General features: G+C 39.2%; 3 protein-coding genes and 1 long non-coding RNA gene across 14 annotated transcripts; 2 read left to right on the top strand and 2 right to left on the bottom strand.

The window, feature by feature from the left end:
- The first annotated feature begins 565 nt into the window (after positions 1-565).
- Positions 566-41,803, top strand: LOC134421341 (neurabin-1-like). Of its 3 annotated transcripts, none has more exons than XM_063162147.1 (19): positions 566-601; positions 1,363-3,204; positions 15,060-15,192; positions 15,564-15,684; positions 16,202-16,306; positions 16,486-16,606; positions 17,056-17,202; positions 18,952-19,005; positions 20,772-21,001; positions 22,658-22,754; positions 22,835-23,024; positions 23,853-24,004; positions 24,807-25,140; positions 27,458-27,542; positions 28,123-28,194; positions 28,674-28,869; positions 33,218-33,334; positions 38,924-39,112; positions 40,395-41,803. In XM_063162147.1, exons 2-19 carry the CDS (start codon positions 1,618-1,620, stop codon positions 40,560-40,562), a joined length of 4,098 nt encoding a protein of 1,365 aa, XP_063018217.1. In that variant the 5' UTR covers positions 566-601; positions 1,363-1,617; the 3' UTR covers positions 40,563-41,803. The 3 variants fall into 3 exon arrangements, with proteins under 3 accessions (XP_063018217.1, XP_063018215.1, XP_063018218.1); XM_063162145.1 differs by lacking the exon at positions 566-601 and adding an exon at positions 723-840; XM_063162148.1 differs by lacking the exons at positions 566-601; positions 33,218-33,334 and adding an exon at positions 723-840.
- A 657-nt stretch (positions 41,804-42,460) lies between these two features.
- On the bottom strand, positions 42,461-55,382 carry PDK1 (pyruvate dehydrogenase kinase 1). The gene is made up of 11 exons (XM_063162149.1): positions 55,206-55,382; positions 51,966-52,107; positions 50,435-50,506; positions 49,743-49,927; positions 49,369-49,458; positions 49,018-49,095; positions 48,333-48,409; positions 47,561-47,659; positions 46,514-46,624; positions 45,221-45,334; positions 42,461-45,100 (listed from the first exon to the last, which is right to left on the bottom strand). Exons 1-11 carry the CDS (start codon positions 55,321-55,323, stop codon positions 44,960-44,962), a joined length of 1,227 nt encoding a protein of 408 aa, XP_063018219.1. The 5' UTR covers positions 55,324-55,382; the 3' UTR covers positions 42,461-44,959.
- A 147-nt stretch (positions 55,383-55,529) lies between these two features.
- On the top strand, positions 55,530-79,130 carry LOC134421340 (uncharacterized). 5 transcript variants are annotated; one of them, XR_010028572.1, is made up of 7 exons: positions 55,530-55,638; positions 63,109-63,165; positions 64,396-64,543; positions 74,310-74,420; positions 77,082-77,161; positions 77,724-77,857; positions 77,936-79,130. It is a non-coding gene; the product is annotated as an uncharacterized LOC134421340 (long non-coding RNA). The 5 variants fall into 5 exon arrangements; XR_010028570.1 differs by lacking the exon at positions 74,310-74,420; XR_010028573.1 differs by lacking the exon at positions 74,310-74,420 and having other exon boundaries at positions 77,034-77,161.
- Positions 62,348-102,755, bottom strand: ITGA6 (integrin subunit alpha 6). 5 transcript variants are annotated; one of them, XM_063162143.1, is made up of 26 exons: positions 100,666-100,872; positions 85,912-86,039; positions 85,399-85,478; positions 83,398-83,653; positions 81,824-81,955; positions 80,483-80,599; positions 79,289-79,499; positions 78,658-78,851; positions 78,436-78,524; positions 77,525-77,652; positions 76,495-76,590; positions 75,988-76,049; positions 74,576-74,733; positions 73,481-73,630; positions 72,629-72,744; positions 71,498-71,687; positions 71,329-71,412; positions 71,044-71,123; positions 70,811-70,888; positions 70,607-70,709; positions 69,848-70,021; positions 68,753-68,851; positions 68,265-68,375; positions 68,083-68,181; positions 67,628-67,753; positions 62,348-64,447 (listed from the first exon to the last, which is right to left on the bottom strand). In XM_063162143.1, exons 1-26 carry the CDS (start codon positions 100,863-100,865, stop codon positions 64,289-64,291), a joined length of 3,420 nt encoding a protein of 1,139 aa, XP_063018213.1. In that variant the 5' UTR covers positions 100,866-100,872; the 3' UTR covers positions 62,348-64,288. The 5 variants fall into 5 exon arrangements, with proteins under 5 accessions (XP_063018213.1, XP_063018211.1, XP_063018212.1 ...); XM_063162140.1 differs by lacking the exon at positions 80,483-80,599 and adding an exon at positions 66,053-66,182 and having other exon boundaries at positions 64,309-64,447; positions 100,666-100,869; XM_063162141.1 differs by lacking the exons at positions 80,483-80,599; positions 100,666-100,872 and adding an exon at positions 102,737-102,755.
- Between the last annotated feature and the right edge of the window lie 19,141 nt (positions 102,756-121,896).

Below are 121,896 nucleotides of genomic sequence, written 5' to 3'. Positions count from 1 at the left end.
CGAGGGAGCCCCGAGGGCTCAGCCCCGTTCCTGCGCGGACACGTCAGGCCGTCCCGGGGCAGCAGGTGGACCCTCCTGTGCTCTGACACCGACCTGCTCGGGAGCGGCTAACACCAGCTCGATTTTTGAAAGGAAGAGGGGGAAAAGGAAAGGTTTGGCACTGTTGTTACTTCAACTGTCCGAGCCTCGGTCGCGGCAGCTGTCGCTCTCCGCGCCGCGCTGGCCGCCCGGGTTTGAAAGTAGCGCGCAGCATCACGGCAGCTCGGCGCTCGCCTTTCTCCAGCGTCCCTCGCCCCACTGTCTCCAGCTCCCCCGGCGGAGGCACCGGTGAGCGCTCGGGGCCCACCGACGCTGCCCCGCGCCGGCTCGCCTCGCCGACATGGTATCACCCGAAACCCGTATCCCGCCATGGCGTGGTATATCCCGGCGCGGGAGGCGCTTCCCTCGGGCCGGTCGTGCCCGCCGCCCCCAGCCCGTCTCTTCCGTGGAGCTGAGAGCGGAGCAGGGGCGCGCCCGCCGCTCCCTCTCTTTGTGTGCGAGCGAGGCAGGGAGCGCGCGCGGGCGGGCCCGAGACACAGCGCGGAGGAGGGCGCGGAGCAGCGTGAGGCCGGGGAGCGGCGCGGGCGGGCAGGCGGCGGTTCTGAGCGCGCCGCGGGGGCGGGAGGAAGGTGGAGTGAGGAGAGCGGGGCGGCGGCAGGGCGGAGGGGGGGTAGGAGGGAAGCAGAAAGAGAGAGAGGAAAGGCGGGCGGCTGTGGCGGCGGATAATGATGGCGTGGTGTGTGCGGCCGCTGGGCGGCTGGGAACGCTGAGGCCAAGGAGGCGCAGGACCCCCGCCCCCAGGTAGGCTGGCTCGGAAAGTTTGGGGCGAGGTACCGGGGCGGCTCCGCTGCGCACCCCGCAGGCCCCGCGGCGCAAAGCGCCACCACGGGGAAGCCCCAACTTGGGGCCGAAACTTGTGGCTTCCCCCGTTGCGGGCGGCGCGGGGAGCCCGGGCCCCTCCGTCCTGCCCCGCCGCGGTGCGGGCGCGCGGTCCGGCCCGGGCCCGGCCTCCCCCGGGCGGCAGGAAGGGCTGGCGCTGCCCTCCCCCGCCGCCGCCCGAGCCGGCCTGGCCTGGCCCAGCCCGGGACGGCCCTTAGCGGAGGGGCGGCAGCCGGAGGTTGCGGGGGGGCCGCCTGCCGCCGCATCCCTCGCCAGAGCCGTCAGGTCGGTGCGCGGGGAGCAGCTGGGTCCGCGCGTCCCGGCCGACACAATGGGCTTTATCCCGCAGAGAGGTCTTGGGCTGCGATTCCCAGCCCGAGTTTTGGATTCGTGTCACACGCCGGCGAGGCCCCGAGTTAATGGAAACTCTCTGTCTCTCTGCAGATGGCTTTCCGGATCCCGCGATCCGCGCTGGGGATAACTCCCGATGTGGCCATTCACGCGCTTTGATTTCTTTCTCTCCACGTAGCGTCCCCTGCGCTCCATTTCAATGCGAGCAGGGAGGCTGACTGAGTGAAAGGCTGCTTTTGGGATCTTCTCTGGGATATACACTGCCTGGTGTTGGAGGGTGGAAGCTTTGTGCTAGGGAATCGTTCTTCCCATTCTTCTTAAGGAGTGGAGGGAGCTTCCTCTTCAACAATGATGAAAACCGAAGGCAAGGGGGAGAGGACTTTAAGAAGCGCTTCTCCACACCGAAATGCTTACAAATCTGATTTCCATGCTATCAAATGCTCTTTTGATGGTGTAAACAATCCTGACAACGCTTCCAACAAAACAGGCTTGCATCAGAAGCTGAGCACCTCTTCCAATGGAGGGGGAAGTGACCCGCACAGTCGAGGCAGAGCTGCCACTTACGGTAACAGAGTACACAAGATCAAAAATATGTTTCTGCAAATGGGAAGCTCTTGTGAAAGCAATCCACCGGCTGATACTAAACGGGGCACGGCAGCGGAGTATGGATCTTCTCCAGGTAGTCCATCTTTTCTCATTGTCCAAAAAAATAATCTTCTTAATACAAGTACCAGCCCCAGTGGCAGTCCTGTGGATTCAACGTCTGTGTCTTCTTCTGCTGACAAAGTCATCCGTAGCAACGATGAGGCAGACTTGGACAAAGTAGCCCTGGCAGAAAAATTTTCAGAGACCAGGAAGCTCTTCGAGAGAAATATAAAACAACGGAGCTCAGTGGACAGATATTCCCCCAGCAAATGTGAAAGAAGTGAAGATAAGAGGAGACATGGTTCAGCTTCTGATTGCAGCAATGTGGTGGATCACTTCAGTTTTAATACAGAAGCAAGTCCTCCAGTTGTACTGGAGAAGGCTGAAAATCAAAGTAATGAGGAGTTGAAGCAGCAACATACTAACAGTGGTTCCAAATCTTCCTTCCTGAATGCAGGGCCCATTTCTAGGAGGCTGGAAAGCTTTCTGGGTGACAGTGATACTGAAGAATGCAAAGAAACTTCCAAAAATGATAGTTCTCCAAGTCAGGACCCTTTGAGAGGCCAGCAGACTTTGAATTCATCTGCTATTGCTGAAGGATGTCGGGAGAAAGGTGCATTCCCCAAAGCGCCTGAGACCTGCAGAGATGAGCCGAGCAAGGCACTGGGAAAAGACAAAAGAGAGCAACTGGTACTTGAGAGAAGCCCGTGGAATATGGGCAGTATGCCGGCTCAGGAGGCTCAGCAGATGTCAGATAGTGTTTGCGCCTGGGTTTCTCCCACAGAGGTGACTTGCACAGAGCTGGTTGCACAAGATGAAACCTCAGGGCATGAAAAAAAAGGTTTGGAGAAAGATCACGTTGATGAAGAGAATCAGAAGCTCACATGTGATCTACAGGAAGGGAAGAGAAGCAACTATGCCTTGGAAGTGGTAGAAGAGTTTATGGATGGCAGCAAGACCAGATGGGAAGAAGAAGGAGATGGGATGTCTGTAAGAGATGGTCCAGCTCCACAAGTACAGGATGTTCTAGAGCAGGAAGAGGGTACTGAAGAAGAGGAGCAAGTGTTAGAAAAGCAAAGTGAGGACTTCAGTGATTTTGGAATAGAGAATGCAGCTTTTGATGATGACAGGGACACAGAGCCAGAAAACCAAGAGCCTGAAGGCAGAGAAATTTTGGAGGGAGAGGAGGACTATATGTATGACAGCGAATATGAGGAGTTTCCTGGACTTTCTGAAGAGGAAGATCCAGCGCCAGACCGAAAAGTTAAGTTCTCAACAGCTCCTATCAAAGTAAGTACATTTGAGTTTTCTTTTTTCTTTTTAAATTGTTTTGCAGTCAGAAATACTCAGGAAATAAATTTTGGGTGTTTTGTGGGTTTTTTTAGGTTCTAAAAGCATTTAAGAATTGTAAGTTTATAGCTTTTTTTCAACACTAAGTATGAGAGAAGTTACCACTTCAGAAAACTTATTAGTTAGTCTCAAGTGATTTCTTAATAACAGCTGCTTCATAAGATAGTGTAGTGAAGCACATGAGATCTTACTTGCTGGACTTTTTCAGCAGCAGATACAAACACCTTGACCTTTAATACTTTAATTTTTTTAGAATTGAGGCATTGCGTTAGGAATTATTGTTTTCAGTTTTCCTTTTGGCACAAAAGTTAAAAAAAAATCCAAACAACCCTCCCCCCTCCTCCCTGAAAACTTTGATATTCAACTTCAGACTTGTTTATGGAATGAACTATAAGAAAATATCAAATGACTGGTTCTTGTATTTTAAGATTCTAGAATTCTCTCCAATAATAATCATATATATGTTGTTTGGCTCTAATACTGATAAGGTGAATAAGCCATAGGAGTGTTAACTTGATTATTTTGGAGTTACGAAGTTGCAGAAGTCAAAGTTATAGAGCAGACTGGCTAATGAGGAGTAGTGTAAGTTCTAACTTGAACAAATTAAAAAGACTTATGTGTCTGATCTTCCTCCACCAAAAATACCCACAAAATAAGTTGCTCCACAACTCAAGCCATGTTCACCCATAGTCTCTTTCCAGACTTGAATAATTCTAGTCTCTGTTAAACTTTGGAAGGAGAATTGGGAGACATGGACAAGGGTAGAAGGGGGACTGTACAGACTTTCCTCAGAATGCTTCTCTTCTACTATCACATGACTGAAAGAAATAACTATTAATAAAACAGCTTTTACATTTTGTTCTTAGAGTCAGGACTCATTTTACTGATCAGAGGGATGTAAAAATTCTGTTGACTCTTGAACTTCCCACAGCACAGAGCTGTAATTTCCCAGTTTGCTAACACACACTAGTGCTGTACCCAAAAAGATGTTTTGATCGTGGCAAAAAAATTTGGCAAAATGTGAGTTTTGTTGCGTGTGGGTTTTTTTTATAGTCTCTCCATAGACAAGCTGACTTTATATGGCTTTCTTCTAGTTGATGTTGCTTTAGTGGTGACCTGGAGCAGTGAAGGGGAGAGTGCTGCTATTGAAAACTGCATAATGAGTCTGGTTGGGGCTGGGAGAGAGCCAGAGGGGCATCAGTCCATTTCTACATGCATTTGTGCACTCAGTATCTGAGCAAAGTGCCGAGTAGAGTCTACTGTAAATGTGTTAAGTGACTTCCTGCTGTAGGCAGGGTTTTCCTGATCATTGCTGATTTCCTACTGCAGCAGCGGCCCTTAACAGACTTCTGCCTTCTTTGCTGTGCCTATACCAGACATAATTGAGAGCCCCGGTAGAAATCTCAGTGCTAACTGTGATGGTAGCTCTTGTGTAGACAAAACTCAGAATTTGGTAACAAGCACTGCTCAATTATAGCTGCTTCTCTGAAAGCAACAGGAAGCAACCTGTCTCAGATTATCATTTACACAATCAAGAGATGAATGGTTAGAAGCAACTGGTAGCGGTTTCCTATGAAAAATAACAGTTCTTGCCAGAATGCCCCACTTGGATTGACAGAATAAACTGTACTTAATAGCAATAGCGTTATTGAGATACTTTTTAAGGCCCTTAAATTGAAGCTTGTGATACTTGCCTTCCATTATCCCCTTTCAGTGAAACTTGACTGTATCTTTCCTACATTGGGTATAGGGATCTCTTTCTATGGGTCATTTTCAATAGGTTTTCCCTCTTTGTTCCTTTTGCCTAAGCAATGATTTCTGTTCCCATGTCTGCCTTTTTGCTTCATGTTTCTATTATAATTAGTGGGAATAAGTCCTGGTTATATGGTTTTTGGGATTTGTATTCTATAAAATAAAGAATTCCAGCTTTTTATGCCTACCCAGAACTTTCTTCAATTCTGTATTTTTAATATCTCAATAACCTTTTAGAAAATCCCAGTTTTACCCTACAGAAGGAAATCTCTCCATCTTTCTTCATAGATGGTGCATCTTAAATTGGAAGAGAAAAAAATATCTCATTGGTAGCTAAAAGATTATTCCTGGTCCCTACCACAGCTTTGAGCTGTGCCATAGTGAGAAATGTATCCTAGTAGCTTCTTCTTTCAGCTTTATTTAGACTAATAAGTTTGACTAAAATGTGAGTACCATTTTCAGACATTTGTAGCCACTAGAGAAGGTCTATGATTCTTCTCCTCACAGATGTTCCTGAGAGAGGCCAGGCTGCCCTTGCATGCTTGCTGCTTTCATTCTGAATCTCTAGTGATGACAAAGAAACCATCTGTGTCTCTTGCAGTTGCTGTTTAGCAGGTATCTGGTAGAGGTGAAGAATTCAAAATGTTCAGAGTGTATTGGGCAAGAAAAAGCACATTCTCAGATCTGCAGCATTCTGCAGTGAGGGAGCCTTGACCGTTGAATTTGAAATCTGCAAAAGGGAGTTTGGATATGTCTGTCAGTAATGGGTAGAACTTAAGACATCTTAAAAACAGCATTTATACTGCTGCAACAAAGAGAACTTTATTAATATTTCTGTTTCAAAGCTTCTAGTCATTAGTAATATTGGCAAGTTTATTGGGTAAAAGAAGGAGACTGTGGAGCTCCCAGGGGTAGCTAACACTGTTAGCACTGCAGCTGACCTGTGGTGGAGGTCTGTAATTGTTGACATCTGTAGCAGGGCTTGGGAACATAATTTGATCTAATAATTTCAGGAAAGATGGAACAGAATTACACAATACTCTGTTGTTTTGTGTTGCCCTGTGCCTGTGAAAGCAAGCACAGATGAGACTTTTTAAGTGTTTAAATTCCATAGAAGCTGTTGATAAACGATATATGGGATTTTTTTACTTGCTGTGGGTGACCAGACTCTCTTAAGTCCTGCTGCTGTTTGATCTTTCCAGATGCTGGGGAACATTTTATCTCGGTTCTTGTTTTCCTGGAGTAGTTTAGAGAGTGATACAATACAGTTATTAGCAGAACTTTGCAGCCTGGGTTTGTGTTATGGTACATGAGCAATTTTTAGTCTCTTGTTGCCACATATGAAGCCAGTAAGGAATGTAAAGCACACTTGCAGTCCAAGGTATTTGCAAGGGAACTGAATTTGCCTTTGTGTTGAAGTTTTCTGAGTGAACTGTGTAAACAATCAGCATTACACACAAGGCAAATAACATCAGGTAATTCTTCTGTCATCCCTTTATATTTCATTTTGCCTTTGTAATGTAGATGTTAACTTGCTGTCAGTTATGAGATTACCTTGAAAGGCTTTAATTAACATAAATGTAATGACTGAGTGCTGTTTGATGTTTGTCATTTTGAAACTTTCTGTTTGGAAAACAAATGCTTGTTTTCAAATTGAGATGTTTTCACCTCTGACTGTGTCAAACAAACTTTGTCCTCCAAGCCTTTAATAGCACAGTGACTAACTTCTGAAATGATTTATGATCCTTAGAAATTCTGTAGCTCAGGTAAGCTGAAAAGATAGTACAGCTGCTGCTGCTGTTTGCTTCTATTTACTTATCAGTGTTATCTAATTTATGTTGCATGGGAGTGTCTGTTCCCAGCTTTTTGTGAATAGTAATATATTTTGAGCTGGTTTAGTCAAGAAAGCAGTTCAAAAAAGTAAACAGAACAAACCCCGAACCTTATAAAGATATTACTTTTATATTTGTCACAGCTGAGCATAAATTTGCTTCATAAGGAAACTGCAGGCAGTTTCACAGTCTGTGTGTTGTCCTAACCAGTCTAGTTTCAGCTGCTTCTGTGAGAACATGGGAATCCTTCCTAGTATTGCCATTTGTCTTGCACATCACAGTAAAGCTGTTCTGTGTATAGCTGGGCACAAATGGTGGTGGTGTTCAGCCTTTCCTATTCTTCAACGTTTTTTGTACAAAACTGCTTACTGTGGAAGTTAATGAAGAACTAAGTGAAGATAACCCTTGAATTAGATTTTGACAGCATGCCTGCAAATGCTTTTAGAAGATGCACTTTTAGGACATGCACAGATTTTCTAGGTCAGTGTGCAGACTGGTGTTTTAACACAATGTTGCAGTGTGGTGCTTCAGCTTCATACAGCCTCTGAGTTTGGAACTGTTTGTTCGTGTACTTACAGTGTCCTACACAACGAGGGGTACAAAATGCACTGCCTGGTTGAAGGTACCCAACCCTGAGTTCCTTCAGGAATTAGAGAATTGATGGCTGGTCAATTGTCAGCCATTGCTCAAGCACTTCTGTAAAGTACTTCTGTGGCACTAAGAAACAAGTATGTGATGTGGGTGAGGGTTGATGAAGGAAAACAGAGATTTGATTTGAGACCAGATTTAAACAGAATTGGCTTATATGTGGGAATAAATATTTTGTTTCTTGACAGAAATAATGTGTCTTTCCATACTACTTTGTTTGGGATCTTTTCCAATGACAATTTGCTTGTTTAATGTTATAGATTTTAATTGTTTTGAAGCTCCGTTTCTTAACATTATGACATTTGTAATGTAACATGAAACCAACTTCTCTTCATATTTTCATCTCAATCTCTCCACGGTGCTTTTCAGTGATTTTTCACAAAAAATAATTCTATTTTGTTCTGTCTGCATCTGACAGTATGGCATTCCTGCAACTTAACAGTATGAGAGATTAAAAATATGGGTAATAACTGGAGGAAGAAGGTATATATTTTCACACACATTTGAAATTTTTGTTGTTTTGGGGTTTTTTTTTTGAGAAAATATAATCTTTAAACCTTTATTGAAAGTTCAATTTTCATACAAGTAAAATCTTTCTTAAGTTAAATGGTTATTAAGCCTAAATGCATTTAAGTCTTCCCATAGGTTTACCTGTGTTACACAGTTCTGTGTTGAATCTTTCTGGTGCCTTTATGGTCCTTGTTTTTTGATGCTGTGATGGTTGTTCAGCTGGAACAAAGCTCTTTCAACTCAAGCTGTCTTTGGCTTTTTTCTTTTTTTAAACCAAACATCTTCTTGTTTCATTTTTAGTAAATGTTTGATATGTAATGTTTACAATAGTAGATTGATTTGACATTTCAGGAGTCTTTGGATGAGAGTCCTGTGCCAGGACATGAGGCTGTAGATCAGAAATCTGAATTGGAACAGAAAAAGTAAAGAATTTCTTTTTGTATCCTGGCTCACTGCTGGAGCAGCTGGACTCTCTACATTAATATCTCAGTGTATTTCCAACTGAATTATTCTGCAGATGCAGTTAGACAACATACCAACTGACTTGCTTAATGTATTTGATTATGCTAGAAAATTATATATATATATATAGAGAGAGAGAGAGAGAGAGTGTTGAGGTAATGGAGATCAGGTGAGGTTATCACCTGCCTGTCCCCACTCTCCTTTCAGTCCCTCCAGCTTTGAACTTCTAGAAGTTTCACCTGGATTTATTAGGAAGGAGAGAGGGGTTTTAAAAGGTACTTTTAAAGTACTGATTGGTTTGTTTGGAAAATTAGCCCTTGTATCAGAGGTGCATATTCATGGCCTCACTGATGACAGGGCTGCAGCTTTTGTTTAAGTTACTTGTTCTTTTTGGCTTAATGCTAGCTGATCACTACATATTCCCTGCCAGCATTTCCAGCCTGCACGGTTTTACTTTGTCAGAACAGCTGTGGGGAACAGGAGGGAGAAAAGGAGGTGAATATGAGGCACTTGAGGGTTTCATGGGAGATGATTAGAAGAAACACTGAGGAGGTGGTGGGGATCAGCAAAGATAAGCAGATTTATAGGAGACAAGTTCAGTAGATCAACAGTTGAAGTGCTGAAAGATTCAGTGTCTTTTCATGATGATTAGTGTTGTTACTATGTGAGAATACATTTCCTAGCCAGGTAAAAAATGAACCAGAAGTAGCTGAAACTTTTTTGCAGTTTACCTCTGGAGAGAAATAAATTAAAAAAAAAATTATCCCCTTTCCATATAATTCTAACAAAAAGAAAAGTGAACACTAAGAAGGATGTCAGTAAAAAGATCCTTGCTTTCATCTTATCTGAGTACATATTTTGTAATCCTGAAATCATGAGGATTGTGCAGAGGTTTTTACAGGGTTCTTACATTTTTATTTAGTATGAAAGTATTATGCAATATGTCAAATATCCTATTTTTCAGACATTTTCTTTCATCACCCTCTAATATGACTTGGCATAGTGAATTGACCCTTCTTTTTAGAGCTGGGGTATTGATCATTGCTAATGGTACTATTAATGCAGATTGGTTAATTGTATTAATGCAGATTAGTTAATTGAGTTGATCTGGTACCCCCGATGACAGGGTTATTTTGTTGTTTCTTCCTAAGGACTTTAAAATACAGGTGGACTATTTTTGTGTCCACTGTTATTCTTTTGAAGTTCCCCACAGTGATTTGCTTGCTGTTTCAATTTGGTCAGGCCAAGATTTTTGTTTTGGTGAATACCAAATAGATACATGTGTATCTGTGTGCATCGCCAGGGGTAAACTGATGGTACCAAGGCACCTGTGAAATTCACAGAGGTTTGTCATTGAGTCACTCTCTTTATACACATACCTAGCTTTCAGAAGCTAATTTTTTTTTGTGCTTCCTTTTATGTGGTATTTTGAACAGTTTTTGTTCTTATGGATATATGCTACTTATTTTGGAGCCTTTCAGTCTCTTTGTCAGTCAGAGAGCATAGCCACCTCAAGTTGAGTTGCTGGAGGAGTACAGCCAGGCCAGAGCAGAGCTCTTCTGCAGATGGGGATCATGGAGTGTCTCTGAACTTCTCTGAATACCTGAAATGAAATAAAATCAGTGCTCTGAATCTGAATGGATGCTTTTCTTTGTCTTCAATATTTCTTCCACTGGGATTGAAAAATTAAATGCTGAAAGTGAATGTTTCTCCTTCTCAAGTAGCTAGCATAACCTGACTGAAATAGATGCCATTATTGACTGTCTTGTTCTTTAGCAGGCTACAGTGTTTAATCTCCTGCAGTGAAAAACAGAACTAAAGAATAAATTTTACTGTTTTATTGAGAATTAAGTAGAGACTGAGACTGGTAAAAAACTGGTTTATTTATGATAACATTGTCCATATGAAATTGTTTGCATTGTAGATGTAAAGCTAGATTGCACTTTTGTCTTTATGTAAACTGACTTGGTTGGGGTTTTTGATGAAGTCATACCAGGCTGCAGTACCAAGGACATGAGTGTGCAAAGCCTGCCTGTCTACCTGGTTAGTAACAGAAATTGCTGTCTTGAGTGTAATTGTTTATAATATCGACCTTTAACAGTTACCAGCCATTCTGAAAACTTTTTGAAGAGTAAAGGTGTGAGTATTTAAAAAGTCAAATTAAACACAATATTTCTCTTTGCTGCTTCTATGATTGTATAGCCTGAATTGAGTTAGATCAGATATAGGCAATTTTTACTTAAAATATAGAAAGCAGTGCTAATGAAATATTAACCACATCGCTTTTGGAAGTAGAGGGAAGAATAGGATAGCAATAGCAAGATGTCTACTTGAACAGAAGAGAGATATGGTAAGAGTAAACAGTAAAGTGTACATTAGGCTTCAGTCCTGCTTCAGTGCTGCTATTTCAAATGATTATTCATGGGCACTTCACATTTTGCCAGGCATCACAAAGGCCTCAGTTTGGAAAGCTGAAACTGTTTGCTATTGGGTAATTTTCCCTGAGCTTTAACTCGTGTTTTGAATGTTGGCTTTATGGAGTGTCAGTAAACAGGCACATTCAAATGAGGGCAGGTGAGGCAGGGCTGTGGTCCTGGCTGGGTGTGCTCCAGGCAGGGATCAGGAACACTCCAGGGCCTCTCTCAGATGTTCAGTGGTGCTGTAACTGCCCGTGCAGGTGTTGTGAGCCTTCCCAGCAAATGCTGCAGGATTACATGAGAACTTTAACATGATGTGGATGTTGCTTCCATTCTAATTAGTTGGAGGCCCTTCCGGGCAGTTCCTGATTTCCTAATCTGACTGTTTAATTGCTTTTGTAATGTTCTGCTTTGCATTAGGCACAAACAAATCTATATACTAGAAATGAATGTTGGAGTGGAGGTCTTCGTGATTTTTTTTAGATTTTTTGAACCTTCTTGCAAGCACATGGTAAATTAGTGTTTGCCCTCTAACTAATTAATATTCTTCTAAAAGTAACATATTTAATAGACATTCTTCTGTGCTGTTAAGAGTTTGAAGCATGTGAAGGTCATGGTTGTTTTTCTGTGATAACGCTATTTTCTGTGTTGGCACTAAGATGATACAAGAAATTTTTGGTTCTGTAATAATTACAGGAACTGAACAGCAGGGTCTTTTAGACAGGCTCTGTTGGTGTTTTTTGGGTGCGGGTCTTGTCTTGAGGATAAGCACCTTCATAAAATATGCAAACCAAGTTTTGCATCTTCACACCAGATTTTTCTGGTGTGAAGAATGTAGCTATTTTTCTCTCCAGATAAATATATATGCTGTTCGAGCACTAAGTATGTTTGAAAACTTACCATTATGTGTTTAAAACAGTTCAATTCAAATAATTCTTAAAAATTCAGCCTTCTATCAGAACTTTCTTTGATTCAAGTTAATTGTATTCATTCTGAAGGAAAAAGGTTTTAAGTGAAAAAAAACCAACCTTTTCAGCATTTTGCCATTCATTAACTTGACAGGATCCAAAAATTACTAATGTTAGGGTAACATCCTGGATATATAACAAGCTATGGGAAAAGGCTTGTGAAATTCACATGGTTTCCATGTGAAATTCACCTGTTTTCCCTGTGTTGAGCCAATAATTTGTGTTGGCTAAAAAATATATTTTAAAAATACCAGTTGCGGTACTAATAATTTTTAAATCTCTAGCTTGCAGTGGTTTCTGAATAGTAAGATTAGAATTTCTTTTGTCTGTAATGCATTTGATTCAGTGACTAAACCCTGCCAGACACAGTGTAGGGATGAACATGTTTAGCTTTCTCATCAGTCTTCTAAACTGTGAACTTACATTATTTATTATCCACATTTAAATGTTACTTTTGCTACTTGGCAAGAACAACTTGCTGACCAGTTCTGTATTTTCTGTATTAATAGCAACATTTTTTTTCTCTCTCATAAAAGATGAACACAATGTTATGATTCCATGTGTACACAATAAAATTTCTGTATTATACCCTTGACTCTTCAGTCATAATTTTTGTAGTGTGCTTTTACTTTTCTTTCTGTTTTTCCAGTGTTTGGCTTCTGGTTATAAGTTTTACTTTTCTTCTGTTCTTTGTAAATTAATGTTTTTCCTCAAAATTATTTTTCTGAAATTTGGAGAGGGGTGTGTTGTTCTTACTATTTGGAAGTAGGTCTGTTTTCTTTTAATTGTGAGGTTATGGTTTTAAGAACATTACCCAAATGTTCTCATACACTTGTCAACTGTCACTTTAAGATAAAAGTATGAATTCTTTCTCTTAGTAAATTACACAGAATTTATTTCAAGTAGGCTTTTCTTAGAAAGGTAATATGCATAAATATTAGGATTCTTCATTTGCATAAATATGTTTATGCCATTATTTTATTAATAGCAATGATAAACGGCACTGGAATTGAAGTGACCACTAGTTTTAAATTCTATTATCCGCTTCTGGTAGATGAACAATTCCTATCATCAATTTTGCATAAAAATGAGCAAATTCCATAAGATTCTAAAGTACAATTCTGTTAATTTTAAATTGGAAAAGTGATAAATCATTTTTAGAAGTTCCAGAGATATTTTAATGCTGGTGCCCAAGGCTTGCAGTGTACATAATGCTGTTGTTACAGTGCAACTTTGCTTTCCCAAATTTCCAGCACTTTATAGTGTTGTGCAAGCAGCCAGTTATCCCTGTGGTAATGTCATTTTTCAGTAGATAGTAATTATTTGCATAATGTTCTGCTCTCTTAGACCACTGAGTTGTAAAGCACTAAGGAAATACAGTTGTCACTGTCTCCAAAATGAACTACTGCCATTCTCCACATTTTGCTCAACCATTTGATAGTTGAGATATCTTTTTTATATTGTAGTCATACTGTTAATACTAGATTATATGTGTATGAATTTTTATGGGTTTTTTTTTTTCTCATGCCTTGGTATTTGATTTGCCCTCAAGAACTCAGATCTTCTCAATAACAAGTTATCATTTGTCCACTCATGTTCTTCCTTTTTATTATTAGTTTAAAATTCATCTTATTATAATTTGACTGTTTTTGGAGATGCTGCTTTTTCTGTTGGAATGAAAAATAAAACTAGGCCAGTCTTCTTCCAAAGGATGAATAATGCTTCATTAAATGCTTCTGCTGCATATCCTATTTAGTGATTTGGGGGCTGAGGAGGGTGATTAATTTAAAGAACTTGGCCACTTTTTTCTGATAGTGGTAGAATAAGACCATTTAGATGGTTTTCTTTGTCTGTTTTGCAGATTTTTTCTGTAAAGCTCATGGAAGACATGCTGTAAGTGTGACCCTTGCTGTCTTTCTGTGTCCAGTTGTTGCCTACTGGTATCTGTATGAAAGTCACAAGGAGTTTATTTATTGACCTTTATGCAAGACTTAGGAATAACAGCTTCTAAGGAAGGTTCTTTCATTGTGGAAGGCATAAGATTTCTGAGAGTGGGTTTCTTCCTTCCCTTTCAGCCAAGTGGATCTAACCTTTCTTGCTGGACTGGCCATGCCATGTGTCTGGAGTAGGTGTTTCGCAGGTGTGGGAAGAGTTTGTGAACTGATGTCAAGTTGTAGTCTGAAGGTGATGGCAGTAGGCTCCTCACAGGAAATACCGAATTATATTGGTTGCATTTTGATAATCTGTTTCAATGACCATTTTTCAGTGTCTGAAGCTACTGCTCTGCAGAGCTAAAGCTGTATACTAGTGAATGTAAATTCACAGGGAAAATGTTCATTACAGCTAATGCTGTGATATTTCCATGATTCAGTTACCTGTCTAGGTAGTCTCAGCAGAAAATACAACAGTTGCTAAAATACAGTAAACCAGTGTGAATGAACTTCATGTCAGTGCTGCATGTTCTTGATTAGGGAGATGGCTGCTGCAGCAGCCATGAGTGCTTTTTTGTCTTACAGTGGTGGTGGATAAAATACTTAGTGCCTGAAAAACATTTAGCAGATAAACCTTAATTTTTAAGATAAATGAGGGTGTGATATTTTTCCTTTTTTTTCCTAACTTCTTAATTTAAATGCATTTAATGAACATGCTGATATGTCTGTTATATATAGTTAATTCTTCCTTCTAGATTTCTGTCTTAATTTGTGTTGTTTGTTTATCTTTTATTTTTAACAATTCAGAAACTCGGCTGGAGTGAATACTAAAAATAGTAATGTATGTAGCAAGGCATTTCCTTTTCCTGGGAAACTGCATGATTCCCTTGCAAAATCAGAAAACTACATCTGTTTGAAACACTGCAATTGGCAGATGGTGTGGGGGGAGGGAAGAAGAGAGGAAGGATTTGGTGGAATGTAGTCCTAATAAAAAAAGTCACACGATATCAAAGAGGAGCTGACTGATTTCTTTTAACTCTTTGGTGTGTTTGCAAGATAAAATCTGTTCAAGTCATTGTTTTGAAACTTAAAATGTTACTTCTGTGCAAGCTGGAAACTGTGTGACAGCAGCAGTATTTATTAAATTGATGGTTGTTTAGAAAATGAGATCTCTGAAAATACCACTTTAATTTCCTTATGGATTGTCTTTCAATTATATGGTGTTTGAAAGGAGGTGAGAAGACATTAAAAAAAGTTTTCTGTTCCATTTCTTAGGTTTTCAGTACTTACTCAAATGAAGACTATGATAGACGTAATGAAGAAGTTGACCCTGTGGCAGCCTCAGCTGAGTATGAACTTGAGAAAAGGGTGGAAAAAATGGAAGTGTTTCCTGTGGAAATTGAAAAAGGTGCAAATCAAATCTTGAATATTTGCAGGAGATACTATGGGAACAAAAGATAAAACCATAGATGTATATTCCTGGAATTTAGGTCTTGAATTTTTGTGTATGTGTCTGGGGTTAGATTTGTGGCAAGTTCTGGTGAATTTAGTGAGTATTAAGTGCAGATTGTCATACTGAATTGAAGTTAGGAAGGCTACAGGGCAAAAAGGCTTTAAGTAGTATCTACATATAGAATATATTCTATTTTTTTCTCTTTTTTAAAGTTAATTTCTATTATCTTTTGTGTAGAAAGACTTGGAATGCTTTGAAACAACTCAGTATTGCTAACTGTTACATCATATGTCATGCAACTAATGTTAGATTTTTGAATCCCTTAGGTGATAGGGGTTTGGGCATCAGTATCATTGGAATGGGAGTTGGTGCTGATCAGGGACTGGAAAAACTAGGTATTTTTGTAAAAACAATAACAGATGGTGGAGCTGCTCAGAGGGATGGACGGTGAGTTTTTCGTTGAATTGATTATGCTTTTTACAAATTTCTAACTGGGCCCAGTTGATTTCATTAGATATGCTGTATACTGTGAATAAAAGTACAAAAGCTGAATGCAGCTGAGTGATTATTACATTCCTGCTTTATGTTAAATTTTTAAAAATGAGTTTTTTATTATAGGACATTTTTGCTAAGTAACTGTAGATCTACTTGCAGCATATATGAGATATGTTCAAAATGAGCTCGTGTAGAAGTACCACAAAATGATTCATATTGACACTCTGGAGCACCAATCACAGTTATAAATAATATAAAAAACATCGAGTCAAATACTGTGTAAATTTAAATTGTTGATTTGCATAGTAACAGAGGATGAGGAGACTATTTTTAAGCAATGAATTTCAGTGGAGTCAGAATTTATCATTGAAAATACTAGTGAGTTTTAGGTGATATTTGTCATGTCAAAAATTTTTCAAGCCAAAATACTATTGTTTACCTGATAGCTAAGCATTTATTTATTTTGCAGAATTCAAGTAAATGATCAGATTGTTGAGGTTGATGGCATAAGTCTAGTGGGAGTTACTCAGTTCTTTGCAGCCACTGTACTAAAGAACACCAAAGGCACTGTGAGGTATGTATGTTTTCTCTGAAATAATAGTTTCTTTTTGCCATTTTTCATTCATGGAGAATACAAAACCACAGTATGAAAATTTTGCAAAGATATTGTGAAGGCAACAGTGTAGCAAACTCATTTCCTAGGCATGTCTTAAATTTTTTTGCTGCAAGATAATTTGTTCTTTTTTCCTGTAGGTTCCTGATTGGGAGAGAGAAGCCGGGGGCTGAGAGTGAAGTAGCTCGTCTCATTAGTGAGACCTTAGAGCAAGAGCGGTGTCTGTACGAGCAGCACTATGCTCATGATGATACAGAGCAGGTAAACATTGCTCATGCTCTGCTAATGGGGCAAATGGTGGGGGTTAATCCAACTGAGGCAAAAAAGTACAACACAGGCAACTTGTTAAAAACAGGAAAATAAGCACTTCATACACTGCTGTTGTTAAGGCATGTGGTTATTGCTTTATCACCAACCCAAAATACACTTTGAACTGTCAGCTGTATGTGATCATTTTGTGCATGTCTTTCTTAACTCTCTTTTGTGGGACTTTGATGAAGGTGTTTGCAAGTCAATTTTAACACTTACCATAGGTATAAGATGTGTATATATATACCATAGATATAGATATATACCATAGGTATATAGTAACTAGTCAAGAAAAGTTTTGCAGCTGGTAGGATTCTTTGATTGTGTGCTTTGGTTATTGCTACTACCTTAATGCAAAAGTGTTTGTGTTACAGAATGTCATGATTTTCTCATTTTGTCAGGATGATGACTATGATGATGAGGAGGAGGATACATATGAGTCACATTTACGTGGAAAATCTGTAGAAGTTTTTGATCTTCCTGAAAATGAAGATATTGGTTTACTACTGGATATGGATTCAGCAGAGTCTCTTCTTAAATTTAAAGAGGTGTTGTAGCAGTTTCTTAAATATTCTTTGTGATGCACTGGGGAGCATCTGAAGCTTGTAGGATTTGGATATAATCTCCTTCATGTTCCCTCTCGTTGCTTTGGGGTTTCTTTCCCCAGTGTCACCAATAAATATCTCTGGTAAATGTCCATTGAAATATAGGTCTTCTGTAATTTTTTATATCCAGTTTCCCTATGCATATTTACATTAAACAATCTTTTGATTTAAATTTGAAAAGCCCTTGGAAACGGGCGGTAGAACCCAGCCCCAGCTCGGTCCTTGTTGTCTGAGTATTGCATTAGATAAATAGGATGCTTTTCTTAGTTCTCCTGTGGCCCATTGGCTTGTGCTTGTGTTTGCTGCCCAGCAGAATGGCTTTAGCTGCAGAGGGCACGAGGGTTGTGCAAATATGCCTCTTCTGAATAGTCTCAAGTGTTGTTAGATGTTTTTCAGGAAGACAGGAAATACATATCTAATTTCTTGGTTTAGTCCCTGCAGTCTTCTGAGATATCTGTGTACATAAAAGACTTGATTCTGTAGATAGGCATATTTTTGACTTGGAGAGTATTTTTATGGTGTGTGTTTTGGAAGGAATGGATTTGTAAACCCAGTAGGGCATTCCAGACTCTGAATCACAACTTAACATAATTGGAAATAGTACGGTTCTCTTTTCCCAGGGTTTTTATAAAGGAGCATATTTGCTTTATTCAGGGCTGTGGGATTTAGTCAGGGACTTAAATGGTACAGACTTTGGCATTTAGGAGTCCAGGCTTCTCTGGCAGATTTAAGTGCCTGTCATTTTCACTCTGTGAGGAGAAAAATATACTGCAAAGAAACTGTTTTATCAGATGCTATTTGCTGCTGCATCATCTTATTTTTGTGTTGGTATTGGATTGGTATTTTGCAGATCTCCTAAGTTTGTTCTTGTTGCCATTGTCTCTGTCATTCCTCTTGTCATTGAGGAAGTAGAAATTGCAGGCTGCTGATCTCTAGAGAACATTCACAATTTTTCTAGGTTTGGAAGCATTGCAGCAAGCTGAAGCTTCTTAAGTGCTGTATTTACTTGGGATACAATTATAATCTCATGTAGAATCATTACTGTGCTGTTACTGACATAATCTAAATAAAGAATAGTCATGGATTCACCAGTTGTAATTTGGGATTGGTGCAATGTGCCTTGACAAAAAGAAAATCCCCGCAGGGTTACAGATGGAAAGAGAGAAATAAGGAACAATTAATACTTGTTAAAAAAATCTTTACATTTGGCTTAAGTGTAGTCTTTTTGATTTCTAATAATCCTATGAAGATTTGTGGTGTAAAAATACATGGCTTAATTTTAAAATAAAGCAAACACATTTATTTTTTAGTGCTGATTGTAAAAATATTTAGTACTGTTAAGTTTTTCCTTTTTTCTGTGTCCCAGTTGTCATCTTAAGTGCATTGCTGCTTTTCATTACTCTGGCACATTGAAACCTTATCATAATCTTTTCAGCTTAATATATAGACAACAATGGGAGATTTTTAGGGTGGTTATGTACTGGGGAACTTGTTTGAAGTTTGAGTAATTTTTAATTTTTTTTTAAATAAAAGCTCATGATGACTTCTCCTGTAAATGACAAGTAATTATGTTGACTTTATGCCACTCTAACAATGGTTTAGGGAAAAAGGGTATCATGGAGAAATATTTAAAGCTAACATTTTCAAATGTAATTTTGTGTGTGCTCATACAGTTTTTTTCATCTGTTCCAGCTACAATTAAAACATGCAGTAACAATAGCTGAAGTGAATCAACTGAAGGAGAAAGTAAGTTTTCAAAGAATATAATTATTGGTAGGGTTTTTTGTTGGGTGGTTTGTTTGGGGGGGGTTTGTTTTGTTTTTGTGGCTGCTGATTTTACCAGGAATAGGCTGAATGCAAAAGGCAGCAATCAGTGTGTGCCTCAGCGCTCTCTACTTTATGCTGGACAGACATTTCTAAGCTGAAGAGCTATGCTCAAATTAAAAATAAAATAAAATAAATCAACCAAACAAATAAAGCCCCAAAAGTCACATAAAACAACTAGAAAAACCCCCCAAGTCTCCACTTTAAAAGGAACACTTCAGTATTACTGCTTAGAGTAGCTGAATACTGTGGAGAGCTGTATGAAACAGCTCATAAACAAATATGAGAACATTAGCAGTGGTTTGAACTTGTCTTATTTGAGAATAGATTTGGTCAGACAATGGTTTGTGGCTGTCTTTCTGTTACCAGAAAGTTATTTCTGTTATCCTCTTTCCCTCCTCAAATTTCTGACCTGGTCTGGCAGAGTGTTTTTTTCCAGTAGTTTTGTTTGTTGCTGAAGATTGGTTCAATGCCTCTGCTTATTCTGAGAAGGTGTTTCTTTTTCTTTTTTGCTGCTTTTTCCACTGATGCAGATTTATACATGGCCTTTTTCTGAAAATACTGTGTGTGAGCAAGCAGCTTCATTTATTCCATTGCCTTTCTGTGTTGCCTTGCTCAGAAATGCATATCCTAGGACAAGTTGCAGCACATTGCTAGGAGCAGGTAGCAAGTGAAGAGGGCATAGTGCTTCAGGTTGCAGTGATTCTCAGTAGCAGTAACTATTGGGGTATTTAATGCACTATGTAACTGTTGAGGCAAGGCAGACATAGCTACTTACAACAGCTCCCTTTTTGATTTCTGACAGTGCTCCTCCTCTTTCTAGTATTTTTGGTATGTGCCCCGACTGGATTGCACAAAAGCTGTTAAAGATGTTGGTGTTAGTACAACTTACGACCCCATTTTTAAATTCAAGAAATTCTTGGTCCTTTCAACATCCTTGTTCCATTGGCAGGTGATCTTAACTGGCTTAAAAAGCAGTGATTTATTTCCTCAGTGGAAGTGGTGTCCCCAAAGAAGGAGGCATGGGTATAAACTAAGCTGTATCTTGCTTGTTCACTCCTCCAAGGCCTGCAGAGCTTCACATGTTAACATACCTGTGTGTAGTGTGGCTGCTGTCAAGCTGAAGGGTTGGCATCCCTTTCCTTTACTGAGGGAATATTTGGTGGTTTTGGACATAAGCTCAAGAAAAGGAAACCCTGCACATGCCATCATTGATTTGGAAGACCAGTGTCATATGAAGTTACCAGGGAAGATCAGCTGGTCGTGTTATCTTTATTCAAAAAGCTGTGGGTAACAAAGTAGTGAGACAGGGAGCTTGTCTTACACAGGTTAAAATTCTTTTTCTGCAGTTGCCTTTGAAGGTATTCAAAGTAGGCCTCTCCAGAGATACTAAGTTCTGGTGAAATCTTGAGCAAGATAAGCTAATAATACAGATCTTGGTCATTTAATCTGTCTAGAATGATGCAGTACAAATGAGGAAGCAGTTAAAGACTCTTGGGTTTCAGTTCTTAACTTGATTAGATTAGCAAGGGTTGGAAGAGTTGATGTGATTACTTTAAAAGTTGTGTCCTGTTTTCATATTACTGATAAGTATGTAATCATTATTAGCTGTTCTCTACATGTATCAGCAACTGTTTTTTATTTCATCTTTTAGTTTAGATCAATTCATTAAGTATTAATCTTTTCAGTTAAAAGTTGTTGAAGCAGAAAAAAACGAATGGAAATTTAATCGAGCCCAACTACAGCAAAACTTGGATGAAAGCAAAGAGAAAATTAAAAAGTTGGAGACCTACTGGTTAGAGGCACAAAATTTATGCAAAACAGTAAATGAGCGTCTTAAAGAGACTCAAGAACAATGTGATGCCCTTGAAAAGAAATACAACAAGGCCAAGAAATTGCTTAAAGACTACCAACAAAAGTAAGTACCCCAAAATGCCAGGTCTCTACGTATTGGTTGAATGTTTTGTGCAACTTGGGGAAAGCTGTCAGCAATACCTAGGGGAATAGGATTTGCTTAACATATTCTCTTTTTATTTATTAGAGTGCAGGGAAGAAGTGGGCTACAAATGCTGAATTATTCCATACCTTACATCACCAACTTCTGGAAAGGCTCTCTGAAAATCTTGCTGCTGATTTTGATTTATAGCTAAGGAAAAATTCTTTAATATTTCAATGACAACTATTAAAAAAAAAAACTTAGTTTAAAAGCTGTAATGCATATTTACTTTTTTGGAAGGACTACTTGAAATTTGATATGAGGTGTTAGGCAATATCTTTTGCTCTTTGTGAAAAACCCTCAGCTTGGCTGACTTCAATGTTCCAGATAGAATAGACGTCAAAGGATGTTTCATAATAGCCAGTTACAAGTGATTTAGTGTGAGTTAGGTATATCTTGTAGGAGGAGTAAAAAGAATTTTGAGAGAAACTGAAAGTTTGGGGATATGTGTCTAGCCCACTAAAATGGCAGCATGAAAACAGTATCTTCAATCTGTTAAAGGATTTGGGTTTTTTAGTGGAGGTACTGTTGTTTATTAGATACATCTGTGGGGGGCTTCATCACTGTTATGTGGTAGTGTCTAATTGTTCTATGATCTTGTTTTATGAGGAGGTAATTGCAAAATATTTGTAGATGTGTCCTGATAATAGAGAACACAGCTGTTGCTTTTGGTAGTTGCTGTAAGTGTGTAATACTCTTGTTCCCAATTTCTCCACTTGCTACTTACTTTTAAAGGCAATTTATTATGATCTTTTGCTCTGTAGTCCACTTCCAGAAATGTTACTTTTCACAGTACGTTTTTGTGCTGTTTGGTGAGCTTTTTAAAGGTCTCCTTTCCCCTCTCCTCCCAAGCTTATCCGTATGGAAGTTCAAAAGTACGTGAAGATGACTGCTAACATGCTGCTTTCCATTCCCTTGCTGTTTAGCCAATTCCCATTACTTGTTTGATTATCCTTGAAGCTTTTGCATCTGTTGTAGATGTTTTATGCTTATTTTCTGGTTTTGTATGTCATTTCATATGATGCAGGCAAAAACAGCTTTTATTTTTGTTTCCTTCTTGTAGTCATTGTTTCTTTTTTGTAAAACGCAGCCATTGCAATTGCTGTAGGATGGACCAAGTAGAAACTTGAAATGCAATTTAATTTCCAACAAAGAATTTTGCCATAACTTTTGGAAAATATACTGTGTGTGCATGTATCTTTGTGGAAGAGAGTAAGATGTAATGATTGGAGTCGTGCATGTATTTCAGGCTTAAATGCATATGCAACTTGCCGCTTTTAAAATGAGAGATGGTTGTACCTTTGCAGAAAAAGTGTTGCCATGCATCGTTTTTCTGTCCAGACTAAGTCACAGTCATCTCTATTTTCTTTTGAAGACAGTAGAAGCATACAAATAGATATGTCATTTTCTGACATGATAAGATTAATGAATCACCTATACCTTGCAGACTGATTTTTGTCACCATTCACTAATGGAATGTTTTTTAGTTAATGCAATTGTGCGTATTGCTATTTAACATCTTTTTCTGCATTTCTGTATATTACTGTTTCATAGACGTGTATATATTTCTTTCACCAGAGAAATAGAATTTATGAAGAAAGAAGAAGATCATTCAAAGCTACTTGAAGAAAGAGACCAGAAATATGCAGAACAACTGAAAATCTATCAGGAAAAAGTAAAGCAGTATTATATTTTGAAATAAACTTCTGCATTTTTGGAGACATGTATCTCACTTCTGAATTTTAATTCTTGCAGATTTCAGAGCTTGAAAATAAATTGAAAGCATATGAGAAAATGCCTTATGTGTTTGAAGGTGGCAGTTTATTGGAAGATGGCTGTCAAAGTCCAGACCAATCTAATGAACAATCAAAGATTAAAGAAGACAATGAAAAAGAAACCAAATCAATAGAAGAAAGAATAAATTCTTTAGATATGCTGGTTTCTGGTAAGTAGAATAAATTCTTTAGATATGCTGGTTTCCTTATTTACACTTAAGGAAAATTAGGAGGCGTTATATGTATAGTGGTTTTTTTGTTATTAAGAGAAGTGAAGTGTTTCCTGTTTCCTTCTGACTGGGTAAATGTTTTAGCTGAGTCAGTGTGGATACTTGAGTTTAGCTTCCCCCAGCATTTTCAGTAGAATTGTAATGTATTTCTTAGGTCTTGTGGGAAAGAGGAGGTGGATGGAGAGACAACTATTTTAACAGTTCTTTGGGTTCTCTGTTAGTTGAACTACTGATGGGACTAAAACACTGAGATATGTCAGTTAAAATCCCATTTATTTCAAGCTATAATTTACAGTAAACTTGCTGTGATTTTTTTTGTCTCAATTTTATGCACAGAATGTAATGAAATATCAGATGGAGGTTCCAATGAGAATGAAATTTTAAAAATATTTGGCAAATTCTTACTTTGTAAAGAGTTTCTATCCTAAAGAATGATGTTAGGAAAGCACATCTGGGGCACAGATTTTCATCTATTTGAGAACAGAATTCAGTTTTCAATCCATAAGAATTATCATCTGTTGGATTTTATTTTTTTTTAATTGAAGAAATTGGGTAAAAGTATATTTCAAATTAAACAGAAATTGCTATTGCAATGTGTAAAATAGTGCAGTATAATATGAAAATTATTTTCATACAGTAATGGTTAATAGGTAGAATAATTCCGACTTAGATTCTGAATATTTTTCTGGACAGGGGGTTGGTGAACTTGCCTAGCAGTTTTTGATGGGGTTTTTGTTTGCTTTTTTGAAAAGTATGTGTTTGTTGCAGATTTTGATGCTTTTGTTGGGGATACTCCCAGATTAGACACCAGTGCCCACAAAGCAAAAGCTCAGCTTGCTTTGAAAGTAAAACGCCAGCCACCTTCTCGGTCAAAGCTGAAAGAATCTCTTGGGGTTGCACAACAGACTGCAAATCTGCAGGTACTGACACTGGTGATCATGTGCTCTGGATACTGACTATGGGTTGAGTTTTATCTGTATTTGCAATTGTAAGTGTTCTCCATGCTTCATGCAGGCTGTGCCAAAGCATCCTTGTTTTATGCTGCATCAAAGGAAAAAACCTTTTGGGGTTCATGACATACATGGGAACTCTGGCGTGTTTTTGTGGCACAGTTAATTTGGAGTTAGCAAAGAACTGTGTGAGCTTGTTCTGTGCTGCTTCTGCTTGCTGACAGATTTTGATACAGTGACATGTTGAGAAATACACTATTTTATCTTGTTATGCCTTCATCTGGAACAAGTCAGTTACCAAATTTCTTCAAAAACTAAAGAGTTCTGAAATGCTTCATTTTTCATAAGTCATCATTTGAGTTCACAAGAAGTGTGCCAGTAAAATGTTCTCGTGTTTCTGGAAAACAACTGGAGAATTGAGGTATAGATAGGCAATATATGGGAGAGCCTGTAATAGAAGGAGGACACTGAACTAATTCAGGGAGATTGAAAACTGGCTGCATTGAATTGGGATGGCTAATGTGTACCAGAACATTTCTGATTTGGCTGGAAGAAGTTTACTTGGGATGTGCAGAAAGATGTGTATAGAGGTGGGTAACACATTCTAAAATCAGATTCATGTGATTCAGATGGTATCCACAAGTATGTAAGTTCAGAAAATTTCCTGAACTGGGGAAGTTTGCTTAGCACATCCTTCCACCCTAGTAAAAGAACAGACAATGAATGAGTATATGTCATGTTTATCAAAAAATAACTTTCAAATGTATTGAAGGATGAAGATTCAGAAGACCACGTTCTCAACAGAGAATCTTCCTCTATGTACCTAACTAAGACCTTAGAAACAGGTGAAAAATTACCTCTCCCATGCCTGGAGGACCCAGATCGAAAGAGTGAAAAGCCTGAGAAAAGAGAAAGCACAGAAAGTCCTCTGGAGTCAAGCCCTTCTGCTTCCACACACTCTTCTCCAGTACACAAACCAAACAATGAAAATAGCACAACCACCACTCGGTCACCTCCTCCTGAAGGGATGGCTCCAAATTCTCCTCAAGGGTATCTCAAGAATGTTAAGCAAAGGGAGGCAAAAGGGAAAGGGAAAGAAGCCAAGGGTAAGACTTATGGGTTTATTATTATTTTAATTCTTCAGGATTGAAATTTTACAAATTTCAGATGTAATCAGTAAAGGCCCTAATACATTTTTGCAAAACACTAGCCTCATAAGTGGCAATGTATTGGAGAGTAAGTCGGATGGACTTCCTGATTCCCAGAAAACTTCATTGTTGCCTTTGTGCTTCCAGACATTATGCAGGTTTAAACAGGATACAGATTCTGAGAATTGTGGGAATTACCACATTACTCATCATGCCCTTTTAGGATATTTGTTACTAGAAGAAGGTTAAAGGTATTATAATCAGCCTAGTCTCTACTAGTCATTATTTGATAGGAATAGTTGGCATTTTTCTTATGAATAATTGAAAAAGGGATCTAATATAATCTTTTAAATGTTTGATATTTTCTGTAATCAGCTAGTACAAATTTATAAAGACAGATGACTTGCTGTCTCTGGTTTTGTCTGAGCTGTAGGGCATTCTTTTAATACCCTGAAACAGGATTTGTTTTATACTGTCCTTATTTTTATGTGTCTGTAAAGACTCAAACAAAAAATAGCCTAAAACAAATGTCACTTATTAAGACACATATCTAATACATCTATGATTTTGCTTTCTTTTCTACGTTTTTTTTTGTGATGGCAGAAGCATTGTAAACTTTTTTTTTGTAAATTTGCCATGGAATTGCTAATTAATGCAGTGCATGAGGATTGGTATTGAAAGCTTGCTCTTTGTGAACAAAATTATACTAAATGCTGTTTCTGCCAGATTGTTGCTTTCTAACTGTATTTGAATGTTTGCCTATTATTTTACTGAATTAATCCTTTCTATTACCTTTTCACCCATTCATTTACCAGTCTGTATTTTAACCTACTGTTCCATATTTAAGAAATTACCTCTTTCCTTAAAATACTGCCTCTGGAAATAGAGGTGGAAACAAATGTCAGTATTAAAAGTAAGTCTTCTGGTTTTGTATTCAAGCTGATAGGAAGAAGAGCCAGTTTAATGGTAGTTATAATTTGTTGGATATTATATATTTAGAAAAAGTGCTTAACTAATTAGCTGAAGTTTTAATTTTCATCAGAAACTACGGATTAGATAAGCAAAAAAAAAAAAAAAAGGGGGGGGGAGCTCTTGACTAACCTGACTGTCAGATGTGTGAGCTTTGAGGTAATCCTTCCTGAAATACATAATGGTTGTTTGCTGATGGAGTGATGGGTAGCTGACCTCAGTTTTGTGTACTGAACAGGATTTTTGGTTTTTATGGTCCTTGAAGGGAGTCTATGTATATCATGTTAGGAGTTGTTTTGAAGGTAGAGCTTAAAATTTACTTTGTTTCTCAAAATGTGAACTGCATCTCTTTCACAGGTAGCTAAGTTAGGAAACACGTGATTTGCAACACAAAATGTATTTCTTTTTTTTTTTTTAATCTAGTAGCCTGAGAATGTAAAAGTAAGTACATTTAGGACTTGCAGTAATCTGTCACAGTCCAATGAGAAGACATCATGGGGTTTGTGTCACTTAATTTTGCATAATAATTGAGAAGTTGGTATTGAACATGCTTCCTTTGGCAAAAAATTGGGTCCTAAGAGGTTGTATTCCAGTTGTGAAAATAAGAGCCTTGAAGGAGCTTCAAAGTCCCAGCTGTTTTTTCAGAATAGCCACATTTGTATGCCATTTCCAGTGAACTCAGCTTGTCAGGAGCTCTCTGCTCTCCAGGGACTGACCATTGTGTGTTAGGCACAGCTTCTGGAGCAGGCAGCTTACGTATGTAGCCATGTGTGCAGCAGCTGGCCTGGGCTAGGTGCTGAACCAAAAATAATACCAAGGGAGCATCTGTAATACTGTAAGAGTAATAAAGAAATACTAAATGCTATATCTTATACTGGTTATGTGGCTGTATGTTTTGAAGTTGACATTTTGCAAAAGAAGGAGGTACTTCTTTCTAAACCTGTCATAAACTAACTTTTGTTTGTAATTCATTGGAGTAAAATACTGTGGTAATTTTTACCTTTCTGTAGACTGTATAGAATTACTCTTTATCAAAAGGAATATTTTTAAGTAGTTGTCAGCAAGTGTTATGTTGCCATTTTTCAATGGCTGGTACAGACAGCATGATGGGAAGATGGCACAGACAATAACTTAGGCTGGCTGATATGGCTGTAATATTTTCAATTATTATCTGTGCGTGGGAATGGGAGTTTTAACACTGTCTCCCAGGTCATAGTATCTGACTTACAAACTTCATCATTAGTAGCTGAAAATTGCAGGTATTTTTACAACAACATTTTTATTTTTCACCTGTCTATGAAAACAGAAGAAAGGAAAAATGAAGACAGGACAGCAGAAACAAATGAAGGAATTCCACCTGGGAAGTCCAAAAGGAGATTTCCAGATTTTGGGTGAGATTTTACATGTGTTCCTTCAGAAATAAGTGTTGTTCTGTGTTACTTTAGAGAATATTATGTTCTCTAAATAAACAATGTTGAGGTGTCCAGTAATGCTACTTCATAACACCTTTGAAGATGGGATAAAGCTTGTTGAAGCCAACTAACATTAAAGACTTAGACTAGTACTTCAATAAATGCATCATAGTGTATAACATAAAGATTAGCTGATTTCACACACTGATAATGTGCTTAGTGACTGTGCTCAAGTTGCTGTGCATTGCTTAGGAGCATTAATGTAGCAATAAAACTGTGGTTTTCCTCCTGGTTGTATCCACTGTATGCTAGGCTTCTTTAGCTATTGCTGTATTTATTTTGGTTATCTGTGGCTTTTGAAAGGGTACTGTCATGAATCTTAAATAGAATATGAGTGCCAGAACTTTTTAAATTGCATGCATAATCTACAGAATTATGCTTTGTGTAACAATACAAATGTGGCTTTTTGTAACTGTTGAAGTCAATGTGAAAACTAATTTGCTGATTTAAAGAAATGTAAATGTAAGTGCTTTATGAAATTTGTGTTTTTTCACTTCAGTGGATTGCGGAAATCTGGGGGGAAGGGTAAGAAGCAAGAAAAAGAAAATCTAAGAGGTTCTCTGGATAGCAGGTAGGTCTTTTGTTAGTTTATACATACATGCTGCATTCCTTAAATTTGTAACCTAAGGATTTCTTTAAAACTGTCATTAATGTTTGATCCTAAAGTACATTCTTGTATAACAGTGGCAAAATTCTGTGAAGATTTAATGATACAGAGATGAGCCTAAGAGAGTAGAGGAGACAACCTTAAAACTATTTTGCTTAGGAAGATGAATGTTGAGTAAATTAAAGTTAACAGTTACTGGAAATTATTAAATTGTGTGAAATACTGCAAAAATTTGTGTTATTATATAACTCATTATTTCACATGGATATTTTAAGGCAAGCATCAGTTTTCATTTCAAGTATCAGTTGTGCTGTGAAACTGGTAAAAATAAGTGGTGTGTTTTGAGTTTGTTCCTGTTTTTAGCGGGGTGGTTGAGTATTTGAGGGGTGGGATGCAGTTTTTTGCTGTTTTTATTTAAACAGAATTTCATCTGCTTATCTCAGAGGTTCCCGAGAACTTTTGGATGACTCTGGCAACTATCTATCAGCATCAGATTCAGATTCCCCTGCTCCTACTTGCATGCCTTTCTCTTGGTTTGGAGACAGCCACAAAGAGCCTCAGGTTTCAAGTAGCAGTCTGCAAGTTACTCAGAGTGGGCAGGATGGTTGTGAGCATGGTCAAGACAAGAACAGAAGCAAGGTAAAGATGACTAATTTGTGCTTTGAATGTTTAAGTGTTGCATTTTGATGAAGTAAAAATATCAGTGGTTAGTGTGTGTAAGCCTAATGACTTAGTCCTTTACCACATCACCTCTTACAAACGTTGCTGGAGCAGTTTGAGATACTACAGCTCTTACAAGGAGGAATTGTGAGAGTGTTGTGTTCCCTCCTTCAGCTGAAGCTCAGTAGAGCCTATTCAGGCTGAAGTAGCATCTAAGAAAGAATCACAGGGCATGTTCTTTCACTGGTTGGTAATGCTAAAAGTAATGCTAGTTTCAGGAAAGTATAGTTTTAGAGGTCTAATCTGTTTTCCAGATGAGTTCATGGAGGAATTGTGCATAAATAGAGGTCAGCTGTCCAAACAGTTGGCCAGCCAGTTCTTACTGTACTGGAATGTAGGATTGGAGTACCAGACAGGTGGAGGAAGATAGTATCCTACTTTTCATTAACAAATGTGGGACTAGATGCCAAGAAACACATCTATAGGACACTTTCTTCCAGGCTTCAGAGTAGCTAATAATCTAATAATTTAGAGCCTTTTAACCAGATCTTGAAAATGAGGCGACACAGTTCAATCTATAACCATAAAGTTTAAACTATTTGAAAGGAACAGCTTTAGAAACTAAAAGATGTAATGTGCGTGCTGTCTGAATATTTGGTGAAACCTTTTTCAATTTAACACTGTTCCCAGCAATTTTACTGACTGTATTCTTGTTTCCTTTAGATTTTGTCAAATTGAAAATTACAGTTATTTGAGTAAGGTGGTTTATTCTTGAGTTTCACACTTTTTCTTCACTTTGGATGGCTAAAATACCCTTTCATGTATTGGTTTTCTTCTGTGCTGTTAGAAATAAAGGAGTTGTATATATGGAAGAGAAACTTGCCAGGTTTTAGTCCATGAAGTCACTGATATTTTGCAGAGGTTGCAGATAACAAGTTTGCTTTCCATGTTTCCAGATGGTGATTGCACTAAAATGCTGTTGTAATACTTTTGTTAAATACTTTGTTTCACTAGTGTAAATCTTCAGTCCCTGTGATAATGGTAAATTGTCTGCATACATAGTTTTAAAAAGTACAGAAAGTGATTTTAGAACCATACAGTAACACAGGAACTTAATAAGAGTAGGAATTTTTTAATCTCTGAAGTGGAACAGTACTTCACAAACTGCTGCCCAGTGTGCATCAGTCTTGTGTATTTACAGCTCTTGCATTGGTTGCTACTCTTGGAGCCTGCAGTGGCCAAAAGATGTTTCTGTAAATAACCCAGGAATTTGGAAGGTATATGCATATTCTTGGATACAATTTTTGATTAAATAGTAATGCATGGCTGGTCTCTTAATAGGCTGGTCTCTTGATAGGCTGTAGTTGGTCTCCTAATAGGCTGTAGCAAAGCTGTGCAGAGTTGTTTCCTGTATAGATAAGGAATCAGTGAGTTTGTCATTGATTCAGAGGAACACGTTGGTCCCCTCTTCATTGCTCCTTTCTATCTGATTTGAATAAGTTTTGTAAGCATAGTGAAAGTCCCACTGCTGCATTTCTACTATAAGCATCCATAATGTGCTTAAGCAGCTCCTAATGTTTTCATGTACCTACCATATACACCTACTTTTGGCAGTCAAAAAGTTACAGATGTTACCAGACTAAGTGTTCTTTTCCTTTCCACATTGTTGTGAAGTAATCGTTTTTTCTTCTTTTCTTTTTACTGGACTATACTTCCCAAGATGATTACTGTATCAACCTTCCAGCTGGTTTCTTGCCTACTGGATTAGGGGTTTTTGTTTCCCTCTCATGCTCCAGTATGTAATTGTTGTTTGCTGCTCTCTTGCTGCAAACCAGCAGCTGGAAGATTATGCAAGTCTCCAGCTATATTCTTGCTTTGTAAAATGGTAGAAAGCTGATCCCATTGAAGAACAGATTCTCATACATTCATTAATCATAAAATCATTCTTTTCCTCTCCAAAGTCAGGCTAGTTTCACTTTGCAATGTTTGGGGTCTTCTGTAAACATGGTGATGTGACAGTGGTTGCTGCTTCAAATGAATGACTAATTGTTGTAGATCTGAATTTAGGGTTGATAATTACATATGTACAGTTACAGGGCTTTGGCTTTTTTTGCTGTGAAAAGATATCAAAACTAACAAAGAAATGTGCTTGACCACTTAGAAGTGAGCCTTGTTAATAAAACAATATAAAAGCAAGAGACAAAGTCATCTTCCCAGAATTCAAGGGAAGAATACTCCTTTTTGTTGATATCAACTCAAAATTTATAAGTAAAGAAATATATCATAAATATAGCAATAGCATTTACTCCTTTTATTTTTGTAGTTTCCAATGTGATCTAGTGACAGCATTTCTTAAACAGGAGGTAAAAGTAGAAAGCCTAAAATAAGAACTTTGTCATTCAAAAAAATCTCTGTGGAACCAAGTCCTTTGCATTGTGTATAATTTTTGTAGTTGTGTTTTAGCATTGATGGTGCAAGGAATATAATTACATTCCTTATTACCTGGTTTCTGGTTTTGCAAAATTTCCCTCTGAAAGTTACTATACTTGAAATGCTTTTGCTTTCTTAAAATGGTTCTGAAGTTAGTTTTAAACTTAAGAGTTTGATAAAGTAGTGAGTCAGCTTCTTGATCCTTGTGAAAACAAAACCACAGGAGCTAAAATCCTGTGTGCTTGCAGACAGTTCTTAACTTAAGTTCTTATTTAAGAACTTAATTTAAGTTCTTAAATAAGTTCTTGGTGTAATTCTCTGATACAATACACATATATACATAGTGTTTATACTCATTGTTTTTCCAGAATACTACTTAGCTTCTGTGTGTGCAGTCTTTCATTTTCAGTGCAAGGAAGAGCAGTGTGGTATAAACTATATCCTAGTACCTTAAATGATAGGAAGCATACCTATAAAACCTCTTCTGTCCAAATTCTGTGCTATTCAAGAGTCAAAACCCTTTGCAACTGGCTCTAAATGCTTAAAAGGCAATTACTCCTATAAACTGATTAGGAGCAAAGGGAGGAGAAAATATTGCAACTGGTGCTCAGATGCCTTACTTTTGACCATATTTTTTATTATTGTATCTTTTAGTTTAGTTTGGCTGAATCGTTCTTGATTTTTTTTTTGTAAAAGAAGAAAGAGTGAACTGAGGGCAGCGAAAACAAAAGCTCTTAAATAGATTTTCAGTTTGGGTTGAAGGTAATTTGAGAATAAGTTGATGGGAAAAGTATTCAGTTATTTCTGGTAATAATTTTTACATCTAAAAGATTGAAGAATACCTAAAATTTTATGTAATTATTAAAATAATCTACATGGTAAATAAAATACCATTTCTCGGTCAAGAAAAGTACTACACAGAGGTAGCAGGAAAACTCAGGTTGTGGGGGTTTTATGTTTGTTGTGTTGTGGTGGTGATGACTTTTTTCTTGAGATTTGGTGTGGTGTTTTCCAGGCTGAAAATGTGTATCAATAATTTAGAGTATAAGGGAGTGCACTTAGAAAATAAAAATAGAATAATCCAGAAAACTGAGAGTTCAGGTGAAATTGAAATCAGAACACAAATACAGAAGTGATAAATGAAGGTAACTGCAAAAATGTAGTTCTCTTATACAAGCATAACTAACTGAAGAAAAATATCCTTAAGATCAGCCTTATTTGGGATCTCAGGTTATTTATGCATGTAGGGATGTGGTATGGCATCCTTACAAAGTGTAATTGGTTGATTAGAGACTTAGAGAACATTAGAGGAAAATACTAGTAAATAATTACTTACTGTTTGTAGGCAGCAAAGAGTAGTGCTGAGACATAAATCTTTAGAAAGGCAAAAGTAGGAGGCATTTTTTTGGCAGCATTATTTTTCACTCACTAACACAAAATATTCTCAACATCACAATCTGAGTTGGAAATGGAGGGAATCAACAGAACGCTACTTTCTGAAACACATTCATGGTGTTCGTGGAGGTTTCAGTTTAATGAAAGTTCATCATGAATAAGTCCAATAAATGCATTTTAAATTGCTTCTCCCACAGTGTGGATGCCTGCTGAAAAAGTAACTGATGCACTTCCTTGTGTATTCTAACACCATTTCAGGTTATGACTGATTCTCTGCATAAGTTGCTCTTATTGGGGATGTTGCTTTAAGTTTGTTACTGTGTTTCTGAATTCAGAAATTTAACAAAAAACAAGTCAGATGCTTGATACAGTTATTACATTTCATATGTATTCTAAAGGTAACTGAGTCATACTATTTTTTTAACCAAAAATTAGAATGTCACCTAATGACCTGCTTTTCCAACAAGTGAGTTAATAAAACATTATTTCCACTTGTTTGCAGAGTAGAATTGTCATAGATGATACATACCATAGCAAGCCAAGTTGTGAACTTTCAGGGTTAGTGACAGAACCAAATCTGTCAGGTCGTTCACACACTTTAACCTTCTCTTCAAATGAGGTGAGTTTCAAAGTGTGTATATGTGTGTTGTTGATGTTGTTGTTCACACTGCGGCATGTTTCATAGAAACAGATGTGTGTAATGTGAAACTAGATGGCTGTTCCATATTTGAATGTTGTAGAGCACCCTAAAGAAGCTGTTAAGTGAGCTAAGGACATGCAGTAGTGGATGACAGATCACCCTGTGTGCTCTGAGCCTAGTTATATCTTAAAAATGGGAATGAGCTAACTGATCATAACTGTTCTGTTCCACTGATTTAAAGTAACTTCTTGGGTGAATGAAAACTGCAACATTGTTGACTTCGCCTTCACATCTTGTGCAGGTTTGTTTTAAGATAAAATTTCATATCAATAAAAAAAAAGAAAAAAGTCAGAAAACATGATGGTTCTGATATATAGGTAGAAATTAGACACCCGAAAGTGTGTTCATTCCCCTGGAGAACTAATTCTTTTGGCTACAGCTGAAACCCAAAGTCCACACTTCAGTAGCATTCTGAGATACTGTTCTTTTGGTGTTTGACTGATGGACATCTTAATAAATTGAATCCTTTAGTTTAGGAAAAGTCATTAAAAACAGAACATCGTTATCTTATGTAAAATGAATTAGAGGGCTTGCCAGACTGGTGGTTCATGAATATAATGGGATTTTTATTAGCTGTCTTAAGTCAGTCATTGGTGAAAATCTTACCTTATCCCAGTAATATGTAGAAAGTCACCACAGTCTTACAAACAATGTTATAGATTCACTGACATAAAAATCTGAGGTGTCAAAAATCATATAAATAGTTTACAGGTTGTAGTAGTGGATTAAGTTTTTGCAGAGTTTTTTTTTGAGATAATAGTGTTAGATCTGATGAAAACCAGAGGAACTCCAGTTAATAATCTATCTTTGTAAGTACTCCCTGTGGTTTTTTGAATGGAATGCTTTGTGAATGGAATATGTGTTTCTAAAACTTTTAAGGAGTATAAATTATAAGGCTTTATTATAGATGTCTTCTTGAATATTGTTCTTTGATCAGTATTACAAACTTTCAGTAAATTTTGGATTCTAAAACTAAAATGAAAGCAGTTTAGTTGTCCATGTGTGAAGTGATGATTTAAGCCTCTTTTTATTATAGATGAGTTCCAGGGTCCTGTCTAATTCATATGTTGCTTACTGTCCTGGTTTTGCATGACCAGTGAAAGCTGTTTGTATCTTTTCGGTAATTACATTGAGTATCAAGGGCCTACTCTGAGGAGAACAAGGAACAAACTCTGAACTGTTTCCTCATTTGGAAAGCAGTAGGTGTGAACAAAATACATAGTTCTGTTCTTTGGGGTTTTTAAAGTTTGTAGTCTAGATCTGGGAAAAGTAATCCATCTTACAACATTTTAGGGCATTTCAAATCACAGAATCGAAGGGGTTGGAAAAGACCTCAGAGATCATCAAGTGCAGCCTATGACTGGACTTGAACACCACCTTGTCAACTAGACCATAGCACTGAGTGCCATGTTCAGTCTTTCCTTAAACATCTCCAGGGACAGTGACTCCGCCACCTCCCTGGGCAGCCCATTCCAATGTTTGGTCACCCTTGCTATGAAGTAAGTCTTCCTGATGTTCAACCTGAATCTTACCTGGCTAGCTGAAGACTATGTCCTCTTGTCTCTGGGTGCCTGGGAGAAGAGGCTGCCCCCTCACCTGGCTACACCCTCCTTCCAGTGAGTTGTAGAGAGGTCCCTTTGAGTGTCCTCCGCGGTAAACACCCCAGCTCCCTCAGCTGCTCCTCATGGGATTTGTGCTGCACAGCCTTCACCAGCTTTGCTGCCCTTCTCTGGACCTGTTCCAGCACCTCAATGTCCTTTCTGAACTGAGACGCCCAGAACTGGATGCAGCACTCAAGGTGTGACCTCACCAGTGCCAAGTACGTGACAATCACTGTCCTGGTCCTGCTGGTCACACTATTCCTGACACAGGCCAGGATTGCCCCTGGCTTTCTTGGCCACCTGGGCACACACTGGCTCATGTTCAGCTGTTGTCTACCAGCACCCCAAGCCCTTTCCCACTGGGCCACTTTCCAGCCACTCTGCCCCCAGCCTGTAGCACTGCATGGGGCTGTTGTGGCCAGTTTGTAGGATCCAGCAGTTGGTCATGTTGAACCTCATGCTCTCGGTCTGGCCCATCCATCCAGCCTGTCCAGGTCCCTCCACAGGATTTTCCTACCCTCCAGCATCAATATTATCACCTAACTTGGTGTTGTCCATGAATTTACCGAGGGTACACTCAATCCCTTCATTCAGATCACCAATAAAGATACTGAACAGGATCCTTAACTTAAGCTCTTACTAATTTCTGCCTGATGGTTGTTGTCCAGATGGGTTCATGAGTATGCAGGATGAGTCGTGCTAGCCAGTGTAACTCCAGCTCTCAGAGGAGTGGGCTGTTGAACACTGCCTTATAAATCCTGGACTTGGAAACACCTCTCGGACACCTACCTAGGGGCAGCTCTGAGGGGTCTGCCTCTGCTGTGCAGGTGCTCACAGGCAGTTTGGGCAGGTGACTGCCTACTGAGAGTTCAGTTGTCAGTAGCCAGCTAGTTACAGCAGAGGCACTTCACTCGCAGATGGTTAGCAAGCCAGTGGGTAATCCTTCTAATGTTCCTAATATGCTAAATGGGGTGGTGGCAGTGGTGTTTTCTTGGGCTTGATATTTTTATCTCCAGAGCCTTTATTTGTTTTCTGAGTCACATGCATTTTTATGCAGGAGCACATAGCTTTCTCACGCTTCCATACCTTAGAAGTAGTTTTAGTTCTGCTTTCTGAATTTGCAGCTGATCTCTTTCTTGTGTGTGTAGTAGCTGTTTTGGGGACTCTTAACTTTGCTGTACAAAAACAACTTGGCATGTTCCTTCTGCCTCTGAATGGACATTTGAGAAAAAAAAAAAAGATGCAGAGGTATTATTTAATGACCAATAATCCTTACTCAAAAATTGGTGTTTTTCATCTTATCCTTCTACAGTTTCCCCTTTCCTTTACTCTGAAAAATAGTCACAGGTTCTTTCCCTAGTGTAGTAGTGAAAAATTCAAATTTTATAGTATTAAATATCTGTGAGGAGATGATGTCTGTGTTTTAACACAGATTCAGATGTTGCTACAACTTCTGGTTTTAGGGTTCCGTCTTTACCAATATGAAGTAAAAGGAGTTTGTTAGCAGTTGATGATGCTGAAGCTGCAATTCATAGCTAAGCCTGTAGAATCCTCCATAGTGCAGCCTGTTAGATGCTCTAATCTGTGCTGTTTGGGCAAATTGGTTTAGAGAGTCCTCAAGATTCTGTCAGGGGACAGCAATTCTCTGACAAAATGAAATAATCTGAGTCTCTTTTTTTTTTTGACAAGAATACATCTTCAGTACTTTCACTCTGAAATTACAGAAGGGAAGTTCTCGCATGGCTTGCACAGATTCAACAAATCTAGAGTGAGTTCTAACTGGAATAAAAGACTTGACACATTTTTTCATGTAAAGGAGATATATAGATACATACACACCCCCACCTCAAATGATAAAATTACGTAGATATATTAAAAACTATGTATGTGACCGCAATATATTTTAGTATTTCTTCAGTGCCCTTCTCTGGGCCTGTTCCAGCACCTCAATCTCCTTTCTGAACAGAGAGGCCCAGAACTGGATACAGAACATGAGGTGGCTGAAAGACCACACATGAAATACAGGTCCAGCCTAAAATGCAAAGTGTTTCCCCTTTTTTATGTACTATTCATGAACACTTGTTAGTATGAGACAAAGTTGCCAATATGTATTTTTTTATTGCAATATCAGATTGGGGAAGTACTGTTAGGTAAAATTATTTAAAACAAATGTGCATTTTTAAATTCCCCTGCTAATTTATCCAACTAATCTTCTTTGTGTGAAGCATCTCAAGCTTGATAGCTTGGATAGAAGACTCAGTTGTCTTGATACAGATGCTGTATAGAGCACTTCAATCTAATCCTCTTCTAGAGCCCTTTGCTGTTATTTTATGCAAATTACGATTCTCCCTTCGCACATCAGTAAGGCAGATGTGTTCATTATATCTACATAAGTATTTTGATTTGGATAAGGAGTTCATTTTTTAAATAAATATTCTGATTGTTCCCACTTGCCTTACTTTGATTTATCTCAGAAATCAAATCAAATGTGCTCCTACAGTGGTCCTGCTACGTTCCAGCTGCTAGTGGCCATTGAGTCTTTGTGATCAGACTTGGGCTATTTGGAAGTGAAAATCCTTTGAAATGGTTGTAGTGTGGATTTTCAGACCTCAGCACAAACTGTTCAGCTCTACAAACTCATTCCTATTTTTATGGATTGCCTGTTAATGCAGCCACTGTCCCTTGTTTCACAGACCAGGGAAAGCAAAACCATTTTGAATTATGTGTAGTCCCTTACATTGGAAATTTGAAAATTCTGTGTTTCCCCTCGTATGTGTCTTCCATCCTCCGTGCTCAGATCCACTGCGTTGTATGATCAGATCATGTCACAGGCCTACGTGTCACTGTCTTTGACTTGTAATCACCACAATAATTTTGTTACATCGGTCAACTCTCCAAAATATTCCATCAAATAAGCTGGATTTTGTGAGATCCCTTTGGCTGGCAGCTGTAGTTGTTCACCTGCCATTTAACATGGTCATCTCTCAAATCTGTAACTAGGAAACCCCTTTTGTCCGTGTTTTCTGTTTACAAATGCGTGTAAGGCCTGCTGGAAAAGGGGAGCATGTTTTCTGCAGTTTGCGAATATCTCGGATGAGAAGTCTGCAAGTCTAATGCAGCCTGTACTCGGTCATGAGCTGATGAGAGATGATTCTGGATAGTTAATAAAACTTCAGTTAACTGATGTTAGTGATTCAAGTACCACACTGGAATTACTTCTCTGCAGACACTGAGCTCTGTTGTGTAGCTTTTCTTTTGTGATGAAGTAACAGTGCTTCAGGACAAACAGCAGTACCTTTTCCCCTTGGAAGCAAAATGAAATTGAAGCAAGGTGCCTCAAAAGCTCTGTGAGCTGGCAAACTGTATTTTCAGTGGAAGTCTACAAGCTGCTATGTTTCTGAAATGGTCATCTTTTATTTGGGCAGTCCTTATACAATATCAACCTAATAGCATTAGTTCAAAGAACAAGCAGTCTTCTCTTGACAAATGTACAAAATGTAATAAAACTGTACCTAGAACACTCACCAGATTTACTGGCTACTAGAATTGTTTTTATTCTGGATTTCCATCACTTAACAACAATAATAGAGTTGAAGTGCTTCAAAATTCTTTATGCAATGTAAGGTAGCATCTAACATTCAGATAGAGCTACCTTAACCAGCTAACTGAGGAAGTGTGTTCCTTGTTTGGATAGGTCCAGTTTACCATTTATGTTCTGTTTCTGACTTTGTGTTGTATGTTGAAGTGTCTCGTTTATAGTAAATTAGGCAAACTGATCTCAAGAACTTTACTTTTGGAGTAGAGCATGTGTAAAAATGCACTTCGTTAACAAAACTCACCTGACAACTGGAATTCAACATACAGTCAAGTAAAATATTGCTTATGGTGACTTTTCTCAATTGGTTAGGCATTGGATGATGAATTTACAACAACAGGAAAGCAAAATCAGTGGCACAGTAGACCTATTTCTGAATGGACCACCCAGCAAGTGTGCCACTGGTTAATGGGAATGAACATGGAGCAGTATATCACAGAGTTCACAGCTATGAACGTAGATGGACAGCAGCTGATGCAGCTCGACAGTGAGAAGCTGAAGGTATGTGTACATGCCAGGATTGATTTGTAACTGTATAGGTTTCACTGCTTATTTAGACATATTTTTAACTTACAAAGTCAAATTTCCTGGTTCTGTGGCTTTTTAAGGGACAGTTACTCGCTCTTGTTATTTTATTTTGAGTTGCTTCTGAAATACTTGGAGACTGTATAGTTAGATGGTAATTAGTAATTGATTGTAAAATTAAAGGCTCTTTACAGTCAGAAAAATAACAAATATTGCTTCCTTGAGGAAATGAAAGGAAGCATATTTGTCCAAGGAGTCTTGATACATCTGTCACCAAACTCAACTAAGGTCATACCAAAACAAGTTCTGGCCAATTGAAATAGAATTGCAGGATCCCGTTTTAGAAATCCGTTTCTTCAATATTTCCTCTTCAAATGGGAAGGCTGAAATCCTATCTGATGACATTTAAAATGTTTCAAGTTTTTTCTTGCCATATTGCACCTGGAAGCTGTAGTATGTATGTATCCCTTATAGTTCTGGTAAATTTCTGCAGTTTTTCTTTCTTGTTAGATTATGAGACTGTGTTATGGACAGGCAAGATGTGCAGCTAGAAGAAGTTCATTGGTCAGCTCTGGCGTAAGGCAAATTATTATTAATGATTAATAGCAGAACTTGAGGAGCTTAGGGGGGAAAAAAGGTGTTCTAACTTCAGCCTCCAAAATATGCCTGCATTTTAAACAGACATGTAACACGAAATGTCCTGCTTTAGAAAATCGCGTGGGCACAGGAAGATAGCAGTGGCTGGCCTGTCAGTGCTGTCCCGGCCAGCCGCGGGGCCGTGGGCGCTGTGCCCGGAGCTCCGTGCGCGCCTGGCGCCGGGCGGGTGAGGGATCGCTGCTGCCACCTGCCGGCCGCCTCCTGAGCCGCCTCCTAATAATGCGCCTTAAAGGCCTGCAAAATCACAGAGTTGTTACCGAGTAAAAATTCCTCGTGTGCAAAAAGAGCTAGGAAAATATCTGGACACTAAAACAAATGATGCTATTTTCTGGGAATTCCCAGGGGTTTACATGTTTGTAAAATGCAACATGAAATTGTTATTTTACAACTGAAGAGCTAGCCTTGGTTTTCTTACCTATCTTGTCACCCAGATGATTATTTGCAGTGTTTCTGTGGCCCTGAGTCTTTATTTTTCAAATAAACAGACTATCTTGTCGAAAGGTGGATAACACTTTCTTATACTGTTAATGCACAAGCATTGATAACAGTGCTGTTGAAAAAAATTACTGATGAGGTTTTGTTTTGTTTTCCTCCTTCAAAGGCTTTGGGAGTTACCAGTCAAAATGACCGATCAACAATAAAGAAAAAAATTAAGGATATTAGAAAAACACAGGAAAAACTGGAAAAGCAGAAGGAAAAGGTTCAAAAGAAGGAGAAAGAAGTTCGCAAGACTGGCAGAGTTGTGGCCACTCTTGAATCAAGCTGCTAAAATGACCATTTTATTTTAGTGCAGACTTGCCTAAACTGGAGGAAGTTCAGCAGATTTGTATATAATTGTACAATTGAGGGAGGAGGGAAAGTGCAACAGTTCAACAGTTCAACGTGGTAGGTGGTTTTTTACTTTTAATTGTGGTCCCTCCCCATTACAGCCCAGCAAAATGAAATAATGTTTTCAGTATTTTTATTTCTAGTTGACTCTGCCTGTACTAATGGACAATAATTTAACTTTCTGCCTTAAGTAATATTTCTGCTTCTAAGGTGTCATATGCCCTTTTCATTAAATCAATGTTTGTGAAAAGTAGAATACTGTTTTAAAAATCTTTCCATTATTAGTCAGCTAGCATTTGATAGAGTTAAAGGTGATAGAGGGACAATAGAAAAATCCTGCCAACAAATTCAGTCTGTGACAGTCTGTTTATCTGTTGCCACTAAAGATGTATAGTAAAAATTAAGTTTAAGAAATGGTAATGTCAAATTAATTTAAAAAGAAAGCATGTATTTGGAATTTAGGATTATTTTAATTCTTTTACTTCCAGAACTTCATTCAAAGTTCACTTTAGTAGCATATCATTTTTCAATTCTATGTGTTGCAATTTACTGAGAAAATAACAAGAAATACTAAGTAGTTTTCACAAACTACGGATCCTAAGCATAATACTAAGTTTTCTGTACACTACCCATATGGTGTTGGGACAAGGTTTAAGCCTATAAATAAGATCCTTTTTAACCTATTTTTCCTAAATAATACATAGTTTTATAGATTTATGCTATGAATAAGATCAATTTGCAATACATGTATTTCTCTTTTCTACATGCGACAAGATTTTTTGCGGACCAAATTTATATATTTGCTAATTTTAAACAATACTGTTTTTCAGACTTCAAATACTGAGGGAAGAATTGTAGGAAAAATTATTACTGACACCCTGGGTTTCTGCCTTGTATTTAAATGTTCAGTTGTAGACTACAGATTATTTCTCTTTAAAGGAGGATTTGATTCTTGACATAGCTTAGAACATGACTTGGTGTTTTGTATATTTACATACTATTTTCTAGACATACTACAAGAACACTTCCTAATTTAGATTATTCCAGAAACATAGACTAGATTAAATATCAATTCCACCCTAGAATGGACTAGAACAAAACTTACATAGCTTGTTTATGTGGACCAAGTTCTCCTTTAAATCTATGGACTGTTTTTCATTTTAATTAAATGAATGAACTTCACTGTTGGTGTTTCACATTTATTATTTTTTTGTATAAATGTCTTAAGAATTTCAGCAAAAGGACTGCGTGGAAATGCTTCTGCACACTAAGCATTTCCAAAATAAAGTTTGAAAATCTTGGTAATAAATACTTTTTAAAAGATATTATATTTCAGTTTTATGCATTATTTGGTCAAGATTTAACTTATTTACTTTGTTTACAGTAGATTTGAGTTGTATGCCAAACTTACAGACCTTGAACCAAAGAGGAATGCTGCCCTACTGATGAAAGAGAAAGGAGTTAGAAGTATGGAATCATCAAATGCTCAGGATCTCCCACGTAAAACCACCATTTAATTAATTCAGTCAAGAAAGCTGAGTGTTTTCATACCTAGAACACAGAATATGCTAGAATCCCATATTACCTTTTTTCTTTAAGCATACTGTTGCACCCTGGGAAGATTTTCTCCTGAAGGAGACTGGTGAAAATGATGGTTTCAGAAGTTTCCCTGTGTGCAGAGCTGTGACAGGTAAGGAGGGATGATAAACTCCCCTGGCAGCTGAGCATGAGAACACTGATTATCAGAGCCCACAGCGTTCAACATCTGGCGGATATTGAACAAGAGGGCTGGATGCACTGAACAAGCTCATTTCCAAGCTACACAATCACCCAACAGAGTTTCATTTTCACAATAGTTTTAATGAATAGATGCAGCAATTCTTTCAAAAAATTAACACAGACCAAGATTAACTTTACACTGCAAGACTGAGCTAATTTGCATACAAAACTATTAATCTCAGCATTTTGATAGTATACTACTTTTCTGTAGTGATTCACTTCAACTTAACCAGTGTGCTTACAATGACTTCGGTAAAGTTATGAAAACACTAAACACAAAAGTTGTCTTCTGCACTTCTATTTAAAGCAAAAGTTACCTAAGTTCATAACTTTTAACTATGATTAAATATTGTAAATCAAACCACGATGCATTTGTGTTTTCACCACAGTCGTTTGGGGTTCCAGGCAAAGAGATAACTACAAATATAATTATACAGCAAGTTGCTCTGGTAATCAGAATTCAATTGGTAGTTAGCTGAGAACATGAAAGAGACTTTATTACAGTAATATCTAAAATACTTTATAGACTTTGCAGAAAACAAACTGTTAGCTTTTCTTCAGAAACACTGCTTGTAGTTGTCTGATGTTACTAAAATCAGTTTAGTTAGTTAAAAGGTTTAAAGGCTAGAATGCTCAGCTTCAGACCTGATTTTTTAAAAGCCCTTGCTGTAACTTTCAGCTTTAGTTTAGCAAAAGCAATAGCTGCAAGTGTCCCTGCCAGCATTCGTACAGGCCCCATTTTACACTGTGTGGCATTTCTCACATCCTGTTGCAGGGCCAGAGAAGAGAACAGCTCTTGGTTCTCCTCACTTGTAGCCCTACAGACTGAAAGGTGTGCCAGTTATCAACTCGCATCCTTACAAGGAAGAATAGGGGCCTCAAGGTGCCCACAGGCTTGAGTGGAATAGGTAACCCTGCTGATCTCGTGGCAATTAAGACAAAATAATACTCCCTCAGACTGTCAGTTTAACTGTACACAGCCCAGTCTGTAATGCACTTCTATTAAAGATACCTACAGTAGCTTAACCAGGGTATAAACCCTTTTGTTGTTTTGCAGAACTTGGCTAGGGAAATAGCAGGTGATAAATCTTGAATCTCGCTCGGCTGCAACTAGAGTAGCATGACTTCAATTTCCAACATCCTACCTATCCCCTTCACTTGTGGTATCTCACCTTTTGCTCTGCACAGAGATAGTAAACTAGCAAAAGCTAGGCCTATTGTTTCTGAGATGGAGTATGCATGTCTGCTGCAGAACAAAACCCACGGAATTACATGCAGTTTAATTAACTGAGAAAAGATTGGTTCCCAATGGCTTTAACTGCATCCCTCCAAAAATGCTCAGGAATGACAGGGATTGAGGTGCAACACAGATGTATATGATTTGAACAAAGCTCATATAGTAGGTGTTAAGTTGAATTCTTAATTGGAAGGACTTTATCTGAAATGTAAGATTCATTCCCCTCTCTCTCTTCCCCTTTATGTTCTGATTTGTCTTTGATTAACATATTCTGGTTATCACGTTTATGTTATAATGTGACTTCCAGTTACTACAAAGACGAGGCCAGAAGCATATCACAAATGCAAAGGTATTTTAGGTATTTTCAAAAACTGTTAATTTACTTACTTTACTTACTCCTGAGAAGGCAGTTTATACTGTCAAAGTAATAGAGATGCCCTATTACAGACAAATTTTAAGAATCTGTTTATTAAAATAGTTTCATTTACAGCTGTACCTGACATACCCAACTCTGAGATCTTACAGAGGCTAGAATGTTGATACTGCATTTTGGTATGACCTATAGAAATATAGCAAATGCAAGACTAACATTTCTCTACTGTACACAAGCCAATGCTGTTTTTAATTCACAATGATCAGGGTAAAGTAAGTTTTTCACATCTATTATATATTCACATTACAACCAAAGAAATAAAACTGATGCCACCACATACCTGAGATACATTATACCAGTAGTAGAAGTTAAAAACACTTTTAAAAAACTTTTGTCCCTACAGAGGTGTGATTTCTACAGCTGAAAACACCACCTTGATGTAGGCAGTGTATGTAGGCAACATATCTAACTTTGCAAAATTAAGCTTCAGCATGCTTAAGATAAAAGAAAGTGCCATACAGTTTCAAAGGTATAGCAATGAGCTCAGTATTTCTTACACAAATTTTTCATTAATCTGTAGAATTTTATAATGGAAGAATGTTCCAGTGAGCTTTTTTAATAGTTTTTCTAATAAAATTATTTTTAAATAATACAAATTAATACCGGATGTGATAGCTGTGGCATTGATCCCTATAAAAACCAATATATTGCTCCTTTGACTTAGCTCTGAAAGCAGTCATAAATAGAAAGTGAAACAAATGAAGTATGACCTTTTTTTATATGTGCATGTTTGGGGGTTTTGGTGGCTGTTGTTCTTTTATTTCAGAAAAGCCTCGTTACACTCAAATTTAGAATTACTTTCACATACCAGAAGTGGCTCAAAATCATAAATCAGGTCTTCTAAATTCCCTTTACAGACAAACCTACTTAGGAGCTGCTGAGGAAAAAGCTACATACTCCGAAAAGTGGTCATGTCCTTTGGCTCACTGCTTGGCACACACCAGTCATCAGCTTCATGGTTTGCTTTATAATGTTTCCAGGCTGCTTTGTTGTATACAGGGAGTCTTTCAATTGATTCTGTTGATAAGGCCTGTAAGGAGAAAAGGCTCTAGCTGATGATTCTTTTTAATTGAAGTTACCATAACAGAACAAGGAGTTCCATTAGCAGTTCAGATTAAAGCTGCTGATAGAGTAGAATGTTACATCATACCTTGATGTAAATAACTGCATCTGTACCATAGCCTTCTAAGGAATACAGTTTCAGGTCTCCTTGGAAGTACTGTGCATACAGACGTGATATGGGTAAGCCATAACCAAATCCAGCCTGATCAGGAGAAAACACTTCCATTAATTGCATTAATCAGCAGCATTTTCTGTTTAAACTTAATAGGTAAAATAGACAAACTAAGCATGATGTTTGACAGTAACAGGAGTTCAGGTGTTAACTATTATGCCCTCCCCCAAGCTATTATATACCCCAAAACCAGAAGAATGCATGAATGTGATTATGAGAAAACTGTTTTGATTCCTTTGTCAGGCAGGACTGGTAGGTAACACTTCTTGCATTATGGCAGCTTTTTGAAGAGATGCCATTGGAGAACACACTGCTGTGTGTCTGCACCACATGCATGGAGCTCCTAATCTTAAGTACTCAGAGTTCTTAAGTCAAATACACACCATCATCAGAATATATAAAAAAGGTTCAAGACACTACATCTGTGACTTTGCAGCTTATACTGAAATTCTGCCAAGCCCTGGCTGCAGTAGCAGGACAGAGCCCATAAGTGTTAAGTGTGATTTTTTTTGTTTAAATACTAAATATTTTGTTTAAATAGTAATTTATGTTTACATTTTAGAGGTAATCTCAGTGAGTGTACACGACACTCCTCTGTAAAGATCTCATGTTAGTAAGTTGCAGAGTCATCTACATGCAGAACTGCATACATTTTTAAATGATGCAAGGTGGGAGAATAAATACAGGAAAGCTGTTCAGAGATTCTAATTTCTGAGAGCTTAGGCTTCATTTCTTGCTCATTTATTACACTCACATGAGACTAAAGAGGATTCTTCATATGCCCTCTCACATCTATGTACCTTCATCCTTGCTAGGGGTTGGTACAATTGACTACACAATACGAATTAACTATGGCCTTGATCTAAAGTCACTGCTACAATTATTCTTCCTTTCATTCGGTGGCTACAAATATAATTCTGAATCCTGCTCTCACTGGATTGTACAGCATAGCTAAGTATTCTGCTTGAGGTGGCTGGTTTTTAGGTTTAGTAGAGAAAAAGAGAATCTTGAACAAATTTAAATAATTTTTGGTATTTTATGCCATTTTTCAGTTATTTTTTGAAAAATACTTTAATTAAGCTTAAATTAAGTAAAATTCAAATATTACTCAATGCAATATCTATAAAATTAGCATTTCATAGCTTTAGCTAAATGGTTTTTGTGACAATTAGACCTATCCAGGATGCCATGGTATAAAATCTTGCATACCAAAGGTGTAGCTCGTGATGTCTCAACACGAGGACGTGGTGCTGTTGAATACATATAGTTGAACAGTCTGTCAATTTTCCTCATAGGAACACCACCACCACGGTCACTCATCTGCAACAAGAAGGAGCATTTAGCTTTATATCCCCGAATATATTTTTATAAAAGACAGCTTCTCTCAAGCAATAAGCCAGAAAAAATTACGGTAAAATATTATTTGAAGGTGTAAGTTACAGATTTTCCTACTAAGTTACAGATTTTCTTTTAATTCTCATCTTCAACAATGACCAAAGAGTAATGAATCCTTCCCTTTCATCCTTTATTCAAACCATTAAATAAAATACTGCCATAAGAAGCATTCATAGTCTCTTGGAGAAAAGGAAATTCTGCTTGAATTGTGCATTACTTTTATCTTGTTCATCACACTTTTGTCTGAAGTCACTATCTATACCTTTTGGCAAATGCTAGGTTCTCTGTGTATTTTATCTTTATTCCTCAAGAATACTGCCATATTTAAATATCATTTACTAAAATCTATTACTTGAAGGAGTAAGTCAAAGGAGTTATTTTACTCCAGTTTAGTTAGACCTATGAAAAACACAGTGCTTGCAGCTGGTCTTTGAAATCAAAGATGGGTGTTGTACAGAAAAAAGAAGCTGCAAACTGTACTTCAGGAGGTTTGTTTTGTGTGGAATATACAATATATATTTCCCTTTCTTCAGTTCTTTCAAACCTGTATAGCTCTGTCATTGTCGCTTAGAAAATGTTGATGTTACAATTGTATAAAGATGCTACTTTAGTCATGGTTGCTTCTAAGCTAGGCAAGACACAAGCAAGTGCAGGATGCTATTGCAGAGCCCTCAGTGTGACTGCAGCCTCTTCACGAGGCAGTATGTGAAATCCCATAAGGGTTTTTCACTTACAAACGTCATCACATACAATCTATTGATGGAACCAGATCACCAGCTCAAGTTACTAATATGCTGCTCATGACAGGAAAGGAAAATCCTAATCAAAATAACTTTCAGACTAGTAAAAAAAAAAGAGTACCTTCACTGTTAAATCCTCATTTCCCAACGTGATTTGTACATGAATTGCAGGATAAATGCCTCGATCAGCATGATGTTCCATGGTGGCTCTCATTGCATTCTGTAATTTCCAAGTACAACTTAAATCCTATTCACTTTGTATATTAACTTAAAATATCATTTAGTAGTTATTTTTATCATGTATTTAAGAATCAGAACAAATGTATATTGGTTGAGAATGGGTTTTTTATATTCCTAGTTTATTCAGTATCAGTATATATTTAGTTTATTAGAATATTAAGACTTCGAATATTTAATTTTTTAACAGAAACGTGAATAGTTTAACGTACAGCATTTGTGTTCTAGAATTCTTTATAATGCACATAGCACATGCAATATGGCACAAAGTTCAAGAAAATTCTAGGACTAAACCGCTGGAGAAAGGTCTGTAGGACATGTTACGTATTCTACCAGATTGAAAAATACAAATTTATGGTATATCTAACTTGCTTCATTAACTAATGTCTTCATACATTTTAAGATTTAAGCTGTCTATTCAGAAGGTATTCAGTGGCTGGGTTAAAGAGATACCTCTTCCAAAGCTGTTCATTTTCTATGCAATTATTGTTTCTCTAATAGTACAGGGCAGCTGTGTTGCTGCAGTCAAATGGCAATAAGTTTGCACTTGCAAAAATACACTGTGATCTAGAATCAGTTTGAAAAGTCAAAGCAATACAGTCTCAGTAAACAAAGATGTAGGAAAGAATTGTGTAATTAATGGTAAGTGCACAGACCTTGAAAAGTTCAAAAACCATGTGATAGAGATGTGATGGCACATACACCACTTGCATAGGCTGTCCTGGTGATTTAGCTGGAGAGAAGAGAGTGCAAATAACTAAATGGCAAATGAGATGTCTTTATTCATTCCCACAGTAATTCAGAATGTGAATTTGTATTGTTAAATTTAAAGAAGGAAAATTTAAACAGAAATCTTTTGAAAAATTGCATGTTAATCAAAAGTCATAATCAAGATTTTCAAATGTTGCTTGCTGCTTTAGAAATTAATCTTAAAACCGACTATGGGATCACTGAGTAGGGCATATCATATCATGTTTTCAAACAACCTCCCCATAGGTATCACAAAGATGGAACAGAAAGTCTTGTATAAATCTTTAATGTGTCACAAGAAATGCAGAGAGGGTGAGATGCAGTAATGTCAGGTGAAGAAACATGAAATCTTAGCAAGGGAAGGAGCCTGCTAAAATTTGTTGTATCAACAGCTGTAGAATCAAAAACTTCTACTCATGTCAGTTTTCTGATTAAAGGGAGGAATGGGGAAAGCATTCTGCCAGATTTAAAAAAAACCCAGTAGATACAGAGAACACATGAACTATGTGAAAAGCAGAACATTTCACCACCAGCTCCTTTGGAAGAAGCCATCATGATGTTCAAGAGTATGCCTTGTCCACATTCACTTACAATTCAACTCTTCAAGGATAAGTTCTGGAGAGCTCATGTAATATAAATCACAAAGGCTCTTGGCATTTTCATAGCCATCTATAATAAAGAACACAGGAAGTTACATTTTCTTTTTCTCCTTTAGAATCTACAAAAATAAAATTTTTAAAAGTACTGTGCACTGTCAGGGAGATTTGTACTTTTCAGAAAAACTGCATTTATAGGAAAAAGAAACAAAATTGTATTTCATGTCCAATAAAACTTCTGCTCCTGGTAGGCAAGAACAAAACAATACATGCATATTGGGATGTGTATTTACTCTTAGGACGGACTCCCATGTAAGTTTTCAGGATTCTTATCATCTGAATTTACCTTTAATAACTTCAACAACATTGCAGTTAGGATCGATGCTTCCAATATGTTTTGGATGAGCTGGATTAATTTTCCCACCAAACAGTAAAGCTGCCAAAAAAGAAAACATAATTTAATATCCAGTGTAACTTTATAATTTTAGTTTGTGTCTTCCATTTTGCTAAATAAAAATTTACAGACAATCTATAATTTCAGTCCTCACCATACTGAAAAGCGTACTATTAATAAATATTTTAGGAATTGTATGAAGAATGAGTTATAAATGGCAAGGCAAATAGTATACTCCTAAGTGGCACCTTAGTACATATTAAGCACTTAAAGGAAAATACAGCTGACATGGTACAGACATCATTTGCCCTCCTTTCAACACTTACAGTGTTGATTAAGGAGCATTCTGATTGAAATGCGACTCATGTAGAAGCGGTCTAAGAAATACTGCACGTTCTGGGAGGTGACTGGATCAATGCCAAAGCTCTCCTTGTATTCTATCACTCCTTGAGCCATCGTAGGAATGACATCATTGTGGCGATTCCGGATTTTTATCACAGTGTCTGTAAAACTAAAATGAATTCATTGTTACTATTTCACTTTCAAGGGAAATTCATCCTCCAGCAAACAGTGCCTGTCTACAAAAATGAAGACTTACAAAAATATCACATCTGCCTGCTGCAGTAAGAAGGCAGGTCAGTGTTTTACAGCACATTTCAGGTGACTAGCATTGAAACAATCAGTAATCCACTATTTTGAATGTTTATAAAATTATTATTTATTTATTATCTTGATTCAACCAAGAGAAAGAGAAAACTGTGCTGTTTTCATGCAGAACAACCCATGCCTGTCAAATGGCACTTCTGGTCAGCCAGGACAGACCAGAGCATTCTGCAGAATGACATTATGCTGAAGTGCTTAATTTCCTGGTTTAATGTACCCTCCTTTAGGGACAGGGGATGACATTGCTGCAATTCTTCTGTAAAGATTTGAGATAGGAAATTTTATTTCAGCTACTGTTTTTCTGCCAATTCTCCAATACAATATTAACAAGATATATGTGAGAGCAAAGCTTTACCTTTGAACAGTCCCTGAATCTTCTGAGCTTTTGTCCTTAAAGTCAAGAATCTCCTGAAGACTTTGGACATACCTTTCAATGAAACAAAGAGGATAAAGATCAATTCTAATATGTCTCCCCAGATCTCTCCGGTTAGCAGTTTGTGGACTTCCAATGTTGCATTTTTCCAAATCATTCTACCTGTTTCCCTGTGAATTTTGTTAGATTCCTTTGAATCCATTTATGATGTTTTCTTCCAAAATTTCCAGAGCAATGCATACCACAATTTAATTAGAATGCATAAAATATCATCTTTGTGGTTTAAACCCAGTAGGGGATCACTTATTTGCAGCCCCTGGGTGTTCCTGTTAGTAGAAAAATCTCTCCATTTGTGCATGATTTAAGTATTTCTGCCATCCCTTTCCTTAGATACGTATTTTCCAAGCTGAAGAATTCTATTTGGTTTCTCCTCACGTAGAAATTGTTCCAACCCTTTGATTATCCCTCTTGGTCTTTTCTGTTCAGGATGGAGCTGCATGCAATTCAGGGGAATAATGGGCTAACACAGTGGTACAATTATATTCCTACCCATTGGTTATTTAGTTCCTAATACTATTTTCCTTCTTGCCATCAACTGACATATGCAGAAAAATATTCCCAGCAGCATCAACGTTTCTTTTTCCATTGTAAGGAAGCAAGCACACAGGAGAGGAGGTTCTTCCCTGTGTTCTACTTTGCATTTGCCCAAATGGAATTAATTTCCCATTTGATCAGTGTCATCTAGTATCATGAGAATGTAAGCATTTGTGTTTCAGTAAGAATTCATTAAGCTATCTTCATTGATAGCTCTTTTCATATTCAGTCATCTAGTCAATCCCACTTACTGGCAGATTTTGGCAGATAACTTTAAAAGCCTTTACAGAAATCCTTGTGCCTTTAGCAGTTGCCAAGCAATCTCTTTGTTTTGCTTTCATCTTTAAAAACTTTATGCCTATGTTCCTTACTTGGAAGCAAACTTTACTTTTCAAATAATGTCTTTTTTACTTTAATACTTCCATGTTCTCTCTGTTGTTTTATGTTTTGGCTTTGGGAATTTCCTATTGCTTTTTCTTCATATTTTCTATACCTTTACTCTCAGTCTGCAATAACCTGTCTTGTAAATGGTTTCTGTTATGTTTTGGAAACATTTTGTACCTTAGTTTGCTTCTGTTGTTTTCTTCAACTAGCTTCTTCACTATAAGGTAAGTTCCCTATTAAACACTCTTCTGGTGGATTTTTTTATATAAAAAAAATGATTCCTCATACATGAGTGTGTGAAATACTTAATGATTTTTTAATTCCCTTGGGGTTCTCTAATTGCTCCTTAATGCTTTTTTCCCACATCTGTAAATTTAGTTTCTGATCACACTGGTATATTTAGCATCTCAGTATTAATACATGATGTTCATGCACCAAGCCTATGAAAGTCCTTTCAATAGAAGAGAGTGACTTCCTCCCACCTGTGTATCTGCAGGAGGTCACCCTGCAAGGAATGGAATGTCACTGTTCTTACCAGCTCTGCACCAGCTGAACTGAAGGTGTTCTCAGGAGGTTGTCTGGAAGCAAGCTGATTTCCTTCATTATGTTTGCCAACCTCACCGGCAGCTCTTGTCGCAGAAACATAAATGAGGTCTTTTCACAAGCATTTTCAGACCCTAAGACCAATGTGACATCAGAATGAAGTCAATACTATGGCAGAGAACTGCACAAAATTAATTTCTTGCATAAGAGGCCTATACCTTGATTTCAAAGCAGACTCCACCAGGCTGTTTCTTTCATGGCAGCAGCCCACTTGTATTTCAAAATCTATGGCATACTGAAACCTTCCTGTTGCAGTAATGAGAATCTTCAAGATATGAACAGAAACTAATGCAACAGTTACAGACCTATACTGTTCAACTTTAAATATGGCTTCTATCCATGTATATTGTTCATTTTATTTGCAGTAAACTCTAACCAGCACTGATCCAACATGTCATTCTGAGCATGTCAGAGAAGCAAATGAAACCAACACAGGCAACTATTTATGAGAAGGATGCTTGAAAAGTATCATAGTCCCATACACCCTGCTTTTCATCGCTGATCTTAGTGAATTACCATAACTCATCCTCAAACACTTTCAGAAAATACAATCAGTAATAGATTCAACTAAATCTGTTATAGTTTAAATTCAGTCTTACAGGAACAGAAGTCAGGTGAACAAATTCACATGAATAGTGAGAAAGAAATTAAAGTAGGACAGCTACTCTGCTTAGCCATTAGGATACTAATACATTTAAATTTTTACATTTTTAAAAGCTGGAAGTGAAAATACTGCCTCTTTCGATAACTGACCTGTCCTTTTGTAAGAACAAGTGTCATCTGTGGGGGTGGCAATTAAATGTGGTTATTAAAATCAAGACCTGTTTGTACTCCCACAAAGCTTGTTTTCCTAGGTGAGAAAAGAGAGTGCAGCATGGGGAAGAGACTAAGAAATGCTGCACTTCATTCTCAGCCAGACTTCTTTCTAGACTTAAAGACTGTCACATAAACAGCTTCTGAACTTCTAACCTGCCCATCTGCTGCAGTGGAGTGTGTACTTCAGGTCTGGTGTTTCACAACATGTATCTCCTACAAATGAACTCCTGTGTTACTGCTCAGTTCACTCCTTCCATTTGGCAAGGGGAAGTTGGGAAAGAAGATCAAAGGAAGGGATGAGGAAAGAAAAAAGGAAGCTGGGACTGCCTTAAACATGAAAAATCTTCACCATATAGAGCAGTTTAAAGCATGCAGACTCAAACACAGTGATGAAGGAAAGTAAGTTAATTAAAAAAGTGAATAATTTACAAGAAATTCCTCCACAATGGCACTTACCAGCATTAGGCACTGTCTACACAAGACCTCTGCCTAGAAACCTTTCATTCTTCTCCCTACTCAGATTGCACAGGCATGACTATTACTGGCCTTTCCCTTTTCTTGGGTAAAATTCCAAGAACAAATCAGATTGGAGGTATTAAAGTGTAAATGCAATTGTTAAATGCCTCATACACTCACAAAATTACATTTCACAAAATAGTTTTTGTATCTGAAGGCCTTATCTTTACAATTTTGGGTCAAATATGGAAGGCAGTATAGAGCAGGAAAATTACTCTCTTCCCATGTGCAGCTACAGTCTATATCTAGGCAAAGAATGGATAAAACTCCTACAGAAAATACTGTGGTCTTATAACCCAAGACCAGACCTGAATTTGCTTACAGAATATTTCATTTTTTTAAGTTAGCTTTACCAGATTTTATTATTTCCTCTTTGACTCACTCCTGCAAAAGGAGCAAAAACAATCCTTAAAGTAAACACCATCAGATTATAATGGCTACAGAATGTCTTACAGAGAAGTATTGTCTCTGTGTTGCAGTCTTTGTTATTAGATTTTACTCTCTGTAAAAGATCTCTAAAGATTAAATCTGTAAGGATTAAATCCTTAAGCAAAAGAGAGGAAAAAAATATTGTAGAAGTTTTCAAGACTATTTTTACCTTATGTTCAGGTACTAAGAGCAAAAAAGTAGCCTATCTTTTGACACAAGGATATAGTGTGCCTTGAAAATAAACATTGATTTTATGGTAAGCATTTTATCAGTAATGGTAAAATAACACAAGTCAAAGCAAACTCTGAATTGCAAGGTTCTTTGCTTAAAAGTACAGTGGCAACAGAACATATGGTGAAGTTCCTGTAGGAATCTGGAGTTTTAAATGTCAGATACATTTCATTGCACAAGTGAAACATTGAATAGATGGATGAACTGATAGCAGATAATTGTGAGAAAATCTTGTTTGTAAGTCTTCCTGCTTATACAAAGTCTTGGATTCTAGGATTAGTTGTCACTTAGGTTTTATTTGCAAAACTATAAAAAGCCATGAAACTATTGACTAGTTAAATATATAACATGTAAACATGTATGCACACCAAAGTGCCTTGGGTACAGAAACGGAACATACTATAGAATGGTTCCAACCTCAGGCTTTGAAAAGATGTCTCAGTGTGACTTACACAACCTTTCTCTATTTGCTTTGAAGCAGAATAGAACAATTCCTGTGATCCCTTTTCTTTCCAAGCTGACAGTCAAACCTGGAAGCATTAGAAGTGGTTTTGGCACTGAGTGTAATATTGAGAATCCTGTTACTGATTTACTCAGTTTCAAGACTAGATTCCAAACCTCCAGGATGGCTCCCGGTGTCTGCATCCTGTTCCTTTTCTCACACACCTTCTAAATCGGCAACATTTGGCTAAGCTGTTTCTGTAGGGCACAGGCCAAGTGACAGAGCAGTGATGACTGTTCCAGCCCCTCGTGCCAGCCGAGGCTGAACGCTTCACGTGTTTGGCAGATGCCTTTAAAAGGCTGCGTGCTGCTCAGCAGAAGCCTTAACCAGTCTCACCTGTCTGAGTCACTGCTCTAACGCTACCAGTTGTCACAGCTGTTCCCATCCTCTCCCCACCACTGCGGGCTCTGCAGGAGAACACCCAACTAGCCTGCTGGTGCCAAAAACTGGAGTTTTCAGCTACATTTCAACCTTGCCACAGTCGCGGTCTCCGGGAACGAGCCACTGGGCTCCCTTGCCCCAGAAGGAAGCAGAGCCCTTTTCTGCCAGAAACGCAGCATTAACAGATAAGCAACAGCCGGGCAGCGCTGACGGGGTGAGGGGTCGTGGCCGTCCCGCTCCTCACAGGCACCTGTGGGAGGAGGGGCAGCGGTCGAGGGCGTCTCGCCGAGGACTCACCGAAGTCCAGAAATTGCTTCATGGAGAGCGGCGAGGGGGAGAAGCGTGAGTAGAAGTCCACCTGCTGCGGGATGTTGCCCGGGGCAGCGCCGCGCAGAAGGGCGCGCAGCAGCCTCATGGTGCAGCTCCGTCCCCTCAGCTCAGCCCGGCCCGGCCGCCATTTCCCGCCGCGCCGCTCCCCCGGCCCCAGCCCAGGCCGCGGCCGCCTCCGCCGCGCCGCCGGGAGGAGGTGCCCGAGGGGGGCGGCTGTCTCCGCCCGGCCCGGCCCCGCAGCGGCGCGGGGCGGGGGAGAGGGCGGCTCTGAGGGAGCGGGGCGGGGGGGCCCGGAGCTGCCTGGCGGCGCCTCAGGCGGACGCTCGGCTGTCCCCGGCGCTTCAAGGGCCCGACGGGAGGAGGCGACGCTCGCATCGCGGAGGAGCCCGGCCGCGCACAGGTACGCGACGTTACGGGTCCCGGGGCCGCCGCCTGCCCGGCGAGGGGCTGCGGGTGCGCCCTGCCCACAGGCGGGGAGCCGTGAGGGCTCTGGGTGCGGGGGCCGGGACCGCAGGGGCCGCGGCGAGGCCGAGAGATGCCCGTGCACCAGCGGCTCTCGCTGGGCACTGTGGTGCCCGGGGCTCGGCCGTGCGGGCTCGGCACACCCGGGGCTCCCTCTCGGCCTGGGATGGAGCCGTGGCGGGCGGCGGGGACTCGGCTCCCGGTGTGGGTGAGCCGCGGGCCGGAACGGGAACTGTAGAAACTCGTAGAAGGGCCGGCGGGAGGACAGAGCCTCAGCCGAGGGCATCGGGCTTTAACAGCCGTGCGTCTTCTCACTGTGTCTGCCCGGCTGCGGTTTCTTTCAGTTACCAGAAAAAAGATAATCAAACAAAAAACACAGAGGAAGAATAGGGCTTCTGCTTTTACGGATGCACTCCTGATCGGTCAGCAATGAGCACAGTATGTCTGTGTTGGTACAAAAGCACTTGGACTGTGTGTCACAGTGAATCACTTTACTGCCTGTTCAAATGCAACATGTGAGGTACCAAACTGTGTATTGAATGGTTTATTGTCCTGTTCTGGTAGAAATATCTAGAATACTGACAAAAAAGGGGCCATTAATATGATTATAAGCATTTCTGATAAACTTACTGCAGTATAGATGTTAAAGACATCTTTGACACTAGGCTCTCATCTCCATCAGATAGATCTATCAGCACAGATAAATTTTGATACCTGGTAGCTTGAGCTAGGTGCCTCAAACGAGGGACCTCCAGACAAAGAAATCCCTGGGCAATTATTATTACAGTCTAAACTGCACACAACGGTGTGGATCAATAGCCATAACAGAGTCTGGGCCCTTCTTGACCTTCATTGCTTTGCTGTTTTGTTACCAAGTGTTTGCCATGTGGTCATTTTCACATCCTCTTAGGTCTGTTTCTGTGGTGATTTCTGTCAGTTCTGTAGTCCATGTTACAATGTGGTTGCTCCAGCTATTAATATTTGAGTAATATTTAAATTACAGTTTTGTCTGTTCTAACTATTAGTAATGTTTAGGCTGTTAGTTCCAGGTTTCACTATGATCCATCTTTGACTAATGCAATATAGCCATATAGCTCAGCTTGCTATAACAATTCTAGCTACTTATGCCAAGCAAGCACTTAGCTACTTTCAAATAATATGAATTTTTCAATAATTCTACCTTTGTTTTGGTAAGCATACCTGTTTTAATAATTTAGTATTTGATACAGGTTTAACCTCATGCCCTAGCAGAGTTTGAAGGCAAGATTCACTCTGTTAGTGAGTTAGCCGTAATTCACACCGAGGCACAGAGGGGTGTACATCTATACCTGTGTACAAAGTTACTCTGCAAAGTTCCCCTTGAGTTCGGTGGAATGCATCAAATCCATTTACATTTCTCAGTGGGGAAGAGCTGCTCCTCCAGGGCTGTAGGGGGCTGGACTTTCCTGTATGGCAGGCTTGAGGGGTCATGAGCTCCAGCTGGTGTCCCACCTGAGAGGTGCTGGCCACACCTGCTGGGGTGTGGCAGAGTTCAAAGGGCCTCTCTTGGTACTGGGTCAGGAAATGCTTGGCTTTAGTCAAAAATGTATTTCCATCCTAGCCATAAAACAAGTTTTAAAGTGCTGGAAATTTTGAGGGGGAAAAGTGCAGTAGCAGTGGTGCAGTTTCATTAGCACTGCAGCTGAGGGAGGTAACTCCTGAAATCATAGAGCAGGCCTGAGGAGGTGTGGGAGGGAATGCACCATCACTATTCCCCCATGTCTGAAGTCAGTTCAGCTGCTCCACAGAGTGACAGTGTGCTCACCTCTTGCTTCTCTGCCTATAAACAGGTTAATGCTGTGTTCCAGTTGAAGTTGGAGAGAAATTTTTGGTTACCTAATTATTATGGTTTTTGCTAAATGTTAATAATATGTATCAGGAAGGCCTCTTCAACAGTGCCATCCATCAAGTTATTCTCCACACTACACCATACTGAAATACTGTTCGATAAGAAGCATTATCCCAATTTACCTTTTGCATTTCAGTGGGCAAGGTGCCCTCATGACCTTCCCTTGTAATTACTGTTAACAGTAGATTTAACCCACAGTAAAGAAACATAGATAGTGTGGAATGTGCTACAGTTACCATATTGATTAAAATACAGAAAAGAAGTGAGGGTCTCCAGCCTGTGCGAACTTGCTGATGTGTGAATCAAATTCGGTTCATGCTGGCAATGGTTGCTCCTCTGAGAAGGATAAGCAGTCTTTTGATGGCTAACCTGATCTCCAGAGGAGATGTGCTGCTTATTATTCCCAGTGCCATTCCTGAAAAGAGAGAACAACAATATCAACAGTGGATGATGCCCTTCCTTCATTTCCTTTTTCTATTGTGGATATTAGTATTCGCCCCATAAATTCATTAAATCAACTTTTCAGTATTGATTGGTTTCCTACCTGGTACCTGGGACTTGTCTGTGACATGAGAGAGGGGATGGATATCCTGTGGCATCCACTGGAGCACTTCTGATACAGCAATCACGTTAATCCCTTCAGTGCTTTGTTGGATTCCTCCCATTTACGGCTGTCTTGTTTCTTGTTCATGTTGCATTGAAATACAGAAAACATTTGATTCAGTCAGCCTCCAGATGCAGTTTCCTGAGCTGCACCAATACTGAGTGAGAATGAAGCAGGATTGGACTGTTTTTTTGTAATCCAGCCATACCTTAATCTTTATGCTGCAAACTGAATGGCTTGTTCTGCTCTGGCTAATGGGGCAAGCAGCTTGTCTGGCTCTGCAAGGCTTCTGCAAATACAGCTTGTTGGCAGGTTTTGCTCATTGCTGCTTGTAGGCCACTCCTGGAACACCAAGGAGGAGCTCATGCTTCTCAAGTTTGTAATAGTTTGGAGCTTGTACTTGAGAATTGCTGTGCCCAAAGCCACTTTCTGATTGCCTCTCAGCCGTGAGCCAGCACTAGTTTAAAGCAGTGCCTACAAGCAGTACATGGAGTCTTTGTAAACTGTTGCAATTTCTTATGGTGGCTCTGGATTGGCTTCATCTTTTAGATGTGTATATTACTGTGGTGTTTGGTGTTTCAGCCTTACAGACATGCCTTCAAAACTGGCCTTCTGCCTAAAGTTATCTTTGGACAGCAGTCCCCAGGCACAAGATGTGGCTGCCAGAGATTAAATAAATCATTGTGCATTGTAAGCTGGGGACCATACAGAGTCACGTAAACAGAGAGCACTTTTCTTACAAAAAGTTGTGCAGGATGAGCATTCACAGAAGTAACTGGATGAAAGAATGGTGGATAATTCTTTCAATGCTGTTTTCAGATAAGAACCTCTCTATTTACCTGATGGTGTTTCCTCATCTTGTTTAAACAATCGATCAGATCCTGATCCATGTAAACATGTTCTGTTAGAATACTGGAGAAAATTTTGAATGCTCTTTCTCTCCTAAAACCTGTTTCTCTCATTGATGATTTTCTAGGGGCTTGCTCTGATATGATCAAGCGTGACACTGACCAGAGCTATAATGTACTAATTTCTGTAAATTTTTATGCAAACCAAAAAAGGAGAAATGTATTATTTTCATTATTTTCATTATTTTGCATTTTTCATTCTTTCATTCATGCTTATTGGTGGTGTTGAAATTTTGATACATCTGGATCAATAATTTAAATGGGACAGAACAATTCAGACCTCAAAAGAACTGAAAACACAATGTTTAGTTGAATTTCAATTTTATTTATTTTTTAAGATCTAATACTGCAGTGTTACATAGAAAGTTTCTTGTTTGTTGTTACTGGAAGTTATCAGTTCTTGGGTGCTGCATGTACTAGTGCTTTTTTCCTTTTCCTTAAGGTCCTCCAAAGTAGGTGCAGCTCAGATTAAGAAAAAAGCTTAAGTTGCTAGGTATGAGTATCCTAAGAATATTTCTTTCTTTACTTTCCGTGGTTTATGTGCTTGGCTGCAATGCCTGCACAGTCCCCTGGCCCATCTAGCCAGTTTGTGCACCTAACCTGCACCAATCGTTTGTTGTCTTCATCCTTAGGTTTTTGTTGGGAAGTTGTGCTTTTGCTATGCTAGACAAATTCTTAGGGTAACATTGGTTTGTGTGGCTTTGATCTCTTTTTTGTAAGGAGCTATGACCTTTATGGGGCTCTTCCAATTTGAGATACTCTTAGGATTCTACGGATGTCTTTTGGATACAGGACAAATATACTACACAGCTACTGAAGTTAAGCATTAACATTTTAGGGGAGCAGGAACAGCAAAGGATTTTGTGGACACTGCAGACAGCTGTCAGCAGCTGCCAGAGGTGGACTGCTGGTCCGGGTGGATCTGTGGTCAGGTCCAGCGTTGGCTGTTTTCATGTTGTTCTTCCTTGCTAGGCTGGAATTGGGCAGAGTGCCTTGTAAGCAGGCTGGCAGCAATGCACTGCTCAGCTCTGTACTGGGATACTCTGTTGGACCCCTCCACTTTAAGAAACCAAGCAGTATCCTGCTAACATTTCTTTTGATCAACTTATCAGTTGCATTATTTCATATGTTCCTAGCAAAAGTATTTGACTCCTCGTCCCTTCCTTCCCTGTCCCCCCAAGACACTGGGATTGAGGGATAGAATACATAGTTAGCATTGTGTATCCGCGATGAGAGGGATTTATCTTGGTCTGCAGCAGCAAGGACACCTCCTGCAAAAATCTGTTCTCTATGTTTTCTGGGATATTTGAGGCAGGTAGGGCCCTGAAAAGGTGCTGCTTGCAAACAAACATTTTGCAGAGCTAGAAAAGGGAGAAAGGGGTCTTTCTTGCAATATGAAAAATGCAAACTGCAGGTCCCCAACCCCTTCACAGTGACAATGTCACACCTTGGCTGGGGTTTAAGGCCCGTTACAGCAGCAGTCCTTTGGGATAAGGAGTTTTGTGGTGTTTTTTTTACAAGGTTAGGACTCAGCAAGGTTTATGAGCCTGTAAAAGGTGTATAGTATGAATTATGACTCCGGGACCTGGAAAGATAGACATGGAAAGGTATCTGAGGACTGGAATAAAAAACTAAAGCAACCGGTTCTGCAATCCCTGGAGGGAAACACACTCGTGCTCTTGCTGTGCCACACAGCCCTGCTGCCTGGTGAGGCAGCTGAGGCACGGCCAAGCGTGTCCACAGGCTGGCTCAGAGCACTGCCTGCAGTTGCCTGGCTGTTTGTCACAGCTTGGTCTCCTGGCCTCTCCAGACCAACTGCTGACACGCTGGCTTTGTGCTGGGAAAAGCTACTGCAGCTGTTGAACACGAGCAGCTCCCTGGCCGTGCGCAGTCTGTGCAGTGAGGACACCCTGCAGCCATGATCATCAGCACTGCAACAAGGCTGCTGTGTGGGGATTGGGGTCCAGTGCCCCTTTCAGGAGCTTCTTTTACCTTATGTGCTGATTCTTGATTTGTGTCCAACTGAGCACCCTGTTGCCTTTTCCACATATAACTTATAGACAGGTGGCTACTGGAGCTGAGCTGTGGGTCCCTTAAATTGAAAAGTATATTAAAGGTATATTCTCTTATAAGGTGTCTGCTGTGCTGCAACAGTTAAATGTATGGGAAAGCATTGCAGTTTACCAACACTCTGTTTCTTACCTTGGACTATATAGAGTGTGTATATTTTTGTATAGATATAAAACACACATTATATATAGTGAACACTAAGTTTTATGTATCACATATATGCATACATTTTGGACACATACCCTATTAGAGTGCTGCACCACTGTATATATTGTACAGACTACATCTAGTACTATTATGTGTATGGTATATATGAGCATACATATAAAGCCCAATATAACAGATATGCTCAGAAGTTACTATGATCAGCTACTTAACTGTTCTGACAATTGATATTTTGTCTTCTTGTAGACAAATGTTTGTGGCCAGCATGTAGAGTAATTGCTTAATAAGAGCAGGCTGAGTTCTTATCTTTGAGATGTGCTGAAGGGTCTAGCAACATTTTCTGGGTCTAGTTCTGGAAGCTGCTTGGCCTCAACAACAAGGAGAGGCCTAGCATATATCCAGCTAACCTTTTTCTTTGGGGCTTTGTTGCATCAAAAGGCCTTTCAGCAACAATGGGTAAAAGCATCCAGTGAGGGCTAATATCTTAGAGGTGGAGCCACATTTTGTCTGTTGGGTTTGGGGGGATTTTTTCCCTGCATAACTCTGGCTTTTCCATAGGGCTTTTTTGGTGGACTCTACTACCCTGCAATTGTGTTATATCAAATTTCCACTGCTAAATAAATACAAATAGGTATGCAAAATCCTTGACCAATTTTGGGGGATGTAGCCATCTCCACTACTTAAATACTTGTCTGGCACTATTTAAGAAGATTTCTAGGAGGCTGCTTGCATGGAAGAGCTCTGGGGCAGCACGAGAGGGGAGCCGTGTCCCGGTGGGAGCTGGTGCGCGGGCTCTGACTCCTACACTGCTGGCAATGGCAGCAAGCAGAGAGCCTGCGAGCCTGAGGCTGTGCCTTATCTCTGCTGCTCCTTATCTGCCCCTTGCATGGAGCAGGGCAGCAATGCTGAGACAGAACCTGTTAGAGCCTGCCACTTTCAGCCTCTTCTTCTGGGGAACTTAGCTGTGGCCACCTCAGTTAAGTATGATACAATCACTATTACCAAGACCATCTTTAATTTAAAAAAATTTATTTCACACTTCTATACAAATATCCACAGGTAATTTCTAATCATGGAATGATGTAGCATTCTTAGCTGGTATAACAAAGTTTGAGATAAAAATATACCAGTGATGTGACTTATTTTTTCAAGAACTTTAACACTGCTAAGACATTCATGTTCTTAGATGAGGGTCACAATCTGATTTTATACTCAAGGGTATTTCTCAAGTTTCTTAGCCCCTGATTAGCCTGGCTTCTGATGCTGCTGAGCCTTTAAGCAAATAAGCTGGGATTCTAAAAGATATTAATACATAATTAATTATGTATTATTAGCTAAAGATATTAATACATAATTATGTAAGAGTTTATAAAATCAGGGTCATAACACACTGAGATTCTCTATTTAATAGACTCATCTTAGTTAACACTAAAGGTAACTTTTTAGGTGACCACACCTTCCAAGAAGGTACATTCAAAGTTAGCAGTAAAAATAAGACATTTGACAACTGCCCTCCTAGCAGGTTTTTACCCTATGAGGAGAAAAAGTACCAAGAGGTTTTTGCATAGTTCATAGTACAAGCAATTAACATGCATACTTTTTGAGCAGAATTTTGTTCCACATGGAATACACAACTGTGAACTGAATCTTTGTTCCTAAATAGTACCAAAGCTTTAGAATATGGGTAAAAAAGTAAACTCTTTAAATAATTTTCTCAGTTATGTTACAATAACCAATTACTAATAACATGGTTCTACTTTTATCAACATTCAGGTATTCAAGACGATTCAGCAGTCTCAACGTGGATCAGCTCAGATCCTGACAGTTAAGGTAAGTAAGGCATCTCCAGCCTCCAAGTGCTATACAACAGCTGCAGTAGTCAAGGCCTTCTGCTGACCAGGAAGTCTTTATGAAGCTGGAAAGAGGTTTCCAAAGGACTTTTCACTTTCTTGCAGTGAGGATAAAATGGTATCTAAAACATTACTTCACTTTGGTGTCCAAACTGTTAAACAGTCCACAGTAGTATACAAATCATGTTACAGGACCTGATGTTACAAGCATCAGGAAAAGAAAGCACCCATACACATCATTTGCATAAATATTTACATTTTAGAAAGCATTGGCACCTTCAGTGATTTATTAAAATGCGGTGAAAGCCTCAGGTCTCATAATTTGAAGTTCAAGCACAGAAACATAAAAACCAGAACAATGGTTTTTAAAATTCAGTAGTCTTCAGCCTACCAGTTAGTCAAAGACAATGATTTATAATAAAAATAAATACAAAAATGACTAAAATATATATATACAGAAAGTACATTTAATATTCAAGCCTCTCTTAAAAAAAAAAAAAAACTGTGTATATTGTTGTGAGCAAGAATCACACAATCTGATCTTAAAAAAAAGAGCCCAAAATCAAGCAACATGACCCATTGCACATGTAATTTAAGATGATGCTTTTTGTTAAGCCCTAACTACTGCAGCAGGCAAAGGTTATGACTAAAGCAGACTTGCAGGTCTTCAGTTATACTTGAACAAAGTGTGATAAGGCCACTGTGTGTTTATAAAGCACTGTGCACTGAGGGAACAATGGAGAACTCATCTTGACCTTAATCATGCATGCCTTAAATAACTAGGAAGAAAGTCAGGATCACAGGAGGATCAGGTCTGCTGTAGTGGTTTTGCTCATTTTGCAGAAAAGACCCCACATCAGCATAATATTATCTGAAGTGCGGGTTAGATTTAAGGGGGATGAAGAGGCAGTGTGGAAATTAAATAAGGCAAATGAAGTCTGTTGAAGCCATTTTAACTGTGCAAATAAAAGCTTCAATATAAGTAGTAATATCTACAATCAAATGGTGAATGTGTATAGTGTTCACAGGTCTAACTCCATCAGTATTCCATGAATGAAAACCTTAACCTCTGTCTGAACTTTGTGGATAAACAACATTTTTGCCTAAGAATAACTTTCATTTTCGTTCCATTTGGTGAACCACTGTTTTGTCTCAAGGTCTTGGCTTTTCCCATCTTTGATGTGTCGCTCCTCCTTTCGAATTCTTACAGCGTGATAGCGGGGGACACTGTCTTCGTACCTGGAGCGCCGGAAGAACCCGCACTGCGCACAGAAGGAGAGCAACAATTCAGCTCCGAGTTGCTGCCAAAGTACTACAACTCTAGAGGCAGTAAATTCTTCCTTCACACAAATATGCAGGTAAGAAAATTGAAAACAAAAGTATGTAGGCCAAAAATGTAGCATATTTAGCTGTAAAAATGTGAGCCAGGAGGTCTGCATTAGCTGTTCAGCAGCAGTTAAAGACAAAGGGCATGCTCTGACTATCCATGGTAATCAAATACCTTAAAATACCTGAAAAAGATTCCCTCCAGTACAAAGCTGTTCATTCATCTAATGAGGACATTTACTTCTACACACAGGAGAGCTGCTTCTCCTGAATCAAAGGTAGGTATGTACTTCAGTGTCTTCCTGTATGATGACATGATTTACCCTTAAGAACGTACAGAAAGACTTCCAGGACATTCAAAAAAAGTTACCCTAAGGGCCTTGTTTTTCAAAGCACCACCTCCACTTCAGTCACCTGAACTAACTACACATATGCTGTGTTAGAAACACGAGTCTTGCTTGCCATGGGAAGTCGCCCTGGCTGACACCTGTAACAGCTTCTCTGCACTCTGCAGTTTTTTATTCAAAGCCACTGTAAAAAGTGATTGTGAACATCAAAGCATGGACTAAAATTGATTTCCAAAACAAAAGGGAGCTATGGCCACAATATATAAAGATCATGAATGGTACACACTCAGCTTTACATCCTTATGGATCACTGATCATCCTTATGGATCAAGATTCAGGTTAAGAGACATTGTGCCATCCAGCTGTCATTAGATACTGCTGGGGGTAAAAACATGTTAAAGCAAGCAAGTTTTCTTTCACAGTATTTAGGGTGCTGGATTTTTTGGTTCTGTTTGGTCAATGGTTTGGAGGTTTCTTAATATTAGAACTGAGAACTGAATTTTAAAAAAATTACAGTGAGCAAAGACTAAATCTTTAGCCATCTCATAGCTTCATTAAACATTGTTTTGAAATAATTCATTAAGAATTCCTCTCCCCTCCCTTATCCCAAGCACACTCATGGATACAATATACATGCACATAAGTGGAATAAAGGTTGCTGGAAATACAAATCATCATCATGCATCTTGTAACTTCAGCAAAGTGTGTTCCTAGAGAAGTACCTTAGAACTCAAGTAAAACAGATGTTTCCACAGAAGTAAATTCTCATGAAAACCCTTCTCCGTTTTCAGCATGCACTAAAGGTTAGTAAAGCAAATTTATGTATTGTTGCTGCAGTCTTATCTTTGCATCTTAACTCTACAGTGTTGATTCCCATCTTGCAAGCTCAAAGACTTACTTGTAATGGTAAAGCATAAATTAAAAAAAAAAAAAAAAAAAAAAAAATTGAATCCCATTGCAACAGATCACCATGTTTTTAAAAAAAGAAAAAAGAAAAGAAGGCATTTTAGACCAGGGTAAACCTCTGTGTGTTCACATGCACCAAAAGCTGAAAATCTATCAACAGAAGGAGCAAGCAAGCATGATAGCTTGAAATCCAAAAGTTAATAGAACTTATGCAGAAAAAGCTTCACAGTTAGCCACTGCAACCATAGCATGTGCCACAGCTAGAAATTAAAAAATATCATCAGTTACCAATTACAGAAGTAGATCAGTACTATGCATCAGAAGTACGTCTCTCTTTATCAGATGGCTGAGCATGGATCTCAGCCTTGTGATATGTGGCATCGTAATGATCTTTCTTATTTCTCTTGAAGAAACCACACTACAAGGAAGCAAGGTATTTAGTCATTTTTTGTGGACTGAAAGAAGTCAAACCTCTTAAAACTGACTTAAGTCTGTCAACTGTCTTCCCATTATCCCTTCAAGGGCCAAAGAAACCAAACAAAAAAACTCATTACAGGAACTCAGCTGTTTCTAGATCTGAAAACTTCTTGGGCTAACTTGATCTATTCAATAACAGAATAGAATAACTTATTAACAGAGTAACCTGAGACTGTTATTTCAGAGATATTTTGATAAATGTGTAGAGAATCTGTTTGGGGTTCTTTTAGGAAAAGCTACAATAAAGTATGTCCATAGCAAGTGAAGGTAGCTGCGAAGAGCAGAAAGAACCCAATTACAGAAACCTGTTTGTTTGTGGACTAGTGCATGGGACAGACAAAACCACAGGGTGTAGAAGAAAACCAGTTACTGCTTTGGCCCCTTCGGTACAAGCTTTTGTCTTAAACCAATGATGTATCTGTCTTTCCAGTATGATGTTTGTCCTTCATAGAACAGCAGTTTGTGTCATCAAAGCAGCATTTTTCACTGTGTGTGCATGTGAAAAATGTTTGTATTTTCATGCACAGTAAAACACCAGTAGTTAGAACCTAACAGCCCACCCAGTATTCATTCATCAGGAGTATTAACAGGAGCAGCTGGGCATGTTTTACAAAATAAGGAAATCAGAACTATCCTATGGGAAGCAAATTGCAGCAAATAGCTCCTCAAAGCTAACTGCTGCAGTTTCACTTGGAAAAAAGTAACAGATAGGATATTCTTTGCCTCCTCTTCCTTAAATAACCTTCTGCTATCCAACAACAGCAAATACTACTAACCTATGAAAACTAAGAATGAAAGGATTGCTCCTGTTATACTTGAGACCACAAATAACTGACATTTTTACAAAGGTAATTAGAAAAAAGATACTTAATTTTTTCTTTTGCAAATAGTTAACCATTTGTTAGACCTCTTTATTTATTTCTTTAAGGTTTCTAATATAAAAAAGCAATAATAAGAAATTCACTAGCACACATGGTTATGTATTAATACTGTGCTTTTGGTTATTTTCATCTGCTGTCAATTTAATGGTATTTCTGATGTTTTGAGAACTTAAACATTTCTAAATAGCTCACATGAAGTTTTACACCCAACTGCAGAGGCTCCCAATGGCTCTATCCGTCTGTATCAAACTATGGTCTCTGAACATTTGTCTCAAGTTTCATCTGGAGCTCAAAATACTTCCTTTTGAGGATGTGAAAATAGAAAAATTATGTAACAAGTCTGCCCATACAACCATTTTAATTCCAAGTGTTGCAGAACTGAGAAACTGATAATGTGTGATTTGTGCAGTTTTGCCCTATTATGAGTCCCAAATACTTAAGTAGTCTGCTGTCTTGTCAGTTATAGACCAGAAAATAAAAAATAACCAGATTAATAAAAGCTCACCTTCCATAGTAAGAATACCAAGAGTGCAAGCATGAGTATTCCAGCAAGGATAGCCACTGCAATGATCCACCATGGAACCCCTGTATAAAGGTCTACTGGTTTTGCAGGAAATACAGTAACACGGACCTGCACGACAGAAAATGTGCATGTGGAAGGAGTATTTTAGAAGGTACCTGTTTAATTAGAAAGCTGCAATTTATATAGTCTTACCTCTCCTCTAACAAAATGTCTTCTACAAAATGCTTTTAAAGAAAAAGCTCCCACTGGTATCATTTCAATATGGTAATTAACTTGTTCAACCCCATTAAAGGGTAAAAATTAAAAATAATTCAAAACTCAGTTAGAAAGTTAAACTTTTAGCTAGTTTTGTTTTAAATTTGTTTCATTCCTGGTCTTTGGAGATAAGGTAGAACAACCACAACCATAATGTGGTTAGCATTAAACACTGAACCTACCTGAGCAACTTCATTTGTGAGTTTAACATTCTTAGCTGCAGCAGGAACACTGATAGAAGCCCTAACCAGAATGTCAAGGTAATTCATTTTTGAGTATTCCTGTTCCAAAATAAAACACAAGTATTAGACACAGAACAGGAAAGAACTCTGACCTTTCAAGAAGGGCAGGTAAGAGGACTTACTTCTAGGAAGGTGCTGTTCCACAGCCTGGAACGCAGCACAATAGATGCCTTGCTGTCAAAACCCTTCAGGGGACACTTTATATCCACGCAGTGTGCATTCACATTGCAGCTCTGAAAATGCAGATTTCTACATGTGAGTAGGATCACATCTTCACAGATTGTTTAAACCTCACCCCAAGATTAAAAATTAGATTATATGCATTATACCTACATGCAAGAACCACTATCTGTTTGTACTGATAGCAATGGGAAAATACAATGAAGATATTATTACTTGCTTATTTTAAGTAACTATGCAGATATTCTTTCCTAGTTCTTCCTCACAGTCGATGATCTAAATGTTTGAATTTTAAAAGCATCAATATTTGGATGTAAGATAAAAAGAAGGGAAAGGGATCATTTTTTTCACTCTGCCAAACTCAGAAAAGCCCTCTTTCGAGTGCCGAGGGAGGTATCTGACACGAACAGAGCTGTTGCAATATCCTTACCAAGGTCTTGTATTTTCTTTCTGAGAATAAGGAAAATGCCTGGCCATCTGTAATCTGCTTCTCTGCAACTTCACGCTTTCTTCTGGAGTTATGGGATTCCTATAAAGAAGAAAAAGTAAAAAATGAAAAAGCAGTTTATCATAAGAATCTTTTAATTCATACAAGCAGAGAAACTAGAGCTCAGTGTTTTCTTCTTCCAAAATCAGCACATGACTGATAGCATTATATAGCCCTACTTAACTACATTTACTGCTAAGAATAGAATTTGAGATTACCAAAAGAAAGGCCAACAGACTATTTTCTTTAATAGGGCAAAGGGAGGTTTAGATTTATAAAGCTTTCAATGCTATTTCCATTTTTATTTCTAGATAAAGAGTATTAATGGTACTCTTTTAAAAAAGAGTAAGAATATGCTATGGTCAGTAGATGCAGGGGTTTTTTTAACTGTATACTAATTACACTCCAAGTTAATATTAACTAATACAATTATCTGACAAAAACAGGTTTATGTGCATGCAGTTTTAATGGTGGAAAATAAAAATTCCTCCCATATAATCTTAAGATTATATGAAGAAAAAAAATACAGCTTAAGTTTTAGGAAAAAGATTTTGCTAGACAGGCACAATCCAGGGCTATGAAAATTGCTTCTCATTATAATTTTTATAAATAAATAAATTTAGGTTCAAGTTCCTTGTCTTCAGAAAAAGGACACGGAATGCCCCCAGGCTGGGAAGATATTTAGTGATTTGTTGTTTTTTGAGTAAGAACTCAGATACTTTTATTACTGAGTAGTTTTCAATAATACTGATGAAATTTGTTAGAACAGTCAGCAGTTTCATCCTGTGTAAGAGCCTATGACAGCAGTGCCCATTGCATAAACAGTCATTGTGTCATAGCATCTATCCTTTGGCATATCAGCCTCATGAGCTGTTAAGAATTCTCCTGATAGGCTTATTCACAGATAACTGGCCCGGTATAGTGCTTGTGAGCTGCTTAAGATAAAAAGTTAGAGGCAAGCTCTCATGCCCTACTCTCACTTGCTGTGGGGTGCTCCCATGTTGTACCGATTCACCGACAGAACACAGGGTAACGTACCGCAACACGCAAACTGTTGATTTCACCCTCGGGTTGACAGGAGACTTTTTCCAAGCCTTTGGAGTCTATTTTCATCAAATAAAGCAGCCATTTGCCATTACTAATTTCTTTTGGCCACTGGATGTCCAGGGAAGCAGTGCCAAATGTTTTCAGTGGTCTGCCCAAGTTAGTTACCTATTAAAATAAACCTTTAAACCATGAAATACTTTTCAGAGGGATTTTCTTCCTGAAAACATTATTGATTTGGACAAGCTTTAAGCATGCAGCTAACAGGAAACTTAGATCAGATGAAAGGCAGTCAAAATAGTACAAAGACAGCATATACGAAAACTAGCATACTTGGGGAGCAAGTAAATACATAGAAGGATTAGAATTCCCTAACATGAACTTTTAGTGGTTGATTTTTAGAAATTAATCTTCATGTGAAATGACAATCCAAATTTAGAGTTAACAAATCAGTCAGTTGCGTAAGTGAGGCAAACTGCAAGTTTCTGATGAACTCTGACACAGAGAACAAGCTCTTACTCTTGTAAGTCTGAAAGTGTTTTCCCAACCTCTTTTTTATAAAATTGATAAAATATCAACACCTAAAGAAGCTTTAGTCCACAGTCAAACTGCATGTTCTGAACAGGAAGTTAGGGTTTTGGGCCAAAGAAAGCAAATTCCATTATACTAACTTTTTAAAATATTCATATGCATAAAGCAAGAAGCTGTGCATTTGATTAAAAGCAGCTGTTGGCATCAATCTAAATTACTCACTCTGAATTCATACTCTATGAGGTTTCCAATATCATCTTCAGATTTCACTGCACTCTCACCAATGATGTTACCTCCAAAATATACCTGAGAAGGCTTAGCAACTCTGTTCAGGTGGGGGTGGGAAAGGAGAATAATCAGATTTTATTGAGTCTGAAGCACAACTGTCCCCAGACCCCCCCAATCTGTCATGCTATCAACACTTACCCAGTGACTGATAAAAGCAATTCAAGAACCACTTTAGCACTGGCTGTAATTGGAGTCAAATTAGCTTGAGTGCTTGTTCTACAATGAAAAGGAAACAATGGTGTTTATTTTACAAATGTAGTGGGTTTCTCTCTACTATTAAATTACTTCGGTGAATCAAACAAATAAATTCAAAACGTTTACAAATGTATATCAAAGCAAAGTGCAGGTGCACGCACATGAAGAAAACTTACGTTTCCAGCTTCAGGTTAATGTCTAGGTCTGTTGTATCAACATTAACCTTAGTGGTACTTAAGATCAGATAAAAGGTTACCTAAACAAGAAGAAAGATAATGAAATACATGAGCTCTTTATAAGATATATCGATAAATGAAATGTTATAGAACATTTCAGTGTTAAGTTCTAGAGTTAAAAAGACAGATCGAAATCAGATTTCCAGTTGCAACACACAGGACCTTTGGATGACTGCGGTCAGTCAGAACAAGATCTTACATTACAGTAAAGTAAGTGCAACTTACATTAGAATTTCTTTTGAAAGGATTTCCAAGTTCACACTCTGCTTGAGAGCCATTTTGGTTAGCACCACATGTCAGCTGTTTTTCCTGATTGAACAGAACACATTTACAAGTAAAAATATGCTGGAAATAGTTTAAATTTTTCAGTAGTTTTTCTCTTAAAAATACTTACAGGATAACTCCTCATCTCTCTGAATGCAGAGTATGTCAGACTGTCTGGAAAAGTTGCAATTAGTTTAGCTTCATATGCATCTTCACCATCTTTTTGTGGATTTTTTACATCAGATGGATTGTTTGTCACCGTTATTTCCAGGGCAATATCTTTCTGGTCTTTCAGAACAAGCACTGGCATGCCCTTTTCACTACAGAAACAGAAAGTACAGGGTTCTGTGCATTAGGAAAACAAATGTGTATGCAAGTTTGCTTCTTATGATTGTTTATCCAAATACAGTTTCCTCATATTGGGGGAGAACTCTAGTAAAACTATGAACATGCACAGTCAAACTATGAACATGCATAGTCAGGTTTTTTCCCAGTCACAGGTTTTTTCCCCCACACCAGTATTTCATCTGACAGTGGCCAGCAGTGAAGAGGAAGAACAGGATGATAAATCCCTCAAATAATCAGGAGTTAATAGTATTTCTGAACCAGCACTTGCATCTGATTCATGTAGTGAGGAATTTCCTCCAAACCAATCTACTGACCTGCTTTATACTGGTAAAGTATACATGGGTTTGGCTTCCGAGTGTGGCACTCACTGCTAAAAATGTCTGACTGCTGGCAGTAAATAAACATTTGTTTGTTTGTTTTATCCCTGCTCTAATTCCACTGGCCCTCCAGGAAGGAGGGATGCAGCAGGGTTCTGGGCCATGTATTAAAAGTAAATCATCACTGCATTTCTCTGTAATGACTTCTCTTGGGCTACGAGACCACACTCTATCAAATTGTCATACAGTCAAGTTTCACCTGCAAAATAATTAACAGTGTCACACAATAAACTACTGCAAGGCTGGTTTAGCATATAATTTCTCCAGGTATTAAAATGGCTTGGTTTTTTTTTTTCTTTTAGCCCTCCCCTGCACTACTGTGGCCACTTAGGATCCATTCAAATCTGAACCACTTTTCTTCTCAAGCTCTTCCCCTCTGCCCTCATTCCTCACCCTGACAAATCAATACTACTATCAAGGGCTGTGTTTGCCAGACACAGAAAAAAGCTGCTTTCTTTTCCAAAATCCTCTCCTAAAAGTTCTTTTAAGGACTTGTTAATAATTTGAACTTTAGAAGTGCATTAATCAAGACTTACAGTGGTAAATAAGTAAACCTGTCTTCATTTCCCTCTCTCGTACAAAACCGGTACTGAAGCTTAAGGTTGCTGTGACATTCATTGTCTTCTCCACATCCTTCTTTTAAGAACTCCACCTAAATAACACCAAACCAATTTTACCACCTGACACACAATAGTAGCTTAAAATCAGATTCCTGAAACACACTGAATAAAGCAGCTATATGGAACTCACAAGGCACTTTCCTGGACAGAGTTCAGATTTCAACCTGACTTAATTCTTGAGTTGAGTTTTGCTTTGTGAGATACAGCTCTTGATGCTGGTAGTTTAGAACTTTAAATGTGACTAACAAGCAGAGTTGGATAATTGTAAATGAGAGGTGGTGCCCTTATTATGAGAAAATACATCTTTAGTGTGATTCTCCAATAAGCATCAAGGAAATGAAAATTTTTAATGGGGTTATTCCCTCCCTTCTATGTCACTGCTGCAATCATTGTTCAAATGCCATTTCAGCATCCTAACCATGGAAGAATTAAGAGTGAACATTATCTTTTTATGTTGGACAAATATTCCCAACAACAGACAATGAATTTCTATTTTTAATCAAAAGTACATTTCCTCTTAAACTTATTGGGGAGAGGGAAGAAACCAAGGAGCTACACCATCTTCACTTGTTGCAGAAGAACACAGGACATAGTTTGTAACATGTTGTAACAAGTTCAGAACAAAATATAAAATAATAATCCAATAGTTACATGTCCAGTGCCACCCCAATTATTTCCTTTGGATATAATTTAGTTTTCTACAGTCTTTAAAACTAAGTTATTTGTAAAAGTACAGATTTTTGTGAGTATTATGTATCAAAGGCTTACTTTTGTGGTCTCTGTTTCAGATTCATTTGAATTTAGAATTGGTATGAGATCTGGAAGTGCACTCTCTTTTCTCTTGGATGGTGACTCCAGGCCAGCAATTTTAACACTGACTGATATTGGAATGGGACGTAGCTTATCTTTAATCTTTTCCTGTCAAAACATTTTAAATTGCATCATTAGTGTACAGTGCAGAGGAGAAAAAAGCAACACAAAGATGAGCTGTACTTCATATAAATTCAGCATTTTCTAAACATGCAGGAACACAAAGAGCCCAGTGCTATTGTCCTTTTATTCCTCTGGTTTCCCAATCTGACAGTTTGTCTCACCATTAAGAATTCCTTTGAACCACAGACAGTAATTCAGGCAGGTGAAATTCACACAGCTATAGTAAAATAACACACTGGAACAGGTTTGAGTAACATGGTCTAATAAAAGGTGTCCCAGCCCCTGGCATGGGAGTTGGAATAAGATGATCCTTAGGGTCCCTTTCAACCCAAACCATTCATGGATTCTATTCTATTCATAAATTAAAGTTCTTTAATCTGCTGTGGTCAAAAGCAGCCTTGGAGGCTGACTCATTCCTGCTGAGCCATGGTGAGGGAATCTGTTTAGCCTCTGGAGCAGTTCCACCTTTAGGAGCCACTACAGAGCAGCCAAATCAAGAGAGCACATACCAAGCTTTCTTGTCCTGCCCATTTGTCCACTCTAAAACCCATGGGTTAAAATTATTTTCCTGAACAGTCACACTATAAAAATCTGTAACAATTATTTCTGTTGGAAGCAGCTCTCCATTTTTGGCACTTAGTCGCTCTCTGTTGTTCTAAATTAGTTCAGCTCTACTGACCTCCAGAGTGTGCTGCAGTGGCTACAGTTTTTATCCATACTTTGCAAGAAAGGCAACAGGAGGAAGCAGCATGTGTGCAGAGAATAGTAAACTATGGTGGGTTTCTGTTTTTTAAGTTTTATATTGCATATGACTTTGAAATTAAATGCAAAATTACATACAAAGGTTCCTTCCATGAGGGTACCAAAAAAAGAGCATTCTTTTGTTTGAAGTGGATCTAAATGAAAGATAAATGAAACACTCTCCCTTACCTGCAGTATAAGCTTTGCAGTGACACACTCCCATGAGTTCTGTCCCCTGAGGGTTGTACTTGCAGTGAACTGATCAGAGGAGTGGTCACTGAAGCGCACCCTGGAGGGCAGGCCCAGCTGCCGCCTCTCGTTTTCCACTTCAAACGTGTAATTGATCTCTGTGTGAAAAAATAAAGTAGGTCACTATAAAAAAAAGAATCATTTTAAAAAGAACTTTAATTGCACAAGATATCATCTTAAGCATTATTCTAGAAGACTGTTCCAGACAGTGCTGGGCTTCACAAACTGTTTTCAGTCATTTAAAAAAAAAAACCAAACTTCTCCATGTCAGTTTTGTCCTGCCACAGTTGAGGGCCAGGTACCCCGTGTGTAAATCTAAAGAAAATTTCTAAATCAAATCCCAATATTCCCAAAGTAAAGTGTTCCCTTGGGCATAGGGGCTGGCTGGGGGAGCTGCAATTGCTGGATGGAGCCAGCAGAGGGCTGAGCTACCCGCTGTAAATACCCCAGCCAGAGCCAGCACGATTCTGAGATCAAGATACATTGGTAATTTCAACACTGAAAGCAGAAGTGTGACTAGAGCTCTCCAGTTGTGTGCTGAGGTATGCTTTTCTAGATCTGAATCTGATTCAGATTGGTGCATCTTTTAATGATTGCTTCACCGAGCTAATTCAGTGCTGCACAGATGGAAACAGCACTGAGTGTGCCAAGGAACTGAGAACTGTTTCAAACACTTCACCTGCCAAAGGACCAGCACTCATTTGGGCACAGCCATTGGATTTTAAAAGTAACTGAGAAATTCAAGACAACACAGAAGAAAAAGGGTCATTGGCCTAAAGTTCTTCTCATTTCCTCTCTAAATCCTACACAGTTCTCCAAGAGCTGTAACAGCAGCATTGTAGCAAGTGCTTTACATCTTTATGGCATAGTCTTCCAGTCTTCTCCTATTAATGCAGATTTTTTTATTTCAATTAATGATTTCCACAAAACCATTGTCATGAATACAGGACAGGTACATAGGGTAAGCCTCCAATAAGAAATAATACTCACTAAGGATGTATAAAATTGACCTTAAAAAAGGATTAGGGATTCTCTAAAGCAGCACTAACCTAGAGAAGCAAAATGGTTTGGGTCTGTATAGAAGCCATTTGCTCACTGGCAGTTGTATTACTTAAAAAGCTTTAGTCTGTCATCCACAGAACAGCTTAACACACCAGCATGGCTCTAAATACAGACTGTGCAACAGCTGAGCTTAGCACTGAGTCACATTTTAAATTTGTCAGTCACTGTTGAGATGACTCACTATAATTTGAGTAATATGTTTCCATGATGAACTCTAAAGAAAGAAAAAAAAAAAACCAAAAACAAACCATGTGACAAACAGGTCAAAAATACTTATCTTCAGAACTTACTTATTCTTCGATTTAAATCTCTAGGGTTTGCAGTATATTTAAAACATGCTTTCACATCCATCCTGTAAAAAGTGCCAAGAAATTAGTATTAACTTTTATTAAGGCATGGTCCAACAGAATGAAAAGTTTCAACTGATCAGTCTTATGACTGTGTTATTTACTGCTTACTAGACTGAATTATAAAGCAAGAAAAAATGGTTAATAAGCAATTCAGCATTTGCTGTCATGTATCTATTCAAGACAAGATACTTGTGTTAGAAGTCTGAAGAGGCAAGGTGACATTAATTTTCAAAAATGAACGTTATGAGAAGGACATATTCCACACCTTGTCTTTAGCACAGTAGGCTGAAGAAATTCAGGAAGTCAAAATGAACATATGCAGATACATTTGCTTAACCTGCATGACTCCCATATCCCTTCACTTAAACATGATCACTGAATGAATTTTGACAGTAGAAAGCTCAATACACCAAGGCTTCTGATAGAGGAATTTCTTTTTCCATTTACCTGATTTCACCATGGTCCTCAGGGTTCTTTTTCTTTAGATCAATTCTATCAGGCTGTACTGTAATGTTTCTTCTAATGCTTATCACAGGCCGAGATCTTCATTTGGGGGAAAAACAGGGAATAAAAAGAAGATGTAAAAAAAGAAGTTGCTTCTGTTAAGATTAATGAAATAAATAATGTGAATAACAGATTCCCTCCACCCCTGCAGTGATTTGCAACAAAGACACTTCAAGAAACACAGAGTTTGGCTTTGACACTGGTTAGAAAAAACCTGAAAACTATTAAAGCTAAGCAAAGGTCACTGAGAACAACTACAGATCCTGAGTGGGAAGCAGGCTACACTAATGTGATGTTGTTGTTGTCTTTCTTTACACTTACGAAAACCAGAAAATTCAGTGGTGGTTTCTACCACCAGTAGTAATTCAGCCCCTGGGAACAACTATAGGTACTACAGTTCATTCAGGTTCGTGTTCACAAGAGCTTTAATTTGGAGCCTGGTGGCTGTGGGAAATGATATTTCCTGCTTCCTCTGCATGTAGGCTGTAACCATACTTCTGCCTGACAACTCGTCTTTTCTCTTCTGGAAGGGAGAAGACATTTCACATGAACAAATGAATGAGGTGATCCTGTTCTCATTAAAGCATCAAAAGGTTGTTTAAAATAGCTGGTAAGCCACCTGCTCCACTTAACTGGGCCACTCCTTTTACTCTTTGTCACCATAAGAGGTTCACCTTGGTAAAAGTTTTTGTCCTGCCTTTATCAGCAAAAGATTAGAGCTCCTTCTGAGCAAGCAGAATGCTAAATAATCTGACCAACTCCTCTACCACCTACTCTGTTCTCTTCCACAAGCCATGTGAGTTGCTTTTCTTGGGCACCGTTCCAGTTATTTAAGAACATTACTATTATGTGCACAGATACTGTACACCTCAGAGATGGGAGCATAAATTGTAGGGAGGGCTGTTCTTCCTGAAAAGTAAAGTTGTTTGTCCCAAAGCCCTGGTGTAATTAATTAAGGTTCCATGTATAATACCTGTACACATTTACAGAATCTGACAGGGAACCAACAGCAACATCAGGGTAGGAATTTTTATCCAGGTCCATATTTCCAGCAATAGAGTAACCAAAGAAATTGGTGTTTGTTTTTTCACCATCAAGAATCTAAAAAGCAAACAGACATTTGAAAACAATAAAGGTAAAATAAGTAACAACTGAACATAACTGTCTTACAGTCAGAGACAAAAGAGGGAAAAAGATACGATGAAGCAGGACCTGTGAAATAGGATCTCTGTGTTCAGTTCAGCTAAAGGATACTGAAGCGCCAGGACGATTTGCTCTTCTTCCAAGAAGTTACTTGGCAATAGCAGTGAGTACCAGAAATTACTGATCTGCTGAGACTTTATGTTTATTACATAATGTTTATTACCCTCATGTTTATTTACAGTATTTATGGACTATGAACACTTAAAACAGAAGAAGCATTCTGTAAAGTATTCAAGCAGTATTCTAGGGAGTAATGAAGTTTCATTCCCACCCTGCAAACTGGACACAGTGACCCTCAAAATCAAACAAAAAAAAAACAAAGAAACCCAACAACAACCAACCAAACATTTTTAAGAAGGAAGTGAAACAGTAGTAATGAAAGAGAAAACAAAGAAACTAATTGTTTTGCAAGCACCAGATTTTTTTTTAAACCCAGATCTATACATCTTTTCTTTCTGCACATATTACTGGTGCCAATGGATGGCCAGAGAAATAAAAATATCTGTTAATAACAAGAATTCCTAATCTTTCCTGTCAGCAATGCAATCTTTGAAGGGCCCTGCGACTTTGCTGTATACCCAACACCCCAGTGATAGCAATGGAAAGCAAGATGGATAATAGCCCTGTCGTTCCTGTAATTTTGTTCAAGAATGATTATAATAGTAAAGGTTATTTCATTACCTGTGCTGGTTTCGTATTTATTCCATTCTTGGATCCATGATAAATGTATACTTTGCCAAAACCATCGTACGGAGCCCCTACTGCAATATCTGGTGAAAATAAATTGCAACATCTAAAATCATTCTTGCTCTTTCTGCAGCATGCAATCAAAGGGTAAGATGTTACAATCTGGCATTGGCAAAACGATCTCACACATTTTTATTGTCATTGTTTTCCATTTACCTGGGTATCCGTCCTGATTAATGTCCCCAACATTTTCTACTGCAAGTCCAAACATGGAGTCAGTGGTTCCGTTTAGGCGAAGAGGCTTCACCCCTGCCCATTTGCCCTGGCGGTTCATGTAGATGTACACGGCACCCCCGATGTCCCCACTTCTGTCAAAGTACTGCGGGGCCCCGACAACGATGTCCTGCCAGCTTGGGATGAAAAGGGAAAAGAAAAGGCAATGCTTTTGTAGGAGAACTCTGAAGAATAACTGCTAAGACTGTGAGCTCAAGATCAGCTGCCCAGAGAGCTGCTGAACAAAGACTAAAATGTGCTTTAAACTGTTGGGCATCAACAGCCCCACTGACACTGCAAGCTGGTTTATTCCCTTGATGGCATACAAGGACCTTCTATGGTCTTCTTGAGGTATGAGACTGGTTTCTTGTTTCTCTGTTTACAATAATTGTTTAAATAAAACTCTTCATTAGAAAGGTAGACTCCATCCTGATTGATTCTCAAGATGCTCACCATTTCCTCCAGGAAAACATGGAAAGTGGGCTTTGTCATTTCTTGTATTTCTAATGTGAAAAACCAAAGCAGAAATAGACAAGATCGCTATTCCAGCAGCAGGAGTTAATCACAGCCATACCCATCACTGTTGAGGTCCACAACAGCAACATCGTAGCCAAAAGAGGAGGCCAGCCCTTCTCCTTCAAACATGTGCTCCAAGGAAAGTGCTCTCTGATTTTTTTCCTTCTTTAGTAAAACTACTGCTCCGCTGTGGTTCGCTCTTGGGGCACCAGACACAAAAGTCATCTCATCTTGGGAGACAATTCCTTTACCAGAGTCCAAAGAGAAGCCTTTAACAGAGAAAGAAATAAAGTATAAATTACCTAAGTAACAGTTTGTATCTTCATATGAAAAAATAAACATTTCCCCAGCTATATTAAAGTGGTATCTGGAATAAAAGTTTTGTCTAAAACACAGTGTGCTATGGCTGGGAATTCTCCATTTCTGTTTGCACTGGTGGATGTGTATTTGCAAATCAACACTTTTTTACATTCCTACAAACACTCCTCCATACATTACAGTTAGTGTTTCCCCACAAAACACAGTACTTCATTGCTGACTTGGACCTGCTTTTCGCAGACCCCAAACACAGGACACATACAGCTTAGACACAATTACAGCTTTACCACTTCAATATAGCTTGAGTACTTCACCTCTGGCAAAATTATCAGAAAACCTCCTAAGTAAAGTCAGTATCGTTCCATTACAAACATGCAAATTGTTCTGCACAAGCATTCTCATATGAATGATGTATGCAGTATTTGAGAATCAGCTTACACAGTAATGGTGAAATAGGCAATTTTAAGTTAATGCAGCCCTAAGAATGATATGTTCAAATTAATTTAGTCTTACAATACATTTTAAATTATGAAAAACCAAGTTAAAAGACTGTACTGCTAATACCAATATAGCCAGTGAAGGCCAAAGTAGAAAAATGCCCACTTTGCAAGGAAGGAAGATACCAGCCAGATGGGAGTCTCCCTCTGAAACACTTCACCACTGCTATGGAAATTCTCAATTACAGCAATTCACAATGACACAGTTCCAGAAAAAACTGAGGGAGTCCCAGCTGCAGGAAAGATGAGAAGGTTCGGAGAAATGCATGACAAATCAGCATTTCTCTCAAGCCTTGTTACTTTGCTGTCTCCCCTTTATCTGAATCCCTGTTTTTTTCATGCTTTACTGATATGAGAGGGGATAGAGGGGAGGGAATCATGACAAAGGTCTGGAGATTATGTCTGACCAGATGCTGCCACCTCAAGTGCTCACAAACCTAAGTAGCTATTCATCATTACATCCACTGACTTGTCCACCTGTATGCTGGGAGGCAATGTTTTGTACACAAACTGATCTGGATGAGTATCAGATACAGCTGTCAAAAATAGAAGACCTATAAATATGAGTGAAAGATTGAAGAGAAAAAAATAGTAGTTAAGCAAAGCACCTATAACCACATTTGCTTAAGGTGTAAACAGACAGAACAGTAATGCCTGGGATGAGCTGGCTTGCCTGGAAGTGGTTCTGATTATTACAAATCAAGACAGCATCTACATTTAGGAGATAAATGCATTGGTTACACAACTGGAAAAAGATTAGATGACTGTTCACAGCAAAAGGCATCGGCCTCCACAGCGCTCCTCAATTCTTATTCCACCAGAAGATGCTATCAGCTTGTCTAATCTAAGCTCTTAGGATGATTTTTCTAGTTAGCTTTACACCCAGTAATTACAGCTGATATTTAAGAGAAGTTTATGTTCTCTTTCTCCTAACAAATGTGTAGCTCTAAGTTTGCTCTCTTCTTGACTTGGTTTTTTATTTTTTACATTCGCAATGCCCATCCCATCTATTCAGCTTTCCATCACTCACACAGAAATTCCAGTGTCAGGTTACCAAAACTCTGTTTGTTGCATATGCCAAAAGCAGTGGATCAACACACCAAGAAATCTGCACTGGAACAGAAGGATTATACACTTAATGCCTTTCCAAAAATGCAGCATAGCCTTTTCAGTCTATCGCCCTGGTGTACAGAAAGGTCGCTGGCCTAAGGACATATTCCTGCTTTCTTGACTGCACAAAGAGCAAGAGATTCACCTCCTGCAACACACACATCAGTAAAATATAAACAGCACTTATATTATGGCATTTTAAAGGTCTGTTAAAAGTCACTGGAGTTTTAAAAGCATAAATAATAGAAGAATTGCACTTACCTACCAGGAGAGAAAATCTACAGCCTTCACCGTTACATCCAGAAACTCAAATTTTGATAAAACTTTCTGATACTACATGGCAGAGACTGTGCAACTAAGGACTACAGACTCATTCATTGTACTGACCCATCACAGTGATTATAATCACTCCTGGAGATTCCATAGGCCCTTGGCACAGCTCCTGAATCTCACATTACAACAGCAGCTCTTCTAGGTACCTCAGCAGTCTCATCTTACACTTAAAACTGGCCCATAAATGTGGAGGGAGGCTGTGAATTATCCCAAAGAGTTAACATGTTACAGGGTCCACAATGGAACATCTGCTCCCACTTCAGATCATCACACCAGGCTGGGATCACAAATGTTTAAGAGACCTAAAGAGATTCACCACAGGTACTCAATCCTACCTAAGTAACTGTTAGCTGGAACAGGAACTAGATTCTTATCCTGGCGGCTCTCATCACCAACTTCGTAAGGCCCATCATCAAAGATACCCAGATCATAAAATGTCTGATTCTTTTGCTCTGCACGAACCACCCCTGAAAAAATGAAATGATAAAATAAAAGCAAACAAATGATAAGTGAGAAAAATAACAAATAAATGTTCCCAACTTATATTAATTATGATGAATGACACAGTGACTGCTGTTAAAATGGGACAACACAGAACAGTGCACTGGGTTAGTGTTTTGTTTCTGTGTGCCAGAAGCTCACGCTGCTCTACAAAGAAGTCATACAACGATCTGGAAAACATGGGATACTAATTAAATTCTCAAAAAAACCCTATTGAACCTGTTTGGTCATAAACCACCAGTATTTCTTAGCATTATAAAGCTTCTCTTAAAAAGGAGGTAATTACACAGGAGTTTTTAAAAAATTACATTTCATTATGACAAACACCAGCATTATACTTAGAAACAGTATTTAAGAAGAAAAAAGCTATTGTTCAGTAAAAAGTGTGCTTCCCTTTTATCAATTGGCATAATTAAGGTTTTGGCAAGCACAAACATGTTTTTCCATTACACAGAAGAGTACTCTTAGAACTCTACTAGCACTTCTCTGCAATTAAAGTAAAAGGGTGTCTGCACTCGGTATGCTGTTTCAGGTCAGGCAGATTTTGTTGACAGATACATGGAAGATTAAGTTTTCACTAAAGTACACCTTGTGCCAGAGCTTAACACACTGATTTTGCATGGTTCATACACCAGGCACAGGTGTACGAGGTGGAAAAATGCAGTGCTTGGAGGATCAGATGTTCTCAAGAGGAAAGTATTTACAGCTGTTGGTGTAATGAAGTGTGATGGGAAAAATCACTTCTAGAGACTGAACTGGGCATTTAGATGCTTCTGAACATAAACTAACAAAGAATATCCAGGGTTTTTTCCCCTTATGTTTTGGAGAATCTCCTAGATGACACAGAGTACTTGGCTCTTAGATTATCCACGAAATTTTACATGGACATGCATGGATTTAGAGATGAATATATGTAGTATTGCTGTTACCTTCCTGCAATCCTTCAATATTTATTTTGGAATATACTGGTTTCCACAAACTTCACGAAGAATAAAGGAGAGAATATTGCAGAATAAACAGAGTTCAGCAGCTATCTAACATTTGCTCAAATGCAGAAAAAGAGCTGGTCAAGTAACTCATAAAAATTTAGTAGTTTGTTCCTGTATGTAAGTGTCCAAGTAAGCCCTCAATCCCACCATAAGATTAAGACTAATAAAGGGAAAATCTGCTGTACATATGTGCAAAGTTCCATTATTCATAAATACACACAAAGATATTTAAAGAAACTTCAGTAAGTGTTGATATTTGGATACTTAGAAGCATAGCATTTTGTAAAAACAGAGTAAAATCATTACATCCCTATTATCTCCTCTTCCCTTAAAAAAAGCAATTAAAACTCTGGATTCAACCTTTGAGAGCAGTCTCAGAGGAAATGGGAAGGGTAGGCAGGAAGGAGGCCAAGTCATACCTTTCCAGTTGTAAGTGCCTGGGGCACCAAACACAATATAATGATAGTCTCTAGTAAAAGTAGCAGCAACACCTTGCTGACAGGAACCAAACTTCTCATGGCCTCTCAAACGACCATCACAAAAACTCCACACTCCATTATCCATATCATCCTTAATAGTGAGGTCCTGGCTGAGCACATAGCACCTTCCAATGATATCCCGGGTTTCCTGCACTGTGTTTACATACTGCCTTTTCTCGTAGCGATGTGCGCACGTCTGCAAGACAGAAGAAACAGCGTGTGACGTGTCTGTGTGTCGTGCACGGCTCGGCACAGAAGGCAGCGCTCATGCAGCAGTGCAGCCCCTCCTGCTACCAAGGCACCCTGCAGACACACCCAATGCAGAATGCAATGCTTCCTACAGGCAACACGTGGGAAAGGTTGGGCACCTGCAGGTACAGGGCAAAGCAGTCTGCTTCATGGTGAAGGACAGCCACAGGGTTAAATCCCTAAAGCCCTCCCTGACACTAAATCCCTCTCTTTCAAGAAGTAAGGAGAAAACCACCCTCTCTCAAAGAAAGAAGTGGCTGTTTCCCAACAGCTCTCAAAGGACTGACACACCCGTGCAGGACACAAGAAGCTGGTTCAACTACCATCTACCCAAGACTATTCAGAACCTGCCCCTTACAGAAAAGCGCCACTAAGCAGAGGCTGAAAGCTTCTGCAGTGGAGGGGAGGGAAGTTGCTCCTACTTCCCCTGTTGAATGTTCCATTTACAGGGTAAATGTCACTGGGGCAGAGCTGAAGCACTAAACACATCCTGTTCCTTATCCTTTCAGACTATCCTCTGAGAAAAGAATTTTCATGAAATATTTAAAACAAAGGATGAACAGCCATTGGCTAAGCAGTGTAAACACCAAACCATTGTATAAAAATGTGAACAACCAAATGCCTTTGCCAGCAGTGTTTCTGGAAGACTCAGATGTAGCAGGTTGTGTGAAGAGCACAAGCAAAGTTTGTCTCAGCTGACAAACCTGTTCTGTGGTTCCTATCAAGGCCTGCATGTTATGCAAACACCCAGCTGCTCCACATTAGAGCACTGCAGTACTGTCCTGCTGCAGTGACCTCCAGGCTGCTCACACCTCATCTGAGAAGTGCATTCCCCACTCACCACAAAAAGACAACATAGCATTGGTTGATGAGCAATTATTCAGTGAACAGGACTGTTTCTATGTATTCCTTCCCACTCTGGGTTCTGAGGCAGACCAAAGCCAGCTATTACTGCCTCTAAATGCTTAAATAACCAGATACACTTCCTGAAGTCACCTGCCCCAAGGTTTGGAAGCAGTGACATTAACCTCCAATTAGATGAGGAAGCTTCACTGCACACATGTTTTATGATATATGTTTTATCCTGCAGCACCACTAGAGGTTTTTATTTAACTGAGAATGTTACTTTTTAAACTCTGTCTCTCATAACTCCCAAAAACCTTTTCTGTTTAATATAAAATAAAAAGTATCAATGTATTGTATAAAATAAAGAATAGCACGTAGTCTTACTGCAGTGCAGTGATCACATTAATTCACACGAGCTACTCAGTGGAAGTCCCTGATAAAAGCTAAAGTGAGGCTCATCATCTTGGAAAACAGCCTAGTAATAACCTGCTACTTTTACAGCCTTATTGAAGACACTAGTCTTCCCTATTTCAGCAGCTACTAGTAGTTAAAAGAAAAAATGTGTATATGACTAAAAAAAAAAGTGTACCCCTTGAAAATAAACTGTCCATCCTAGATTGTTTAAAAGGTTATAAAGAGAGGCTAACTCATAAAAAAATAATTTAAAGCTCTCACAATCTCAAATGCCTTATTTTGCTAAGGAGATATTTAAGTCCTTGCCTAGGAAAAATCAAAGGAGTAAACTTAGGCAAGTTCCCTTTCAGCAAGCTGCACAGAAACACAGACCATTCAGAACATGTACTGGAGACCCCAGATGTTTTTGCAAGTCAGTCCTTTAGCACTTACCACCACATTTCCTCCTGGCCCCTGACTCTGGACAGTTACACCCATCCATTGATCTTCTTTACTCTCCATCCTTGGGTCAGCTGCAAAGTATCATAAAACAGCTTGAAATATTAACAGTTCACTACACTTTCTTTTTTCTGTTTTTTTGTTTGTTTTGGGTTTTTTGTTTGTTTTTTCTTGAAGGCCAGGTCAGGGGAGACTCTTCATACAGAACTTCATACAGACAGTCTGCAGGTGGCAGTGTCTGTACACGTTATCACTAACAGCTTCCAGTTTTTTAAACTTCTAGCCTATTATTTCACGTTACACCAATTTACAAAACAGTAAGAATCTACCAAGATTTAAGCATCTCGTAGTAACTTGGCAATTAAGCTACAACTTACTGTGATGCAAAAAGTAGTTAGGTATAAATCTCCAGAAGAAATTGTCTGATACACTGCCTCAGGAAAGGACATCAAACAAGAACAATCGGTCAACTGTTTCAATTCAAAACAAAAGCACTGAAAAACTTACTTTCCTCATCAAATTTGACACGCAGGCAATTTGTACTTGGAGATGCAATGTCACAGCTGTACAGCCCTCCTGTTCTGTTGGCTTGTTGGGCTGGAAAGGCCTTTTCCCGAGGAGCTCCAACCAGCAATCTGCAGGGAAAACAAAGTAATTTAAAGGAATATGTAGAAGGAATATTAGAAAAGAGAAAGGCAACAGAATCAGGACATGTTTTCACCATGTTGCTAGAGGTTTGACATGTCCACATTTGAAGGTGGATGAAAAACTACACCACAGCACTGCTCTTTTAAAAAGAGAAAAGGGGGGAGGGGAAGGAGAGAAGCTGTGTAGCAGTAATGCAGATTACAATTATTAGACCTGCAAGCCAGTACCTGTATTGTTATTCCTGTAATTGTTGTTGCAATATTCTCTGAGAGTGGTTGATAAAAAGTCTGGCAGTTTTGGGAAAATCATCTTTTTATCAGGGCATCAAGTGGTACATTTTACTAGAAAAATGTACCATTTAAAATGTACATTTGAAAAATCAAAATTCTATTATAAAAGCCAGATTATTTAATTTAAAAATAAAAAGTGTGCAGAGAACTCCAGAAGTATGACATGAACCATGCATCAGTGTGAATTTCAGCATGACTGCAGTAATACAAATGAATCAGCTCATATACTGAGCTGTGCTACGTGCTCAGCAGAGTCCTTCCAGATAGAGGACACATTCCAGTCATTACTCTGTGGCTACTTACTCTGCTGTGATTTAATAGAAGAATTTTAATCAAGTTTGAGCTCATTATGCCAAAACCAGGTTAGCTTTTTCTGCAGCTATGTATTTTAGCTTTCTCATTGGCAAGCAAAACCTCTTTCTGCAGGTCAGAGGTAGGGGTAGAGTGAGGGGATGCTCTTCCAGCTATCACCATCTCCTTATAGTGGCAGATGAAACACAGACACTTAAAACCTAGGAACTTTTCCTCTGCAAATGAAGAGTGACAAAAACAAATTCTTAATTTCTCTTCACCCATGCTCACAGTATGATTCATTTTATTTACTGGGACTTTTCTCCCTGAAAGTCTGTGGACATGGTCTACTGTAACTACTTTCACTTAGGTTTGAACGTCCAAAATCATGTTCCAGAATGCATATTCAGATAACAAAATAATGCCCCAATGTCAAGAATGCAGTGGGAGATGAGAAGCCAAGATACTCCAACACACAGACAATTTTACTGATTTTTCTATCCCCATGGTAGGTTTGCCTTGTTACTCTACAGAAAACAGAAGCTCAGCCATACAGTATACTGAATATAAACATCTCTGAGCATCAGTTCCTGTCAGAGACTTAGCTTTTTATTGAGTTATGATGACTTAATATCTAATGTTTACCATGAGTCCAACGTCAGAGAAAAGCAGACAATTGCTATTCCTCATGTAAATTACAGAAACAGATAAATCTGACTGTTAACTTGAATCCTAATTTTCCACACACATCTTGTTCAATACTTACTATAACCTAACTGGGCCAATAACACTGCACAGGTGTTAATCTACAGAAATGTAACATAATAAACCATTAATATAATTTAATTTAAAATAAGCATCTAACAAGTGACAGTGTTGGGGGGGAAAAAATCTGAATTCTCTCAAACCATGGCATAAAACTTCAATGCTTTTAGCTCTAGTTATAATTAAAGCATGTGTTTCCCAATTTCAAACTGAAATTCTGATTTTTAACCAAATGAATCAGTCCAGTTGCCCTATTGATTAGAATTATTTTAATTATTGATTTCTCTTAATTATTTCTTGAAGATACGTGGTAATAACTGAAGTCCCACTGCCAATTATGAGCATCAGTTGACTTAGAGGAACAGATTTACTCCCTTACAGTCCCAGATTCATGGCCAAATATAAGACAATCCCCCAAGATGAGAGCTCCAGGACTGGTGTACGATGGTTTGACTAAGTGCCCTCACTGAGAGGCAGGCTCAGGGGGCGCTGCCTGCCCTGCAGACACAGTGACCCCGGCTGTCCCCGTGGGTGTGACAGCAGCTCTAACTCCAGACAGGGAGCAGCAGGGCAGCACATCCCTCCAAGGAACCCTAGGGCACAGCTACACCCACCCTACTTCACTGCGCTGTTACATTACACCCGAACACAACAGCTGAGGCAAGAAAAGCTCCATTTCACCACTTATGCCAAGTACTACTCAAGTCTCAGAAAAGGCATCAAGACATCTTACTGACTTCATCTGCATCTGGAGAGGACCTTTAGATAAGTGTGTGTAGAAAACAGGCTTCATAAGCCCACATATCTCCAAAAAGCAGAAGAAGGTGAGAACTCGCTGCCCACACTCAGGTAGGCACCATGTAACTACAGGTCCAACTCCAGGTACACAAACAGTCTATGAACTGAAGATCTGGCTGCATTTAGAAGAACCAGTCAGATTCTGGAACAGCATGATTTACTGAATGCAACATACCACATTCCTCTGGACTGAGGGTGAGAGTGCATTAACTGCAGAGGAGCCACATCCAGCACTAAAAGTGCCACTGCAATCACAAGCTTAACACCCCAGGTCAACACTCAGCACAGCTGAGGACACAAGGCTTACCAAACAGTGTCCCTACTGAGGGGGGCAAGGAGGACAAACCTGTCTGTCTGTCCCTGCAATTTCACTCAAATTCTCCTGCCCCAGTGAATGCAGAAGCGGGGTATTTTTATATCTTGTTCACTGTTACCATGCCAAGTGCTGTGGGTGGGACTGCAGCCAAATCTTTGTGGGCCTATTTGCAGAATAGGTCTTGGTAGGAAGTGTACCTGGTTAGCACAAAACATTTCTGGGTATCAGGCAGAAGAAGGAGACCATGTGGCCTGCGCCTCACCTGGCATTGCCGCCCCCAATGCCACAGCAACACAAACCACAAGCCCTCCAGCTGATTTCCTGCACCTAGAGGCACCATGGCATACTGAGCTTTGCATTTTCTTCACTACTTTATGCTTTGAACAACCAGCATTCAGCAAGAACAGTTGGGTGAACACTGAGAAGAAAGGGTGTAACTTTATTTAATCAGATATGGCCCAAAAGAGTCATTAAAGTCCAAAGTAAAATACATGAGCTTTCCATTTCAACACATACTACTGATTATTAAGCAGTAGGGTGCAGATTTTAAAACCCTCCCTGCTTTAATTGGTAATTCTTGAAATGTTTAGTAGGTAGCTGTGGCTCCTTCTCAGCTAATGAAAACAACAGTAAGAACTGGGAGTGGTTTCTGCTCACAGCCATTTGAACTCCCTCCAATACTGCTCATGAAACTATCTTGGTTGCTTCCAAAAGGAAAGTCAAAGTTAAGATGCGAAAATCATCTCAAAAGAAATCCAGAAATCATCCAACCTCCTGGAAGTATTCCCTTACTCCACAGCAAAATTCTTTTCTTCACTTACAGCCTGGAACTGTCCAAGGGTAACATATGATTTTCGCAACATACTTCAGAGATGAAAAATTATTACCAATTCATTACAGTTCTATTGTGGAAAAAACTCTCAAAAGAAATCAAGTAAAAGGAGGGTGAAGATCTTCAATGTTTTTTAGAGTAAATATCCTGTTCATCAAAGTAGGAGGCTCCCACTGAGTAAATTATATTTTGATTTAAACAAATACAAAAAATACCACAGTCTGCACCGAACTCAGATACTCTGCTATCTCCCTAAGTTTTCTTCATTCCTTAAATTCTTTCTTTTTCCATGGTGTCCTTCTACCCAAACAAGGCACCACATCTTTGCCAGCCTTTCTTTAAAAGTAAAAGCAAACACACCCATAGTGCCTGCCCTGAGCCTTAACAGACTGGAGTAGAAATCATGAAAGTGTTTTCTGGGTAAGAAACCATTAACCACTTCCACATGTAAGTGAAATAAAGTAGTCACTGGTCTAAGTAATTTCCAATTTTGCAGGCTCCTCAGAGCACAAGTTTCAAATGGAACATTGCTGTTCTCAGGCAACAATGCTGCCACGGCAGACTTTGCACTTCATTATGTTTTCAGAAAGACTCCACAAGGGGGGCAAATTTGGAAACTGACAAAGCTAAACGCCATGAAATGGCTCACCCTTGACTGGACAGTTAAACTCCTACATCCTTTCTCTCTCCCACTTCCAGTGCCCTCTTGGGAAAGAGTTTCACTAGATTAAGCAACATAGAGCCACCAGCTCTAACTCACTTTAAATTTTACTACAAAATCACCATCACAAGTCATCTATCAAATGTTTAAAACCTCCAGGCAGAGATCCCTGATCACAATGTGGGCATCTACAGCCCTCGACCTGAGCTGTATTTTCACTCCTCTGCAATGATTTGGTCTCACCTGTTCTTAAAATTAACAACCACAGAAGATGGATGCATTTAACCACCAAAATATTTCAACATAACTGAAGCTGGTCAGTGGGACAGCCACTGTGAATATTGGTGGCCCCAGCCCCGCTTCCTGCTTGGATTTGCCATTCCACAGAAGAAACAAGTTACAGGACAAGAGCACCACAGACTAATAAGCACAGAGGGACTGTCCCTTCACACACTGGGCTGCTGATGGGAACTGGAGCTAAACTATGGGCTCCTCCAAAAAAAAATCCTCCCCTGCAAAATACAACCAGTAACTGTGTCAGCAGGGAGCTTACCTGTGATGCTTTTCACAGAGACACCCATCATGGTCAGTATGCTATTAACAGCTATTTTAAGCGACTGAATATTTTCCTGATCTGCTGCTCCACAGCTAAACTTTGGAACTAACAGAGCAAAGCTGTGGCCAAGTACATCATTAATGTACTCTGTTGCCTGGAGGCTTGGCACTTGAAGGATTGCAATTTTCATTTTATTTCTTCAGCCTTTTTTAGGAAACAGATTATGACAGAAGCTAGAAAAAGAAGCCAAAAACTGCACAAGGACTAGGGCAAGCTAATACAAAGCAAAACTGGAACTACAAAGATACCTGTTGTTCTGGAAAGGCCACTTATTATTGACTTTCTGAAAGTCACATGGAAAAATAAACACTTTCCCATCACAGTCCAGAGCCCAGCCTGTCTGGATTTGAAACAGGTTTTGCAGATCTTATTTCCAATTCCAAAGCATTTTTCTTAGAAGAAATGGTACAGTCTGCCCCAAGTTTGTGTTTCAAAATCCAGTTTTCCATTTCAGACACCACTCTCTGGCTTTAATCAACAGATACCTCACAGATTTCATACTGTCAAATAACAAGTGCAACCTGTATACTACCTACAGGTTTAACGTCTCCCTTACAATCTATACATTTTTCAGATTGAAAAGGAAGAGCACTCGTGCCAGGAACAGACTACAAACTGGTACTGTAAAATAGGTATCAGACAGCTTTATAATTAATTTATGATAAACCTACAGGAGAAATAATGTTAAGGGGATTTTCACTCAGGTTCTCTAACATGGCAGTGCCTGGTACTGCATGAAATCTTCTTAAAACAACATGTGGTTTAACTCGAAAGTGACAAGCGCACCATTTCAAGAAACTAACTTGGGAGCCAAAATCCTGGCAGTCCTAGCTCAGCCCCCGCCCAGAGTCACCTTGTCGGCACTGGAAGGGCTGAACTACGGGAGTGCCACCCCTGCCAGCTGGGCACAACCCAGCCGCTCTCCTCTGCAGGCGCAGCAAGCTGCAGCTCCCAACAGCAGCAGGCCAGGCACGCAGGAACAGCTGCAGCAAAGCAGCCGGGGTGAGCCAGCAGCCCCCAGGCACCCACAAGCACGGAGAGCCGCGTCCGTCCCGCTGTCCCACACGGGCAGCCCGGCTCGGCTGCCAAGAGCCCCCCAGCAGGGCAGGGCCCTCCCCGGCCACGGCCTCGCCCAGCGCCGCCCCCGCTCCGCGCACCGCGGGCCCTGCAGAGGAGCCGCTGTGCCGAGGCTGGGCTGCCATCGGCGGCCTGTGAACATGGCTACCTCTGTAGGCCTCACAGAAATTAGGAATTACTGTCTCCTGCACTTGGGCTGCTGGCCATTCATGCCATAGAAAACCCCTGAATTCATTTAAACTTCTTCACGTTTGCAGGACTTGTCTTTGTATCCCCACGAAACGGCATCCATATAAAAAGTTCATGAAAAATTAAAGAAGTATCACATCATATATTAGGTACATGTTTTATAAAGTAAACAAGAAAGAAATAAAAATACAGAAACAGTTGCTCACTTTTTTTTCCTTTTTTTTTGGTGGGGGGGGGGGCACCTGAAAGCAGTGCCCACAGTCAGTATTTGAAGGCACTACTTGTTTGAGAACTAACAACCTTAACAGGCATATACTGTTCATTCAATGTGCCAAAAGCCATTTTAAAACAATTATAGTAGTTCTAATTCAGCACAAAACAAATATTTGGGTTGAAATGTCATTCCTTTATTTCCTTCACAGAATGAAGTACATCAGTTTCATTTACCACCATAATTAAACTATTAAAAGGCATTAAAGAAGTACAGCGAGAGGGATGGACATTTTACTGTAGAATCAATGGGCAATATGAGACACTTCTGCAACTAATACAGCCCTGCAGAATTGAAAGAGCAACTGCTCCTCATGCTAACCCAAGCCATATTTCCTTCTCTCATACATCTATTTATGAGATTCCCTCCTGCTCCTCCTTTTCCAGACTTACCACCATCTCCCTCTGAATTGTAGGGAGAATACCAAGACAGGTAGAAACCTCCTACACTGGATACACAACCACATAAATTCTACCTGGTTCAAGGTCTGAACAGAAGTTTATCACATTTAGTTACAACACAGCAAGCAGCACCCCGGGGGGAAGGAAGCTCACCCACACCAGACCAACACTGGCACCCCTGAGCTGAGCTGTGCCCTGCCCAGCTGCCAGCCTAAGCCTGTGGGACTACAGAGCAGTACCCTGTGGGAGGGAGCTAAGGAACTCTCCATGTGCAGGAAATGCGTGGACCTTCCTGACAGGTAATCCCTAATAAGAGCTTCAGACAATGAGTACATGAACAGCCATCACACACACTTCAACAGCCCGAAGGCACTTGCATGCTAGAGCACAGTTCTAAGTATCCCTTCAGTCTTAAAGCCATCATAGCCCTGGGCTAAACGCCTATAATCGGATCCACAGTTTGAGTAACACTTTTCTTCAAGCCGTGAGCTTAATGACAAAGGCAGATGTGTCACTGGGTACATGACGCATTATGCCCCCACGCCTTCAAATTAACCGAAAACGCAGGCATTCAAGTCGCTTTAAAGAACATCACTCCAATAAGGTATTTCCCTAGGAGAAACAGGTCATAGCCTGTGCAGCTGGGATGCTCAAAGAGCCCTTTTTTTGTACTTCATGCAGATACTCAACCACTGATCAAAAAGATCAACAGAACTAAATGATACATTCACAAGAAACTGCTCTTTATACACATCTGTGGAAGAAGAAACCATTATATTTTACTATGAATAGGAATGTTCAAACTGAGAATTTCAACCAGCTTTAAAAGCTTAAGAACAAGATTTTTTGCAAAAAAACTTACGTTTGTGACTGTGCCAAGAAACCCACTGCAATCTCTTACTCTGTATATTGCTACTCCTCCACATGCACACATACCTAATTTTTACACACATCCCCTCATACATGCTTTTTTTTTTTCCACTCCCTACATTCTCACTTGAGCAGAATTTAGAATTAGGTTTTTTTCAGTATTTTTAACACCCTATGTTCCTGTAAGCTGCAAGTTGTACAAATACTATTGCAGCTATTTCTAGGACTACATCTGATCTGACAACAGAAGTTTTCTTCTGCTATATGCAGGAACACATCTTGGCTGGGAAGAGAAACTTGCATCTTCAGCAATATTCACGGACCACACCACATAATTATCAAACATTTCTCTAGCAGAAAAATAAATTGAGTGGATAAAAAGATTACAGGGACTTGCAAAATTACACCATATTTGTAGTAGCAGCTACAGGAATTGGCTGTATAAGAAAAAAATATACCAAATTTATTTTAGCATCTTTGGCCAAGACAAGATGGTTTTCACTTGAGGGTTTTTCACACTACACAAACATGGATAATTAAAATGGCTTTTCACACACTCTGCTAGACATCACTAACATCTAAGAGCCAGCAGACTAAACCATTATGCAGCTTCAGCTGCACTGATGACAAAGTGCAAGGCTAACAAATCTTTATAATTCCCTTAGCAGAGTATTGTGAAAGGAGCAGTAAGTAAAATACACAAAAAATTCAACCTCCCATGATGATGGTGTCCTTGCTATCTGCAACAGCTGCTTGCCACTTTTGACCACTTCAGGATAAACATGCATTTCCTTCAGACCTTTGACCCACGCATGTGCTGCTGAACAAACAACCCCAGGCAATACAGGAGTGAGCTGTCTTCAGCATATTTGCAATTCTTTGTTTTTTTAAGATTTATTTTATAGACCTACTTTTGAGGAAGGTGACAATGACAGATGAATCATGCAGAGACTAAGCATATACAGCTCCATTTCCAAAAAAGTGTCATCTTCACTAAAAAGGAAGTAACACTCAGTCTGAGATAATTCTGCCATTCCTATGGACACTAGCTATCAGCAAACTCAACAATGCTGATCATTCCTGTCTGCTGCTCTCTATTTCTTTTAGATGACCTCCAAACACCTTGAAAATAGAAAACAAATGCAAGGAATACAGTTTAAAAGTAGCCTAGAAACTTGCTAGCTGGCAGTGAAATCCAGTGCAGGATCTCTCCATGTTATCCTGGAGGGACTGGAATACATTTTTATGCTGTAGATGGCATCTTGACAGGGCCCATCCCATAAATCCCTCCTTCTTTTCTCCTTGATTCAGCAGATCTTCTCCTTTCCTAACACAGTCTAATCATCCTCACACACATTAGCTCAGCTCCTTGAAGGACATTACATATTTTAGGTGCAGTTCTGTAAGAGGAAACAAGAAAAACAGCCACTCCAGCAAAAGCAATCAATGCATGCTAGTAAATGCTCCAAAAATCACAATGCAAGAAGCAGTACCTTTTGCCTTTCACTGTTATTTTGGTACAAAAATCTGTCTCAGGTACTTCACAGCAGAATACACACTGCCTGTTGTTTAAGCTAAGCCAACATAACTGCAGTTTTCCAAAGTAACTGCTATGGGATTCTCAAAATAATCTTAGAAAATGTGATACAATACATTAAACCCAAGAGAAGTGCATTTTAACAAGAATACAATACCTTAAATGCAAGAGCTGCAAAAGGAGCCTTAGTAACCTATGGTATAGTTAATTTATTTTTAACATACAGAATTATTCCCTTAAAAATGGAAGCAAAACATTTTTTTCCATGTTCATATTTGTTTTCTAAGCCACATTCTTCTCCCATTACTTTCAAAGCTTGGTTGTGTATATTGCAATCAAAAATATGTAGTGCTAATAAAGGAATTATTCAATGTTTTCCAGACTATTCTACATAGTTCTTTCATCAAATATTCATGTGCTGTTACCTACCCTTGCTAAATACAATGATAAGGTGCTCATTGTCCAGCTAATGTTTCACAGTACAGACCACCATCTGCTCATTCAATAATATGGATTTTTACTTACTTGCTCTTAAACTGACATTTGCCCAATAGCCTTATCTCAGTCTTGTCCTTTCCACAGAATATGCCCTCAAAATGTGGCATTTTTACAGTTATGGCCAGAATGACTCATCTAGACCCAGGCTGGTTCTGAAATATTTAAACGATGATTTTAAATGCAGCTCTTTCAAAATGAGCATGCTATCTCCAATGAGAATTTACCAGAATGCATTCCTTATAAAACTTACAGTTGCTCTGGCACATGCAGGTGGAATTTAACAGGGGAAAAAGGAATGGCCCGTGCTGACTGATGAACAGCTTACTGCTGTAACATGCCAGGCAACCCACTATGCTAATTTCATTTATTTGGTGGAGAAATCATACAGCAACAAATTAGATCAGTAATCATTCTTCTGTGCTTGTTAGGCCTTATGAAAAAAACATTTATGAGAAGCCAACGTACCTGTCTGGCTTCTGCCACCGATAACCAAGAACATAACTCAAAATCAGTACTGGGAAAAAAAGCCAGCCTTCTGCAGTTTGCTCCTCCTGTAACAACTACACATCCCTTATGCAACATAAATTTGTCTTGCTTCTTTCACCCCTGATATTAGCAAAATGGATCTTTCTTGAAAATCTGTCTTTTACCACAACAAGTAAACTCTTCAACTACTCCTCCTTCCCCTCATTTGATCCTGACCTTTGCCACAGGACATCTATCTTGAACACAAACTCCTCTATTGTCACTAAGAAAGCAAATAAGCATACTAAGCAGGTTATCCAATATTAGTTTGCATAGACAAAATCAGAGAGACACTCAAGAGAAGAAAATACAAGGTGCAGTGACACAGTAAAATCACAGCCTAAGAAAAAAGGAAATTTATTGCAAATCCTTTCTTTTTTAATTGACAGAAGCACTCACCAAGGACCATCACTATTACAGCTTTTAAACCTGAAGGTATAAACGTGCATTGTTTTTCACCCAAAGCCTGAATTACACTACACCACCTCTGCATGCAGAAATTGTCATTTTTCGCTGCAGACCAGCATCATCCAGCCCTTTGTTGCTGGAGTAAAGTGTCTCTGAGCCCAAGCCCCAGAGAACACAAAAGTACTGGCTAAATGCCACAGAGGATGCACTGCAGCAGCACAGCAATGCCAGCAGACCTGCTGACCTAAGGCAACTCTGTTATGTATTGATATAAAAGCTCACAGTAGAGACATGCAGTGTCAGCAAAACCTGTGACAAGTAAAATTTTCAGTAAGACACTGCAATGTTTAGGATTTTATGGCCAGTAATGGTCAGTGCAGTCTTGACATAAAGTGCCTGTCCACAGCTTTCAATACAGCTTTTCAGCTGATGGGAGAATCCTGAATGTTAGTAACTACAGTGTCATCCCTTCTAGCCTTACACAATAACACGAAGCCTACCTGAATTCAGCTCCATACTTGCACTGAAAATATTATCAGAATTACTTGCAAGTAGGTCTTTGTGGGTCCCTTGCAAGGCAGGATAATTTGTGATTCTATTATTCTAAACCACAAATAAAAACTGGCTAACGGGTGTTAGGTTCACACTTGGACTGACCTTAAGGGTCTTTTCCAACCCACGTAATTCTAGGAGTCTATGATTCTAGGAAATATACAAATTTAGGTATTCTTGATGTTTGTGTTCTAATTCAAGATGCTTAAGTCGTTGTGAATTACAACCAAACTGGAATGGAACGGACTATATCTCTATATATCCTATAAAATTACATATATGTGACTACATGCACTACATATATAGCGAGTAGCTAGTATTTACATTTTTATTCTAATAGTAATATATTTATAACATATAGTAGCTAATAAATCCATAATCAGTGTAGTCCCCATCTAGAGATGCTGGATACACTCACATTTTCATCACAGGACCACTTACATTTTAACCATGTTTCTCCTATAGCTATGCCCCAGTCTCAGACTCCTCTAAGTTACAAAACTCCTTTCAGTCTGCAGATGAAATGTGCTGCTGTTGTGCCACCACTCCCCTGCAGAACCAGAACTCCCTTTCATCATATTGATAGATTAAAAACAGAACAACCTTACACAGGACAATAAGCCCAGCTCCTTTAGAGCTCCATCAGCCTTTTCTCCTGCCTGATTCACTATGCTTGACAATGAACCAGAACCAAACACAAAAATCCAGGGATACTGCCTTGGTACCTCCAACAATAATGTTCCTCAGTGCACATAAAGTTTGTATTCAGCTGTCTTTCACACCCACACACCATTAGCAGTCCACTTTCAGTCACCATAAACTAAAGCTTTTCTCCTCTCTAACAAACTTTCCAACTCTTCTAACCTGAAGATACTGAAAACCAAAATCTTGTTACTGTTCATAGCTTTATACTCAGTATTATTTACAACTAATGTCAAAGCAATTGAACAGTCATCTGTTCATAACGCTGAAAGTTAAGTAATTCATTAGCAAACATGGCATTTGTAGCTAACACTAATAAATTAATTTGTCATTCAAAGCTAATATGAAATCCACAGTATTCTGTGACTAAGAAAAAAAGATGGTCAAAAGTAAATACCATGTTTAATCAAAGGCTATTTCAGCTGTACCTTTATTTGTCACACTTCCTAGACATTCTCCACCCTCATCTTTACAGAGGATTATTGTAATGATTAACACTGAACAATCCTGTGTGAGGAAGAGGGAACCATTTCACTTAACAAATGCTTAAATGAGGTAAGAGAAAAATTACATATAATTTCATTTGTTTTACCAAGCCTTGCTCCAAGCCATTAGCCCTTGAATACACTCCATGTATTTTACCTTTTACCTCTCATTTTCTTGTTTTTCCAAAGATGGACTGAGCTTGCACATGTCTGTGCAACCTCTTTCTAATTTTGTAAAACTGGAGGGGTAGAAAGGCGCTCAAGCTGACAGGTTTCTTTGAAATGAGGGTCCCTGCCAGAAGAGATTCCAAGTATCACTTTTAATTACACTTCAGAATGAATCGGGAGTTTTTGTATTTTTGGCAACTGCTTAACAGTGTTCACACTCTAAATGTAACTGAGTTTTGAAATTAGCATCCGTTCAAGAAGAAAGGGTAAAATAAATACTTCTATCTGACTAAGAGATAGCTGTACATAAATGCAGTTTTGCAGCAGAGGTAAGACAGACCAAAATGCACCTGGGAATGCAGAGTTATTGCACCCAAGTCCTGCTGTTACAGGTAACAGGCAGCATGAAGGCATCAGACATAATTGTTTCTCAGCAGAAGACTTCAGTATGACCTCTGCTCCCAGAACTTTCCACCTTCCCCAAGTATCCGGACAGCAGATACCATTTGTTGCATCTATGAAGAATCAATCCATTTAGAAATTGCATGGGGTTTCCATGGAAAAGACCACACAAATCCTCTGGTATTAGCTCAACCTAGCTCATTTTTAAATGATATAAAAATGCAGCCTAACATGGAACGCTTCTCTTCAAGACTCCCCAACAAACCTCCTGCTTCAGAAGACAGAGCTCACACAAAATGAGCTAAACACAACTTGGCCCCTAAGAGTTCAGAATATTTAATGTCTTGTTCTCTTAAAGCCACACACTACTACTCTTACAGACTCTTACTACTCTTACAAAAATGATGTTCAAAGTGACTACAACATGCCCATTTGACATAAAAGGTTTCATTCCAAGCATACTAGCCAGCAGCTACCCAGGGTAGCAATCCAATTCCTTATGCTAAAACTCATGGAGTTGAAAAATGGCCAAGATACCTCATACTCAGAAGCGCATGTCACCATAAAACGCAGTTTGTCTAGTCTGGTTTTGTCTCTAATAGAGACCCTTGCTTCTCATGAAAGCCTGGATTCAGAAAGCCATGTCAAGGCAGATAGCATCTGGCTCTGCTCTTTCCCCACACTGGACTGCCTGAGGAAGCACTTACTAGACATACAATACAGAACTTTCATGCCAATAATCTCTGAGGCATTTCAGCCAAATAGTACATACCAGCTTGAATACTGTGACTGTCCTTGTGTTTCTGCTGTTTCTTTCTTCTCAGTAATTGGCTGTCTGCATATTCCTCCACATTCATTCTGCCAGGACTGACAATACAACAGGAGACTAACAAGCTTCAGGCACTGCTTTCTTGGTAATACTAAAATGAGACCTGTGCAAGCATAATCCTGTCAAGAATTAAGACGAAGGCCTCTGGAAAGGAGCTCACAGATTTGCATTTCATTCCTCAGGATGCTATGGGTCATTTTATCTGCTAGATGGAAGATGAAACATGGGTGTATGTGATTTATACTCCTCCACACACTGTAATTTTTATGAACTCACACAAGAATGCAAGTATGAGCAAAATGAGCCTACAGGATTTTTCAACTTACCACCTAACTTTACAAAGAATATTATTTATTTTCAGCTTCCTTCTCCCACTAACTCTATACGGATAATGAGCACATCTTGCCTTGATTTAAAACTAAATATTTGAGGAGGGTGCATTTATTTAACAACAATACTTTATGCTCACATTCCATCCAGCACTACTGGATAGGGTGGGGTCCAGCACTGCTCCGCTTTGGACACAAAGCAGCAAGGATGCTGAAGATGTACACAGGAGCCTTATTTTGTCTCCATAATTTCCCAAAAGAAGTTTCATGCATATACCACCAGCCCTGACTTATTTTTCTTAACTTCTTAGTATCACCTCTCATCTGCACTCCCGGGCAGGGATCTGTCTTGAACAGCAGACCCTGAGTTACCGATGCCGGGTATGCCCAGGGAGCCGAAACCCGAGATGCTGGGCAGGCTCCGGGGGCGCAGATCGCCGCCGCCCCGGGCTGCAGCCTGCCGGCGCAGGATGCGGCGGGAAGGGCTCCCAGCGGCGGCTGTCGCTCGCTTCTCCTTTCCAGCCCCGGCTCCCCGCAGGTCCCCGGGGTGGGGGCGGCCCCTCGCTCGGCCGCACGTCCCCGCCGCTCGGCGCTGCCCCGGCTCCGCAGCGCCCCGCGGCAGGTGCTGCCCCATCCCTCCGAGGGCCCCCGGCGGCCCGGCCCCGCTCCCGCCGCCGGCCGGACACCCCGGGAGGGCTGCCGACCCCGGCCCGCCGCCAGGAGAAGTTTCCCGGCGGTGGAAGGTAGGAGGGTCCCGGCGGGCGGCCCGGGACGGGGCTGGGCGGGGCGCGGTGCACTTACAGCCGTTTCTCCTGCGGCTGCAGCTGCCGGTGCATGGCCAGGGAGAAGCCGAAGAGGCTGCCCGTCTCCCCGCTCCAGCTGATCACGTTGTCCGTGTCCAGGTTGAAGGCGCCGGCCAGCCCCGGCAGGAGGGGCAGGTAGAGGACGAGCAGGGCCGCCATCCGCTCTCGCCCGGCACGGGAACCTGCTGCCAGCGCCATCGCCGCTCCCCGCGCTGAGCGCGCCCGTCGTGCCCCGCCGGCTCCGCGCCGGGCCCGCCCCGCCCCGCCCTCCGTGGGTGCCCGGCCCCCGGCACAGCACAAAATGTCCCCGGGCTGGGCCCCTTCCCCTGGGAGGGGCAGCCGAGGGCGTCGCCCCGCCCGTGAGTCGCCCATCGCCTCCCGGGGCCCCCAGGGGGCTCCCCGCCTGCCGCGCCCCCGCTCTCGGATGTCTTTGCCCTTCGCGACACAAAGTGAAGTCGTAGCGAGGGCGGGTCACGGCCGCAGGTGAGGAGCGGGCCGTTGGGGAAAAGGGCAGAGAGCTCCCATGGCGGGGGCGGGATGTGTTTGAGACAGCAAACCGTGTCCCCTGCGGGGCTCATACCGGTCTGGCTGCTGCTCAGCGGCGTGAAGTCGGTGCGGGTACCGACCACGGGCATAACACACTGCCCAAGTGTGCTAAGGTTGATACAGAACTGTGGCCATCATGACCCCGGTATTTAGTTCGTATTCCTCAAAAAACATATGCAAGAGAAGAAGAAAAAAAAGGAGGGAAGAAAAAAAGTATCTCTCTTTTCTAGACTATTCACAGACCACATGAGAACAGAGACTGAAGACTACCTGAATCTCCTCCTCCAGCATTTCTTATCTGTGAACACATCTGAAACTTTCTTACTCCTACCTTTTAATTGTTCAAAAACAGTATGTGGGTTTGGATCCCAGGTCATTTTCTCTTATGCTTTCACCCATAACTCCAAAAGGTTATTTGCCAGCATACCTTATCAACTTAACCCACTCCAGAGAAAGAGATTTTGGTTTTTTAACAGAATCTTGGTTTAGTGCTCTGGATTAGGGAAGCAGATGCAAATTTTTAAAACCTCACAAATTCCAAGCAGGATAACAATACTTACTCAGTTGTTCTTTTCTCCTTGTATCCAGGGTACAAAGAGAGAAGCTAAGATTCCAGAGAAACTGAGAAAAGACCAATTGAGACAGAGCACTCAAATATGTTGATACTCCAAATAACTCCTTCTGAAACAATACTCTGCTCCCGTGGAATTAATCCAAGCTACTTTTTCCAGAGTAATTATTCTAGGATAGCTCCGTGTATAGACACGTTTTGGCTCAAGTCCAAAACACCCTTGATCAAAAGAGGGGAAGAAAATGCACCAGAAATGTGTTTTTAATGTGGAAACAAAACATTTTGTTAAATTAGGCTCCCAGATATTTATTGCTAATAGAGTCCTTCCCTGCTTGCTCCTCCATGCCCGACTCCTTCAAAGTCTTAATCTAGTGTTCAATCACTGCCACAGCAGAAAACTGTACTGGCATAAATACTGCCCTATTTTCACTAAAGGACCTGTAAGAGGGAAGGGTCCCAGACTAATTAAAAGCTATTTTACTACAATCCACGTATTTCACAGTAATTAGAAAAGATTTGAAAACAAGTTCTTAAAAACATTGACATCTGTACCAAAGTCTTAGCAGTCTGCCTTTTGGGACAATCAAAACTTGCGTGCTTCTAATACTCTTACAGTAACTATAGTTACTTTTGAAGTAATGCTTGTACTCAACAACTTGCAAGAAGTCACAGAATTACTTTCATCCAGAGCTTCCTGAATGATACTGGCACATTAGGTTTATCTGACTGCTCCCCCTCCCTCTAACCAGCGCTGCCTGAGCATGTTGTACCTGTTTGTTCATATCCGCAGAGATTGCTGAGAGGAAACAGAATTTTCTCATCTCCAGATGCAGTAACAAGCATTCCAAGACACAGCAACATTAATAATTGTCTCAAGGGACCACAGCAAGAACAACAAAAATAGAGTGTGTACAGGGTGGAGCAAAACTGCACACGAACAGCTTACAATTACCTTGGATGGTCTCTCATCATTTCGTACTATTTTCATTTGCTCTAGATGAGGAGAGAGGAAAAAAATAGGTTTTATAAATATGTCAGTTTCCTTCCTTTGCTCTTCCTCCAAAACAAACATGCTGTGAGTTATCTGTAGCTAACACATACTTCAGGAATTCCTCTTTTCTACAATTCTGGTATAAAGGGGGACCATATGAAGACTAGGTATGATGGCCAGTTAAACATGAGCACTCTGTTATGCATAATAACAGCAGTTCTAAGAAATGCAATGGCCAGATCAAAGCAGTTTCTCCTTTTTGTAACAAATGCTCTGCTCTAGCTGAGTTTTCAAGCTGTCTGCTTATTAATGGTGTGTTGATACTCAGCTGAAGAGCTACAAGATGTCTGCATGTTGTGTCTACACAATGAGCAAGCCTCAATGTGCAGACACACTTATTACTGCCAGCAATACTTTCCTCCTCTATACAATCGTGTAGCTAATTACAAAGTTTAAAAAATTTATTTCTGGAAAACAAAAGAGGTGGAATGCAGAAGCTAAGAAGCTACAGCTTGGCAAGACATTTTAAGGGTTTCCCTAGAAGAAAGGCAAGGCACAATGTTTTTCATTTCTGAAATTCTATCCTTTGTACCAACAATATACTACACAAAGAAATACACAATTTGTGGATGTTCAGCTGTGCAGCTTTACTGCTGCACATCAAATGGTCCTAAAAAGACAAAATATGTAAACATCCCCATCTCGCTTCCTTTTAAAAAATTGCTTGATTTCATAATTTCTTATTTCATGTAATTCCAGATGAACAAAATGATACCACCAAAAAGGTTTGGTTTGGTTCACTATACAAGTTCCAAAGATACAGCGTTGTTTCAATTCAGAAATAGAAACTAGATTTAAATGTTAGTAGCCTGAATGGTTGGACGGTTTCTCCTGAACACAATATGCATACCATTACTAGAACTGCATGTTCTAGAAAAATTATTTACATTTATTGAACAGATGCATCCTAACAGCTACAAGAAACACCTGCATTTTTATGCAGCCAGGTTATCAGACTATCTTTGCCAGTATGTCCTCATAGCTGTTCTTGGTTCCCTAACAGTCATTAGAAATAGCAAACAGCAGCAAAGGAGATAAAGGGGCTTAGAATGGTAAGTGAAATAAACTTCTCAACACTATGTAAGCAACATGTTTTGCTTTAAACAATCTAAATCCAGAGCATTAAAATAGTTTTATTTACACACTTGGAATTTTGACTTACACAAACATAACACTGATTGTATTTTTGTCATTTATAACTGGATGAGGAATGTCTCAGTCTCTTTACTGTCTTTTCAGAAAGGTTACCAAAATGCAGCTTTTTTACTAGTTGCTCTATTTAAACTACAGTTCCAAATGAAGATGTTACTATGTTCCTATGATGTCTAAAACAACAAGATGACATTCTGACATCCTTTACTTGCTTGTAACATCAAAATATTTTACCTTGGTAGACATAGTATTACACAAATAAAAATATGAGCCAAAGGAAATATTTCAGTCCAGACCTGGAATTTTGGTGAATACTGAGACCGGTGTGTACAGCAGTTCTTTCAGTCTTTTACATCTAGAGAATGTTTTTCCACCCAAGTTGTCAGGTACATTCCTTAAGTAGTTTTAGAATGACGAGAACTGTTTGGAGAGTAAACATCTATGTAAACATACACAGGGGCACTTTATGAGTGTAGCTGGGCAGAGATCAGAGAAGCACTGGTGACAAATGGGAATCAAGCAGCCATAGTTTGGATTTCTATGGAAGGAATTAAAGATACACTTTCCAAACTACTTATAACCAAGGGATAAAATTGCAATGATTTTGAATGTATGCCTGTGTTTTAATTCACTAGTAACATATACCACTATGTAAGATTTGCACCACCATAAGGTAAGATGAAGCTGAACCATCATTATAGATATCACAAGCACCTGTGCAGCCCCATTCTGTGGTTCTCTTTGAAAGACATTGATATACCCAAAGCTCTTACATTACCCCAGCTGAAACTTGTATCCCTGACTGCATCCCAGACCCATCTATACCATTCATGCTTTTCTTGATCTGCCATATGTCCTGCACATGAAACCTTGCCTCTCTTGGAGAATTTTTCACCAGTGTAGAGAGACATAACCTGATATCAGATGCAAACTTTTGTGTAGTTCTAGCCAACTCTCCCTCAATGTGCATCTTCCAACTACTTTGCACCAAAGCAGCCAACAATGGCTTATAAGGAAGTAGAGATCTAAAAGATAAAGGTATTTCTTGGGTAGGTGTTGGCAGAGAGGGAAGAGAGAATGCTTACAAGAAAGTTATTCACAGGATCTCCCTGGAGATTTTCCCCAGGAATTTTGAAAGCAAGACAAACCTTCACAGGACATATTTTAACCCCATCAAGAGCCAGAAAGGATTATTGTTCAGGACTCTTTCACTCTGCTAGCTCACAGAGACCTGACTAAAGAGTCTTTGGCCATCACCCAGAACACAATTCCACACAACCTTGATAGCACTTACCTCCAAGAGCTGCACTGGGTGCTGCTGCTGGACAGGACCTGGCCCTGGGACGGAACCTGCAAGGCACAAGATCAGGAACTCCAGTCACTCAAGGCCTCTGGTGTCTAGGTCACAATCTGGCTTATTGTAACAGCACAGCTGAGACCCCGAGCGCCTCTGGCAGCAAACTCGTGGAAACAGCTGCTTGGTCATTTGCACACTTGTTACACCTGTTCTCCCATCAGGTCCTGGATCACACCCAGCTGTGAGCCCAGCCAGCTGGCTCTTTGGTTTCCATGGGAGAGGTAAAGCTCCCTCAGATTGCACAGAGGCTTCCAGTGATTCACAAGAACCATGCAAAGAAATCAAACTTCTTTTATTTTTTCTAATTGATTTAATTTCTTCTATAGCCACTGTCTTTAAAAATTCTACCATTTTGGTACTACAGCCAGCTCATTTGCATGTGCCAACCAAACTGTGTCTGCCACTGATTCAACAGGACCTGTGGTCAAGACATGTTTAAACATGGTTTCAGACAGCTGCAGACAAAGCCAGCAAGGGCTGCTGGTCTAAAGCTAGCAGTCTCAGAAAGATACTTCCTCTACTTCCTTTACTTTTTATTTGCTAGTAGAAAACATGTCTTCCTTTTTTCTCTTTTTTTCCTTTTTTCCTTTTTCTTTTTTTCTACAAAAATAAATCTAACAAAAATATTCACTTTTCTCTTAGTGAATAGTTAATTCACTAATAGTGAATCAGATTAACATCCTGATTTCTGAAAAACTAACTGGCAAGACAGACTAGAGCACCACAGGAATCTTTTCCTAGTTCTTTTGAATCACCACCAGTTAAAACTATTTCTTTTCTGGAGAATTTATTGTTTTAATTAATCACAGTCTTTTAAATCAATCCATAATGAGTAAATTCAATGTTTTTTATATTGTCTCACTTGCTAACATACTCACTAACAATGATGAGAATGTTAATTATGCAAAGGCTGTTAAAAAAATTTCTAAATGAAGCCTTTAAAGGCCCAGTCTACTCAGGATCTGAGCTACTGACTGAAGGAAAAGTAGGTTGTTCTCTCTCTCTGCTTTACCTGTATATGAACAGCAGTTATGTGGAGGCTGATACACACTGCAGTTCTTATAAGCTCCCTGCTGAGCAATGCAACCTTTAATTTCTTAAGGAGTTTCATAAGTTTTCTATAGAAACAAAAGATTCTTCTACCCTCATGCCCATCTACCTGTACCATTTTATATGAAAAAACTATCAGGTAGTTTAACTTTCTCATTTAGTCAAACAAATTAAGAAATTAAAATCAACAAAATAAGACAATCTGTTATCCAAGGAAGAATTTTTTAAAATATTCCTTTTTTATCCAACCTGAACCATTTATAGCTATCAAAGGAAAAAAGACTGAGGATTGACTGCATATGCAGTATTTTACAATTACCTGCTTCTGTTTAATTATTAAACAACTACATTAGGCTCAACAGGAAGAATTTTTTTCAGAATAAGACTGCTCACACATGAGTTAATCAGAAACAATTTCATGTTTAAGCAAGCACTACAGAAGTATTCAGACCAAAAACAATTTAGTTCCTCTGCAATTCCAGTTTTATTCAATGAAAATATTCATTGCATGATGCTACCATGACCAGGCAGGCTTAGGGAGTGAACTGCAAATCTAATCAGTTTGGAAAGGGTTTTATGGAAGCTGCTGTGCTGCCTTCACTGACCTCAAGTGGTTTTTTTTTTCCTTTGTTCATTTGTTGCAAACAACTAAAAATCTAGGTCAAGGAAGGAAAGGTCATTCATTAATTATGAAAGTGCAGATTTTTATACAGTATTGGAAAGGTTTCAGAAGCAGTTTTGAATTCTGTATTCATTGTGTATCCTCACTATTTTTCCCATCTTTCTATATATCTAAATTTTGAGCACCTTCATATGAAAAGGTAAAAAAATTGTGCCTTGTAGGCAATCAAAATTTAATGCATTGAGTTTTAAACAATTATTTTCGTAACATTCTAAATTGGTAAAATATTTATGGCACAAACACATTTCCACATTTCTGTACACTGTAACTGCTCTAGTGTTTATTTTCAGACCATCACTTCATTGGTCATACTCTCTAACTTAATTCTGTCAGGGGTAATTTTTTTTCTGGGAGTTCTAAAAGGTTTTGAACTTTCATATAGTAATCACATTTAAATAAGCCCAGTCATATTTTATGTGATAAGAGGAATTATTCTAAAATATGCATTATAACAACTATATCTATATTTTTTTCAACTGCAATCATCAGTCCCTGTGTGGGTGTGCTGGGAGTGCTCTGCCTTTTTTGTTTACATGTCTTTCACACCAGAAATCTCAAAGACAACACCCCAAACCTATCCAAGCTCATTCCACACATTTGGGAACACAAGTGAGGAAGGTAAAATGATACAGTCCAGGAGAGATGCTCTCAGTTTTCACTAGGGCTGTACCTTTCCTGTCATTTCCTGCATGACACGTATGTATTGCTTTCTTTACTTGTGGGTGTGTATTTTTAGACACACCAGATAACTACTATGTTTTCTAGCATTCAAGCGAGCTGCTGTGAAGTTCTGACTGCACAGAGTGAAGTACATGCATCAGTTCCTGTTACTCAGCTTCTTATAAAGTCAGTCAGCATCTCCAAGGATCAAGGTCCACTTTTAAGCAATTGAGCAACCTAATTGGCAGGTAGATCAAGGCATAATTTGCTTATGGACTGCAAATAAAGGTACACTAACTAACATTTTACTGTGGAACTGTTCTTAACAGTAATAAAATTGCTCTTGCTGTTTACTGTTGGTGCTCTGCAGATTACAGAACTTATTTGGACATGGGTTCATCCAGACCACTGTATTTATGGACAGTTTCTAATTTATATAACCCAATTTGTATTTATATTTTTGACCTCTACAGCGCAGTGGAAACAAGATATGCAAATAAATTGTACACTGTGTGAAAAGAGACTTTCTGCTTCAAACTCGCCTGCTCTGCTATTTTTATATGATCAGATGTGAATTAACATTTTAAAGTCGTCTTTTATAGTCATTCATGATTTTATAAACCTCTGTCATATCCCACTTCAATAATCTCATTTTACACAGAAGTCTCATTGTCCAATTCATATATCAAATAGATATAATTTTAAACACTTTTTAACAGTTTTTAAACACTTTGGGCATTCTTTGTACCTTTACATTATGCCTCTTGAGACAGAACTGTCAGAATACCACAAAACATTCAAGATAAAGCAAAGACATGGATTTAGAGCAGTAGCATAATTATACACCCTGCCTCATATGGTATTCCATTTGTAATTCCTTATTTTTGAATTTCCTAATTCTCTTTTCGATTGCTACTAACCATTGAGATAATGGTGGATTTACCACAGGGAGACCAAGATCCTCGGTGGAACAAGTTAGTACAAAGTCAGTTTTTTAATTGAAGCAAGTTTCTTTGTACAATATGAACCTTAGTCTTTCTGTTTTATTTCTCAGTCATTTATACAGAAACTTTTCTTTTGAATCAGCTTTAATTTTGACCCACAAAAATGTATAGAGGTAGTAAAGACTAGGTCCCTAATGCTCACATCCCTTCTTAGGTTTTCAAACATAGCAAATGGCATAAATTCCCTTGGGATTTCTCACTGGGAGAAATATTAATTCCTCCTATTTTCTTCAGTCATCTCTTAATCTACAAAAGGATCTTCTCTTCATTGCATACCAGTTTAAGTTCTTGAGGGCTCAAAGCAACTTGAAAAATCCAAGGTGATTGTGACAACTGACTCATCTTTTTATCTAGAGGGTTATTGCCTGCTTGAAAGAATTCCAAGAGGCATGATGTCCCTTTGCAAATTCCCTATTTTCCATGTTTCCACTAATACTGCACTCATTACAATTCCTATTATGTTCCTGGATTGAAAATCAGCTTAGATTCTGTAGTTTCTCCCAAACACCCTATTTCAAACTTTCTCAAATGTACTCCCCTTTACTCCTCTGGTACATGATAACAGTTAAAACTCCATTTGGGGGAGTTCAGAAATTTCATAAATGCTCTCATTCAAATCTCAAGGACAGTAGTAAATCCATATAAAAATCACAATTAAGAAAATACTGTATCAACTGATGTACTGAGGAAATGGGATGAACACACACAGATTCTTTATTGCCATGCTCATAATTATGCAATGATATCTGTTAGAACACGTATAATTGCCAAAGCAGAGCCTAAAAAAAGGCAGGCTGCTATCTGTTGCTTATCCCCCGTCTTATCAAGTTGTGATCTCAGGAACTGAAGGAGCAGCATGAACCCAGAAGTTATGTCTGCCCTTCTAAAGGTGATGAGTATTTCCTCCTCCCTTTGCCCCTCAAGTTACCAGCAGGCTGTAAGTCTCCTCAGTATAAATGCTGCCAAATCTATCTGCTCATTCCAAGCAGGCTGCTGGTAGCAACTGACTCATTGTAACAATTCAACTGGCAGCACAAAAATCCTTTCAGAGAGCAAGAATCCATTAAAGTCTCTAGTTTTCTTGGACTCATGCTCTTCTTCCAACAATGGCATTAGTAAAAGTGAGTCATTTTTCAAGCAAACTAATTTTCTGAATTCTCCATGGTTTCCTATGCTGTACTCTACTGTCATCTTGTTTCTTATTTCATGACAACAATCTGGACTGTCCCCTGCACACTTACTTATTCACATAGTGACTCAGAACAAAAGCACTTCTCAAATATTTTACAAGAAGATCTGTCTCTTTCATATTAAAGAAGCTGCATGACTACAATAAACCAACACCTAAATATTTGTGTGCCCTGTCTCCACATGCCTTGATTAGAGAGACATAACCTTAGGTGTTATTCATATGAATGCACATTCATGGACATAAAATTCTTGGCAGTTCGATTTTACCCTGCTTATAAACTGTGTAGATGATTGCTTTCTCATGGCTGAGCAATAACCTTCCAATGGGTCAGCCTCTGTCACCGCAAGGGAAAGGGATTCTCAGCACACATTGTTCATCTCTACATTAGCAGGCAGCACTCTATGCTAGATCTAAGACTAGGCAGGTATTTTCCTTGCACCAAAAGGAATGGCACTTAACCCCTGAAGTTCCAATGTGTTGTTATCCAGTTGTCAACATACTTCTCATTCTAATCCATACTGTGCAACATAGCATTTAATCTAATCCATAACGTTCAGAAGCCACATCCAACAAAGGCATTTGTATTTTAAGCAGCACAGCTCCACTTATTTACAACTTGCCACTCTTCCATACCCTGCATATTTAATCCTTTTAAACTTCATAGCATTCAAAAGTACATTATGCAGAATGAAAATTCATTATTTAAAGGTATAAAAATATATCAAGACTTTATTTTAAAATTTATAGCTCAGAAAGTAGTCTTTAACTGTAGAAAACCTGAAAATTTTCCCACAAATTACTAGTGGAAATAAGAGTGGATCTAAACAGAGAGGATGCTTGTATGCTCCTAAAGAATAACAAGAAAGATTAGTTAGGACAGAGACAACAGAAAGTACTACTTTTAAAAGTTTGGCATTTTTTACTAGTTGCTTCAAAGTTTTTATTTTCCTGAAAGCTGCAGTTCTAGAACTTCTAAAAAAGAACTTCTTGAAAGGGAACATAAAACCTAAAACAAGTTTCTAAAACCTTTTCCTATATTTCATTGGTCAAAATCAAAAAGGGCACATTTGGCAAGAATGAAATTCTGGCAGTGACAGGACTATATTTATAGGGGTTTGAATCATTAGCTGTTTCCCTCTTACTCCTATTCCCTCCCTTCTTTCCTTTTTCTCTTAATAAAGCAGTAACTGGTGTCATTCTTGCTATAAAACTTAGTATCTTGAGTATTTTAATTTTTTCTAGTAATTCTGTTATTTAGCTTGAAAAATGAGGGGACAATTGGAAGGAGACATAAACAATTTAGTGATATTTAAGCCCTACTCTTGGAGATGCACATATGCTGACTTTATTACAGAAGTACTTCTAATAATTGCAGAGGAAGCAATCACTGAAATATAATTAGACATATGAATAAATATGTCGAAAACTGAGGGCCTAGTAATCTTCTAAATATAGGAATTTAGTCATTTTCTTATTTAAAACAAGCATGTTCAAAATGAAACCTTCAGAACTCTCAGAAAAGGCCTATGGATGCCTGACAATGCCTGACTTCTGGACCACATGGTCCAAAACACCCCTTTCAGACAAATAGATTGATGTGCTGAATGATGTATATATACACAATCTCCACTCCTGCACAGTGCCCATCATATCCTTTGAGTGGTACCCATACTAACACAGAAAATGCTCTGTTGTGTCTCCCTGTCTTCTCCCTGCTCTTCCCAGAACATCAGAGTCTGGTGGGAAAATATGCACAGCAGGTGCTCAGTGTCACTACATGGGGCTACCTCAGCTAGCATAACACCACCACCCTTTTGTCACCTTTTCTGGCTCTTGTGTAACTGCCACGTCTGTAACTGTGGGGGACAGTCTGTGGGGATGAGCAGGTGACCAGAAATTGGGATTTTGAAGCATTTCAGTTGGGACTTTGGTTTATACTACTATCTTTCTGTTGCTCAGCCACATACAGAGCAAAATATTTATCTTCATTTCCTTAATACCCATTGTTACTCTTTAGATATGAGTGAGGTTCAGAGCAGAGTGCTGGCCCTTTGATATTTGAACTATGCAGGCTCCTTTTCAGAGCAGGAGAGTGCAGGAACCATATATGCTTATCACCTAAAGATGAAAGGGGCCCTGCCTCTCCACTGCTCAGCTGCTACTGCAAATAGTTATGCCTCAGAAACTGCAGAATAAAATTATATCATGACAATTATTATTCCAAACAAGCATTACAATGAAACCCCCTCTAATGTTAACCTGTTAGTGATGGCCCATTATTTTAGGATTACAACAGCTGCATACTCTTATCAGTTATAGAACAATTCTTTGATCAGAACCAAATTCATCCTTCTGCTTCTGATTTAACCTTACTGAATTCTGTTATCTGAGTTTGGATTTACAGTAGTACAATATTTTTGCATTTTTGTCATCTGTTCTCTAGAATAGTGTCTGATTGTCCTTTGGTTTCCACAATTTCATTTGAAAGTCACATTAGTGCATTTACAGACCTTTTAAAAAGAACTGTATTGCCATTATACAAAAAACCCCACAAAACTTCTATTGTGAAAAGTAGGTTACCTTGGGTTATTGTTTCCTTACTTTTCTGTCCTGGTAACACAGAAATACTGTGAGCATCTCAAACGTCACTGTAAAATAAGAACTGAATTTTTCAGAAATTCCATCTCATCCTTGCTTTTAGTTTAAGAGGCATCATTTTATCTGCAGCTAGAATCAGAGCTATAATAAATAAAACCTTTTTATAATTCTGAAAGGCAAAAATTAGAACTAAAGTCTTCACATGGCATAAAACTGAATTGTAAAGTATAAAGCAGCACATTATTTTGACTGCTGTAAATTAGGGCTACATAGGGCTTCAATTTTTATAAAAGCAACAAAAATTAAAAATGCACTGAAGCTAATTTCCATTCTGTTTATTCTTAGACTCTTAATATTTAAACTAAAGTCACAAATGCAGGTTAAAGAAAACACACCAGGCCATGAACAACCAGCACAGACCACCTCAAATCTTCTCTGCATAACTATGCTTGAAAGAGGAGCACTCTCTTGGCTTGGATAACAAAACTCATTAAATAAATTAAGCAGAATGACTGAAAAATAAATTTAATGTACCAGTTGGCACTCAGTGGAGAAAGGAGAGGGGAGATGACATTCAGCCATTTCTCCTCTTCATGCTTCTTAGTCAGCATCCATTTACAGGCATCACCCCCAATCACAGGCAGTGGTGAGGTTCCAACACTGTCATTTTCTCCTAGCAAACTGAGAAAACAAGGTCTTTTCACCCTTCTTATTTAGAGTGTGGACCAAACCTTTTATCATATGAGAAACCTCTTCCTTGCAGCTGTTCAGCATCCTCCCACACAAACATCCCTTCCCAAAGGGGAACACCAGCTCTTGCTTTTCCTCTCTTTTACTACAGTAATTACTGGGAATTTTCACCTCATTCACAGTGTAATTGAAGATTTCTTTCTTGTCTGTGCCTCTCCCGGCTGACAAACAGGCTGGGGTCTCTCCTGAAGACACCTCTTGCCCTTGAGTGAGCTGAATTCAGAAGAAAAGTAAGGACTGACCCTGCAGGTACAGAAGTCCCCTGAATAACTGTGCATCACAGAATTTCTCTCAGCACTCACCCCACCATCAGCACGTACCAACAGCATGTTGCTGACCTTTTCTACCCTGTGCCTTTGGGTCAGGGTGCCCAACACTTGTCTTTCATCCCATACAAAAGCAGTGCACATGTAAAAACACCTGATGTTTTTTTCTAGTGCCAGAACAAGACTTTGGGGCTGTTGGCACCATGGCTGTTCACCACATACCCCAAGTGCTGGAAAGCAGGAGAGCAGTGGGACAGAAACCAGTTCAAATGCTGACTTCATGGTCTGCAAAGGGGTGGGGACAGGGGATAAAGGAAAAGGAGAGCAGTACAGACAAGACTGAGCAGCCTTGATGCCTGGAAAGTGAAAGCCAACTAAGAGTTCTCATTTCTCAAATCTCATCCTCATTGCTAAGTGCCTTGTTTGTGACTAAGAGGTGACAGCAGTCTATTCTGAGCAGAGGAGCTGCTCCCAGCTACACCATCCAGGGAGGGGGAACTCTCAGGAACTGGGTGCTCCACCCGGGACCCCACAGTTGCTGTGCTGACAGCTGATAAAAGCACCCAGGCAATCCCTACTGACCCTGGGCTGCAAGGTCAAACTGTGCTGCACTGTTAGACAGCTATTTATAAATACAAGAGTGAAACCAAATGCCTCTGCTCTGACTTCTTTACAAGGCCAAACTCAGCCTTCAAATTGGTCTATTTCTAGCCATCCATTCAATCCCTGATTCCAGCATAGGTGTTACCCCATCCAGGCATACAATTCCTGCTGACTTAGCAAGGTCCATGTTACAGTCGCAGCAAGATGTGAAACTAGGCAGTATGAGGATTTGACAAAATTAATTTTCTTGCTGTTCATGTCTTCCTGTTACATATAAAGGAAATTGCATAGCAGTGCCTCACCCTCTAACCCCTTAGGTTTCTGCATCTTTGTCCTCCAGTTCCACTCAATAAATACCACTTCATATTTGATATTCTGATCCCCCTTTCTGCATTAGAGAAGTCCTGAGCAGTTGACTTACAAAAAGCCTCCTTCCTAAGTTTGCACAGAGCATCTCTGAGGCCAGGAGGGGTTTGCATGAATACAGCAGTGTGGCTGTGAGAACATGCACGTAACCACAATCATCACACTACAGATGCACTAAACATGCATCTAAGCCAAGGGTCCTTGTAAACCAACAGACAAACAATCAAACCCCTCAACTTAGTAATGATTCAGAGAAAAAATTGTTCTAAAACAGAAAAACAATATTCTAAAAACATTCTCTGTTTTCTGAAGCATAAGTGGAGTTTCAAGTCTCCTCATAAAACTGCAATAAATATTCTTCATTATTTTGCCACTTTATTAGCTATTTTGAGGACTGAATTACATGGAATATTCCACATATAATGTTATTGGTAGCATATATTAATTTTGTAAAGCTCCAGTACTGTCCATTTTCACATGGAAGTTATCTGTTGCAAATGAAACACAGTAATATTATATTACTGGGATGTAGAAGAATCATCATTCTGTTGGATGCAAGAGAAACTTGTAAAAAGCTTTAGAGGGCAAATAATCAGTCTCTGTAACAGCTTTCCTCTTTAGAGTTTTGGAGTTGTCTTGTTTCCTTTCAAGTGCCGAAAAACTCTAGAGGGGAAGCAGTTGTTTCCTGCATACCAATGCTTTGCCATTTAGCCAAAAAAGCTGCCTGAAATAGTTGCTGATATTTTTTCCCCACCTCTCCAAATAAATGTGTAAATATATTTTTTTTAAATTGCTCTGTCTTCTCCATCCTCTCATTCACCTTTGACATGGATCAATCCCATTTCAGCTGCCAGTGCTCCCCGGGGCAGCAGAAGAGGACATGTTCTGAATTTCTAATTCCCATTCCAGCTGCAAAGTCTCTCCTTCCTCCCACTACTGCATTTAGAAGAGTATGTTTATGGCTGATTCTGGGAGAGATGAATAGCCTTTTTAAGGAGTGGCATGGGCCACAAGGACAAAAATGCCCCTGGCAGGAAACTGGTGGTGTAGGAATTGTGTCACAGGATCTCCAACATAGTACTGAGGAGCAATGCAATGAGGACATTCAAGAAATTTCTCAGCAAAGTCACTCAAGTTATCTCTTCTCACAAATCATTGATTTCCCACAGTAGTGCATTACCAAGTATGACTGGGTTTTGTAGAGATCCAGAACATAATAAACATCAGTAAAAGTTTTACTGAACTCCCAAGAGTGCCTCCTAGACAACCTATCCTCACAGAGGTGGGAGCAGCTGCCAGTCCCCATGCCAGCCCCACACTTTACCACATCCTCTTGCTCTTCACTACTGGATTTCACTGTTGATACTAGGTGTGTTCACCCACTTAGACACCTTTGCTAGCACCATGGGACAAAGCAGACACAGCTCTTGGAGTTTCATGGAAAACCCTGAAGAAAATGCAGCAGAAATGGAATAACCAAGTACCTCCTGATGCCAGGATACAATGTGAAGCCCCCAGATGCCATTCTTCCACAGACCTCAGATAACACATGATGTACTATGGTTTTCATTCCTCTGCTCTTTCTCTATGGTCTCATTCTATGCAATGCTTAACCAGCTGCACCCAGCCCTCACCCTAACTAAAACAGAATTAGAGCCACAGCATCCAACCAGCAGGCAGCTGCCAGATCACGCAAGCACGCAAGTTCTTGGCAGATTTTGGAGTCCAGCTGGCAGCTTTAGGAGAACAGAAAGGAATTATAATAATTCTATAAATTGAGATTTTCCAACAGCTACTGGAAACTGCTGGCTGGCATCTTGGGACAAGGACAAAGACAGCAGAATTTCTTGTGGTGGCTGCATACAGCGCCATTAGGGAACCTCGGGTGACTTCAGCGCGTTAATGCTGATAATGAGCTTGTGGCAGTGCAGCCGATCACACATGGATGAGCATTCAATTACTCACCCTGTGGTTAACACGCCGGGAAAGCAAAGACTACAGCCATGTGGGCCTCCACAACTTTCATTTCATAAAGCACCATTAAATCTCCATCAAATAATGACAGCTTTGTCCCAAAGGGCTGGGGCTGAGCAGGGGGTGGCCCATCTTGTTTTGCAGAGCCCTTGGAAAACCAGTTCAGGCCCTCACCCACTGATACAGGGCACTACCTACTACTGCCTTAAGTGCTGACTTCAAGATGAAATATTCCAGCTTCATTCCCTGCCTCAAATACCCTCCCAGTCTTACAGACCAGATGCAGTTTTGTAGTTCAGCAGTCTCAGAAATAGAGATCTCCCTTTAAGTCCTGAAATATATATTTTTATTTCCTTCTTAAAGACTTAGTTTGAGGATTTGATCTTTTTTATCACACAGATGTGAAACATTAAGTGTAGTTGACGTGGAAAAATTTTGTAATGGAACAAAATTATTTCTAGTACTCTTGCCACAACCTGTGAAGCTGTATTTAAAAATCAATTCAATGAGACTCATGATGGTAAACATACCATCAGCAACAGCTTTGCTTCCTTGTGAAGATGTGTCCTCAGAAAAAAATTTTATTTTCAAGTATCTTTATGTGCCTAAATAGGCAGATTCGTATGTTGGAGATTTTCTTTGGGACTGAAACAGAGAAAGAGTTTAATTACCACTGAAAACAAGGTAACCTTAAAATCAAAGTTAGATCCTCAAACAACCAAGCATGTTGTAAAGTGTACTTTTTTTATCTGTCTGCATATTTAAGCACCTGTATATATTGAAGACATAACATTCCTACAGTGTTACTGTACTATATGTTTTAGCTCTATTCTTAAATAAATAAATTCTTACTCTAACAAAACCATTTATCTGATGATTGTACCCTCACCAGAATGATGCTTAATACTAGGAGTTAAAATGCTACTGGACTAGGAAATCAGATTATTATTTTAAAAACAGCATTAAATAGAATCTTTTCACTGCTTTAGGAGTACATTATTTATTAATCTTAAGGAAGCATTTTCTAAAATAATATTTTTAAAAACCCCAAAACCAGAACAAATCAATCAAACTAACAAAAAAAAAGCAGTCCACGGATATTTCTCCTGGGGTCATTCTTTTAGAGTTGGTGCAAGCCATCTTTAAAATTCTCTAAGCTTTGCCATAAAAAGTATTTGGGGAGCTAGCAGAACTGACACTCCCAATTCACTTTAACTTCTGGGCACAGCTTCTGCTCCTAAACTGTACAGTGAAAGTGATTCCCATTTGGTAAATGTAGGTGTGCTGCCCTTGTCCTGCTGTAGAAGTGAACCCAGCCACAACACTGATATTTGGAACAAACTTCTGTCATTCAAGGCTGCTGTTATTTTGTGACTCACAAAATGCAGATACTCAGACCAGCCTCTGTGTAACTATTTCAGTGCAGTATTTGAAAGGGGTGAAATGGTAGATGACAGAACAAAATTAACATTTCCAGCTTCTTGTCCCAGTCAGTTTTGTAACCAAACCAATTTAAGATGAAAGCTTTCAAGGTGTTAAGTTTTTTATGAAAAGCTTACTGCCAAACCTGCCCAACTCAGCCACTGGAGCTACATGGGAACAAGTGGGGATGGAGACTTACCTACACTTAAACTCTCTAGGGCACCATCTGCATCGAAGATTTTCTAGCAATATATACTCAAATCAGTGACACAAAATCTGCTTTATTCTCCTTTCACTAAAGTCTCTCTCCAGATGACATAAATTGGTCCTTCTAAAGATAAGTAAGTGCTTGCCTCCATGCTCCTGTTGTGACAAGAAGAAAGCTTGGACATATTGTAGAAAGGATGTGGACCATCTGACTTGCATGCTACCAAGCAGAACCTGCCCATGAGTTTCTAAATTTTTAACCTTTAAAATAAAGAGAAAAATGAGCACTGCAACATCAATTATCATTGGAAAGTAAGAGAGTTGCTATGTCCAGTTTTAGAAGTCAGTAATGTAGACCATAAACAGAGAACATAACATTTCTAGAGAGCAACTACATTGAACTCCAGTTCTCTGACTGAACCTGGTTACTGTTTTTGAAGACAGAAAGGTGCCTGTTCCCCAGCTTGAAGCAGGGCCCTATTCTTTTAATGATGGAAACAGTGTTGTGGCTACTATCATCAATAAACAAATGAAAAAAATTAAAAGAAAAATGAGAAGAAAACAAAAAAAAGGTCTTCAGCTATGCAGTTAAAATCTAAGTTCGTCAGGTTTTGCTGATTTTCTGACTGGCACCATCCCCATATTTGCAATGTCATATCGAATACCAAAAACAAATGTAAATGGGACAGAGGAGTCATGCATGACAATCTAAACTAGAATCAGCAGATTCCACCACACACCCACCCCTGCTGCCTGCCCCAATTCAGAGTGAAAAGAAAAAAAATAATTATGCATTTGCATAAATATATTTTGTATTTGCTGATTAATTTTTCACAGCTTTGCAAATACTTTAAAGTAACGATATGGTCACAACGGTGGTACAACAAATTTGTCCCTAAACAGATAAAAAACCCTACGTGCCTGTGAAGGACCCAGCAGCAACCATTCAGGGAATGGATTCCTTGGAACTGAGCATTCATAATCCAGTGCCTACTGTGCATTCACTCCCTTCAATGACTATGGTAATTAGGTTGTCTCATGTTATTGTGACTTACAATCTATCTATGGGGACACTCCAGGGGAGCTCTGGGTCTTAAATCTACTAATTTCACATTTAGAAAGACTCGGGCATTACAACAATGCTGAATTGATATGCAGAACATTCAGATAATTTTAAACACTTGAATCATTGTCCTCACATGTAAAAAGATCAGGGCTTCCCTCAAGCACACATTGTGCAAATTCACTGGGTGTGTCACAGCACGCTGAACCGATGTTTGCCGAAATGCAACTGGGCCATGGAAGTGGGAGTCGATTAAATGGAAAATAAGGAGCCTTGGGCACAATGACCTTTATAAACGACACACAAAATTTAAGCTGAGATTTACAGCAAACTTTTCTGGTCAGTTTTTTCTATGCTGATAATAAACCATCATATATGGTTTGTTCCTTGCATAAATTACAACCTTCTCACGAAATGTTGCTCAGTCATCTAGCTTCTGGCTTTAGAAATACATATCATTTGATCCAATCCTAACAACAGGCCAGACAAAGATACAGTCTAGTAGTACCACCATGTTAAATAGCTCCTCAGTGCCTAAGTATTGGCAGTCCTAGATGATTAATAGCATGATCTCAGTCTACTCATTCATTATAGACAAATGGGTAATCATACCGAAATTTTGCAAACAAGTTTCCACTTTAGACCAGAGCGTCAACCCAGATCAGGCAAACAACCTAGAATCTAAATCTGTATGAAAGTTTGGCAATCTTCTTATCATCTCCTGGACTCAAATCTAACCCAACTGCCAGACAGGTCATGACAAGCAAATATTCTCCACAAATTTCTGGACATTGACAGATGAGCTGTGAGTGTCTTGCAGCAGCTGCTCTTTTAGAACATTTCTAACCCCACCTTCCCAGCTTAAGTAAGTGCAGGAACCTGGGAAGGAGAGAAGGAACGCAGAAGTACACATTTCCCTTCAGCCCTGACAGAGAATGCAAAGAAAGAGGAGGGCAGACACCTTAGAGTGAAAAATGTCAAACTGCCTTGTAAGATTTGACAGGTCTTCCACAACTTTTATTAATGCAATAAATTCATTTTTGGGAGGGTCAAAAAAATTCAAATCATTGCCACGGTGAATGCTTAAAATTACAGCCTATGAGTTAGATAGAATACAAAGTATGTACAGGTTCTCCACTGACAAAACTGAATGTACTTATCTTTTTTAATTGAATCTAGCCATATAAAATTATCCTGGTAAGTAGATTAGAAATCTTACGTACTGGGGCCCCATGTGGTTTGCCTTTAATATTTGTGCATTCAATTACTGTTTTTAAGAAGCAGGGATTATTCATTGCAATCCTAATGCTATATTTATTCAGGATTTAGGCCTATTTTAAGATTAGGCTTGACTTAATTGTACCAAACTATCAGCAATGTTGGAGTCAGACTACTGTAACTCATTATCACATATCTGCCTGATACCTGTATTTTTCAAATCTGTGAAGAAGAATAAGAGAATACTTCCTCTTGCTACTGCTGGAAGAAAATTAGAGGATGTCTGGGAAGTCTGAAAAGCAGTTTTATCTAGATGCTCGAGTAAAATACTTGGTTTTGGATGAAAAAAGATGAAACATGACAGCTGTCCTAATAAAAATATGTACAACAGAGGTAATTTACATCTCTCTACATAACTCACAGCAAAAAATTAATTGTAGTAGCAAGGAGGCATTGCAAGAGTCCACACTGTGGACGAAGAGTCCACATCAATTGCTTCGTGCAACATTGATACAACATTAGGAAGAAATGAATAGTCAGTCATTCCCATCTTTTCCTTACAAGACATTCACTGGCATCTCTACTAGACCTGCAGAAGGATAGTGCTTAAGGCATCTCAGCAGACATGAAGCACACACTGCCCAAGGGCAGAGAATGGCCCTCTCCTCACCACATAACACCATCCTTCACTTCATCAGCAGTTCCTTCACAACAGCAGTTGTGTCTGATCTCGTCCTCTCAGCTTTTGCAAAGCAAGGAGGCAACTTTGAAAGACTAAAGGAAATAGTTCAGAGTTCCATTAGACTGTCACTATTTCTGCATTTATACCTTAAATATCACAGGAAATTGCAACTATACGCTTTCTTTCTGTGTCACCTTTTATCAACGTCTGTGTTTGACTATTAGCTATGCAAGCATATGTATGGACATCTATTTACTTATTTCTAGCCTGTCTCTTCCTCACTCACTCACTCAATTGATTGGGAGATTCTCACCACAGTTTTGAGAAAAGCCTTCTTAAGCATCATGTTACAGATCATGCAGAAATCCTAGCCTTAACTTTGTTTTCAGTGTAAAATACTGCAAAAGCTCAGTACAGCCACATGTGGTTCCAACTCTGGAGATACACAGATTGTATTATTCATCTAATGTAGATGAAATGTTACCTTAATTTGTAAGAAGAGATTTAAAAACAAGGGCAGTAGCTGCCAGGATAGGAAAAAATGCAATTCCTAGGAAAATATTTGCTTTCATCTGTCAGTAAAACAGCACTGTAAATCTGCAGTATATTTGTCACTGGGGAAAAATAAAGTAATAAGATAGTTACCAAGAGTCTGGTTGTTTTTCCTACATTGCAAAAGGATTATTGCATGCAAAATCAATGTTTGGTATAGATAAGAGCAGGAAATCAACAATAGTCACCACAGTTTTCAATGCAAGACAATATAAGCTTTCATAACATAGAATAAAAGCCTTAGTCATTAAAAAAAAAAAGGT

This window comes from Melospiza melodia, chromosome 8 (genome assembly GCF_035770615.1).
Source record: "Melospiza melodia melodia isolate bMelMel2 chromosome 8, bMelMel2.pri, whole genome shotgun sequence".
Lineage (NCBI taxonomy): Eukaryota > Metazoa > Chordata > Aves > Passeriformes > Passerellidae > Melospiza > Melospiza melodia.
Note: the sequence above shows the minus strand (reverse complement) of the source record. Positions and strands in the feature narration are given on the sequence as shown.

Bases quoted from the DNA above. Each gene is read 5' to 3' on its own strand.
- LOC134421341 (XM_063162147.1), top strand. From the start codon at position 1,618: ATGATGAAAACCGAAGGCAAGGGGGAGAGGACTTTAAGAAGCGCTTCT. The intron at 17,203-18,951 runs GTGTTGTAGCAG...CATCTGTTCCAG, and splicing joins CTCTTCTTAAATTTAAAGAG to CTACAATTAAAACATGCAGT. The intron at 19,006-20,771 runs GTAAGTTTTCAA...TAATCTTTTCAG, and splicing joins TGAATCAACTGAAGGAGAAA to TTAAAAGTTGTTGAAGCAGA.
- PDK1 (XM_063162149.1), bottom strand. From the start codon at position 55,323: ATGAGGCTGCTGCGCGCCCTTCTGCGCGGCGCTGCCCCGGGCAACATC. The intron at 48,410-49,017 runs GTAAGTGAATGT...TCTTCTCTCCAG, and splicing joins TATCCTTGAAGAGTTGAATT to CTAAATCACCAGGACAGCCT. The intron at 45,335-46,513 runs GTATGCAAGATT...TCTCCTGATCAG, and splicing joins CATCACGAGCTACACCTTTG to GCTGGATTTGGTTATGGCTT.
- ITGA6 (XM_063162143.1), bottom strand. From the start codon at position 100,865: ATGGCGCTGGCAGCAGGTTCCCGTGCCGGGCGAGAGCGGATGGCGGCC. The intron at 79,500-80,482 runs GTTTGTGAGCAC...TCTCTGTTAAAG, and splicing joins AATGATGAATAGCTACTTAG to GCTTCTCTTTGGACTCTGGT. The intron at 72,745-73,480 runs GTAAGCCTTTGA...GGTGTTATTTAG, and splicing joins CTGAAACAGAGACCACAAAA to GTGGAGTTCTTAAAAGAAGG.